Source organism: Sinohyriopsis cumingii, chromosome 5 (genome assembly GCF_028554795.1).
Source record: "Sinohyriopsis cumingii isolate HCF-2022 chromosome 5, ASM2855479v2, whole genome shotgun sequence".
Classification (NCBI taxonomy): Eukaryota; Metazoa; Mollusca; class Bivalvia; order Unionida; family Unionidae; genus Sinohyriopsis; species Sinohyriopsis cumingii.
This window is the reverse complement of record NC_142965.1, coordinates 151,117,437-151,261,615: the sequence shown is the minus strand read 5'-3', so window position 1 is coordinate 151,261,615 and position 144,179 is coordinate 151,117,437. Positions and strand designations below refer to the sequence as shown.

The 144,179-nt window shown below is 38.3% G+C and overlaps 1 protein-coding gene across 2 annotated transcripts; it reads left to right on the top strand.

Annotated features, from left to right (window-relative positions):
* Positions 1-35,039: 35,039 nt before the first annotated feature.
* On the top strand, positions 35,040-136,178 carry LOC149800465 (filamin-A-like). 2 transcript variants are annotated; one of them, XM_089960090.1, is made up of 21 exons: positions 35,040-35,432; positions 48,146-48,341; positions 48,865-48,930; positions 79,929-80,142; positions 84,506-84,617; positions 85,450-85,637; positions 86,504-86,659; positions 92,783-92,914; positions 94,155-94,284; positions 95,885-96,022; positions 104,604-104,783; positions 106,785-106,928; positions 109,791-109,916; positions 110,474-110,620; positions 111,349-111,453; positions 119,050-119,235; positions 119,534-119,638; positions 120,648-120,824; positions 124,353-124,502; positions 125,582-125,749; positions 135,166-136,178. In XM_089960090.1, the coding sequence occupies exons 1-21, from the start codon at positions 35,150-35,152 to the stop codon at positions 135,411-135,413; spliced, it is 3,351 nt and encodes a 1,116-aa protein (XP_089816216.1). In that variant the 5' UTR covers positions 35,040-35,149; the 3' UTR covers positions 135,414-136,178. The 2 variants fall into 2 exon arrangements, with proteins under 2 accessions (XP_089816216.1, XP_089816217.1); XM_089960091.1 differs by lacking the exon at positions 95,885-96,022.
* The last annotated feature ends 8,001 nt before the right edge of the window (positions 136,179-144,179 follow it).

Sequence of the window (144,179 nt, the reverse complement as noted above, 5' to 3'; positions counted from 1 at the left end):
ATCCCTCTTTACCTAGTGGAGAAACTTTGGACATGGAATGTGAGGAGACTATGGAAGAAGAAGAATCCCAAGACAAAGACAAAGAAGTTATCATGATGAAGTCAAGATGGCCAGAACAAGAACCCCATTTAATCTCCTGTTTTGCTACATTTCTGGCAGATATAATGAAAGAATTGATCAAGGAAGAGTGCTATGGATGTCACAACGATCATCCCAGTCAAATTCAACACGACAAATGTCTGATGTTGAGTCAAGAAGAAAAATTGGACGAATATCTTGACAAAGCTTGGGGTCACATCGAGATAGAATTCGTGTTGAACGAGTGGTATAAAGGCTTGGATAAACATTCTTCACCTCCATTAACGTCTCTGGAGCGCCGTTGCATCGAATCTCTCTTGGACCAGAGTAAGAAGTCGGACCTAAACGCCTTTTACTTGTCAGACATTTTCAAGCAAAAAGTCAGGATCGAACTGATCACTTATCATTACTTGTGATGAAGAAGAAAAAAAAACACACAAAACATGGATACCTGCGAACTTTATTACCTTTTGAACCACAGTTCGTATACGGCTTCTTGGAATCCTGTCGTCTGTGCTAAAGATGAACTCCCTCATCGCAAACCTCAAGACCATCAAGCTTATGTCATCAACACGGACGACAGTCATCTCCCAGGAACCCACTGGGTAGCCGTCTACTTTCCTCAAGAAGGATGTGTGGAATATTTCGATTCGTATGGATTGCCCCCTTTGGAAGACGATATCATTGACTTTATGAGAAGAAATGGTCAGACCACCCGATTCAATAATGTGAAATTACAAGGCACAAATTCCTTGGCGTGTGGACAATATAGTGTGTATTTTCTGCATCATCGCAGCCTGGGATATTCCTTAGAACATTTAGTGACTCATTTTGATCCTCGTTCTTCTTCTAGAAACGATGTGAAAGTAGATCAATGGTTTTGTGACCATTATGCTTATCTTTTGTCTCAAGCTAGGAATTGAACGTGAATGGAAGCATGAAGTTACCAGGGATTTTGTCAGAAGGCAAGTGACAAACCTAAAATTAGCTATGGAACTGGTGAAAGAGATGATAGAAGAAGAAGTAAAAAGACTAAGAGGCTTTATAAATCCAGAGTATGTAAAGATTGGTCACTTGAAAGAAGCCATGGATAATGCGCTAGAAGTAAAGTGTTTTTTGGAAGACATAATGGAATGGACAGAGAGGTCATTTGTCAAAAAAGGCCTGGACCAGCTTAAGAAATCGGAAGAACTAATGACAAAAGTAATGGAGGAAGAAGTAAAGAAAATAAAGGACAAATGGGGTAAAGAAAGAAAGAATAAGGAAAATTTAAAGAAAAAGGAAGAGTTTGAGAGGCTCAATCAGAATTGGATCAAAGTCCAGGAAACGTTTAGAGCATTGGGCCATCCAGACTGGATGCCAGAGGAGAAAAAGAAGAAGAAAGGAATGATGGAAAAAATAAGGGGATGGATAAAGAAGTTAAGGAGTTAGATAAAGAAGAAGAAGAAACCCAAAGGCCCCTTTCAGGGCCACCCACATCTCTCGAAAAGAGATAGACTTTCAATTGCCTACCCCTTTTTTTATTTTTTTTATTGTTTACAAAAAAAAAAAAGAGACCAATCAGGTCGGGACCATAATAAAATAGGGTCCCGACCCTGTTCCATTTCCCCTTGACGCTCAACAGTCCCATATTCCCATGTTCAATTTCCCTTGTCGCTCAACAGACCCACGATTCATTCCCATGTTAATTTCCCTTGTCGCTATATGTTCCCAGGGTTTTTAGTCCATGTTAAATTTACATAGTCGCTATATTGTCCCAGGGTTGTTAATGTTAAATTTCCATAGTCGCTATATGTTTCCAGGGGTGTTTTTAATGGTAAGTCCCATTGTCGCTACGGTATCCCCATTCACTACTTAGGACTATATAGTTAAATGGAAGCTGAAATAGGACTATATAGTCACACGGAAACTGTACTAAAACTATAGAGTGAAATGAAAGCTGAAATCGGACTATATAGTCCAATGGAAGCTGTACTAAACATATATAGTCATATAGAAGCTGTAGTAAATATATATAGTCAAATGGAAGCTGTACTAAACATATATGGTCAAATGGAAGTTGTGATAGGACTATATAGTCAAATGGAAGCTGTGATAGGACTATATAGTCAAATGGAAGCTGTGATAGGACTATATAGTGAAATGGAAGCTGTGATAGGACTATATAGTTAAATGGAAGCTGTGATAGGACTATATAGTTGAATGGAAGCTGTGCTAGGACTATATAATCAAATGGAAGCTGTGCTAGGACTATATAATCAAATGGAAGCTGTGATAGGACTATTTGGTCAAATGGAAGCTGTGATAGGACTATATCGTGAAATGGAAGCTGTGATAGGACTATATAGTCAAATGGAAGCTGTTCATACAATGATATCATTATGGAGGTTACATTTATGTCATGTCGCGAGGCAACTGGTTACACTATTCTGGTTGGCTGAATACAAATGACGAAAAAGAACAAGTATTTTGCATGCAGTCATGCATGGTTAGACATGCAAACTTTGATTTGTCTTTTTAGCGCACATTTTATAATTATTTTCCTAATTTGTATTTGGGGGGTGTGCGAGGCCTGGGCCTGATGTCCCGCTTACCAAAGGAAAGTGAAGCGTCTCTCATAGCCTGTCCTTCCCAGGTGTAGTGATCGCCGCAGGACCACTGTATCTCTTTGTGGGGCAGGAGGTTACTTGCTTATGGCCTCTCCTACACTATTGTGTCCACAGCAGCACCGACACGCGGGGCCCCCTGTTTTAACAGAGCCTGCTGTGTGGCGCGACCGAGTGCCCGGCGGTATAACTGGGTGGGTAGACTGGGCTCGTTAGCCTTCGCAGGCAAACAGTCTAAGAGAAGGGAAACTCTGACTCCAAACCCGGGCAGATGAAGCTCGTTAGCCTTGTCAGGCAGTTCATCTAGGAGAAGGAAACTCTGATTCAAGACCTACCAAGTCCCATCCATTGGATTCTGGCTCCACTACCTTGTGGATATCTTCGGGAGAAGGAAAGGCTACGGGAGTAAACCCAGACAGAAAATCCGGAGTGGAGCCCCTAAGGCGGCTGGGGGTCGACTACGACTTCCTTCCTGCAGCTCCTGCATCCAAACTGGTGTCAAATGTCATGCTCAGCATTCCTTTGGACCCCACCAACAAGGACGAGAGGTGGATCCTGTCGTCTTGGCAGCCCAGGATCTCCATACTCCACGTCCAGGCTTGCGAACTGGACAGGACACTCCAGTCTCGCTACTGGGTGAGGAAACAACACGGGAGCTGAGAGTTTACGGGTTATAAGTCCCACCCGATTGGCGTAGGGAAGGGGCGCCACAGGTCAGCTTTGACGGTGGGAGGGATCATCGTGTCCCACTGGCCAACTATCGCCCGCCTCAAGCCGGGCAGCCCCCAGTCAATAAGGTGTTGACCTTTCATCGTCTGCCTGCTCCAGGGGGTGTCTGGAGCTCAGTGTGTTGTTCAGCATGACAAGCAGACGGTAATTCCACACCAGACAAAAGAAACAAGAAACCAATAAAGAAGACTCCAGCTCTTCGATTTGAAAGCTGGAATGTGCGCACCATGTGTACAGGCATCTCCGACGACCTGAGAGAAGTGGACGACACCAGAAAGACGGCCATCATCGATAGAGAACTCACCAGACTAAATATCAGCATAACTGCCATCCAGGAAAACAGGCTCGCCTCTAGTGGCTCCCTCAGAGAGGAAAACTACACCTTCTTCTGGAAGGGTCGAGAACCTGAGGCCCCCCCCCCCCCCAGCACGGAGTGGGCTTCGCCATCAAAAAAAAATCTCCGGGCCTCGGTTGAACCTCCCACAGGGGCCACTGAGCGTCTCTTGTCCATCCGTCTCACCACTGCTTCAGGTCCTGTCAACATCATCAGTGTCTACGCTCCAACCCTCACGTCGTCAGAAGACGCAAAGGATCAGTTATATGGGCAGCTGGACGAACAGATCAAAGGATGCTCAAAAAATGAACCACTATTCCTCCTCGGCGACTTTAATGCCAGAGTAGGTGCGGACCACGAGTCCTGGCCTACCTGCCTCAGATATCATGGCACTGGAAAGACCAACGAAAACGGTCAGAGACTGCTGGAGCTATGCACCTTCCATGGCCTGTGCGTCACAAACACCTTCTTCAAGTGTAAGCCACAATACAAAGTGTCATGGAAACACCCTAGATCTCATCACTGGCACCAACTCGACTTGGTCATCACCAGGCGCTCTGCCCTTAACAGTGTCCTCTCCACCAGAACCTACCACAGTGCAGACTGCGAACCGACCATGCCCTCGTGAGCAGCAGAGTACGACTACAGCCACACATACTACAGCACTCAAAACCAAAATGACGTCCTCGCATAAACACCGCGCAGATGTCAGTCCTCGCCAAAGTGGAGGAGTATGTGTCCGCCCTGGACAAGGCTCTCCAGGACCTGCCTGAGCACGACGCTACAGCCAACTGGAACGCCATGAAGGGTGCCATCTACAGTACAGCTATGTCAACGTTTGGCAAGAAGGAACGACCCAGCCAGGACTGGTTCAACGCACACCTATCACGGATGGAACCACAAATCGAGTAGAAACGAAAAGCCTTCATAGCTTACAAAAAATGCCCTAATGAACGGACGCTTGCTGCTCTCAGAAGTGCCCGAAGTAACACCCAACGCATCGCTAGACAGTGTGCGAACGAGTACTGGCAACAACTGTGCGAAGGGATCCAGTGCAGTGCCGAGTCCGGACACATCCAAGGTATGTACAGTGGCATCAACAAGGCTCTAGGCCCTACAGTGAAAGGGGTTGCTCCCCTGAAATCTCTGATGGTAGAGAAGATCACAGACCGTGGGCAACAGATGGCCAGATGGGTGGAGCACTACTCAGAGTTATACTCCCGAGAAACGTCAGTCACCGATGCAGCTCTCAGCAGCATACAAAATCTGCCCATCATGGAAGAGCTCGACAAAGTGCCAACCTTAGAGGAGCTCAGCAAACCAATCGACTCCCTTCCAAAAGACAAAGCACCAGGTAGTGACAGCATCCCGCCCGAAGCTATCAAACGTGGAAAACCAACATTGATTAAACCACTGCATGAGCTACTTTGCCTCTGCTGGGAGGAAGGAGTAGTCCCCCAAGACATGCGCGAAGCCACAATTGTGACCCTTTACAAAAACAAGGGCGACAGCAGTGACTGTAATAATTACAGAGGGATCTCGCTCTTGAGTATCGTTGGTAAAGTGTACGCCCGCATCATACTCAACTGGCTGCAGTTGCTGGCGGACCGTGTGTACCGGGAATTTCAGTGCGGCTTCAGAGCAGGCAGGTCGACGACAGACATGATCTTCTCGCTACGACAACTCCAAGAGACGAGCAGAGAGCAAGTTCAACCTCTCTACATGATGTTCATCGACTTCACCAAGGCCTTTGACTTGGTCAGCAGGAAGGGCCTTTTTGAACTTCTGAGTAAGATCGGTTGCCCCCCAAAACTCCTCAGCATGATAGTCTCTTTCCATGCAGATATGAAGGGAACAGTCCTGTATGATGGATCCTCCTCAACCTCCTTCCCAATTAACAGCGGCGTGAAGCAGGGCTGCGTGCTGGCACCAACACTTTTTGGGATCTTCTTCTCCCTGCTCATGTCCTACGCCTTCGACACGTCCACAGATGGCATATATCTACACACCAGGTCCGAGGGGAGGCTGTTCAACCTGGCACGACTGCGCTCAAAGACCAAAGTGAGAGCTGTGCTCATCAGGGAGATGCTTTTCGCAGATGACGCAGCTCTTGTGACCCACACCGAGGAAGCCCTCCAGAGACTGGGAGACCGTTTGCTGATGCCTGCATGCAGTTTGGTCTCACCATCAGCTTGGAAAAAACAAATGTCAGCGTGCAAGATACCACCATTGCCCCTTCCATCAAAATCAACGGTGTCACCCTGGAAGCAGTCAACAACTTTACCTACCTAGGGTCAACCATCAGCAACACTCTCTCGATTGATATGGAGCTGGACAGAAGGCTTGGAAAGGCAAACACCATCATGGCTCGATTAACGAAGAGGGTGTGGGAAAACAACGCGCTGACAGAGCACACCAAGGTCCGAGTCTACCAGGCCTGCGTTCTCAGTACCCTTCTATATGGAAGTGTGACCTGGAGTACCTACATGAGGCAAGAACGCCGGCTCAACTCCTTCCATATACGGTGCCTAAAACGCATCCTTTAAATCAGCTGGCAAGACCGTGTTCCACACAGCGAGATCCTGCAGCTTGCAAGTACCCCCAGCATGTACTCCCTGTTGAGCAAACGCCGCCTTCGATGTCTGGGACACGTCTGAGAAGAGTCGGCCGCCCCTCACTCCGTTTCAGGGATGTATGCAAGAGGGGCACGAAGCATGCAACATTTCACCCGATAGCTGGGAAGAGCTGGCTTAGGACCGAGGCACCTGGAGACTGAGGGTAAACAATGGCATATCAGTCGCTGATGCGAGGAGAGGCCAGTTGGCGGCGGAGAAACGTAAGAGAAAGAAGAACGCGGCAGCAACCACAATAACACAGACTTCCCAGTATAACTGCATCAATTGCAATAGGGACTGTCACTCACGTATAGGCCTGCACCGTCACAGCAGACGATGTCAACAGAGACAGACAACACCCCAAGGGCGCTATTCGCATGGTCTTTCGAGACTGAGTCGCCAATGATGATGATGAATTTGTATTTATTAAATAGAAACCTTTGTGTCTTTCTTCACTTAAGATCATCAATGCACATATTGTAACTCTGCTGACAATTGCTCGTGAGGCCACGAGGAAATATCACCCCTATCATAATAAAAGAATGAAATCTTTTTTCCCCGTTTTGTACCGCGCTGGCTTGAGGCATAAACCAATTCTAATTCTCAGTGGGAGGATTCTAAACTAGCCAATACGGAAATGCCGTCACTGTTGTGCGAATGGTGTCACTGACTAATCAATGAGGAAACGTAGCTTTGTCTATATAATGGCTTATGATACTGGCTTGACATTTTAAGTCTAGTACCAGAAAAAATGTTCTTACGCATATAGCGTTCATATGTTTCATATTCTGCAATGTTTCGCAAAACAAATGATGTTAGTAGTGAAGTGGGGCACTTTAGCCTCAATGGGAATTAGCATTAAAAACACCCCTGGGTCACTTTAGCCTCAATGGGAAATTTAACATTACGAAAACACCTGGGTCACTTTAGCCTCAAGGGGAATTTAACATTGGAACATTTTTTGGGTCTGTTGAGCCTCAAGGGGAATTTAACATGGGAAAAAAATTTGGGTCTGTTGAGCCTCAAGGGGAAGTTAACATGGGTAAACATTTTGGGTCTGTTGAGCCTCAAGGAGAATTGAACATGGAAAATAATCTTGGGTCTGTTGAGCCTCAAGGGGAATTGAACATAGGGAATAAATCGTGGGACTGTTTAGGGACAAGGGGAATTGAACAGGGGATTTTAAAAAAAAAAATGGGGTAGACAATTGAAAGTCTATCTCTTTTCGAGAGATATGAGTGGCCCTGAAAAGGGCCTTTGGGTTTCTTCTTCTTCTTCTTCTTCTTCTATCTCCTCCACTTCTTCCACCATCCCCTTATCTTTCCTAAAATTCCTTTCTTCTTCTCCTTCGTCTCTGGCATCCAGTCAGGATGGCCTAGCGCTCTGAATTTCTCCTGTATTCGTATCCAGTTATGGTTGAGTTTGTCTAAGTTTTCTGTTCTCATTCTATTTTCTTCTTCTTTTCTTCCTTAGACCACTTTTCTTTGATGTTCTTGACCTCTTTGGTCAGCACTTTCCTCATTACTTCTTCCGCTTTCTTAAGCTTGTCTAAGCCCCACTTCACAAAAGACCAATGTGTCCATTCTACAATGTCTTCTAATAAACACCTTACACTCGTCACATAAACTATGGCTTCTTTCAACTTGCCCACTTTCACATACGGTGGGTTAATCAAACCTCTGATTCTCTTCTCCTCATCTTCTATCATTTCTTTCACAATATCGATGGCTAAGTGGAGGCTGGTTACTTGTCTTGAGACGAAGTCTTTTGTCAGTGCATGACTCCATTCCTGTTCAAGCCTTTCTGCTACATTCAATCCATCCACAATCCAATACCAACTTCCCATACGGTTGTTATACAAAGCTGAAGCTGCTGGCATCTTCTTGTTTGCTTATTCGGTGGAATGCGCTCCAATGGCAAACACTGTTAGTATATAGTTAAAGCGCGGACGTGAAGGAAAACATCCCCTACTTTTTTCATTTCATATTATCTACTATCCACATACGTGAAGCAGCAATAAACTAACCCCAAATCTACTATCCACACACGCAAAGCACAAAAATTAAATCCTAATCTACTATCACACAAGCCAACTTAAGCTCGTACATAACCCAATAATCTACTATCCACACAAACGTACGTGATCGCTTACAAACAAACACACACATACACACACACACACACACACAAATAAAAAAGAGTCAGTGTTTATATTCACACTACTCTACTCTACATACACACACATTGGCAAATCGATTACTATTTCTTTTCTAAAGGTTTGGGTAGCCCTGATAAGGGCTGTTTGTTTTTGAACTCCATGGCACCTGGTTAATGATGGCACCTTCCAGGCCTGGCACCACACACACATCTTCTTCCCCAGTCTCTTTTCACTCTTTTTTGGGGGAGAGCAGAGGCGGGATAAGCGGCTTCAGAATCCCAATTTTCTGTCTCTGGGATTCTGAAATTTCCTCTGTCCTTTTCCTCCTCTTCTTTTTTTCTTCTTTCCTCCTCCTCTTTCATCCTTCCCTCTTCGACAATGGCCTCCGCGGCCAGTTCATTTAGTATGCGCCTGGCATATTCCAGGTGCATCTGGAGTTCTAGAAGCTTTACAATTCTGGTATTCATTGTCTTGTTAACGAATAAACAGGGTAGCTAGACTGCCCAGCGATTTTCAATTTTATACTAAAAGCGCGGACGGTAAGGAAAACATCCCCTAAAACAAAATTGATATTACCTAGATCATGACCAAACAACGCGCCGACCTAAAAGAAACACTCACCTTTTTATACTCCCCATTACTAATTTAAAAATTTTCATTAATCACTTCAATATACTATCCACATACGCAAAGCAATCAAATCCCAAATCTACTCTCCCCACACGTCAAACAGCAAAAAAAAAAAAAAAACATGACCATAATCTACTTTCCACACAAACTTACGTGAGCACTTACAAACACACAATCATATACACAAACACATACACTCACACTATAAAAAAGAGTCAGTGTTTATACTCACACTACTCTACATACACACATTGGCAAATCAATTGTTATTTCTTTTCTAGAGTATTGGGTAGCCCTAAAAAGGGCTGTTTTTTTTTTTGCTTGCTATGGCAATATTTTAGTTTCTAAGAATGCGATGTCCTCTGACGATAGACTTTCTGACGATAGGTCTGCTTCTTCGGAAAGAGAAGAAGAACTCTTTGGTGTCGATACGACAATCGACAAAGCCTCTGTCAGGTTCAGGTTGCTGCTACTGTTGCTGCTGTTGCTGCTCTCTCTGCTGTTTCTGAAGTCTGTACTTCTCTGTCCATTCTTCTTTCTCCCTGTTCACTTCTTCTCTGAAGAGCTCTTCTATCAGATCTTCAGTGACTTTTAGCATTCTCACATTCTCTATCTCTTCTGGCTTCGGTACCAGACTGTGTCTGACCCTATGCAAATTCACCTAGGCTTCGTTTAGCTTAGCTACTTTGGAGCACATCTTCGTAGGAGGATGAGTCGACAATGGATGGTTAGACTGGAGGCTACCCCGGCTTTAAAGTCAAAGCGCGGACGTGAAGGAAAACATCCCTACACGGTTTTCGAGCCGGAACGTTCAATGAGTGCCATGAGAGGGATAGTAAGAAGTCAAAGAGCATGAATCAAAATTCTTATAGCCAAACAAAAGACAAAGGAATTTTTTTAAAAACACAACATTTTTTATTCAAAATCACTTAATACTAACAAACAACTATAACATTTTTAATAATAATAATTCAACAATATAACATCAAACATTTTTTCTAATTGCAAACATTTTTTTCAATTATCACTCTACTTTAAACAGGGTTGACAACGTTGTGAATAAAATTGTGATTTCCACTGTTGGAAGTCATTAGGCCATTGATGGACACTACGTTTCCTAGCTTGAGACAAAAGATAAGCATAATGGTCACAAAACCATTGATCTACTTTCACATCGTTTCTAGAAGAAGAACGAGGATCAAAATGAGTCACTAAATGTTCTAAGGAATAACCCAGGCTGCGATGATGCAGAAAATACACACAATATTGTCCACACACCAAGGAATATGTGCCTTGTAATTTCACATTATTTAATCGGATGGTCTGACCATTTCTTCTCATAAAGTCGATGATATCGTCTTCCAAATGAGGCAATCCGTACGAATCGAAATATTCCACACATCCTTCTTGAGGAAAGTAGACGGCTACCCAGTGGGTTCCTGGGAGATGACTATCGTCCGTGTTGATGACGTAAGCTAGATGGTCTTGAGGTTTGCGATGAGGGAGTTCATCTTTAGCACAGACGACAGGATTCCAAGAAGCCGTATACGAACTGTGGTTCAAAAGGTAATAAAGTTCCCAGGCATTCATGTTTTGTGTGGTTTTCTTCTTCTTCACAGGTAATAATAAGTCATCAATTCAATTATGACTTTTTGCTTGAAAATGTCTGACAAATAACCGTTTCTTCCCTTCGTCTCCCCACTCTGATTCAGGAGAGCTTCGATACGATGGATCTCTTGAGTGGTTAATGGTGGACAAGAATGTTCACGCAAGTCTTTATACCACTGATGCAACACGACTTCGTCCGAGATGAGACTCCAACCTTCGTCCAGATACTCGTTCAATTTTTCTTCTTGACTCAGCATCAGGCATTTATCGTGTTGAATTTGACTGGGATGATCGTTTTGACAACCATAGCAATCTTTCTTGATCAATTCCGTCATTTATTCGACCAAGTGTTTGGCAAAACAGGAGACTAAATGGGCTTCTTGTTCTGGCCATCTTGACTTCATCGTGATAACTTCTTCGTCTTTGTCTTGAGATTCTTCTTCCCCGGTCTCCTCACATTCCATCTTCAAAGTTTCTCCACTAGACAAAGAGGGATAACAGTCTTCCATGGCTTCTAGAAGTCTAGAATGACTTCTCTCAAACTGTTGATTTCTATCGTATTGTCAAATTTTGCATACAGGAGGACGTTCACTGTGTGATCTGGAGGTGGATTTGCAAACTGAAGTTCCACACGAATCTGACCCGATTTTGTAGGGTGGAAATGTCCCTCGTCGCTGCCTTGGCCTGGAGTGAAATCAAAACCACACAAAGCATAGCCTCCTGCATAATCGTCGTACGAAATACCGTGACTGGTGCTGGTTCCTAACTGTCCCGTGGCTTCATACAGGGACAAGTACGATCTCAAATAATTCTTCGCGACACCAAAGTTGGGCTAAAAGGGTCGGGTACACAAGGTCTTGCCGTCGCGACTGACTTCGATCTTGGAAACATTGTAATGTTGAAACTCAAAAGGATTTTGATCGTGGGTTCCGTTGAAGGCTGAATTCCTGACGATACCAACAATCAAACGTTTGGGTAACTGTCCTTGGAACAGATAATCTTCGATCATGGATCGCTGTCCAGCAGGAATGGTGAACGTGTTCACCTCTACGCGTCGTATCGGATACTTGGCGGTCGTTCTGCTCAACGTCTGACTGATGTCGTTTCCCACTTTAGGTAACACATCCACATGACGCACGTAAAGTCGGGCTTCTTGAATGATAGTTTTGTATTCATTGGCATGGGCCATCAAATGGAAAGCGGCACTGCTACGATTCAGTCTCAAACGGATATCCACCCCGTTGAGCAAATACTTTTCTTGTAACCACATGTCCAAATGCAAACGATCCATCAGTTCTAAACTACGTCCTTGCAGAATTTTCTTACGACGGTCGTTAAACCCCACATTGTGAGGATTGTCATCTTCTGTCAGGACTGTGTCGCTAAACATGGCTACACCTGCCGTGTCAGGTTTCCATACCACGCAAGCATCCAGATGAGTATTCTTGGCTTATTTTCCGTACGTCAAGAGATTTTCCAGGTAGGCACGATATGGGTAAGTATCCATGCTGCTGCTGACCAGTTTGTTATTCAAGCACATGTCCACTTCGCTGAACAAGGAATGCATGAAATTGTTGACAGGAGCTACTCTAGCATCTCCTCCTGAATTGGTGTTGTCCGTTTCGATCACTTTCACTTTCAAGTACAGGTAACTGCTATTCAGATCGATGTAATCTTCGGGATGTCCTTTGATTTAAAACTCGATGGGAGCGGAATCCGTCAAAGAGGAGACGGGATGAAATTCCACCCACTGGGATTGTTGCATGGTCATCATGGTCGGGGGCATGGCAAACAGATCCAGTTCCGACTTGGAACAGGCGCAAGATTCTCGGTGCATCATTTTTTTCTGTTTTTCAATAATCGAAAACGTCTAAGTCTCGAACGGTTCTTCTTTTCTTTGTCTTTCTAGCTTTAGACGTGTGAAGTCTGGTGAAAGGGTGTTTTCTTCGTCGTCTCTTTCTGCCTTGTCCTTGCTGAATGCCTGACTCGGTAGCGTGCAGGGCATTTATAGGTGTTTCTCGTCGGCCCAAAAGTTCTTTGCCCGTTTGCAGCAAGACACTTTTGCCTGCCCTCATGAAGGCTTCTTTTGGGTTTTGTTTGTCGATGATGACATTTTGGAGACATTCTTTGCCTTGTGTCAATGCCGCATCTTTCAAGGCGTGCAATCCGCGAGTCACCATCGGTTTCAACACCGGGGCCACCGAACGAAAGGCCGATTTTAACATATCTCCTAAATCGTGTCCTCGCTGTCGAGCAACCCCTCGGTACACTGGATACATGACTTACGAGTCGTGAGAGAACCGTTTTCGAAAATGGAATTTCACCGTGACTTTTCCTTTGGTGAATGCAATATTTTGTCCCTGATCTCCTTTTATAGCAATGTTGACCGTGTCCAAATAAGACTTACTGACAGGCAAATAGTGAGGATGTACAAATTCGCGGTGAACGTGGTAAGTGTTTCCACCTTCCTCGTCAGCGTTCGTGGCAGAATCCACTTTGAAAGGAATGACACACAGTAACGGCACAGAGGTGTGTCCCACCACGTTGTACTCCAGCACATCGGAGTAAACAAACATCAAATTCAGTCCTTGTTCAGTTCTGCCGGGGCACGAAATAACTTGCTAAAAGACTCGTTGTCGTAAATGATTGGTAATTCGTTTTTCTTGAGCATAGCCATTCTCATGTCCATGTCTCCGCCCAACATGTCAAACAATTCACGACTAAATAAAATGGACACGATTTTACTCCTGTCAAATATCATCAAGAACCGACGAGGTGCTTTGTGGTACTCCATGATGACACTTTTTATGACACTTTCCAAAGCTTTCAGAAACACAACATTAAACCTGGAGGTTATGGTGCTGACCAAATGTTCACCACTAAAATAATAGCCTGGGGGAACGAACAAGTGATAGATGGTGTACTTTTGATTTTTTGTACCAGGGGTTTTCTTGTCATATTTGAAATAGGTATCCAAGTACTGTTGCAATTGTTCGTCATGAACTTCCACATCAAAAAAGGTTTGATTGGGAAGGACATTGAGGACTTGGGTCGGGTGAATGATTTCTACTAAAACCACTTCCCAATGGGCTTCGCGATCTAATGGGATGGTCTGAGGTAATTTGGCCGTGTAACAGCACAACGTGTTCTTGGGAAACACCTCCATGGAACTGTCACTGGGTAAGGTTAAGTAAAATTGGTTTTGGTGACTCTGGTAATTCCAGAGTTCTGTGGCTGTCCGAGGGGTTACTGGACGTCAGAGGCGTGTCTCCGCCCAAAATAGGGTTGTTGTTGTTGTTATTGGAGTGGTGACTGACACTGGCACTGGACACAAGGTTCCCGTGGTTCCCGTTCGAGGAGAATTTCAGGGAAGGATTGGGAAGCAGGTAACCGATGCAGCTGCTCAATAAAATGGTCCACAATTGTTTGTCTCCTTGTTGCAAACTTAAATTGGCGATGACTGCCCCGATGACACAATACACCACGAAGATTTGGCAGAAAAAGACGATTTGCGTTTTAGGCACACGTTCTCCACAGAACACCCACAAAGGTTGGTTTTGTAAATCTTGCAGAGAGGAACTAGGTGAAGGAGTGGTCGACGTAGTTGCGTCTGTGTGAAAGGGCATAATGGTCACTTCTTTTTATAGTCGATGACTTGCGAAGCGTCGATCCAAGAATCAAAACTGGGTGGATATCCTTTCCAACGTACTTTGACTTCTTTGACACGTCGTTTGCCCACTTTACGGGTTCTGCGTTCGAGAATGCTTTCGATGTCGTACACGTCGTCTTCGTTTTTGGTGACACGTTGTAACTCGGGTAAGTAAAAAGTTCCTTTGAGCACTTCTAGGTTCATGTCTTCCAATTTATAGACGGCAGGATGACGACCATGCACTCGTCCAGTGACACGAAACAAATCGGTCGTCCAGTTAGGTAAGTAACCTTTGTCGAAAGTGCGTTCGGTTTTGCCAATGCGTACCCAATCTCCTACGTCCAACACTCCAATTTTCTTGGGGACAGCCCTCGTCGGGGACGCAGCAAACAGGCGCTCAAACACCAGCACTTCGTTTTCGGGAGTCACTTCTTGCGGGGCACGTCCAATGTTTCGATGGTAAGATTGGTTGTACGCTTGCACCAGGTGTGGTAAGATGTCGATGTACTTCAGGGTGCGGTGATGTGTAAAATATGTCTACATGCGTTCTTTCAAAGTGCGTTGAAAACGTTCGACGATGCTGGCTTTGGTTTCAGGCTTCTCGGTGGGAAAAATAAGAATGTCACGTTTCTTTAATTCTTTTTGGAAAGCTTGGTTCAGAAATTCGGTGCCTTTGTCCGTTTGCCATCGAAGAGGGTGACGACCACTTTGTTTCAACACATGTTGCAGGGTTCGCACTAAGTCGCTGCTCGATTTTGAAGTCGAGGGCACGACCCAGGCAAATTTGGAAAGGACGTTGATGACATAAAACAAATACTTGTACCCGCGATTGTAGCTGGCCAAATGAGAGACATCGGCTAAATCGGCTTGCCATTGATGATCGATGCCTTCCACTCGGGTGCGACTTCTCGAAAACTTGCGTCGAATGGGTTTGTGTAAAGTGTAGGTAACTTGTTCTTGTAACCATCGTTGAACTTGAGGTAAACGGAGACTTTTCAGTCGAGTTTTGGCAGCACGATACAATTTTTGAACTCCTGCGTAACCTGCAGGATGGGAGGGATCGTAGTAAATGCTGGCTAACACTTTTTCCATTTGTTGGATTGTGTGTTAATAAGGCACCCACTCTTGGAGGATGCTACTCTTTTTCTCTTGGGGTATTTTCTTGGATTGCAATGATTTGCGTGTGCGACCAGCAATAGGTGTTGAAGAGGAGGATGTCTGAGCGGGGGATATCGGTTCTTGTTTCACTTCTGTCTTCACTTCTGTCTTCACTTTCTTTTTCTCTTGTGATGAAGAAGGGGTGGCCATTATCTTTTTAATCCATCCAATTCTGGAGGTAGGTGGTGTTGTTAACTTGCGAACTTTTTCTGGTGGAGTTTGAAACCCTTCCTCTTCTTCTTCTCCTTTTTCTGTCTTGGTCACTGGTAGTAGTGGTGGTGGTACTGGTGATGGTGCTGGACTTTTCATCAAGGTCTTAAAATCTTTCAGAGTGGGAAGAGCTGTTTCGTCTGAGGCTTTTTGGTGAAAGAGTTGCAGTCGTTGCAAGAGTTGACCGTACTTTTGCGATTTTTCTGTTTCGGACAAATCTTGGCGATCCATCAAGGACTGCAATTCGTGTCGTAATCGGGACATCTCACTCAAATTGGGATTGGGAGGTAAATGCGGGATGCCTTGTTCTTGCCAACGATGGTATTCCATCCATCGTTTGTAAGGCACTAAAGCTAGTTTTTGTCCTTCCATGGGGTTGTCAGGGGTCGATTCTGGGGACTCCAGAGGGCCTTTTTATACTGCTCCCATCAGTCCTCCCAACATGGTTCCCAAGACTCCTTTCAGCAATGGACCTAACAAGAGGGGTAAAATACCTCCACGTTGGACCAACGTCTTCTTCTTTTGACGAATGGGAATTTTCTTTTGAACCATTTGGCGAAGAACGTGACGATGTTTGCCTAAGCATTGTTTCTGGTGTTTGGACAAAGGGATCGTGCCTTTCAAGACGTTCAAACAATATTCGTACACGATATCGATGACCTCTTTGGAGGCTGATTGAATGAGTTTTTTTCGTAGGGGTGGAGAAGCTTTGGACAGGACAGATAACATGTCCCCATGTTTGACTAAACGTGGAGGCAGTCCTTTCCTTTTCTTTCCTTGGGGTTGTTTAGAAGAGGGATGTTTTCTGGAGGGTGACATCTTCAGGAGCACCAAAACACTGATACCCCTATTCAGTCACAGGCTTTTTTTATACTGGAACGCTTCGCCACTGGTTGTCTTTACGGCGTATCAACTTCTGGACAGGCATGACACGTCGTGCAGGGGTACGCAACGGACTAAATCGAGCCAGTTCTTGCTTGGACAAATCCAGTAAACTTTGTAACATGCCCGATCTTTCTTGAACTTTGATTTTCGGAGAAGGCACTTTGTGAGCAGCGGCCACTGCCACTAAATTGGAGGGTCCTGCCGCTGGGGAAGTTCTTGGGGTTATCAACATAGAAGTTCTTGGTGTGATCAACATCTCCAAGTACTCTTCAGTTCTTGGTGACATCAACGGGGAAGTGAATGAACCTGAGGCTACCGGAGACGCGGTCACCGCCTTTGCAGGTCGTGGATTGCGAGTGTAAGGTTGCGTCCTGGCCGAAGTGCCTCTCTTGCGACTAGTTTTCTTCTGTGGGCTTTTCTCTTTCTGGGGACTTTTTCTCTGTTTCTTTTTCTGGGGGCTCCTTTTCTTTTTCCGGGGTGGCGACTGGTAAGAGGAGGGTCCCGCCACTGGACAAGTTCTTGGAGACACGGGTCTCCTTGGGGACTTGGTCTTGACACCGTGGCTCTTTTTCTTCTTCTTGGAGCTTCGTGTGACATTTTTCTTGGGGAGAAGCTTGGGAGCATTAGGATCCCATCTTAAGAGAGAGCGAATGATGACCCCTCCTAGAGCACCGCTCCCTCAAGGTTTCAGAATGATTTCTTTTTTGGTTTGAGTGTCGATGCGAGGATCGGCCAGTTGGGTCAAAGCGACTTTGTTTCGATCAAAAAAGCGTTTGGTTTGATGAGGAATCTGAATGATCCCTTGGAGTAATTGACGTGCTGTCACCGTGAACCATCGTAAGACGTCTTTGAGACTAGCTTCTAAGACACGAGCTCGTGTTTGTGGATTTTTTTCTCGACTGATGCCATACAAGGCACGAATCAATTTGACAGGGAGATGTGATTGAAGGACGTCATGTTGACGCTGTGTGAGACAGACGAAAAGTGTCTGAGGTTTTTATAGATTTTGTTTGTGGAGTGAAGTTAAGTGGAGGACGGAGACGTGTACAGAACAGGCCCTCCGTCTTGGCACCAGTGGTGAAACAAGTGGGTACGAAATCGCAAATCATCGGGGGGTCGTAGGTTTCAAATCGACGAGTAAATAGGTGTGTGGCGTTTGAGTGGCATCGTCGTACGCCTGAGTCAGCTAAGGCGTTCCTAACTGTTTGGCTAAGACTTGCACTTGCGATTTATCTCGAGGGCTTTTAAACAAGACCACGTAATGCGCATTGAGACTGATGGTGCGATGGGCTTTACTTTGTTGAAACAAGTTTTGAGTGATGTAAACGACACTGGCATTACGGTGATGTCCTTTGCGCGTGAACCACAGTTTAATTTCTTCTTCGTCTTCTCCTAACATGTCGTCGAAATCGACCAAATGGGTTTGACGGGAGTCAGAGACGATGCCGTCGTCTTCTTTAGGAATGCCTTCCACAAACACGATGGAATCGCCTTGACTTTCTCGCAAGAGACTGTACGCCGATTGCCACTCTTTGTAACACCACACGATGCGTTGAGGTGGACGATCGATCAAATGATGTTTATGTTCGATCAAACGTTTGACGAATTCGATTTTGCCTGAACCGCTGGGTCCAGCAATGAGCATGTTAAAGGGATGGCGAAGATACAAAGCCTCCCAACTGGCACGATCTAAGTGTTCGCCGATGACTTTGACAGTGGAGGAAGAGGGAGCAGAGACAGCAGAAGTAGCCATAGTGTCAGGAATGTCACTTGTGACACGAAAACAAACAAGACGAGAGTTTATATACTTTTTTCAGAACACGTTTATTGAATGTTTTAAACATGAATACGAAAGACAAAAATACATAAAAGCCAAAGGCTTAAGTACAACGATAAAAGGCACATGAAAATCATTAACGTGGAATAAAAACAAGTGTCTGTACAACATGTTTTGGGTAAAGTTCTGACCAGTTCTATAGGGGGGTAAGGTCACACAATTGTCCTCCCGAAAGGGTCTTTCAGGCATGTCCACGATAGTCCTGTCTTGGGTGACGGCTTCTTCTGGCACCGTCACTAACACAGGTTGAAAAGTGACTTTTTTCCTTGAACAATTCTCGTGCATACTGGGCCATTTCTTGGGTCCAAGCCTCAAAATCCCATTCTTTCCAGGCACGGACATCTGTCCAATGCGGGTGTAAGTCACAAGCTACACACACATCGTGATACACGTCTTCGGTAGCTAAAAGTTGACGAATATTTTTTCCCGTAGAGGTCGAGAAGTATCCAGATGAAAACGCAAAGCTTTGAGCAAAAGGAGTCTTTCGTGACCATTTAAGGCCATTGGGGTGGTAAGTACTGATCGTAAAGAGTCCACAAAGAACCGGCTGGTAAACGAAATCCCAGAAAACAAGTCACTAAGACACACACCACATATCGCCCCAAATTGAATGGATACAGTTCTTGTAATAATCGATGGTAATGATCCACGGTTTGAATATGGTCATTGAGTTCCTTAAACGGAATCTGTTCAATTACATGTGACATAAGTAGTGGCATGATAGCCTGTTTTTATAGTCTCTTTGTTTCGGAAACAATACACGTACTTTCTAGCCAGAGATCTTCGTTCTCCAGTAGGGAATCTAAATCTTGCATAATGTAACCGAAACGTCAGAGTTTGTTTAGAAGTTTCCTCTTCCGCTAAGTAGATTCCACGTAAAATATGTTGGTACTCCTTTAACTTGTCTTCCTCAATGCGTTGCACTAGGTGAATCTCGAAGTAACCAAAATGATGAACACGTGGATCATAGGGGTCCTGGAAGTATTGAACAAGGTCTGACCACTCAAATAATTTCTGACTAATCAGTACTCTTATACCATTCAGGTACCAGTGGTTAAAGATCTGGTGACGTAACGGATGCAACTGCTCTTTACGTTTGACTTGTATTTTGACCAGTTCTCAGTAAATGCGTTCTCTCAACTCCACAGGCAAAACACGAATGTTCTCTTGTAAAGTATAAATGAATAGGTCATACTAAATCCTCTTTTGTCTGACACAATAAATGTACTGTTTGCACAGACATGGTTTTAATTCATTGTCGAATCTAAATCGTTTCATCACTAATTTACACATTACAATTCGTTCAGAAGTTTCCTCTTTCACTAAGTTGACATTGCGTAAAAGATGTTGGTAATTCGTTAACTCTTCCTCTGGAATTGGATCCAGTAAGTTTACAATGTAGTAGATAGAATTATCAATACCAAACCAATTCTTTTTAAAACCAGGAGGTCGTTGATCAGTGTCTGTCCAATGGAACACTTTCAACTCAATCAGTCCTTGTATAGCATTCAGGTACCAGTGGTTAAAGATCTGGTGACGTAACGATGCAACTGCTCTTTACGTTTGACTTGTATTTTGACCAGCTCTCGGTAAATGCGTTCTCTCAACTCCACAGGCAAAGCACGAATATTCTCTTGTAAAGTATCCATAAACAGATTATGGTAAGTTACTTCAATGTCTCGGTCCCACTAAGGGTAAGTAATGACAATTCGGTGACCATCGAGCATGTTCTACGTAGGCCGAATCTTGTGGTTCCCAGTGGTGAAGTGACACACCGCAACTGAAGTACTTGACTTATCTCCTTCGCCCAAGTAGAACAATCTGGCTCTGGCTAATTCTTCGGGGGTCGGTCCTCCCAGATACTTAGGCCATTTTCCTTTGAACGATTGAAGACGATTTTCAAAGTCGCAGTACTCCGACAAAGGCACAGGGAACGAATATTCGTCTTTCACAGGTTCGTTTCGATGAGGGTTGGGTGACATGGATAGGAGTTTGCTCAGGGCTGGATGACATCCGTAGGGGGGTAAACGTGAAGGTGAACATTCACCTTTAAAACGAAACCCAGTAAAGTGTCCAAGAGGACGAGCGGCATTGCTTTCACATCCCTCAGGTTTGGCACGCACAGCATCACTTTCCATGAAAGGGGCAGTTCCCATGATGTTTTACGGCATCGCTAAGGTCACAGCGTACAGCATCGTTCCCATCGCAAGGCTCACAATTGCATTCCACTTCAGAGCACCCAAACTTGAATTGTGCCTGTCTGAACTTGTTGTGTGTTTCTCTGAAAGTATTCATCTTGTTCGCTTGGTCTTGGTAGTCACACTGAACTATCTATCTTGCCTAGAGTTCCTTTTTATATACAGACCAATACCGACGTGTCCATACGGTAAAGTGAAATGATTTGGAAGTCGCACTCGCTTCTGGTACACGATTTGATAGACTTTTTCCAAGGGTCGACTGACGATGTGGTGAGTGGGTAAACGTACAATCTTGCTGGGTTGATAGGTGGTCACTTTAAAGTGTTCATCCTCTCCAGATTGCAAGGCTTCTTTCAATACTCCAAAGTTGACCACACGACTGGTACGATAATTCAGAGTCAATCCTTTCACTTTACACTTCGTAGGCACTTCTCTTTGTGGGTCCCGGTATTCGTAGCCGTAATTTTTTGGACCGCCACTGACGAAACTTAGTATCTTGTCGTCGGGATGCTCGTCTGTCCAGGCTCCTAAACGGTCTCCTTCGATGTCAGGGTGCTGTTGACTCGGGTGATGGATGTAAATGCAACTGTCGTGTCAAAATACAGGACGCTTTCCCCTAACAGTTCTAAAGCTTCGTACAATTTTAAGCGAGCATGAGCTGTCACGTAAGCTGCAATGATGACATTTCCAAAAGGGTCGTCTTGTACAAAGTCCAGATCTTCTTCGTAATTGACCAAGATCAAATCCTCGCGAACGACGTCCGCGTGTTTGATGAATTTGGTTTTGTCGTGAATCATCTGGAAGTAGCGGGAAGGTTCTATCAAATACTCCGTCTTGGGTAAACACGGTCGTTGTGCCATTTTTCCCTACAAGCAATTTAACATCACTTTGGCAGACGTCGCCTGCCTTCGTTTTTCTCGATGTGATCTAAAGTGATGCCTTCTTGTTCATAGTATTTCTCTTTGAATTTTATTTGGTCTTCGGGAGTGTGACACCAGGAAGGACAGCCACTGGCTTCTTGCTTCAGTTTCAAAAAGGCATCCACGTAGTCTGCGAAAATGCCTTTCTGCGTGGGGTCACCCTTGTGGTATTGTTGTGTCTTGGGAAAGTGGCAAATTTCGTACACTTCTAACAGTTGGTATCCCATGTCCAGACCTCTGAACAATTCTACGCTGACCCAGGTTCCCGTCAAAGCCCGTTCTTCCTGGGTGTGCTGACAAGGCTGATCTTGGTTGCACGTTTCGGCACAAGTACGGCACAAAGGAAACATCAGTTTGCCTTGGCAATGGTGAGGTAAGACGGAATGGTACAAGTCCTTGGGAGGCAAAACTTTGCACTTGATAAAGCCTTCGTATTGTCGAATGTTTTTCAGGTCGATGTGTTCTGTTAACAATTATGGGTGCCCTGCAGGAAAGCGACAATATTTGCATACGTAGGGATACAGCGAACACACGTTCAAGTATTTGATTTCTTCTCCTTTCTCTTCATCGGCTTGGTACAGCAAACAGGTGGCATTGGTCCTTCCTCCGTACAAACTATCCCTTGGGTTCAGGGGGTCCATGAACTGGTAACTTTCCACGAGGCGTTTAAATTCGGGATCAGTTTTCAAACGGTGATCGTATTCGTGTTCCCACATTTCCACCACTTGGTATCCTTCCTGTTCTAACTTTAGGCGTCGCTGACAAGTGGCCTGGTAGAAGTCTTCCATGGTTCGTTGTAAAAACTGATTTTTAGTGCCACGGTCAGGGTAACAGATGGAACATCCGTGAAATAAGCAACCGTTAAACTCGTACACGATCTTGGGGTTTTCTAAGTCGCAGCCATCGACCGAATGCGTTCCAATGGTCTTTTCGTCTCCTCCGTTGCGGGCATGCTGAATCCATTTGTCTTCCTTGTCGCACAAGTAATGTAACCAGCGTAGGGCTTTGACCGAGTATCGACGTTTGACATAGTTGGTCGTTTGAGGACTGATGACAGCCACGGTGTTTTCAGGCATGAATCGTTGCCGGTACACTAAGGAATACGCTTTGGCAATGGTGCAAGCTTCCTTCAAAGGATCGACCCCTCCGTGTTCCATGAACAGGTCTCGAAATTTTCCACAGCAACGCCGTAAAATGTCCACGTCGGAACGACAATACTTTAGCATTTCTTCCTGAAAGTCGAAAGGGTCGGAGGCGTGAGCCTGGTACCAAGCGTAGAAAGCTTCTCGCTGTTCGGTACGCATGTTGTCGGGGTCGTAATAGTGAGCCTCAGGTAAATGGGGTAGAACGGCGTGTTGATTGGCTTCCGTATTGAAAAAGTGTGGAAAGTACCCTTTAGCCATTTCTGTCATTCCAAATGTTTTAGGCATTCTGCTCAAAGGCATGGCTAAGTAACTCATCGAATCTTCAAACTGTACTTGTCCCACTTGTATGAAAATGATTTTGGCTCCGTTCAAAGTGACTTTAGGACGGTCGGTGCCTTGTTCCGTATAGTATCTCAAAAGAAACTGTCCATCGTATCCGGAGAAGTTGTGAACCATCACTGTGGCATGACGATGACAATCTCCGTAACGTTCGATGTCCTCTTGGCTCCACGTCTTGTCGATGGGGTCTAAGACTCATTGTGCAAAATCGGCTAGCGTGTTCGGTCCCCGAAATATTTTTTCACGCCCTCCGGGAATCTTACTGCAGTGAGGGCAATGACTGAAGATAGGTTCCTGAATGCACTTCTCGCACGCTCGATGAGCCACGCAGAAATTAGGAATGTGAATACCGGTCTCTTGCATGCATTCGAAATCGAAAATGATGAAATTACCTTTCTTCTTGTGTCCATCCTCTTTCTCTGGTTGGGATTGGTATTTTTGCACGTAGCATTCGTGTTCCAAGTCCACGATGTGGTGACAAATGTGACATTTTTTCTTTCCTGAACATACGTGTGCCTTGGCATTATTGGTACGTATGCCTTGTCCACACATAGGGCACAATCTCAGCAGTTGACAAGCACATTTCTGCTGTGAACCTTGCGTATTCAAATGTTGTTGGTAACAGGCAGGGCTGACAAACGTGCGCAGACAAGCAGAACAATGCACTGGTTCTTGCCCTTCGTTCAGACAGGGTGTAGAGGCCAAACATCCTGAGAATTTCGATCCACAATGTTTGTGTTGTTCTCAATTGTTATAGCCATAGTCAAATTTCTCACAGTAATAAACATATCCCAGGAATCCGGTTATACTGGTAATGGTATCGAAATGGTCATCGTGATAATAGACATGAATGTATTTTCCATCCTTAAAGTCTTTCCCTCGAAACAACAGAGGCCCACGCATTTCTTGAGGATGCACTTTCAAGGTGTAGCGTGGAGCTAGGACATCTTGCAATGTTTGCATTTCAGGAATGCCACAGGGTGTGTCTTTGGACAGGCCGGCTTGTTGCAACAGGAGTTCTGCTTCACTTCGTTGTTTGGCTCGGTCCGATTGTCGAATAGTTTTCCAGGCTCTTTTCCATTCTGCCGTGTCATTCTTGTTAGCATAGGTTCGTCCCACCATGATAGCCCTGGCTAAACACATCTGGTCTTGAGGGTTGTTAATTCGGACGAGACTCTTTTTGGTGCTGCGAAGGTCGTTCACCAATAAGATCTTTCTGAGGCCAGTCCCTTGAGGAGGAGAGACGTTGGTCATGTCCAATGTGGCTTTTCCATCGGAGATGTCAAACTGGTCATTGGATTGTTGCACGTGTTGAATCTTGTCCATGACTTTGGAAGCGGTCAATTCTGCAGGGGTGCTAAACTCGATCCAAACAGGAGATTTCAAACCGTCGTGTTGTATGGAAAGTCTCAAGCGATCGTCTTCTTTGGGTTGACATTGTCGCTTGAGTGTGGTGAGTAAAGAGTCCCACACCCCGGTGATGAACCCTTCTGCTTTCTCTAACGGTACTTCGGCCTTGCAATCTTTAAACTTCACATTGTATTTGTAAGCCGTGGTTCTAAATTTTCTAGAGGAGCGCTTTTCTGTCTCTCGAATGGAATAGTACTTTTCAGGGTTAACTAAGGGTGGTGAACTTTGTTTAGAGGGTTTGAATTCTGGTTCACTCATGTCCTCTTCAAAATCACTGGCATGAATTTGTGCCAAGACTTCAGCTCTGGTACGAGGCGATAGATCACGTTTCTGCCTCTTACTTTCTTCTTTCTTCTCAAATGAATTGGATCGTTTCATCTTGAGTGAAAAACGTCAAATGACTAAAATTTAAACAGCATGGACTAATTTATAGTCATGGCAGACCAGCGTATATAAAAGGGTGTGTGTCTTGTCCTTTCACTATTCATTTCACTCTCTAACCGAGCACAACGATGGAAGAGACTAGCCAAATCGAACGTTTCATCAGAGCTTTGCGAGGGGTCATTAGAAAATTTTCTTCAGGCCAGCCTTCGGACATACTCTCCTTCTTTTCGAGATAAAAGTGAAGATACTTGCTATATATGTCAGAAGAAAGGGCATTGGTCTTCAGAGTGTCCAGACCGTCAAAAAAGAAAAACAGGGGTTAAAAGAGACAAAAGTCAAGATACCTGTTATTATTGTCAACAAAAAGGACATTGGTTTCCAGATTGCCCAAACATTGAAACAAGAGGAGTCAGAAGAAAAGAGGGATTCTTCAGAAGAAGAGAGGGATTCTTCAGAGGAAGAAAGCAGCCAGGTAAAGAAAAAAAACAGGAGAAGAAAAGAAGAAGGGAAGAAAGTGAGGAGCAAGAGGAGGAAAAGACTGTGATGGTGAAGAAATTCAAAAAACAGAGAGACTAAACAATGAGAGAGAAGAAGTGAATGAACTTTTTAAAGTGCTCTGTTTTGAATTGTGAATTTGATTGTAACTATTGATAAAAGAATAAATTAGGTATAAAAAGGTAAATGTCTTTGGGTTTTGATTTTAAAATAAGAACGTACACTCACGCACTCATATACACGTACTATAGGGGTAAAATGGGTTTTTTGGTGGGGTTTTTTTGAGTTATTATCAATTGAAAGTCTATCTCTTTTCGAGAGAAGTGGGTGGCCCTGAAAAGGGCCTTTGGTTTTTGGTGTAGGGTTGAGTTTAAGCAATCAACTTTAACTGCCTTAAGCCTTTGCCATGGCCGAGGCCTACTTCTGATGATGATGATTTGGTTGAAATCACTAAGGGTGGTACGGTAGGCTTAGTCACAGGGTTGGCGTGGTTAGCTCGGGAAGGTCGTATTCTCTTCGGTCGTGATAAAGAAGTATGATACATTTGTTTCAGACTTCTTAACTCCGCTAAAATGTCTAACAGTACCGTGACCGTTTGATTTTCACCCTCTTGTTTCTTTGCTGATTTTTCTTCTTGTTTTTTTTTTCTTACCTCTTCTTGCTGTTGTTGCTGTAAAAGAAAAGCTTGTTCCGCTTCCCTTTGTCGTTGTATAAATTTCTCCAATTCTTCTTTCTGTCTCTGTCTAAAATTCTCCACGTGTGGTAATGAAGGTGACGAAGGTTCCGGAACAAATTCTTGCGAGGTAAGAAAATCCACAAAATCCCAATTCACCTCTTCTGAAAGGAAGTCCGGGTTCCCTTGTGTAGTCTCCACTGCTGGTGCACCCCAATGGATCGTTTTCTGAGTTTCCGTCATGTTGAATAACTGTCTCATGGATTGACAGCGCACAGGCGCTAGCGAATCTATATAGACCACGTGACGTCACAGATTGTTCTCTTCGGATTGAATGCGAGCTGACTGAATTTTGTAACGCGTGTTTGGATTGGTCAATGAACTCAATCCGTTTCAATCCTTCCTCTACCTATAAATAAGCGCAGTTCACTGCATTGATTTACCTGTTCTCATCGCCTCAGTATGTGGACTGACATTGATTTTCAGGACGGACATACCGATTTATGTCCGATCCGAATGGACAGTTGTCCATAGGACCGCAGCAACCTATGGATACGTAGGATTTACGTGGAGAGGCAAGGATGCCTCAAAAGAGTCCTGATTTACGGTCCTACAGTGAGACGAAGCCTAAGGACAAGAAGAAGTCACAGATGCCCTTTATGTTAAGGGCATATATAAACCCAAAGGCCCTTTTCAGGGCCACTCACATCTCTCGAAAAGAGATAGACTTTCAATTGCCTACCCCATTTTTTTTTAAAAATCACCTGTTCAATTCCCCTTGTCCCTAGACAGTCCCACGATTTATTCCCTATGTTCAATTCCCCTTGAGGCTCAACAGACCCAAGATTATTTTCCATGTTCAATTCCCCTTGAGGCTCAACAGACCCAAAAAAATTTCCCATGTTAAATTCTTCTTGAGGCTCAACAGACCCAAAAAAATTTTTCCCATGTTAAATTCCCCTTGAGGCTAAAGTGACCCAGGTGTTTTCGTAATGTTAAATTTCCCATTGAGGCTAAAGTGACCCAGGGGTGTTTTTAATGCTAATTCCCATTGAGGTTAAAGTGCCCCACTTTACTACTGATGTTATTGGTGGACAAAAATAAATTTCTCAAATTCCAACGTGTGGATGATCTTTACTTTCCAGTATAGAATACCGGATAGTTCTCTTTCCTGAGAGCATAGTGCACACAAAGAAGCCAACACTACCCAATATCCACCATCACTACAACATTCTTTCGCAATTATCAAGATAAAATTAATTACAATACATTTATGAATTAGAGCGAGCAGTAGTCGAGGTTACTTATCCCGCAAACAGGCAATTTGCACTGATCGACCTATATCATATGGCGAATAATAATCCTTTCAAGTCCACTGGATAAAACAAGGGATCACGTGTGTCAGGGATTAATTAAAATTAATGCAATAAACTAACAACGAACAGTGAGAAACTAGTATCTAACTAGCCCTAGCGCTTTCGACCCTTTTAATGAGTCTTTTTCAAAAGCAAGTACTAAACATAGACAAGACAAACAAATAAAACAGAAAAACGGTTATGTTTGCGAAACATTACATGGCTGTTTCTACAGGAATTCAACCTTTTAACTCTATTATGTCTCCGCTAGTTTCTTTCAGCTTGTTGCTGATACTGGAAAATATTTGCATTGACCTAGAAATTGATGAGCCATAACGACATCTGTTATTTTATGTAAATTTATGTATGTGCAGATTATATCCCGGATATTTCGTTGTTATAGTAGTCATCGGCTATTAAGCAAATTTAGAGAATTATTTAAAAGAAAATGTGTTCGCTGCAAAAGAAAATTGTATTTGTGCAGGGTTGTCTTTTTTTAGTCTTCTTGGTTTAAACCGCTTGCTTTAAATGTTCTAAGGCGGCGTATCCAGTAAGTTTCACTTTCTTTCCTGGTTTGGGGACTCCAGTTGGGGTTGTGAGCAATGTCAATAAGTGTTATATAACTGAAAGTGTGGCCGGGGAAGGAGAAGTGTTCTGCAACCGGGTTTCTGTACAGCTTCTTTGTCATCCAGTCAGATCTATGAAGGTTGATCCTTTTGTGTAGCTTTTCAGTTTCTCTGACATATTGAAGGCTACAGATCTTACATGTGATGAGATAAATGACATTCTCTGTTTTGCACGTTTTGTTGGACCATGTATGATTATGACTGAGTACCACTACTAACATCGCAGCTAAGTTCGTTTTCTACTCAATGCACCCAACAACTACACTGGTAGCCCATTGGGCTAGGGATAAACAATGAAGTCCGCACTCTTGTGTTCAAAGGTCTGACAGTTTTTATCACGACAGCATCTCATAAACATAGCTGAGCTGCATGTAAGGGAGAGTGGAGGTCTTCAGTCTGATATATTTTACAAAAAGAAAGAAGAAAAACACATTTGCAAATTGTTCATATAGTGCACTGGCACCGTTATGGTGGAATGAACTTTCCAACCAAATAAAAATCGTCTTCATAGTTGGATTCCTTTAAATCCATGTTGATGACGTACTTGTTTGACATGTTCTAGCAAAATAATTAATTATATATAAATAAGATTATCGTCCAAATTTTGCTCTTGGATAATATTGGTAAATCTCGTAGCTATGTGCATGTCTGTGTATATATGCATGGCTATATATGTGCATGTGTTTGTGCTTGTCTGTGTGTATGATCATTTCATCATCAACGTACGGCGCCTATACAGATTTTTATCATAGGTCGGGCAATGACATTTTTATATTGTAAATATGCCTTACGCTATGATTTTATGTTTCATTTATAATGTATATACATGCATATACAGGGGCACGTCTGTGTACTTGTTTGCATATACATGTGTATACAGGTGCACGTCTGCGTGCTTGTTTGCATATACATGTGTATATAGGTGCATGACTGTGTGCTTGTTTGTATATACATGTGTATACAGGTGCATGACTGTGTGCTTGTTTGTATATACATGTGTATACAGGTGCACGTCTCTGTGCTTGTTTGTATATACATGTGGATATAGGTACATGTCTGTGTGCTTGTTTGTATATACATGTGTATATAGGTGCATGACTGTGTGCTTGTTTGTAGATACATGTGTATATAGGTGCATGACTGTGTGCTTGTTTGTATATACATGTGTATACAGGTGCACGTCTGTGTGCTTGTTTGTATATACATGTGTATACAGGTGCACGTCTGTGTGCTTGTTTGCATACACATGTGTATCTAGGTGCATGACTGTGTGCTTGTTTGTATATACATGTGTATGTAGGTACATGTATGTGTGCTTGTTTGTATATACATGTGGATATAGGTACATGTCTGTGTGCTTGTTTGTATATACATGTGTATATAGGTACATGTATGTGTGCTTGTTTGTATATACATGTGTATATAAGTGCATGTCTGTGTGCTTGTTTGTATATACATGTGCATATAGGTACATGTCTGTGTGCTTGTTTGTATATACATGTGTATATAGGTACATGTATGTGTGCTTGTTTGTATATACATGTGTATATAATAGGTACATGTCTGTGTGCTTGCTTGTATATACATGTGTATATAGGTGAACGTCTGTGTGCTTGTTTGTATATACATGTGTATGTAGGTGCATGCCTGTGTCCTTGTTAGTACATATATGTGTATGCAGGTGCGTGTCTGTGTGCTTGTTTGTGTATGTATATATATATATATATATATATATATATATATATATATATATATATATATATATGTGTGTGTGTGTGTGTGTGTGTGTGTGTGTGTGTGTGTGTGTAGGTGCATATCTGTGTGCTTGTTTGTAGAAACATGTGTATATATGTACATGCCTGTGTCCTTGTTTGTATATACATGTGTATATAGGTGCGTGTCTGTGTGCTTGTTTGTACATACATGTGTATATATGTGCATGTCTGTGTGCTTGTTTGTAGATACATGTGTATATATGTGCATGTCTGTGTGCTTGTTTGTAGATACATGTGTATGTATGTGCGTGTCTGTGTGCTTGTTTGTATATATATGTGTATGTAGGTGCGTGTCTGTGTGCTTGTTTGTATAAATATATATGTGTATATAGGTGCGTGTCTGTGTGCTTGTTTGTATATATGTGTGTATATATGTACATGTCTATGTGATTGTTTGCATATACATGTGTACATAGGTACATGTCTGTGTCCTTGTTTTTATATACATGTGTATATAGGTGCGTGTCTGTGTGCTTGTTTGTATAAATATATGTGTTTATATAGGTGCGTGTCTGTGTGCTTGTTTGTATATATATGTGTATATATGTGCATGTCTGTGTGTTTGTTTGTATATACACGTGTATATAGGTGCGTGTCTGTGTGCTTGTTTGTATATATATGTGTATATATGTGCATGTCTGTGTGTTTGTTTGTATATACATGTGTATATAGGTGCGTGTCTGTGTGGTTGTTTGTATATACATGTGTATGTAGGTACATGTATGTGTGCTTGTTTGTATATACATGTGCATATAGGTGCGTGTCTGTGTCCTTGTTTGTATATACATGTGTATATAGGTGCACGTCTGTGTCATTGTTTGTATATACATGTGTATATAGGTACGTGTCTGTGATATACATGTTTATATAGGTGCATGTCTGTGTGCTTGTTTGTATATACATGTGTATATAGGTGCACGTCTGTGTCATTGTTTGTATATATATGTATATATAGGTACGTGTCTGTGATATACATGTTTATATAGGTGCATGTCTGTGTGCTTGTTTGTATATACATGTGTATATAGGTGCGTGTCTGTGTCCTTGTTTGTATATACATGTGTATATAGGTGCGTGTCTGTGTCCTTGTTTGTATATACATGTGTATATAGGTGCATGTCTGTGTCATTGTTTGTGAATATAATCGTGTTATTGTAAATGTACAGCGTCTCTGGAGATTTTATCAGAGATTGCGCTATTTCACAAAAGTAATTTGCAATGTGTGTATTGTACACATACATACATACATACACAGATCCACACACACATACATACATACATACATACATACATACATACATCCATACATACATGCATAAATACATACATGCATACATACATACATAAGTACATACTTTTATACATGCATACATACATAAATACATACATACTTTTATAGACATACATACATACATACATACATACATACATACATACATACATACATACATACATAAGTACATACTTTTATACATGCATACATACATACATACATACATACTCACTTAAGTGGACATATAGATGCAGTAATTCATTAATACACCTGCATATATCAGCATATATCATCCGCAACGTTTAATCGATGCACCATGAACTTTCTATTCAGTCCTATAAATAATCTATTTATTATTTCCAAATACATGTACATCATTTTTCACTATAAAAAGTTGGATTCTAAATTATAGGAATCTTTACGTTTAATAATAATTAATATACAATCTATATCTATTTAGCGCATTATTTTGATGAGTTAACTCTAGTTATGAGAGAGAGAGAGAGAGAGAGAGAGAGAGAGAGAGAGAGAGATGTGGGGTTGAGATGGTTGAGCTGATAATTAGCAACATATGGGCAATCATGGTATGAAACTCTAATGACCCAGTCATGAAACTCTAATGACCCAGTCATGAAACTCTAATAACTCAGTCATGAAACTCCACTTGACTCAGTGTTACGTATTTAGGCTCTCATAAACTGTAACAAGGAAAAAGTGAAGACAACAAGCTTTGTAAAATTTAACAAATAATTTATTTCCCTTGAAAAACAAAGTAAAAATGAAAAAAGAACTTACGGTTCTAAGAATCAAATCCAAAAATAATCCAAGAATAATCCATGAATTAAAAATTAGAAGTCCTATTAATAAAATGTTCGAATGAATTTGAGGTCCAGTCCCGACGAAAATCCAAACTGGAAGACGATGACGTATACCGTAGCCAGTATAGAATTGACGTGTCAGCAGTTCTTTGTTGTACCACAGAAAATAACATTCCAGTGTTTGAATTCCGAATAAAATTTTAATAAATGTTTTGTCCAAGAATACATACATCCAAGGGAAAAGAATTAATAATTCCACAAAATAGAATTTCAACTCAAACTGGTCACAACAGAAAAAACATCACCTTGAAGTCGAAGTATTTAAAAGCCCAACTAAAATTATTTTTCAATACATCACTATTAAATCTGACTACTACTCAATTCCGGTAAAACCAGAATTTCGAAATAGAGGCTATTCACTTGTGTAAAGTCACGCACATCCAGTACAGTCTCGATTCCACCCTTTAAATACACACTAACAATGAATAAAAAAATTCGTTTAAATGTTGTTTACTTCAACTCTTACTAATTCTGTATCAAGGTCAGGAACTAGGTCAGCTTTTAGGTGTTTATGAAAAAACAGTCAGGTCAAACTTATTTCCGGAAAATGTCAAATTCCAGGAAACAAGATTACATTACTGTAACATATAATGGAATAAAAGAAATGTAAAACTAACAAACAAATAATTAGATCAAATCAAATATAAAATAAATATACATAACACTCATTCTGATGTCAAGTGGTCGCCTTGATGACATTGGATTTAGCTGTAAAAACTGAAGGCTCTGAAAGAGTTAGCGTCCGGGGATCGTTCACGTATTAATAGTGAACGTCTCTACCTAACTAACGTCCAATTCATAGGCAGAATTATAAGCTATGAAGACGCTTTTTTGCAAACAGAATACTGCAACCACACAAACGTAAAGAGCATACCACCATCTTTAATGCTGTAGCTATCTACGATAGGTCTTTGGAAGAGGCAAAAAGGCCACACACCATATTAAAGTTTCATACTTAATTTACTGTATTAAAGGAGCCACAATAATGCCATACGCCACACTAATAATTCATACCTACTTTAATGAAGTAAAGGGGACACACGGCCACATGTCATACTAGAGGTCCGTGTTTCATTTAAAGTATTAATGGGGTCACAAGGCCACATGCCATATCAAGGGTTCTTACTTTAAGGGGCTACATAGTCACAGGCCATATTATAGGTTCTTGATTACTGTACTGTATTGAAGGGGACACAGGACCGATGCTATATTACAAGTTCAAGATTACTTTACTGTATTGAAGGGGACACAGTACCGATGCCATATAACAAGTTCAAGATTACTGTATTGTATTGAAGGGGACACATGACCGATGCCATATTACAAGTTCAAGATTACTTTACTGTATTGAAAGGGACACAGGGCCGATGCCATATTATAAGTTCAAGATTACTGTACTGTATTGAAGGGGACACGGGGACACTATTCATATCAGAGGTTGATACTTACTTTAGTGTAATAATGGGGCCACACGGACGCATGCCAGATTACAGGTTCATACTTAATAAATTATGGGACCCAAAAGGTCACGGGCCATATCACATGTTCATATTTACTTTACTATATTAAAGGGGCCACAAGGCCACGTGACATATTACGGGTATATACTTACTTTACTGTAATGAAGCACAAGGTAATTCCCAATTTATATGTATCATCCATTCAAACGTACAGAAAATTATGTCAAATAAACATATTTAATTTTAAGCAGTCGTCGAGTTTGTATTCAACTGACATTAAATACACTTATATCTCTCTCGCACACACACACACACACACACGCAAACACACAAACACACATATTCCAAAATAAAAAATACTTTTAGTTCTTGTATGTAACTTAAAACACACAGACACACTCGCGCGCGCACACACACAAACACTCATATTCCAAAATAAAAAATACTTTTAGTTCTTGTGTGTAACTTAAAACACACACGCACACACACAAACACACATATTCCAAAATAAAAAATACTTTAGTCCTTGTGTGTAACTTAAAACACACACACACACGCGCGCGCGCGCGCACACACACACAAACACACATATTCCAAAATAAAAAATACTTTTAGTTCTTGTGTGTAACTTAAAACTGCTCATGTTAGGGATATATGACACATTCCTACTATACTGAGTATAACGTTATAAACGCATTCCTACTATATTGAGTATAACGTTATAAACACATTCCTACTATATTGAGTATAACGTTATAAACACATTCCTACTATTTTGAGTATAACGTTATAAACACATTCCTACTATATTGAGTATAACGTTATAAACACATTCCTACTATATTGAGTATAACGTTATAAACACATTCCTACTATATTGAGTATAACGTTATAAACACATTCCCACTATTTTGAGTATAACGTTATAAACCTACTTTAATAGCGTGCAATTTATTTTTGCGGAAAACACGATGTGAATATATCGGCAAAATCTGCGATTTTGAAAAATGGTGAAATTGCGACTTGTAACAGATTAGAGTAGTTCAAAAAGCTCCGTTAGTGTATGATGGTAGGAAATAGCGATGTTTAGTAATATCGGATAAAAGCTGGTATTGAATGTAGCGCTTTGCAGTCCCGCACAGTTTATCAATCAGGTGTCTTAGCATAAACATGTTTTGAACTGCCAACGATTTCCCGAGTCTCAAGTGTTTACAATCTGTTTGTATAAAGGTGATTCAACAGGACAACCGATAACAGCGATCAGAACAAGAATGTGTCGCATAACTCTAGACTACAAACCAGTAAATTTGGTTGTTTATAGTTGATCAAGATTATCTCCCTTCCCCAGCTGTGCTCTAAGCAGGCTATCCCCATTCCTAGTAATCAAAGTCCAAATGAAAAGGAAACAATTAACAAGTTTGCATAAGGGTATCCAATTCTTTGGGGAATGGTTGAGTAATTTACAATTGTTGGGAGTTTGGTAACAATGATTTATACTGACAAAGCCAGTTTTAAATTTTTAAATATAGAAAATGTTTCTTGACAGAAGAACACATAAGTGGATTTTTACGGTAGTTTATCTCGAAATTCAAGTTGTGGCCTAATATCAGTTAATACAAATCCCGAGACAGGTGAAGAGAGCTAATATTTTTCCTTCTAATATATTTAAACAAAGCAGCAACAACTAGGAATACTTTAAGAAAACAGTAGGCTTTCTCGGCATGGAACAAGGCGGAGGAAATGAATTTGACCAGTGGATTTGGATCCAGGAGAAGACCTTTACTAACTGGGTGAATGAGCAGTTGAAAGTGTCCGGTCGTTCTATTAAAAGCATTTCCACCGATCTTTGTGATGGAGTCAACCTTGTGGCTCTCGTTGAAGCTCTTCAGTTCCGTAAAATCGGGAAAGTCTATCCAAAGCCATCTGGGAAAATTCAGATGTTACAGAATGTTGCACTGGCTTTCAAAGCGTTGGCAGACGACAATATCAAGCTTGTAAATATAGGTAAATAATATTATGAAACCCTCACCCCTCTCTCTGCCTCTCTCTGTCTCTCTCACACACACACACACACACATACACACACACACATACACTAAGAGTCACAACATATTGTTTTGATGTTGCGAATGTAATACAATACAGTAAGGAGACATTCGCCTCGTTGAATGTAATACAATACAGTAAGGAGACATTCGCCTCGTTGAATGTACAGTTACTTTATTTGCTATATAGTACAGTTAAAAGAAATGGTTCTGTGTATTTATTGGAAAAATATTTTTATAAATTGATGTTGATCTGTGAGATTCCGTTATATTGTTTGCTATAGAAACAGATGACTAATCATAACGTGATCTGGCTCGTTCAATGTTTCATCTCTCTCTCTCTCTCTCTCTCTCTCTCTCTCTGTCTATATATATATATATATATATATAGTCCAATTCGCCTCGTTGAATGTAATACAATACAGTAAGGAGACCTTCGCCTCTCTCTCTCTCTCTCTCTCTCTCTCTCTCTCTCTATATATATATATATATATATATATATATATATATATATATATATATATATATATATATATGGTCTGTCCAATTCTAAATCTGGTCTTAGGGAAAGAACCGAGTTGTCAAGTGTATAATGAAAAACTCGGAGAATGCCAATATTGCACTTGACTCCATGATTACAAGTGCACTGCATTATTATTAATGTTCCTTCTTGTGTGTCACTTGCAAGTATTATTCATTATAGGGTTTATCTGTTGGTGTGTTTTAAAAAAATAAAACAATAAAAAATAAAATAATTAAAAAAAAAAGATAATGAACAATTCGTGATAATCATACAAGTCTTCCTTATCTCTTAGCCCATAACAGGAATTCTAGTATACCCAAAGTTATATGCACAATATTGTCTGGCCTGATATATAAATACTCCATCAAATGTACTATGCAGCATTAGTATATCATGTGATCAAGTCTCGAGTTTCTATTGGTTGCATAATGTGATCTCGTGCACGCCAATATACAATTCGCCTTGTCTATGGGATGCTGTACTTGACTGCACCTGCAACAGTGGGTTTTATTGGCGCAGGCCAACATTATACAACGTTTCACACCGAAATGTAGAGCAGGCTTCGTTGGGACCGGTCAAGATTAAATAACATTACATGTTCTTAATAGAGCATTACCTTCTAGAGACTTGTCCGCATAAAGTGCTGTCTGATATAGTCCCCTTTGGCTTGTTATGTATGTTTAATTAGTATTGTTTGTTGGCATTCTCCATGATTACAAGTTATGTTTATGTGTATTTTGTACTTGAACTTTGTCCACAAACCAAGTTAATGGTGCACCTGACCAGTGTCATTTATTTTGTATACATCAAGATATATAATAGTTCTGTATTAGTATGTATTAAATATTCGGACCAATATACATGGAAGTAGAGATGTTTACTTCTCTCTGAATGCAGGATATTAGTTTTCCTAAACTTGTTGACAAACTTTTAAAGTTTTAATGAGGAAACTGACCTACATCGTGGCTTTATTACTGTGTCTGAGCTTTTTATGTAATATAGTTTTCTTGAAAAAGTATTCACTATTGCATTAACATCCAAAGCAGCATCATTCTTATTGTTGTGTTCAGTTTTTAATTCGGCTGGATTTATTTATTCAAATTATAAGCCACTGAAAATGCAAAGTGCTCAATAATATTCATGAACTAAAATAATAATTTGGAAACATAGTGAATTCATACAAGGATGTTTTGGATTATATTATTGTATACATCAAAATACTGCAAACACATCGCCACATTCCATGCCATTGGCACATTAGCTTTTACCAGACTACAGGCACATCAACACATTCGCTACCAGATTTATTGGAATACCAGTGGAATTCAGTTGGAACTTGATATATTTGGACTTGTGATAGAACATTTAGGACTATTTTGGATTTAATTAACAATTCTGCATGTTCTTTTTAATTTTTCACTTTGTATTCATGGCAAATAAATTACTTGTTGAATTTTACTAAACTTGTTGGTTTTCGCATTTTTCAGGTTACTTAGTTAAAGACCATAGTGTCGTAATACACTGTACCACACCAAACAACACTGTACCACACCAAACAACACTGTACCACACCAAACAACACTATAAGAGAACAGTTCCCTCTGAAAAAATCAATAACATATTAGCATAATGTAGTCAGTCTGGCTATGTAAACCTCGGACGGTAAGCACGAGGAAGTCAGTACAAGTAATAACGTGACTTTGCATACATGGATTTCAATGTACAGTATCAACTTTACCAGTAGGACGATAATACAAAAATAATTGATGCAAGTAGTGTTGGAGGTCTGGCTGAAACGTTTGATCAGCACTGCATGCAGCATGCATTTCGCAAAATTATAAATTATAATCACATAAAATGCAAACGGGCTCTAAATACAAATAATCAATTTAACCAAACTCATATCTGAAGATTTGTTTTAATTGTTATGTAGCTGATTCATGTAAATATGGACAATTTGTTTCAATTTATTAAAGTAAACATGTTTTCTATACAGTTTTCAAATTGACTTTAAGACTGAAGGCACGTACCAGAGGAATATCATTATCGATACTTTGCATGCATATACGGATATTGAAACTCAGTTAATGAAGTCCTCCCTAAAATGACTAACCACCATATTTTTGTTGTTTGGGGGGAGTAAAAAAAAATTATTTCCGGATCACGGATTGCTTTTAACAAATATAAATTACTCTGATTTATGACAAGCAGAAAAACATCAACTATTATATTCATTATATTCGTTAACTATAAGTATCTTAAGGTAAAATAAATTATTGCGGCTCAAAAGACCACCCAATGCCATCCCCCACCCCAGTAAATTAAATGTTGGTCCCTAATAGACAACAGTAAAGCCTCCAATCCACCTGTTTGCAGTCTAAAGGCTAAATAACAGACAGTTAGACTTTGCCAGACAGTGAATTGTGTCTCAAACAATATTATGATTTGTTACTCAGCTCTTGTCCCATTTGTTAGATAGTAATGAGATAGTTTTATAAATGGAGAAAAACTGACGTACCAATATAGGGTACATTCTTTTCTCAACCACTGTCAAATTTCATGCAGGTTACAGTTTTGTTTAATGCTGCACCTGTTTAAATGAAGTCACAAATCATGGACTGGAATGTGGCACGTGGCATTTACTTAAATTGTACTTGAAATTTATCTGTCGTACGTTGGCCAGATATCATGTTCAGTGTTTGACAAACAGATTTTCGGCAAGAAGAACGACCCTCTTAATTCTATTTTTGGAAGTAATAATGGAAGTTGGTTGTTTTATAGTTTATATAGAGAACAGTTGTATAACTTAAGCCCGCGCGCGTGTGTGTGTGTGTGTATGTGTGTGTATTTTTAACGTAGCTTTAAAAATTTGTCAGCCATAACGCTACGTTGTCTGCAGTGTGGTAGTTTATAGTAATGTCTAGCACTGGGGCATCATGCTGCTGACATATAGCATCATGTCCCACCCAGTCACATTAGTCTGGCACCGGGCCTACCAGTCCTAACAGTAACCTCTTAATGCTGAACGCCTAGCAAGGTAGCTGTTAGTACCACGTTTTATAAGTTTTTGGTATGACTCAGCCGGGGATCGAACATACGACCTCCCACATCCGAGGCGGACGTTCTAATCAATAGGCCACCGGAGCGGTGTAACTACTGCAAATATTTTTTATGTAAAACAATATTTAATAAGTTTACTTCGCTACAGAAAGATCAAATTTTAGATACGTAACTGCATTGCTCCCGCTACTCTCCCATCTCCCAAAATTACATGTATATGTTATTTTGTCTTACTATAGTGCATTTGTGTGTATGTGTGTGTGTGTGTGTGTGTGTATCTTCTGACTGCTTGTGAGTGTGTCACAGACTGTACATTTCCAAGTTGGATATTAATGTGAATACACTTTTGCGAGCATGATATTAATGTAAAGACACTATTCCAAGATGGATATTAATGTAATTGCACTATCCCAAGCTGGATATTGTTGTAATTACACTAGTCCAAGCGTGAGTTGTAATTACACTATTCTTAGCTGGATATTAATATAAATACACTCTTCAAAACATGATACTAACGTAAATACACTATTCCAAGTTGGATATTAATGTAACTACACTATACCAAGCCTGATATTATTGTAATTACTCTTTTACAAGCATGATAATAATGCAATTACACTATTCCAAACTGGATATTAATATAAATACACTAATAATGCAATTACACTATTCCAAACTGGATATTAATGTAAATACACTATTCCAAGCATGATATTAATGTAAATGCACTATTCCAAGCATGATATTAATGTAAATACACTATTCCAAGCATGATATTAACGTAAATGCACTATTTCAAGCATGATATTAATGCAATTACTCTATTCAAAACTGGATATTAATGTAAATACACTATTTCAAGCCTGATATTAATGTAAATATACTATTTCAAGCCTGATATTAATGTAAATATACTATTTCAAGCCTGACATTAATGTGAATGCACTATTCCTAGCCTGATATTAATGTAAATGTACTATTGCGAGCATGATATTGATGTAAATTCACTATTCCAAACATGATATTAATGTGAATACACTATTCCAAGCCTGATATTAATGTAAATACACTATTGCGAGCATGATATTAATGTAAATTCACTATTCCAAGCCTGATACTAATGTAAATACACTATTTCAAGCCTGATATTAATGTGAATACACTATTCCAAGCCTGATATTAATGTGAATACACTATTCCAAGCCTGACATTAATGTGAATGCACTATTCCAAGCCTGATATTAATGTGAATACACTATTCCAAGCCTGATATTAATGTGAATACACTATTCCAAGCCTGATATTAATGTAAATGCACTATTCCAAGCCTGATATTAATGTAAATACACTATTTCAAGCCTGATATTAATGTGAATACACTATTCCAAGCCTGATATTAATGTGAATACACTATTCCAAGCCTGATATTAATGTGAATACACTATTCCAAGCCTGACATTAATGTGAATGCACTATTCCAAGCCTGACATTAATGTGAATGCACTATTCCAAGCATGATATTAATGTGAATACACAATTGCGAGCATGATATTAATGTAAATTCACTATTCCAAGCCTGATATTAATGTAAATACACTATTGCGAGCATGATATTAATGTGAAGACACTGTTCCAAGCCTGATATTAATGTGAATACACTATTCCAAGCCTGATATTAATGTAAATACACTATTCCAAGCCTGATATTATTGTGAAAACACTATTACAAGCCTGATATTAATGTAAATTCACTATTCCAAGCCTGATATTAATGTAAATACACTATTGCGAGCATGATATTAATGTAAATTCACTATTCCAAGCATGATATCAATGTGAATACACTATTCCAAGCCTGATATTAATGTAAATACACTATTGCGAGCATGATATTAATGTAAATTCACTATTCCAAGCCTGACATTAATGTAAATATACTATTTCAAGCCTGACATTAATGTGAATGCACTATTCCAAGCCTGATATTAATGTAAATGCACTATTCCAAGCCTGACATTAATGTGAATGCACTATTCCAAGCCTGACATTAATGTGAATGCACTATTCCAAGCATGATATTAATGTGAATACACTATTGCGAGCATGATATTAATGTAAATTCACTATTCCAAGCCTGATATTAATGTAAATACACTATTGCGAGCATGATATTAATGTGAATACACTGTTCCAAGCCTGATATTAATGTGAATACACTATTCCAAGCCTGATATTAATGTAAATACACTATTGCGAGCATGATATTAATATAAATTTACTATTCCAAGCATGATATTAATGTAAATACACTATTGCGAGCATGATATTAATGTAAATTCACTATTCCAAGCCTGATATTAATGTGAATACACTATTCCAAGCCTGATATTAATGTAAATACACTATTGCGAGCATGATATTAATGTAAATTTACTATTCCAATCATGATATTAATGTAAATACACTATTGCGAGCATGATATTAATGTAAATTCACTATTCCAAGCATGATATTAGTTTAAATTCACTATATCATGCACGGTATTAATGTAAATTCACTATTCCAAGCATGATATTAATGTGAATACACTATTTCAAGCCTGTTATCAATGTAAATACAATATTCCAAGCATGATATTAATGTGAATACAATATTCCAAGCCTGATACTAATGTAAATACACTATTCCAAGCATGATATTAGTTTAAATACATTATTCCATGCACGAGTTTAATAATAACTTCTACATTTTTAGCCTTCACGGCAATATATTTCATAAATTTCATTTAACGATGCACACGTATAAGATCTTCTATTTCCTAATGTATTTTTACTGTTGGGACTAGGATGAGGAACTATTGGGATGATATTGACTGTTTTAGATGTCCAGTTGATTGAACGTTCTCGTGAGATCGTTCTACATCCTAGTACGGAGATCTAGGCAATCAGAAGGCAATGTTAGCTTCCATACGATTAACGTAGCAGTGGCATATTGTTATATCTGAAGTGAAATTCCATTTGTTATCAGCTCTTCACGTACAACCCGTTATCGATCTTCCATAAAGCAATTCATGAGCGTGGACCCAGTTTATGTCTCGTAGCTAGAACTACACATGACACATATAAAAGTTAAATGCAAGTCGAAATAGTGTGAACAATTCAGGCATAATGCCGTCAAAATATCATTGTGTAAAGTATTGATTCACATGGTATTCACATGGTATTGGGACTGTATAGTATTTGAACAATAGCGCCTGAAGCAGCTGTAAATGGGTATCCCAGTTATCTGCCTGCGCTTCGATATTAAGGCATTTTTCCTCGTTGATTGTTCGCACCTTTTTGACTTTAGGCAGTATTTTTTACAGTAGAGTATGAAGTAGTGACTATTGGACAACATTGGCATGTACCTGCATGTATTATGTGAGACAGATCTTATTGTAATAAATATCAGTTTAATCAGATGATTATCGCCCTAAATCAGCCTAATTCAGCCATAACTGATAGCCCTAAATCAGCCTAATTCAGCCATAACTGATAGCCCTAAATCAGCTCAATTTAGCCATAACTGATAGCCCTAAATCAGCTCAATTTAGCCATAACTGATAGCCCTAAATCAGCTCAATTTAGCCATAACTGATAGCCCTAAATCAGCTCAATTTAGCCATAACTGATAGCCCTAAAATTAGCCCAATTTAGCCATAATTGATTGCTTTAACTCAGCCTAATTCGACCATAATTAATTATTTATACATTGTCCATCGTTTGCTATTATAATGTCTAAATATTATGAGACCTACGCCACATCAGGTATTGGAAGGGAAGATTTGGTGATAGCTTTCTTCGTGGCAACAACCTTTCCAATTAAGAACAATTTCTTTAAAGCTGAATTCCCTCCCAGAGAGATCTTAAATTAAAAATAATTGTGTCATGTGCATTTCAGAACAATTTAAAGATATTTTTCTTACAACCAAACCCCATATATATATATATATATATATATATATATATATATATATATATATACTTTTCAAATATTTTGGTGTGCAAAAATAGGAGGATTTGTATACTGGGACTGGGCTGTTGGATATGTTATATTTTAGACTGGACTGTGGTCCAGTGTGTGTTGCATTTACAGTGGAAACTACGCTCTTGGATATGTTATATTTTAGACTGGACTGTGGTCCTGCATGTGCTGTAGTTACAGTGGAAACTAGGCTCTTGAATATGTTATATTTTAGACTGGACTGTGGTCCTGCATGTGCTGTATTTGCAGTGGAAACTAGGCTCTTGGATATGCTATATTTTAGACTGAACTGTGGTCCTGTATGTGCTGTAGTTACAGTGGAAACTAGGCTCTTGGATATGCTATATTTTAGACTGGACTGTGGTCCAGTATGTGTTGTATTTACAGTGGAAACTAGGCCCTTGGATATGCTTTGTTTACATTATTTAAATGTCTCTAATTATAGAGGACTTCATAAGTTACAAACCGATTATTCCGGCTCCAAGGATAGAACCGCCACCCTAAAGCCTACCCCGCTACCATGTTAAATTTTGAGCTATGTAGATTATTATTACTGATTACCCAGTGCAAATAATTGCATGGCCTATTATCAAGGTGGGGGATAACTCCTGTTTATCAAATCTTTTGTCAACATTATCAACAGTACACGCAGATTATAATAATGGCATCATCTATGTCAAAGGTAAAGCCATAATTAGTACGTGTCACATGAGTTAAATACAAGTCACAACTTCGCGAAATTCTACCCCCGCCACCCCATTATTATTTCTGAAGCTACATCGATATATCAGGTCAAAAGCATCATAGGTGCTTCATCGTTTTTGTGAATAAAATCACCATGGACCTTTAAAGGTTCCGCACAAACTATTGGAGGGAATTCATGCTCACGTGCTATATGTATATATACTGCAGTGCTCTTTACTTTGATTCTGATATGACAACACCGTGTTTTGTTACAAGGTTTTAATCAAGACAATACTAGTAATATTATACACGCACACACACAAAAAACACACAAGCATACACATACAAATACACACAAAAGTACACACATACACACACACACACACCAAAAATCTCATTAAAAAACCAAACTATGGTGCTTGAATATTTTAGTCACTAAACTACAGAACCGTACTTACTACAGAATCATATTCATTATAGATTCACATTTATTACAATCTTAGTTGCTATATAATCCCGTTTATTAGAGAGTCATAGTTGCTATAGAATCCTAATTATTAGAGAGTCATCGTTGCTATAGAATCCTAATTATTAGAGAGTCATCGTTGCTGTAGAATCCTAATTATTAGAGTCATCGTTGCTATAGAATCCCATTTATTAGAGAGTCATCGTTGCTTTTGAATCCTAATTATTAGAGAGTCATCGTTGCTACAGAATCCTAATTATTAGAGAGTCATCTTTGCTATAGAATCCTAATTATTAGAGAGTCATCGTTGCTATAGAATCCCATTTATTAGAGAGTCATCGTTGCTTTTGAATCCTAATTATTAGAGAGTCATCGTTGCTACAGAATCCTAATTATTAGAGAGTCATCTTTGCTATAGAATCCTAATTATTAGAGAGTCATCGTTGCTATAGAATCCTAATTATTAGAGAGTCATCGTTGCTACAGAATCCTAATTATTAGAGAGTCATCGTTGCTATAGAATCCCATTTATTAGAGAGTCGTCGTTGCTATTGAATTCTAATTATTAGAGAGTCATAGTTGATAAAGAATCACATTTAGTTGCTACAGAATCATAGTTGATGTAAAATCACATTTAGTACAGAGTTATAGTTGCTACAGAGTTGTAGTTGCTACAGAATCATATATATGCAGCATAATATTTGCTATAGACTCATAGTTACTTCTGAATCATAGTTGCTATAAAATTACATTTACTATAGCGCCATAGTTACTTCAGGGTCATAGTTTGTATAGAATCATATTTGCTAGAAAGTCATATATACTAAAAAATGAAATTTACTAGAGAGTCATAGTTGCTATAGAATCACAAATACTACAGAGTCATAGTTACTTTGAAGTCGCATTTATTAGAGAGTAATATTTACTACAGAGTTACATTTGCTAGAGAGTCTTAGTTGCTGTAGAATTAAATTTACTAGAGAATTACAGTTGCTATAGAATGGCAGTTACCACAGATTCATAGTTGCTGTAGAATTACATTTACTAGTCCATTATAGTTGCTATAGATTCGCAGTTACCATAGAGTCATAGTTGCCGTAGAATTACATTTACTAGTCCATTATAGTTGCTGTAGATTCGCAGTTACTATAGAGTCATATTTGCCGTAGAATTACATTTACTAGTCCATTATAGTTGCTATAGAATCGCAGTTACTACAGAGTCATAGCTGCTGTAGAATTACATTTACTTGAGAATAGTAGTTGCTATAGAAATACATTTACTAAAGAGTAATGGTTGCTGCAGAATTATATTTACTAGAGAGTCATAGCTGCTGTAAACTTACATTTGCTAGTCCATTATAGTTGCTATAGAACCACAGTTACCACAGACTCATAGTTGCTATAGAATTACATCTACTAGAGAGTCAAAGTAGATACATAATTACATTTACTAGAGAGCCATGGTTGCTATAGAATTGTAATTACTACATAGTCATAGTTGCTGTAGAATACATTTACTAGATAGTTATAGTTGCTATTGAATTACATTTACTAGAGAGTCATAGTTCCTATAGAATTACATTTACTACAGAGTCATAGTTGCTGTAGAATTACGATTACTAGACAGTCATAGTTGCTATTGAATTACATTTACTAGAGAGTCGTAGTTCCTATAAAATTACATTTACAAGAGAGTCATAGTTGCTATTGAATTACATTTACTAGAAAGTCATGGTTGCTATATAATTACGTTTACTTGAGAGTCATAATTCCTATAGAATTACATTTACTAGAGAGTTTTAATTACGTTTGCTAGAGAGTCATGGTTGCTATAGAATTACATTTACTAGAGAACCATGGTTGCTATAGAATTACACTTACTACAGAGTTATACTTGCTATAGAATTGCATTTCCTAGAGAGTCATAGTTGCTATAGAATGACATTAACAAGAAAGTCATAGTTGTTATATAAATACATTTACTAGAGAGTCATAGTTGCTGTAGAATGACATTAATCATAGAGTCATAGTTGCTGTAGAATTACATTTACTAGAGTCATAGTTGCTGTAGAAAGACATTAACTATAGAGTCATATTTGCTGTAGAATTACATTTAATACAGAGTCATAGTTTATATAGAATGACATTAACCAGAGAGTCACAGTTGCTATACAACTGCATTTACTAGAGAGTCATAGCTGCTGTAGAATGACATTAACGAACTACATTTACTACAGAGTCATAGCTGATATAGAATGACATTAACCAGAGAGTCACAGTTGCTATATAATTACATTTACTAGAGAGTCATAGTTGCTGTAGAATGACATTAACCATAGAATAATAGTTGCTGTTGAATTACATTTACTAGAGAGTCATTGTTGTTGTCGAATTATATTTACTAAAGAGTCATTGTTGTTGTAGAATGACATTAATCAGAGAGTCATAGTTACTATGGAATTACATTTACTAGAGAGTCATAGTTGCTGTAGAAAGACATTAACCATAGAGTCATATTTGCTGTAGAATTACATTTAATACAGAGTCATAGTTTATATAGAATGACATTAACCAGAGAGTCACAGTTGCTATACAACTGCATTTACTAGAGAGTCATAGCTTCTGTAGAATGACATTAACCATAGAGTCATAGTTGCAGTAAAACTACATGTACTACAGAGTCATAGCTGATATAGAATGACATTAACCAGAGAGTCACAGTTGCTACAGAATTACCTTTACTAGAGAGTCATATACGCTATAGAGTCGCTATTACTACAGAGTCATTGTTGTTGTCGAATTATATTTACTAAAGAGTCATTGTTGTTGTAGAATGACATTAATCAGAGAGTCATAGTTACTATGGAATTACATTTACTAGAGAGTCATAGTTGATGTATAATTACATTTTCTAGAAAGCCATAGATGATATAGTCACCATTACTACAGAGTAATAGTTGCTATAGAATTACATTTACTAGAGAGTTATAGTTACTATATAGTCATAGTTAATACAGAATCACAGTTACTAGAGTGTTATATGTTGTATAGAATCGCATTTACTAGAGAGTCATAATTGCTATAGAATCACAGTTACTAAAGAGTAATAGTTGCTACAAATTCACATTTATTAAAGTCATAGGTGCTACAGAATCATATTTATTACAGGATCATTGTTACTACAGAGTCATATTTGTTCTAGAACCATCGTTGCTATAGAACCATATTTGCTATAGAGTCATAGATGCTGTAGAATCATAGTTACTATAGAGTTATAGTTGTGCAAAGTCACAATTACGATCGAATCATATTTATTATGGAGTCATAATTGCTATAGAATCAAAGTTACTATGCAGTCTTAGTTCGATAAGGTGTTTGAAAATACACGTTTATGCGTGATGTATTGAGCTTGCTTTCGAGAAAATATTCTCAGACTTCCAAAATGCGATTTTATCAATTGATTCTGGTTTCGTGTAAAGCTTCTTTAAAACCTCTGAAAAGAAAATAGATTTCCTGTAATATTTTCCATGAAATTTGAAAGCTCTCATGTTTCACATTACGTGTACCTTTAATAGAGCGAAAAGCTTTGATAACTCAACATAACACCAGACTCAAGCTTTGATAACTCAACATAACACCAGACTCAAGCTTTGATAACTCAACATAACACCAGATTCAAGCTTTAATAACTCAGCATAGCAGCAGACTCAAGCTTTGATAACTCAACATAACACCAGACTCAAGAATAGTACAGATTCTTATCCAAGTAGGTCGACATGCTTGATGTGTTTCTTGGTATCACTATTCATTGAGTAATATGTATTTCTAGCAAATCATCAGACACATACATGCACACATAACGTTTATATATCCAGTCACATCCTCGTGAAATCACTCCTTTCTTACTCCTAAAGGTAATGAGGACGTAGTGAACGGTAACGGCAAGTTGACGCTGGGTTTGATATGGTCACTCGTCCAACGTTACCAGATTTCGTCAAGGAAAGACAACAAGCTACCGAAAAAATTGATGATTTCATGGTTCCGTACGGTATTACCTGATCTTGACATTACCAACTTCACTACGGACTGGAACGATGGAATTGCGCTGCAGTAAGTTTATGCCAATCACTTCCGATAGAATAAGTGAGTACAGCTGAAACCAGTACTAAATTTTCCTATTCGAATATTCGTTTCAGTTCTATAAATATTCTAAATTCGAATGTTTCAATATTAGTTTCAGCTGTATAAGTTCGTTTCGCATTTTGTTTTCCATAATTTGGTTTTCGCCATATATTCCTGATTTAATGGCACCATCAGTTACATGAATGAGTTACATCCCCTTTTCATTTACATGTATGAGTTACATCCCTTTTTATTTACACGTATGTGTATGCAGTTATTTTCTGAATTTCATCATGGCTTGTAACATTTATATTCAAATTCCATTATACATACTTAAGGAGTCTATCAGTGCAAAGGAACACGCAGATCTGTTTGATTATAACACGTTATACTCTTTATATTTAATATTAAAAACATCAAGGTTTTAAAACCGACTATTTTTGGCATAATTTTCGTTTTGCATTTGCAGACGGATATACTTATCACATAATATTTATCTATTTATTTACAGTGCACTACTGGAACATTTGAAACCTGGAATGTCTCCTAACTGGAAAAGGTTACACAGCAAAGACAGGTGCAACAATGTTTTATTTATTACCATGCATTATCCGTCTGTCCGTCTGTATGTCTGTATGTATGTATGTATGCACGTATGAATGTATGCATGTATATATGTATGTATGTATGTATGTATCCACGTATGTATGTATGTATGTATGTATGTATGTATGTATGTATGTATAGCACGCCAGCACAGTGCCAAATCAAATTTAAGTTCAAAACGTGTAACGTTGAAACTATTCCCAATGAACATAAAAATTTACTCGTACAAGATTAATGACACAAAGAATTTTTTGGAATAAAAGTATAAAATAAAGAATAAAGGGAAAATTGAAAATTGAAGAGTCAGTTAATTATATGATAACAAACCACATTTTTGATAACGTCCATTATTTAATCTGACGGCACATCATTAAAAAGAATCTGTATTTGATTTAATACCCTAAAGCATCGTCCTATAGCCTGATTTGGTTTTGTTTTCGTCAAACTGGGAACAGTTAGACATACAATTGGTTACGTTTGATTTGTGAAAGAATACATTCATTACTGTGAACAATCAAAGCATAACAAATCCATGCAAGTTTATGCAACGATTTATTTAATATTCTACTGATAAAAATATTAACTTCATATTTCTCTGTATAATTTCTAAACAGAATTACGGCCATTAGTGTTACTATTTGTTGCTGGCTTCATTTAAAATGTCTGCATTCATTATCCCAACGAAGAAATGGATCATGCACCCCACCACCCCCGTCTGGGCCAATGTTTATAATGTCACGCTACTCTTATCACACGGGTCAAAATAGGAATTTCAAACTTTTGGATATATTTCGGGGTAGCATGTAGACGTGGACAACGGTTTTAAAATGTTGATTCAGTCCATGCTTACGGCTAATAGGCCGAATGGTTTCGCATATATGTTAAGTCCTCCCAAATTAGAAGTCCACATGTATTTAGATCCACACCCTAGAAGTATATAAACATCCTAAGCGTGAACAAGCAATGATATGCAACTACATTTATCCCCTGGGTATATTCTAACCCATCTTGGACTTCGCCCTAGGAGCACAGGTTATTGGGGATTGTGAGATGATGGGGGATAACACATTGATTTGTGTTTTTACAATCACCCTAAGTTTTGTCTGTGCTTATTTTAAACATCAGGTGCAAAACTGCTCTGCCATTCAGGCCTTTCACATTTGATTTGCTTTTAGAGTATTGGCATCTTGCTGAAATTCACAAATCTGCATGTCGTACGTATTTATGATATGTGAATTATACGCATCTATGTCTAGTGCACAGATTTAGGTAGTCTAATCTTGTTGAAATTCACAAATCTGCATGTCGTACGTATTTATGATATGTGAATTATACGCATCTATGTCTAGTGCACAGATTTAGGTAGTCTAATCTTGTTGAAATTCACAAATCTGCATGTCGTACGTATTTATGATATGTGAATTATACGCATCTATGTCTAGTGCACAGATTTAGGTAGTCTAATCTTGTTGAAATTCACAAATCTGCATGTCGTACGTATTTATGATATGTGAATTATAAGCATCTATGTCTAGTGCACAGATTTAGGTAGTCTAATCTTGTTGAAATTCACAAATCTGCATGTCGTACGTATTTATGATATGTGAATTATACGCATCTATGTCTAGTGCACAGATTTAGGTAGTCTAATCTTGTTGAAATTCACAAATCTGCATGTCGTACGTATTTATGATATGTGAATTATACGCATCTATGTCTAGTGCACAGATTTAGGTAGTCTAATCTTGTTGAAATTCACAAATCTGCATGTCGTACGTATTTATGATATGTGAATTATACGCATCTATGTCTAGTGCACAGATTTAGGTAGTCTAATCTTGTTGAAATTCACAAATCTGCATGTCGTACGTATTTATGATATGTGAATTATACGCATCTATGTCTAGTGCACAGATTTAGGTAGTCTAATCTTGTTGAAATTCACAAATCTGCATGTCGTACGTATTTATGATATGTGAATTATACGCATCTATGTCTAGTGCACAGATTTAGGTAGTCTAATCTTGTTGAAATTCACAAATCTGCATGTCGTACGTATTTATGATATGTGAATTATACGCATCTATGTCTAGTGCACAGATTTAGGTAGTCTAGCACCACTGTTGCAAAAAACAAGGGAAACTTAGGCCATAACCCGCTTCTGTCTTTTTTTTAAAACACCAATACTCTAATCGGCATACGATAAGATAATTAAGAAAAAACGAAGGTTACAGTCTCTCATATAAACCAACCGTCACAATTAGAAAACTTTCTGGACTACCATTCATCCAAATTTAATTTAAAATAAACAAACCCACATTAAACAAACCCACAATAAACAAACCCACAATAAACAAACCCACATTAAACAAACCCACATTAAACAAACCCACAATAAACAAACCCACATTAAAATCTAAACAAATTCATAGACTTTCACCCATACCCACATTAAACAAACCCACATTAAAATCTAAACAAATTCATAGACTTTCACCCATACCCACATTAAACAAACCCACATTAAAATCTAAACAAATTCATAGACTTTCACCCATACCCACGTTAAACAAACCCACATTAAAATCTAAACAAATTCATAGACTTTCACCCATACTCTAAAAACACTAAGCCCTCAACCCTGGAAGTTTTTAAAAAAAAAAAAAAACAGCAAGCTACCAACCCTATCTATTTTGTTCCTATAAACCACACACATTATCTATTATTCAAACATTTTTAACTTTTGAAAGAATAGTAATACAAGAGACCAGATAAACTGAGCAATTGCAAACATAAGCATGATAATATAATCTCACTGAAGTGGGCTTTGCCACCAGAGTGATAACTTGTCTTCTTTTATATTTCATATAGATATAGTATAGCAAACAATAATACTGGTCACTGCATGTTGTCGTAACATATTATTTAGATAAATAAATCCTCAGTGACTGAGGTAATAATCACACAAAGCTATATACATAAGCAGAAATACAGTAACACAGGTTTACAGTCAAATAGCTATAACCGTAGTGAATGAACGTGATCGTCGTGAATGCCGTGAAATTGTTTTCAATTATTATATGATAAAATTCATTGATTTACAGATTTAGTCATTAGCTATGGACATAATATCAATTGTATATTTCATAGCTTGCCGAGGAGGTTAATAGCTTTCAATAAATATATACTGTCATAACTAATCAATGTTCACTTCAGGGATTTACAAAAATCCACTTGCCCGACTCCAGGAACAAATTCAAATTTGTTTCGGGAAGCTCAATTGATATATATATATATATATATATATATATATATATATATATATATATATATATATATATATATATATATATATATAAACCATATAAAATATATAGATAGATATACCCCATTAAAATAAGGTTCACAAATCCTAAAGTTGTGAGTAATAAGGAATCATTACAGTCTCTCTCTCTGTCTCTCTCTCTGTCTGTCTCTGTCTGTCTCTCTCTCTCTCTCTCTCTCTCACACACACACACACACACACACACACATATATAAATACTTATAGATAACATTAACAACCGGCATATGGTTGTTAAGGACCATCAAAGATACAAAGGAAATAAAAGTTTCTATAAATAAAATGTAATCTCCTTAACATCTACTACACTGCCTCGTACTATTGTAATCATGTTGGGATATTATGGGATAGTTTGGGATATTATGGGATATTATGTGTGGTGCAGGGAACGGACAAAAGCCTCCTAGGACGGAAGTCCCCTAAAAGGGGAAGGAAAAAGACCCTATGACAAAATTCACTCAGGGGGAGGACCAAAGCCCCCCTCCCATTTAAATTTCTTGAATTAATTGTATTATGGTTGCCATTGTTTTAATTATTTGCTGCCAATACACCTATTTCAACACGCAATCATCGTGATTGATTAAAATAAGAAAATATATATATTTTTATAATATATTTGTTAAAATAGAATCTTTTATTAGCCGCTTGATATTTTAAATAATATAATCCTACGCTAGAGCATGTTTACTTAGTTAACTTATTATAGTTGCAATTGTCCATTGTTACGAGTATATGCTCTTAAAATAAGTAACGAAAAAGAGTGAAAGACACTAAGCTTTGTAAAATTTAACAAATAATTTATTTCCCCAGAATATAAAGTGAAAATAAATAGGAAACAACTGAAGGTATTAGGAATTAAATCCCAAAATAATCATAGAATTACAGACACAAGTCCGAGTAACTTAAAGTCCTGAATAAAAGTCACTAAAAGTCCAGAAAATATCCCATACTGAAGTCAATGATGTGTCTGTGATAGCTATTGAAGTGTAATGTATCAAAAGTCTCTTGTTGAATCACATAAATATTATTCCAGGTTTGAATTCAGTATAACTTCCAATGTATGTCTTTATCCAAGAATTTTATCAGAATACTTTTGTATTTCCAAAAACAGGTTACATGAATTCAATAATTTAAAGAAAATACAATACAGCCCAAACTGGTCACAACATAATACAACGTCATAGTGCTAGATGTTAAAGCATGACTGACTAAATCCTCACAATCACAAGATTGTTTACTTCTCTACATTATATCAGGTCACAATTAGCATTTTCTAAAAACAACCATTACTTAGTGGAAAATAATGTTCTAGAATGATCTAATGAACCTTGTTTACTTACAACACAATAACCTGTAAAATTCACTTAGGAAACTCCAAAAACCCTGACCCAAATCAACATATTTATTATTTCGTGTTTACCTGAATAATAATCCTGGCATTACGCTATTACACATAGAGAAACATTTATCTGTGTATTAGTTGTTGAAATAAATGAAATAAAAGAAATATAAAAGTCAATCAGGTCAAGCAGACATGAATTAAGTTTTGAACAAGGATACGTCCAACATACAATGTTACAATACTATAGCATGTAATGAAAATTATTTTTAAACTAACAAATAAACAATTAAATTAAATATACATAATACCATTCTGAAATTGGTAATTCACTCACTCGCTTATGTAGTGATAATAATTTGATAGCGTCATGATTACATCATATGCCGTGAAATTAAAAGTGTTAATTTGTAGGATTATGTGGGATTCATTGGGTACTAAAATGATTAGACGAATGTGCTTAGATACCTTATGCGTGTGGGATTGTTTTGTGTCGTAATGATTTAGACACATTAGGCACACTGACAATTCATTAGATAAGCTAACAATTCATGAGACACACTGACAATTCACTAGACAAACTGATAATTCACTAGACACACTGACAATTCACTAGGCACATTAACAATTCACTAGATACACTAGATACTCTGACCATTCATTAGACACACTAACAAGTTATGTCACGCTCACAATTCATTAGACACACTGACAATTCACTAGACAAACTGATAATTCACTAGACACACTGACGATTCACTAGAGACACACTGACAATTTATTAAAACACACTAACAATTCACTGGGCATACTAACACTTCACTAGACAGACAAATAATTCACTAGACACACTGATAACTCATAAGACACACTAAAACAGTTCATTAGACACATTAACAATTCAATAGGTAAACTGACAATTCACTAGACACACTAACAATTCATTAGACACACTGACAATTCATTAGACAAACTAACAATTCATTAGAGACAGTGACAATTCATTAGACACACTGACAATTCATTAGACAAACTTACAATTCATTAGAGACAGTGACAATTCATTAGACACGCCAATCATTCGTTAGACACACTGACAGTTCATTAGACACACTAACAAGTCAATAGAAACACTAATAATTCATTAGACACAATATTTATAATCATGTGAGAAAAAAAAAAACAACCACAATTTTTTAAAATGTAACTACCACTTAGAAAATGTCAATAACAGCCAACCAACCCTATCCCCCTATAATTCATCGACGACATACCAATGATGAATGTGGTTTATACAACTGCATGTTTTAACGATGAGTGAGGTTCCTAGAACCTAATGCTTCCACAATGTGTATGGTTCATACAACCATTTGATTTAAAGACATGTATGGTTCATAGAACCTTATGTTTTAAGGATAAGTATGATTCTTACAACCACGTAATGTTATAATCACAAAATACTGATCACCGTCTTTTTGCAGAGACCGAAATTCATATCATTTAGTTTCTGTTATAAAGTGCGCTGTCCGTGCCAGTTAATTTGCCACTGTCTTGCTGCTACACATGCAACTCCGCCACCATATTGCTACACATACAACTCCGTCACCATATTGCTACACATACAACTCCGTCACCATATTGCTACACATGCAACTCCGCCACCATATTGCTACACATACAACTCCGCCACCATATTGCTACACATACAACTCCGCCACCATATTGCTACACATACAACTCCGCCACCATATTGCTACACATACAACTCCGCCACCATATTGCTACACATACAACTCCGCCACCATATTGCTACACATACAACTCCGCCACCATATTGCTACACATACAACTCCGCCACCATATTGCTACACATACAACTCCGCCACTATATTGCTGGTTAATTTTTTACACTAATAGCTACAGTGCTTCAATGCAGATCATGCTGTTACATGAGCTATATGCTGCTAAGCTGCCAGACCTTTCAGCCTTTTCATACCGTTCCTAGCCTTTTCCTAGTCACTGCAGTCCTTCCAGCCTTGTCTAGCCTTTCCTAGTCCATTCAGCCTTTCCAGCCTTTTCTAGTCCTTTCCCAGTCCTTTCTCCTCTTTCAGCCTTCCTAACCTTGCAGCCCTTTCAGCCTTACCTAGCCCTTGCAGCCCTTGCAGCCCTTTCAGCCTTTCCTAGCCCTTGCAGCCCTTTAAGCCTTTTCTAGCCCTTTCCGCCCTTCCATTTTTTTCTAGCCCCTTTATCCCTTTCAGCCCAATGGCTGTGGTAATTCGTGTACTTGAGACACTCCCTGACAAGATCCAGGCAGTCAGTGGGCCTGTATGTAACAGTATGCCTCCTATAAATACTGAAGAGAAAAGTGCGAGAACCAGGCATAAAGTTCTCGTGCACATCTTTATATATGCGCATCTCGCTGCGTGTGACCTACGACGAGAAGCATGTCTTACTCAGCCACCATCAGTAGAAGAAAAGAAAAAACTTCCCAGTGTAACGCTGTATGCATCTACGAAACCAATTGAACAAAATTGTTCTAAGGCATTATCAAGTTATTTTCTTGCCTTATTCCGTGACAGATTTTCATGAAAACATCCCTGTATTGTATGGAAAAAATGTAAAATACTTTAATTACATTGTTTTGTAGTCATTATATAAGATGCACATTACAATACACACTATACAGATTTACTCAAGGATTCAATGGAGACCAGTGTGTGTCTGTTTGTGTGTGTCTGTGTGTCTGTGTGTGTGTGTCTGATTTGGAATTTTAACGTAGCTTTAACAATTGATCAGTCATATTTCTACAGTGTTTGCGGTATGTCAATTTATAGTGATGTCTAGCACTGGAACATCATACCGCAGACATGCAGCATCGTGTCCCACCCAGTCACATCCTTATCCAGGCTGACCAGTCATAACACTAATGTTCTATGCTGAGCGTCAAGCGAGGCAGCTGCTAGTACCATTTTTGTAAGTCTTTGGTATGACTCGGCTAGGGTTCGAATCCGCGACCTCCCGCATCCGAGGCGGACGCTCTAAGCACTTAGGCCACCGTAGCGGTGAGGCCAGTGTTTAATAGGAAATATAGTTACAATAAATAAATAAACACTCAATCAAATACAAAACAGTTCTGTGAAAATGAAAATACTGTAAATGTCACAGATGAAGGGGCTTTTGTCATACCCCAAGGTGGCCTTTTTCCTAGTGGGCTTTTGTCTTACCTTTGTCAGGGGGCTTCTGTCATAGGAAGGTTTCTTCTGGAGGTTGCGTTTAAGCGTGAAGTTTTATGGGGAAAGCTCAGATGTTCCAAGGGCAGGCACAGTTTTCTTGACTTATAAAGCTTGTAAATCCCTGCACTTAGTTTTCACCTAGTACATACGGTATATCAGAAATTTGCCTTAGTCTTTTTAATAAAAATACGAACTTTTGGCCAATGATCATGTGCTAATACAACCACTATCTTAGGGTAAAATATCCCTAATGCTATATACAACCACTGTCTTAGGCTAATATATCCCAGATGCCATATACAACCACTATCTTAGGCTAATACATCCCAAATGCCATATACAACCACTATCTTAGGCTAATATATCCCAAATGGCATATACAACCACTATCTTAGGCTAATATATCCCAAATTCCATATGCAACCACTATCTTAGGCTAATTTATCCCAAATGCCATATACAAGCACTATCTTAGGCTAATATATCCCAGATGCCATATACAAGCACTATCTTAGGTTAATATATCCCAAATTCCATATACAACCACTATCTTAGGCTAATTTATCCCAAATGCCATGTACAACCATACCTAGACTAATGTAATGCTATCTGGATAAACACTCCTAACAAGAATATTTATAAACTATTTAGATTGCAATATTGCAGACTTGTCTGAGCTAATGATGAAAACATCCCAAATGTAATGGTGATAATAAAATTTGGACAGTAAGTGAACAAGTATTTTTGAGAAAGACTATATACTCATGCACAAAGTTCAAACAATGTGGCCCCATTATGTCTGAATGTACTATTTCATGATAGAAAACAAGGCAAGATCAATGTAAGCTAACCACCTTTCCATTCCAAAACCAAGTAAAGATCTCTTTAAGAAAAGTTTTCAATATTCAGGATCACTAATTTGGAATGGAATACCAATGGAAATTAGAGAAAATACAAATATAAATGCATTTAAATATAATCTGATTCAATGGATTAAAAGTGGAACCTTCTCATATCGACAAATTACAACTTAAAATATAAATTTACTAACCTTCCACTTTTTTTCTCACAGTTTTGGTACCATATTTGCACAATGTACCCTTAATGGAGCACGTTGATTCAAAGTTTATATTTATGTTATCAATATATAAATTGTAGCTTATTATTGATGCTGTGTTTGTGTATGTATGTGTGTGTGTTTAAATGTACTCTGAATGCAAATATGCATGTCATAGAGGGCCACAAGAAAGATTAGTTCCATGTAACTAATTGTATCACCCTCACTAAATGTAGCCGTTATTATTGTTATTATTATTATTATTATTATTATTAGAAGTAGTAGTAGTAGTAGTAGTAGTATTTAATACCCATATATACTGCTAATATTGTCCGTTGATATCTATTATGGTTTTATTCTCTTTAAATTTAGAAGTAAAGTAAACAAAATATTTGAAATATAAGCTGACTATTTTATTTTCAAATCTCAGTTAACTAAGGTAGATCTCTGATATGGCCTGATAAATAACCTAAAAACAGTACGTTCAAAGTCAAGGAATGCAATACGCTTTAGACTACGGAATACCGTTTTTACTAAGTGTTTACTAAGTGAATACTAAGTGGGTACTAAGTGTATAAGAAATGAGTATTATTTGTGACATATTTTTGAAAGCTAGTGACTATAGAGGTAATCTAATAAATATGCAGCTCATTTATTGGCGGAAGCTACAAAGTAAATCTATCAATCATTAAATGCTGTCACAAATTAATACAATCTTACTTTTCCGTATATAAGACAAGAAGAGTGGAGATCATTCATTTGGACAAGTAGGGTATTAGTAGTGAAGGGGGACACTTTACGTACAATGGGAATTATCATTAAAAACACCCTTGGGACACTTTACGTACAATGGAAATTTAACATGGAGAAAAATCGTGGGACACTTTACGTACAAGGGGAATTAACATGGGAATAAATCGTGGGATACTATACGTACAAGGGAATTTAACATGGGAATAAATTGTGGGATACTATACGTACAAGGGGAATTTAACATGGGATTTTTTTTTTAAAAAAAAGTTTTTTTAAAATTTAAATTTAAATTTAAATTTAAAAAAGGGGTAGGCAATTCAAAAGACTATCTCTTTTCGAGAAATATGGCTGGCCCTGAAAAGGGCCTTTGGGTTTTCTTCTTCTTCTTCTGCTTCTAATTTCTTCTTTTCCTCCACCAACTTCTTATTTTATCTCCAACACTCTTTCTCTTCTTTTTTTTCTCCTTCTCTTCTTTCTTCTCTTCCTCCTCTTCTTCTTTCTTCCTCTTCTCATTTTCCTCTTCTTTTTCAATTTTTTCGTTCCATGTTCTTATTCTTATCTTTTCCTCTTCATCCTCCTTCTCCTCCTTGATCTCTTTCATTACACCACTAATCTTGTCCTTTGCTTTCCTTAAATTGTTAATTTCCATCTTTACACGATGGGGACTATAGGAATAATGGTCTTCAACCAGTCTTAATAGCATCTGTTCCATTATTCCTAAGTTGTCTAAAACGTCTTGCAAGGTTTGTAATTTGTCCATTTGGTTTGACGCCATCTTCTTTGTATTCTTTGCAGAATGGTTTGAACGACGAATACTGTGGGTTCTTATACGAAAAGCGCGAACGTGAAGGAAAACATCCCCTAAAACATAAAATGGATCTTACCTAGATGATGACCGAACATCGCGCGGACGTGAAGGAAAACATCCCACTTTTCTCATTTCATATAATATAACCCTAACTATACTCTCCACATTTGCTAAGAAACCCATAATCTACTATTCACACCAACATACCTGAGCTCTTACAAACACACAAACACATACACTTCCACTATTAATAAAGAGTTAGTGTTTATTTTCACACTACTCTACCTACATACATTGGCAAATTAATAGTTATTTCTTTTCTAGAGTATTGGGTAGCCCTGAAAAGGGCTGTTTTGTTTGGAACTTCATGGGCACCTGGTTAATGGTGGCACCTTCCAGGCCTGGCGCCACATACACATCTTATCCCCCAGTTACTTTTTACCTTTTGAGGGGAGAGAGCAGAGGCAGGATATGTTGCTTCAGAATCCCAATTTTCACTCTCTGGGATTTTGAAATTTCTTCTCTCCTTTTCCTCCTCCTCTTCTTTGTTTCTTCTTTCCTCTTTATATCTTCTTTCTTCTTCTTCTTCTTTGTTTCTTCTTTCCTCCTCTCTTATCCTTCCCTCCTCGACAATGGCTTCCGCGGCCAGTTCATTTAATATGCGCCTGGCATATTCCAGATGCACATGAAGCTCCAACAGTTTCTCAAGTCTCGTGTTCATTTTTGGCGTTGATCAATCAACAAGGGTAGCTCGACTGCCGAACGAGTTTCAATTTATAGTGAAAGCGCGTACGTGATGGAAAACATCCCCTAAAAACATAAAATTCATCTTACCTAGATCATGACCAAAAACAACAACAACGCGCGGACCTAAAAGAAACACTCTCTCACTTTTTTATGCTACCCATCACTTCAATAGACTATCCACATACGCAAAGCAATCCAATCTAACCCCTAATATACACCTCAAGCAGCCCAAAAAACAAACATCATTTTAATCTACTATCCACACCAACCTACTTTATGACTTACAAACACAATCACACAAACTCATACGCTCACATTTTTAAAAGCTAGAGTTAGTGTTTATTTTCACACTACTCTACCTACATACATTGGCAAATCGATCGTTATTTCTTTTCTAGAGTATTGGGTAGCCCTGAAAAGGGCTGTTTTTTGTTTTGCTATGGCATTCTTTTTTAGTTTCTAAGAATGCGATGTCCTCTGAGGATAGACTTTCTGGCGATAGGTCTGCTTCTTCGGAAAGAGAAGAAGAATTCTTTGGTGTCGATACGACAATCCACAAAGCCTCTGTCAGCTTCAGGTTGCTGCTGCTGTTGCTGCTGTTGTTGCTGCTGTTGCTGCTGTCTCTGAAGTCTGTACTTCTCTGTCCATTCTTCTTTTTCCCTGTTCATTTCTTCTCTGAAGAGCTCTTCTATCAGGTCTTCAGTGATTTTTAACATTCTCACATTCTCTATTTCTTCTGGCTTCGGTATCAGACTGTGTCTGACCCTATGCAGATTCACGTAGGCTTCGTTGAGCTTAGCTAGTTTGGAGCACATCTTCTTAGGAGGATGAGTCGACAATGGATGGCTAGACTGGGAACAACCCGGTTCTTAAAGTGAAAGCGCGGACGTGAAGGAAAACATCCCCCACACGGTTTTCGAGCCGCAACGTTCATGAGAGGGATAGTAAGAAATTAAAGAGCATCAATCCAACATTCTTATAGCTAAACAAACCACAAAGGCATTTTTTCAAAACACAACATTTTTTATTCAAAAATCACTTAACACTAACTAACAACAACTCTAACAATAATCCAACATGATAACATCAAACAATTTTTTTTCAAATTACAAACATTTTTTTCTTCAAATACAATCTACTTTAAACAAGGCTGACAACGTTGTGAATGAAATTGTGATTTCCACTGTTGGAAATCATTAGGCCATTGATGGACACTACGTTTCCTAGCTTGAGACAAAAGATAAGCATAATGGTCACAAAACCATCGATCTACTTTCACATCGTTTCTAGCAGAAGAACAAGGATCGAAATGAGTCACTAAATGTTCTAAGGAATAGCCCAGGCTGCGATGATGCAGAAAATACACACAGTACTGTCCACACACCAAGGAATCTGTGCCTTGTAATTTCACGTTATTGAATCGGGTGGTTTGAGCATTTCTTCTCATAAAGTCGATGATATCGTCTTCCAAAGGGGGCAATCCGTACGAATCGAAATATTCCACACAGCCTTCTTGAGGAAAGTAGACGGCTACCCAGTGGGTTCCTGGGAGATGACTATCGTCCGTGTTGATCACGTAAGCTTGATGGTCTTTAGGTTTGCGATGAGGGAGTTCATCTTTAGCACAGACGACGGGATTCCAAGAAGACGTATACGAACTGTGGTTCAAAAGGTAATAAAGTTCCCAGGTATCCATTGTTTTGTGTTTGTTTTCTTCTTCTTCACAGGTAATAATACGTCGTCAATTCGATCCTGACTTTTTGCTTGAAAATGTCTGACGAATAAACGGTTATTCGTTCTGTTTCCTCACTCTGATTCAGGAGAGCTTCGATACGATGGATCTCTTGAGTGGTTAATGCTGGACAAGAATGTTCACGCAAGTCTTTATACCACTGGTGCAACACGTCTTTGTTCGAGATGAGGCTCCAAGCTTCGTCCAGATACTCGTCCAATTTTTCTTCTTGACTCAACATCAGGCATTTATCGTGTTGAATTTGACTGGGATGATCGTTTTGACATCCATAGCAATTTTTCTTGATCAATTCCGTCATTTTGTCGACCAAGTGTTTGGCAAAACAGCAGACTAAATGGGCTTCTTGTTCTGGCCATCTCGACTTCATCATGATATCTTCTTCGTCTTTGTCTTGAGATTCTTCTCCTTCCACGGTCTCCTTACATTCCATCTCCAAAGTTTCTCCACTAGGTAAAGAGGGACAACAGTCTTCCATGGCTTTCTAATAATCTAGAATGACTTCTCTCAAACTGTTGATTTCTATGGTATTATCGAATTCTGCATACAGGATGACGTTCACTGTCTTGTCCAGTGGCTTTGCAAACTGAAGTTCCACACGAATCTGGCCGGATTTTATAGGGTGGAAATGTCCCTCATCGCTGCCTTGGTCTGGAGTAAAATCGAAAGCCCACAAAGCATAGCCTCCTGCATAATCGTCATACGTAATGCCGTGAGTGGTGTTGGTTCCTAACTGGCCGGTGGCTTCGTACAGGGACAAGTACGATCTCAAGTAATTGTTCTTGGCAAAGTCAGGTTCGAAAGGTCAGGTACACAAGGTCTTGCCATCACGACTGACTTCGATTTTCTTCACTAAAAAGTGTTGAAAATAGAAAGGATTTTTTTCGGCATCTCCGTTGAAGGCTGTATTCTCGACGATACCAACGATCAAACGTTTGGGTAACTGTCCTTGAAACAGATGATCTTCGGTTATGGATTGCAGTCCAGCAGAAATGGTGAACGTTTTCACTTCCACGCGTCGGATGGGATACTTGGCGGTCGTTCTGCTCAACGTCTGACTGATGTCGTTACCTACTTTAGGTAGCACTTCCACACGTCGCACGTAGAGTCTGGCTTCTTGGATTTTGGTTTTGTAATCGTCAGCACTAGCCAATAAATGGAAAGCGGTACTGCTCCGATTCAGTCTCAGGCGAACATTCACCCCGTTCAGCAAATATTTCTCTTGCAACCACATGTCCAAATGCAAACGATCCATCAGTTCTAAACTCTTTCCATCTTTGATTCTGTCTCTTCGTTCTACAAATCCCCCATTGTGTTCTTTGGTTGTATCAATTTCAAATAATTCAAACTGATCTTCATCGTCAGCTTCCCATACCACACAGGCATTGAGATGAGTGTTCTTGGCATCTATTCCGTACGTCAAGAGATTTTCCAGGTAGGCCCGATAAGGGTAAGTATCCATGCTGCTGCTGACCAGTTTGTTGTTCAAGTACAAGTCCACTCCACTGAACAAGGAATGCATGAAATTGTTGACGGGAGCTACTGCTTCAGTGTCTATATCACCTCCTGTCTTATCTACAACTTTGACTTTCAGGTACAAGTAACTGCTATTCAGATCGATGTAATCTTCGGGCTGTCCTTTGATTTCAAACTCGATGGGAGTGGAATCGGTCAATGAGGAGACGGGATGAAATTCCACCCACTGGGATTCTTGCATCGTCATCATGGTGGGGGGCATGGCAAACAGATCCAGTTCCGTCTTGGAACAAGCGCAAGACTCTCGGTGCATCATTTTTTGTTGTTGCTGTGTTTCAATAATCGAAAACGTCTAAGTCTCGAACGGTTCTTCTTTTTTTGGCCTTTCTCGCTTGAAGTCTGGTGAAAGGGTGTTTTCTTCGTCGTCTCTTTCTGCCTTGTCCTTGCTGAATGCCTGATTCGGTAGCGTGCAGGTCATTTATAGGTGTCTCTCGTCGACCCAAAATGTCTTTGCCTGTTTGCAGCAAGACATTTTTGCCTGCCCTCATCAAGGCTTCTTTAGGGTTTTGTTTGTCGATGATGACATTTTGGAGAAATTCTTTGCCTTGTGTCAGTGCCGCATCTTTCAAGGCGTGCAATCCTCGTGTCACCATCGGTTTCAAGACTGGAGCCACCGAACGAAAGGCCGATTTTAACATGTCTCCTAAACCGTGTCCTCGCTGTCGAGCCACCCCTTGGTACACTGGATACATGACTTACTTACTTACGAGTCGTGAGAGAACCGTTTTCGAAAATGGAGTTTCACCGTGACTTTTCCTTTGGTGAATGGAATATTTTGTCCCAAATCTCCTTTTATAGTAATGTTGACCGTGTCCAAATACGACTTGCTGACAGGCAAATAGTGAGGATGGACAAATTCGCGGTGGACGTGGTAAGTGTTTCCACCTTCCTCGTCAGCGTTCGTGGCAGAATCCACTTTGAAAGGAATGACACGCAGTAACGGCACGGAGGTGTGTCCCACCACGTTGTATTCCACCACATCGGAATACACAAAGATCAAATTCAGTCCTTGGTTCAGTTCTACCGGGCTATTAAAATACTGGCCAAAAGTCACGTTGTCGTAAATGATGGGTAATTCGGGTGGTGTTTTTTGTTCTAATTTCTTCCTCAGCTCCATGTTACCGCCCAACATGTCAAACAATTCAGGACAAAATTCAATGGACACGATTTTACTTCGCTCAAATTTCATCAAGAAGCGACGAGCTACTTTGTGGTACTCCAGGGTGACACTTTTGTTCTTGACAATGTCAAAAGCTTTCCCAAACACGCCATTAAACCTGGAGGCTATGGCGCTGACCAAATTATGACCACTGAAATAATAGCCTGGGAGAATCACAAAGTGGTAGGTCCACGTTTTAGTTTTCTCATTATAGGTTTTATTGTCATATTTGACATTCTTATCCAAGTACTCTTGCAATGGCTCGTCATGAACTTCCACATCGAATTTATTTTGATTGGGAATGACATTGTGAACTTGGGTCGGGTGAATCATTTCTACTAAAGCCACTTCCCAATGGGCTTCGTGATCTAAGGGGATGGCTTGAGGTAATTTGGCCGTGTAACAGCACAACGTGTTGTTGGGAAACACCTCCATGGAACTGTCACTGGGTAAGGTTAAGTAAAATTGGTTTTGGTGACTCATAATTCCAGAGTTCTGTGACTGTCCGAGGGGTTAGTGGATGTCAGAGGCGTGTCTCCGCCCAAAATGGGGTTCTGGTTGTGGTTGTTATTGGAGTGGTGACTGACACTGGCACTGGACACAACGTTCCCGTTCGAGGAGAATTTCAGGGAGGGATTGGGAAGCAGGTAACCGATGCAACTGCTCAATAAAATGGTCCACAATTGTTTGTCTCCTTGTTGCAAACTCAAATTGGCGATGGCTGCCCCGATGACACAATACACCACGAAGATTTGGCAGAAAAAGACGATTTGCGTTTTAGGCACACGTTCTCCACACCACACCCACAAGGGTTGTTTTTGTAAATCTTGCACAGAAGAACTAGGGGAAGAAGGACTGGTCGACGTAGCTGCGTCTGCTGTGTGAAAGGGCATGATGGTCACTTCTTCTTTTTATAGTCGATGACTTGCGAAGCGTCGATCCAAGAATCGAAACTGGGTGGATATCCTTTCCAACGTACTTTGACTTCTTTGACACGTCGTTTGCCCACTTTACGGGTTCTGCGTTCGAGAATGCTTTCGATGTCGTACACGTCGTCTTCTTTTTTGGTGACACGTTGTAACTCGGGCAAATAAAACGTTCCTTTGAGTACTTCTCCGTTCATGTCTTCCAATTTATAGACGGCAGGATGACGGCCATGCACTCGTCCAGTGACGCGAAACAATTCGGTCGTCCAGTTAGGTAAGTAACCTTTGTCGAAAGTGCGTTTGGTTTTGCCAATGCGCACCCAATCTCCTACGGCCAACTCTCCACTTTTCTTAGGGACAGCCCTCGTCGGGGACGTACCAAACAGGCGCTCAAACACCAGCACTTCGTTGTCGGGAGTCACGTCTTGCGGGGCACGTCCGATGCTTCGATGGTAAGATTGGTTGTACGCTTGCACCAGGTGCGGTAAGATGTCGATGTACTTCAGAGTGTGGTGATGCGTAAAATATTTCCACATGCGTTCTTTCAAAGTGCGTTGAAAACGCTCCACGATGCTGGCTTTGGTTTCGGGATTCTCGGTGGTAAAAAAATGAATGTCACGTTTCTTTAATTCTTTTTGGAAAGCTTGGTTCAGAAATTCGGTGCCTTTGTCCGTTTGCCATCGAAGAGGGTGACGACCGCTTTGTTTCAACACCCGTTGCAGGGCTCGCACTAACTCGCTGCTCGATTTGGAAGTCAAAGGCACGACCCAGGCAAATTTGGAAAAGACGTCGATGACACAAAACAAATATTTGTAACCACGATTGTAGCTGGCCAAATGAGAGACATCGGCTAAATCGGCTTGCCATTGATGATCGATACCTTCCACTCGGGTGCGACTTCTGGCAAACTTGCGTCGAATGGGTTTGTGTAAAGTGTAGGTAGCTTGTTCTTGTAACCATCGTTGCACTTGAGGTAAACGGAGACTTTTCAGTCGGGTTTTGGCAGCACGATACAATTTTTGAACTCCTGCGTAACCTGCAGGATGGGAGGGATCGTAGTAAATGCTAGCTAAGACTTTTTCCATTTTTTTTTGTGTGGATTGGTGTCTTAATAAGGCACCCACTCTTGGAAGAGGCTACTCTTTTTCTCTTGGGGTATTTCCTTGGATTGCAAGGCTTTGCGTGTGCGGCCAGCAATAGGTGTCGAAGAGGAGGAGGATGTCTGAGCGGGGGATATCGGTTCTTGTTTCACTTCTGTTTTCACTTCTGTCTTCACTTTCTTTTTCTCTTGTGAGGAAGAAGGGGTGGCCATCATCTTTTTAATCCATCCAATTCTGGAGGTAGGTGGTGTTGTTAACTTGCGTACTTTTTCGGGTGGAGTTTGAAATCCTTCTTCTTCTTCTTCTTTTCCTTTTTCTGTCTTGACCACTGGTACTGGTACTGGTACTGGTACTGGTGATGGTGCTGGACTTTTCATCAAGGTCTTAAAATCTTTCAAAGTGGGTAGAGCTGTTTCGTCTAAAGCTTTCTGGTGAAAGAGTTGCAGTCGTTGCAAGAGTTGACCGTACTTTTGCGATTTTTCTGTTTCGGACAAATCTTGGCGATCCATCAAGGACTGCAATTCGTGTTGTAACTGGGACATCTCGCTCAAATTGGGATTGGGAGGTAAATGCGGGGTGCGTTGTTCTTGCCACCGATGGTATTCCATCCATCGTTTGTAAGGCACTAAAGCTAGTTTTCGTCCTTCCATGGGGTTGTCAGGGGTGAATTCTGAGATCTTGGGACTTCCGAAGGCCTTTTTATCTTGCTCCCATCAGTCCTCCCAACATGGTTCCCAAGACTCCTTTCAGTATGGGGCCTAACAAGAGAGGTAAAATGCCTCCACGTTGGACCAACATCTTCTTTTTTTGACGAATGGGAATTTTCTTTTGAACCATTTTCCGAAGAACGTGACGATGTTTGCCTAAGCATTGTTTCTGGTGTTTGGACAAAGGGATAGTGCCTTTCAAAACGTTCAAACAACATTCGCACACGGTATCGATGACCTCTTTGGAGGCCGTTTGAATGAGTTTTTTTCGTAGGGGTGGAGAAGCTTTGGACAGGACAGATAACAGGTCCCCATGTTTGGCTAAACGTGGTGGTAGTCCTTTCCTTTTCTTTCCTTGGGGTTTTCTGGAGGGTGACATCTTTGAGTCTTTAGGAGCACCTAAAAACACTGATACCCTACTCGGTCACAGGCCTTTTTTATACTGGAACGCGTCGCCACTGATTGTCTTTACGTTTTATCAGTTTGAGGACAGGCATGACACGTCGTGCAGGGGTACGTAACGGACTAAATCGAGCCAGTTCTTGCTTGGACAAATCCAGTAAACTTTGTAACATGCCCGATCTTTCTTGAACTTTGATTTTGGGAGAAGGTACTTTGTGAGCAGCAGCCACTGCTGCTAAATTGGAAGGTCCTGCCACTGGGGAAGCTCTTTTGGGGGTCATCAACGGAGAAGTTCTTGGTGTGATCAACGTCTCCATGTACTCTTCAGTTCCTGGTGACATCAACGGAGAGGTGGACAAACGTGAGGCTGCCGGAGACGTTGTGGCAGGTCGTGGCTTGCGAGTGTAAGGTTGCGTCCTGGCTGAAGTGCCTCTCTTGCGACTAGTTTTCTTCTGTGGACTTTTCTTTTTTTGAGGACTTTTTCTCTGTTTCTTTTTCTTGGGGCTTCTTTTCTTTTTCCGGGGTGATGGTGGTGGTGTCTGGTAAGAGGAGGGTCCTGCCACTGGAGAAGTTATTCTTCTTGGGGACTTGGTCTTTTTCTTTTTCTTCTTGGGGCTTCGTTGAACTTTTGTCTTGGGGATAACTTTGGGGGCATTAGGATCCCATCTTAAGAGTGAGCGAATGATGACCCCTCCTAGAGTACCGCTCCCTCCAGGTTTCAAAATGATTTGTTTTTTGGTTTGAGTGTCGATGCGGGGATCGGCCAGTTGGACCAAAGCGACTTTGTTTCGATCGAAAAAGCGTTGGGTTTGATGAGGAATCTGAATGATTCCTTGGAGTAATTGACGTGCCGTCACCGTGAACCATCGTAAGACTTCTTTGAGACTAGCTTCTAAGACACGGGCTCGTGTTTGTGGATCTTTTTCTCGGCTGATGCCATACAAGGCACGAATCAATTTGACGGGAAGATGAGACTGAAGGGACGTCATGTTCACACTGTGTGAGACAGACGAAAAAGGGTCTGAGGTTTTTATAGATTTTTTCATGGGGAGTGAAATGAAGTCGAGGACGGAGACGTGTACAGGACAGGCCCTCCGTCTTGGCACCAGTGGTGAAACAAGTGGGTACGAAATCGCAAATCCTCGGGGGTCGTAGGTTTCAAATCGACGAGTAAATAGGCGTGTGGAGTTTGAGTGGCATCGTCGTACGCCTGAGTCAGCCAAGGCGTTCCTAACTGTTTGGCTAAGACTTGCACTTGCGATTTATCTCGAGGGCTTTTAAACAAGACCACGTAATGCGCATTGAGACTGATGGTGCGATGGGCTTTACTTTGTTGAAACAAATTTTGGGTGATGTAAACGACACTGGCATTACGGTGATGCCCTTTGCGCGTGAACCACAATTTAATTTCTTCTTCGTCTTCTCCTAACATGTCGTCGAAAATGACCAAATGGGTTAGACGGGAGTCAGAGACGATGCCATCGTCTTCTTTAGGAATGCCTTCCACAAACACGATGGAATCGCCTTGACTTTCACGCAAGAGGCTGTACGCCGATTGCCACTCTTTGTAACACCACACGATCCGTTGAGGTGGCCGATCGATCAAATGATGTTTATGTTCGATCAAACGTTTGACGAATTCGGTTTTGCCTGAACCGCTAGGTCCAGCAATGAGCATGTTAAAGGGATGGCGAAGATACAAAGCCTCCCAACTGGCACGATCTAAGTGTTCGTCGATGACTTTGACAGTAGAGGAAGAGGGAGCAGAGACAGCAGAGGTAGCCATGGTATGAGAAATGTCACTTGTGACACGAAAAAACAAACAAGACAAGAGTTTATATACTTTTTTCAGAACACGTTTATTGAATGTTTCAAATATGAACACGAAAGACAAAAATACATACAACCCAAATAGTGATGTACAGGAATATAAAACACAGCAAAGCGATCAAAGTGAAATATAAACAAGTGTCTGTACAACATGTTTTGGTTAACCAAGATGTCCTAGGGACAGTGTGTAATGTTCTTACAGTTTCTACATGAGGTATTGTCACACAAGTGTCCTCCCGGAATGACCTTTCAGGCATGTCCATGACAGTCCTGTCCTGAAGCGAGTGGTTGTTCTCGGTGACGGGTTCTTCTGGCACCGTCACTAACACGGGTTGAAAAGTTACTTTTTTCCTTGAACAACTCTTGTGCATACTGGGCCACTTCTTGGGTCCAAACCTCAAAACCCCCCTTTTTCCAATCACGAACATCTGTCCAATGAGGGTGTAAGTCACAAGCTACACACACATCGTCATACACGTCTTGGGTCGCTAAAAGTTGACGAATCTTTTTTTCCTGTTGAGGTCGAGAAGTATCCAGATGAAAACGCAAGGCTTTGAACAAAAGGAGTTTTTCGTGACCATTTAAGGCCATGGAGGTGGTAAGTACTGATCGTAAAGAGTCCACAAGGAATCGGCTGGTAAACGAAATCCCAGAAAACAAGTCACTAAGACACACACCACTTGTCGTCCAAAATTGAATGGATACAGTTCTTGTAATAATCGATGGTAATGATCCACGGTTTGAATATGGTCATTGAGTTCCTTCCACGGAATCTGTTGGATGACATGTGACATAAACCGTGGCATGGCAGCCTGTTTTTATATTCTCTTTTTTTCGGATGCAATAGACGTACTTTCTAGCCAGAGATCTTCGTTCTCCAGTAGGGAATCTAAATCTTGCATACTGTAACCGAAACGTCAGAGTTCGCTTAGGTGTTTCCTCTTCCTCTAAGTAGATTCCACGTAAAATATGTTGGTAATCCTTTAACTTGTCTTCCTCAATGCATTGCACTAGGTGAATCTCGAAGTAACCATAATCATGAACATGTCGATCATTAGCGACCTCAAAGTGTTGAACAATGTCTGACCATTGAAAGAATTTCTGACGAATCAGTTCTCTTATACCATTCAGGTACCAGTGGTTAAAGATCTGGTGACGTATCGGATGCAATTGTTCTTTACGTTTCACTTGTATTTTGACCAGCTCTCGGTAAATGCGTTCTCTCAACTCCACAGGCAAAGCACGAATGTTCTCTTGTAAAGTATCCATGAATAGGTCATACTAAATCCTCTTTGGTCTGACACAAGAAATGTACTCTTTGCACAAACATGGTTTCACTTCAGTGTCGAATTTAAATCGTTGAGTCACTAATCTACACATTACAATTCGTTCAGAAGTTTCCTCTTTCACCAAGTTGACATTGTGTTCAAAAAGTTTGTAATTCGTTAACTCTTCCTCTGGAATTCGATGCAGTACGTTTACAATGTAGTAACTACAATCGTCCATACCAAACCATTCCTTTTTATAACCAGAAGGTCGTTGATCAATGTCTGTCCAATGGAACACTTTCAATTGAATCAGTCCTTGTATAGCCTTCAGGTACCAGTGGTTCAAACACCGGTGACGTATCGGATGCAATTGTTCTTTACGTTTCACTTGTATTTTGACCAGCTCTCGGTAAATGCGTTCTCTCAACTCCACAGGCAAAGCACGAATGTTCTCTTGTAAAGTATCCATGAACAGATGATTATGGTAAAAAGTTACTTCAATGTCTCGGTCCCACTAAGGGTAAGTAATGACAATTCGGTGACCATCGAGCATGTTCAACGAAGGCCGAATCTTGCGGTTCCCAGTGGTGAAGTGACACACCGCAACTGAAGCACTTGACTTTATCTCCTTCGCCCAAGTAGAAAAATCCGGCTCTGGCTAATTCTTCGGGGGTCGGTCCTCCCAGATACTTTGGCCATTTTCCTTTGAACGATTGAAGACGATTTTCAAAGTCGCAGTATTCCGACAAACGCACAGGAAACGAATATTCGTTTTTCACAGGTTCGTTTCGATGAGGGTTGAGTGAAATGGGTAGGAGTTTGCTCAGGGCTGGATGACATCCGTAGGGAGGTAAACGTGAAGGTCGACATTCCCCTTTAAAACGAAACCCAGTAAAATGTCCAAGAGGACGAGCAGCATCGCTTTCGCATCCCACAGGTTTGACACGCACAGCATCACTTTCCATGACAGGGGTAGGGGTACTAAAGTTCCCATGATGCTTTACGGCATCGCTCAGGTCACAAGGTACAGCATCGGTCCCATCGCAAGGCTCACAATCGCACTCGTCTGCAAACTCCGTTACGCAATTACAATGGTAACCACATGGACAATCGCAGTTTCCTTCCGGACATTTTCCGTCGCAATGCATGGGTCTTATCCATCCAATATTAGTCACACTAGAGGAAGATACAACTTTTTTACAATCCCCAAACTGGAACGATGTCTTTTTCAAAGTATTCATCTTGTTCGCTCGGTCTTGGTAGTCACAATGAACTATCGATCTTGCCTAGGGTTCCTTTTTTATATACAGACCAATACCGACGTGACCGTACGGCAACGTAAAGTGATTGGGAAGTCGCACTCGCTTCTGGTACACGATTTGATAGACTTTTTCCAAGGGTCGACTGACGATGTGGTGAGTGGGTAAACGTACAATCTTGTTAGGTTGGTAGGTGGTCACTTTAAAGTTTCCATCCTCTCCCGATTGCAAGGCTTCTTTCAATACCCCAAAGTTGACCACTCGACTGGTACGATAATTCAGAGTCAGTCCTTTCACTTTGCACGTCGTGTGCACTTCTCCTTGTTTGTCCCGGTATTCGTAGCCGTAATTTTTGGGACCGCCACTGACGAAACTTAGAATCTTGTCGTCGGGATGTTCGTCTGTCCAGGCTCCTAAACGGTCTCCTTCGATGTTAGGGTGATGTTGAATCGGGTGATGGATGTAAATGCAACTGTCCGTGTCAAAGTACAGGACGCGTTCTTCTAACAGTTCTAAAGCTTCGTACAATTTTAAGCGAGCATGGGCTGTCACGTAAGCCGCAATGATGACATTTCCAAAAGGGTCGTCTTGCACAAAGTCCAGATCTTCTTCGTAATTGACCAAGATCAAATTCTCTCGAACGACGTCCACGTGTTTCATGTATTTGGTTTTGTCGTGAATCATCTGGAAGTAGCGGGAAGGTTCTGTCAAATATTCCGTCTTGGGTAAACACGGTCGTTGTGCCATTTTGCCCCACAAGCAATTTAACATCACTTTGGCAAACGATCGCCTGCCTTCGTTTTTCTCGATGTGGTCTAAAGTGATGCCTTCTTGTTCGTAGTATTTCTCTTTGAATTGTATTTGGTCTTCGGGAGTGTGACACCAGGAAGGATAGCCGCTGGCTTCTTGCTTCAGTTTCAAAAAGGCATCCACGTAGTCGGCGAAAATGCCTTTCTGCGTGGGGTCACCCTTGCGGTATTGTTGTGTCTTGGGAAAGTGGCAAATTTCGTACACTTCTAACAGTTGGTATCCCATGTCCATAGCTTTGAACAATTCTACGCTGACCCAGGTTCCCGTCAAGGCACGTTCTTCCTGGCTGTGCTGACAAGCTTGGTCTTGGTTGCACGTTTCGGCACAAGTACGGCACAAGGGAAACATCAATTTGCCTTGACAATGGTGAGGTAAGACGGGATGGTAGAGGTTCGTGGGAGGCAAAACTTTGCACTTGATCAAGCCTTCGTATTGTCGAATGTTTTTCAGGTCGATGTGTTCCGTCAGCAATTGTGGGTGCCCTACGGGAAAACGACAATATTTGCACACGTAGGGATACAGCGAACACACGTCCAAGTATTTGATTTCTTCTCCTTTCTCTTCGTCGGCTTGGTACAGCAAACAGGTGGCATTGGTCCTTCCTCCGTACAAACTATCCCTCGGGTTCAGCGGGTCCACGAACTGGTAACTTTCCACGAGGCGTTTAAACTCGGGATCGGTTTTCATACGGTGATCGTACTCGTGTTCCCACATTTCCACCACTTGGTATCCTTCCTGTTCCAACTTTAGGCGCCGCTGACAAGTGTCCTGGTACAAGTCTTCCATGGTTCGTTGCAAAAACTGATTTTTAGTGCCACGGTCAGGGTAACAGACGGGACATCCGTGAAATAAGGAACCGTTAAACTCGTACACGATCTTGGGGTTTTCTAAGTCCCAGCCATCGACCGAATACGTTCCGATGGTCTTTTCGCCCCCTCCGTTGCGGGCATGCTGAATCCACTTGTCTTCCTTGTCGCACAAGTAATGTAACCAACGTAGGGCTTTGACCGAGTATTGACGTTTGACAAAGTGGGTCGTTTGAGGACTGATGACAGCCACGGTCTTTTCAGGCATGAATCGTTGTCGATACACTAAGGAACACGCTTTGGCAATGGTGCAAGCTTCTTTCAAAGGATCGACCCCTCCGTGTTCCATGAACAGTTCTCGAAATTTTCCACAGCAACGCCGTAAAATGTCCACGTCGGAACGACAATACTTTAGCATTTCTTCCTGAAAGTCGAAAGGGTCCGAGGCGTGAGCCTGGTACCAAGCGTAGAAAGCTTCTCGTTGTTCGGTACGCATGTTGTCGGGGTCGTAATAGTGAGCCTCAGGCAAATGGGGTAGAACGGCATGTTGATTGGCTTCCGTATTGAAAAAGTGTGGAAAGTACCCTTTAGCCATTTCTGTCATTCCAAACGTTTTAGGCATTCGACTCAAAGGCATGGCCAAGTAACTCATCGAATCTTTAAACTGCACTTGTCCCACTTGCATGAAAATGATTTTGGTTCCGTTCAATGTCACTTTAGGACGTTCGGTGCCTTGTTCCGTATAATATCTGAGAAGAAACTGTCCATCGTATCCGGAGAAATTGTGAGCCATCACCGTGGCATGACGATGACAATCTCCGTAACGTTCGATGTCCTCTTGGCTCCACGTCTTGTCGACGGGGTCTAAGGCCCATTGGGCAAAATCGGCTAACGTGTTAGGTCCCCGAAAGATTTTTTCACGCCCTCCGGGTATCTTGCTGCAGTGAGGGCAATGACTGAAGATAGGTTCTTGAATGCACTTCTCGCACGCTCGATGAGCCACGCAGAAATTAGGAATGTGAATGCCAGTTTCTTGCATGCATTCGAAATCGAAAAAGATGAAATTGCCTTTCTTCTTGTGACCGTCCTCTTTCTCTGGTGGGGGTTGGTATTTTTGCACGTAACATTGGTGTTCCAAGTCCACGATGTGGTGACAAATGTGACATTTTTTCTTTCCTCGACATACGTGTGCCTTGGTATTATTGGTACGTATGACTTGTTCACACGTAGAGCACAATCTCAGCAGTTGACAAGCGCATTTCTTCTGTGAACCTTGCGTTTTCAGATGTTGTTGGTAACAGGTAGGGCTGACAAACGTGCGCAGACAAGTGGAACAAGGCACTGGTTCTTCGCTCAGACAGGGTGAAGAGGCCAAACATCCTGTGCATTTCGATCCACAATGCTTGTGTTGCTCTCGATTGTTATAACCATGGTCACATTTCTCACAGTAATAACCGTATTTCAGGAATCCGGTGATACTGGTAATGGTATCGAAATGTTCATCGTGATAATAGACATGAATGTATTTTCCGTCCTTAAAGTCTTGGCCTCGAAACAACAGAGGTCCGCGCACTTCTTGAGGGTGCACTTTCAAGGTGTAGCGTGGAGCTAGGGCATCTTGCAATTTTTGCATCTCAGGAATGCCACAGGGTGTGTCTTTGGACAGGCCAGCTTGTTGCAACAGGAGTTCTGCTTCGTTTAGTTGCTTGGCTCGATGGGAACGTTGAATAGTGTTCCAGGTTCTTTTCCATTCTACCGTGTCGTTCTTGTCGGCATAGGTTCGTCCCACCACGATGGCACGGGCTAAACACATCTGGTCATGAGAGTTGTTAATTCGGACGAGACTCTTTTTGGTGTTGCGAAGGTCGTCCACCAATAACATCTTTTTGCGTCCTGTCCCTTGAGGAGGAGAGACGTGGGTCATGTCCAGTGTGGCTTTACCATCGGTGATGTCAAACTGATCATTAGATTGTTGTACGTGTTGAATCTTGTCCATGACTTTGGAAGTAGTCAATTCTGCAGGGGTGCTAAACTCGATCCAAACAGGGGATTTCAAACCGTCGTGTTGTATGGAAAGTCTCAAACGATCGTCTTCTTTGGGTTGACATTGTCGCTTGAGTGCAGTGAGCAAAGAATCCCACACCTCAGTGATGAACACTTCTGCTTTCTCTAACGGCACTTCAGCCTTGAAATCTTTAAACTTCACCGTGTATTTGTAAGCCGTGGTTCTAAATTTTCTAGAGGAGCGCTTTTCCGTCTCTCGAATGGAATAGTACTTTTCAGGGTTGACTAAGGGTGGTGAACTTGTTTTAGAGGGTTCGGATTCTGGTTCACTCATGTCCTCTTCAAAATCACTGGCATGAATTTGTGCCAAGATTTCAGCCCTGGTACGAGGCGATAGATCACGTTTCTGCCTCTTACTTTCTTCTTCTTTCTTCTCGAATGAATGGGATCGTTTCATCTTGAAAGCAAAAAGTCAAATGACTCAAGTTCAAACACCATAAACTACTTTATAGTCATAGCAGACCAGCGTATATAAAAGGGTGTGTGTCCTGTCCTTTCACTATTCATTTCACTCTCAAGCCGAACACAACGATGGAAGAGACTGACCAGATGGAACGTTTCGTCAGAGCTTTGCGAGGGGTCATTAGAAAATTCTCTTCAGACCAGCCTACGGACTACTCTCCTTCCTTTAGAGATAAAAGTCAAGATACTTGCTATATCTGTCAGAAGAAAGGGCATTGGTCTTCAGAGTGTCCAGACCGTCAAAAAAGAAAAAAAACAGGGGATAAAAAAGACAAAAGTCAAGATACCTGTTATTATTGTAAAGAAAAAGGACATTGGTCTCCAGATTGCCCAAAAAAGAAACAAGAGGAGTCAGAAGAAGAGAGGAATTCTTCAGAAGAAGAGAGGGATTCTTCAGAGGAAGAGAGGGATTCTTCTGAGGAAGAAAGAAGACAGGTGAAGAAAAAGAAACAGGAGAAAAAAAGAAGAAGGGAAGAAAGCGAGGAGGAAGAAGAGGAAAAGAGTGTGACGGTGAAGAAATTCAAAAAACAGAGAGACTAAACAAGGAGAAAAGAAGAAATCAATGAACTTATTATTAAAGTGTTGTGTTGTGAATTGTGAATTGGATTGTAAAAATGGAGAAAAGAATAAATGAATGATATAAGGTAAGAGTCTTTGAGTTTTGATTTTAAAATAAGAAGCTACACTCACGCACTCATACACAGACACGTACTATAAGGGTAACATGGGTGAGTTTTTTTGAGTTATTGGCAAATTGAAATTGTATTTCTTTTCGAGAAATGTGGGTGGCCCTGAAAAGGGCCTTTTTTCTTCATGGTGCAGGGGTGAGTTTAAGCAATCAATTTTAACTGCCTTAAGCCTTTGCCACGGCCAAGGCCTACTTCTGGACTGCGTAATGATGATAATGATTGGGTTGAAATCACTAAGGGTGGTACGGTAGGCTTAGTCACAGGGTTGACATGTTTGGCTCGGGAAGGTCGTATTCTCTTCGGTCGTGATAAAGAAGTCTGATACATTTGTTTCAGACTTCTTAACTCCGCTAAAATGTCCAACAGTACCGTGACCGTTTGATTTTCACCCTCTTGTTTCTTTGCTGCTACTTCTTCTTGCTGTTGTTTTTTTCTTACCTCTTCTTCTTGCTGCTGTTGCTGTAGGAGAAAAGCCTGTTCCGCTTCCTTTTGTCGTTGTATAAATTTCTCCAATTCTTCTTTCTGTCTCTGTCTAAAATTCTCCACTTGCGGTAATGAAGAAGGTAACGAAGGTTCCGGAACAAATTCTTGCGAGGAGAGAAAATCCACAAAATCCCAATTCACCTCTTCTGAAAGTAAGTCCGGGTTCCCTTGGGCGGTCTCCCCTGCTGGTGCACCCCACTGGATCGTTTTCTGAGTTTCCGTCATGTTGAATCACTATCGCATAGATTGACTGCACACAAGCGCTAGCGAATCTATATTGACTACGTGACGTCACAGACTGCTCTCTTCGGATTGGATGCGGGCTGACTGAATTCTGTAACGCGTGTTTGGATTGGTGAATGAACTCAATCCGTTTCAATCCTTTCTGTCCCTATAAATAAGCGCCGTTCACTGCATTGATTCACCTATTCTCGGAGCCTCAACATGTGGACCGACGTTGAATCTTCAACCCTTGTGTCAACAATGATGTTCAGGACGGACATGCTCATGTATGTCCGATCCAAGTGGACCGTTGTCTACAGGACCAACAGCAGCCTGTGGATAAGAAGAGTCTATATAGAGAGACAAGGTTGCCTCAAGAGGACTCTGATGTATGGCCCTGCTGTAAGACGAAGTTTGAGGAAAAGAAGATGTCGCAAATGCCCTCTATGTTAAGGGCATATTAACATAAACCCAAAGGCCCTTTTCAGGGCCAGCCATATTTCTCGAAAAGAGATAGTCTTTTGAATTGCCTACCCCTTTTTTAAATTTAAATTTAAATTTAAATTTTAAAAAAACTTTTTTTTTTAAAAAAAAAATCCCATGTTAAATTCCCCTTGTACGTATAGTATCCCACAATTTATTCCCATGTTAAATTCCCTTGTACGTATAGTATCCCACGATTTATTCCCATGTTAATTCCCCTTGTACGTAAAGTGTCCCACGATTTTTCTCCATGTTAAATTTCCATTGTACGTAAAGTGTCCCAAGGGTGTTTTTAATGATAATTCCCATTGTACGTAAAGTGTCCCCCTTCACTACTGGTATTCGTTGAAGGTATCCAACTACAAGAAAGTATACTGCATTTAACCCTGTTGTTATATCTTTTCGTTATTATCTTCTCTGTCTTTGAGGATTGCGATATATACTTTTTATAAAAACTGTATAAAGTATGAAGCAAAACGTCAACGTTTTGACGTTAAAATGTCATATTTACAAGTTGTTATCATTAAGTGAATTTCATTTAAAATACTGATTCTTTGTGGCTAAAATTAGAGGAGGGTATAGATACATCTATAGGGACTGAGAAAACATGTATTCAGATCTACCCAGAACTCCTACCTTGTTATATAAAAAAAATATTCAGATCTACCCAGAACCCATACCTTGTTACAGAAAATATTATTCAGATCTACCCATAAGTCGTACCTTGCTACACAAAAAAATATTCTGATCTACCCATAACTCGTACCTTGCTACAAAAAAAAATATTCTGATCTACCTAGAACTCGTACCTTGCTACAAAAGAATATTCTGATCTACCTAGAACTCATACCTTGCTACAGAACAAAATATTCATATGTATCCAGAACTCATACCTTGTTAAGTAACAAAATATTAAAATAAATCCAGAACTCATACTTTGTAATAGAACAATTATTCCGATATACCAAAAACTCATAACTTGTTACAGAAAAAGTTATGCTTATAGAAGTAGATTGTGGTTTTGTTTCTTTCGATTTCGATGGGCATTTTGGAGGAGATGATCTTGAGTTTCCATTTTTAGGTTTGGTTTATCTGTAGTACTGTTGGTGCCTTAGTGCCTCTCTTGTTTTGTTTGTTTTAAATTCTTTGGGCTGATGGACGAGGGAGTGTTTTTGTTTAATTGTAAGGGTTCGTGACCTATGACTTTGTTACTAAATTTTGTTGATTGATGGTTCAGTGTTGTGTTCTTGTTTTGTCTCCTTTTTTGGGGTTTTCTTGTGGGTTCTTTTAAACTTGAGGATTGATGGTCTATTTTTTAGATATAAGAGTGGCTGGCCTATGTTGTGGTTTTTGCTCTGTTTCTTTTTTTGTTTTAATTAATTTTATCGTGTGAAGGGTAGAGTATTGATATTTATAAAACGTTAAAGAAAGGATATATGGATGTTTATCTAGGATCTTTCTTAAAATTTATGGAGGATACGAGGGTTCTAAGAAAATTAAACAATGGCAAAAATTGATGGGTGGGTTGTTCAGGTCCCATGACAGCTAGACTACTGACATATTATATGAAAATAGCGAACACGGCTTCAGTAAATGTTATTTATTTTCACACTCACTAATATATTAAAGACATATTTCTTTAATTAATAATTAACATAAATGTTTAGTATTACATCTACTCGTATATTTATTCAGTTTGATTTCATTGATATAAAATTTGTTCTTATTTACAGAGCAGAAAACTGCCGCACGGCAATGAACCTTTTCAAAGAACATTTTAATATTCCAATAGTCGTTCACCCAAAGGATTTTGCCAACGACAAACTCGATGAACTCTCCGCCATGACATACCTTTCTTATCTGGTAAAGGCGGGATCCCCTGGATACTATGATACCCTCAACTGGGTGTGTAAGCAGTTAAGAAATACCAACATCACCAATCTCACGGTAAGATAATGTTTCAGTGAACACATATTTAATAATAATAACAGTTGGAAACGGAATGAGGATATTTTCGTCTTACAAGACAGTCTCGTATCTGCAAAATTATCTAACCCGTTAAATGAACTTTTAAATGACAACAATGACTAATAACCCACTGCTAAATAAGAGGAAAGTATCGACTGAATCTGAACACATTGTGACTTTCCACAAAATTGCATAGGACATATTTGGATAGTGCGATATTTGCATGTTCCCGGCCTAAAATTGGCAAGCTAGTAAGGAAGGCCGGTGACAAGTAAAAGCTGTTTCCCCCGTCTGTTTAGTTAGTGACGTCATTCGCACAACAGTGGTCATTGCCATAACTAACTTAGAAACTTCTCCATGAATTGCAATGATCTGGTGGTCGCTTCACATCAAAGCTGTGAATTATGGGGGGAAAAAAGACGAGATTACGTCATAACACTCGCATTGGGTTATCGCCCTTGGGTTGGATACTACCATTGAAAAAACGCTGTATATTGAGTGGTAAAAGACCACCTGCAGAAAATCATACACTTTGATAACAGATACTCAGGCTGGATGGCATTTGGTGCGATCCTTTTTGTACAACAGTACATTGGTTGAATGTTTCAAATACATTGGAGGCAAAATTCTTGTGTTCATTACTTGCGGTCATGAATCACAGGGTTGATGACGTTACAACTAAAGACGTAACAATATATGATGACATCACAATGAAGGACATATTAGCTGCTTTAGACAGTCTGGTTCCGTTTTTGTTGTTTTTATTAGATTTCAATCTTTGATATGACCGCTAATACTGGATCTAGTCGGAGTGTTCGTTTATTAATGCGCTGAAACGATGCACTAGAATTTAGACGTTACAGGGGTCAATATTGCTTTGAGGCAATACATTCTGAAAAGGTATGAGCTGCGAGGAGCGTGATTTTCCGTACATTCTTTAAGATGGAGGATGGTAGTTTTCTCTGGTTTCACGAGCACCGGAAGTTTGACACAGTTCGTCATCGAATAGACTGACAGAGCGTACTAAGTGGCTATTCTGCTAAAATGGTAGAGGACTCAGTCAGACGCTAAAGTACCTCGGTCAACACCAGTATGATCCATGTATCGGTCAACACCAGTTTTAATCCTTTATCGGTCAACACCAGTGTGATCCCTTTAAGGGTCAACACCCTTTATCGGTCAACATCAGTATGAACCCTTTATCGGTCAACACCAGTTTGAGCAGTAAGAGGGTTCACTCGTGAATTTATACGTTCAAAAGGAACATGGTTTCGTACAAGAATAAATCATGTTTGCAAGTTGCCAGTAACACGCCATTTGAACTAAAGTGTACCTGTACACTGCTGTCGGGCATCTATGCGCACCTAAGGTTTCCGTTTCCAATACTGAAGTAAAACGCAGACCGAATTCGAGCGATTGACAAAAATAAAATACAGCATTGCTTACCACCTGAAAAGATGCAATCGTCACCAGAATATTCTTTTCAAAATGATATTAATTTTGGACACAGGCGATACCACCTCCCTGTTTTCCTGACTCGCGATATGTCGGCCTATTCTGTGCATAGCTTTGAAAAGATGTAATGCTTATCCATCTTGCTATAGAAATGATACATATATATTACTTTGGACTGTTTCTGTCAACAGTTCAGTAGAGTAATTAGGTCAGGTTTATAGCTAGTTTAACAAAATTCAACGTAAAAATGCCATTAAATGGCAAGAGATATTAAGCAAACTAAACCGATCTTGTAGGAAAGTTAGTAAAGTTCAACATTTTATGAAAATAAGCTATTACGTGGAAGAGAAACAACAATGAATAGGATGTACTGTGTTTACAACGTCTTGGTGATGGGGAAAAATTACTACAGAATTTAGAAACAGACTATAAGCCGGCGAATTTGTTGAGAATTTATGTTCTAGTAGACACGTTGGATAGCAGACGATTTTGTACGCGTGGGACAACTTCTTGCAAAATTGGAAACTTTGATTGAAATACAGTTTTGTTTTAAGGTACACATTTCCATCTTTATATAATGTATTTATTTGTGTAACTCTAAAAGATGCATAGTAAATCGAATTTTCTGGGTTACAGGTTCAAGAAGGTCATAGAGTGGGTCTTCACGTTGCCATTTAGAAATCACATTTATGTGCATTTCGAGTCTAAATTGGGATATTTTTGTACACTTTATGATTTATCACTTTTCTTAATTAATGTACGATTCTTCTTTCTGGGTACAAAATGGATTTTTGACCCAAAATAGCACGTGATCAAATGTTTACAGAAGTGACGTATTGTTGCGCAAAGATACCCGACGCGCAGAATAGGCCGACTTGGCGGTATATACAATGACAGCTACAGGCGTTATGCTGAGGCATTTCTATGATCAGTGGCTGAATGGTCATGACGCGTTCCGATCAGTGGCTGAATGGTCATGACGCGTTCCGATCAGTGGCTGAATGGTCATGACGCGTTCCGATCAGTGGATGAATGGTCATGACGCGTCCGATCAGTGGCTGAATGGTCATGACGCGTCCGATCAGTGGCTGAATGGTCATGACGCGTTCCGATCGTTTTCGATTTTCAATATCAGATTAATTTTCAGTCACCTTTGGAAATTGTTTGATCCTGTTAAAGTTTGTTTGTATTGTTTGTTTATTTTGGTTATTTTTTTCTTTCGAATATTGAAATTTATTATGTGCTCATTTTTTCCCCCGTTAACTTTACATTGTCAGAATCGTTCAGTATTCACCGATACTGAACGCGCGCGGCAATACACATATTGCATTCACGTGAATAAAGGAATTACTTTCTTTTGTAAACAAACAATGGACTCAGACGTCAGCACTTTTGATTTGTAGACAAATCACGTACACTCGCGTTAGAGACTCTTTACGTCGGGGTTGTTTCAATTTGTTTCTGAATGAACTAAAACATGTTTCGTGGACTGCAAAAACCTCCAGCTGTTTTGGCAAATTCCGCGTTGATACAATGTTTCGGATTTAGGCTAGCTACATTATATAAATGATGGAAGATTAGGTCCTTACAAATAACATACAAGTTACAAGGCATATACTGTTTTCTTTAGCTGGTGATAAGAATGTTAAAATAAAATATACTTACAGTTTTACATCCTGAATCTCCTCAGAATGTATTTTCTTAGTTCTGCAAATCCGAATTACATGTGCCATGTCATCGGTTTTCAATCTGGATTACACATTTCTAAAATTGTGCTGTAATTTCGATGATAAGTGCAATTGCATCCTCCTTACTGCACTCAAAATGAAATAAGCATTAAATTCCATAGCGTCTTTTGATAATTGCAATTGAAAGACTTCATATTTTCCCCACATTATGATTTCAAACATTCACTGACAGAAACAGAAACACATTTGCAGACGTAAACATGCTTCTCCCGCGCCACTTCAATCCGATGTATTTCATGTATAATTTGCACAGATGAATCCAGTCCAAAATCACAAACTTTCGTCGAATCGAAACAAAATACCAAAATATATTCATTTTAGATCAAATGGAACAGTTGTTGCAATGCGCATTCATTCACAATATGACTGCAAATTTCAATTTTAACTAGACACGCCATTTTCTTTCTAAAGTTATGTCGAGCACGCGACCAAGTTCAAATTTATTTGGGTGGAGTTATGTGCGCATTAATAAGGATGTCATTGTGTAATGACAAATCTGTGATTGTGCATTTAGTTTGGAATACGGCATTCATTCATTTACTTTGTTTCTTGTAGTGTATTTTGTTTATATAATTAAACATTAGGTAGAATTAAAAAAATGAGCATATAATAAAAAGGTTACTGCATTTGTATGGGAAAATATGAACTCGTTTTGTCGGAAGGATATACTGCACTCACAATTTCGTGCAGTATTCCATCCCAAAACTCATTCATATTTTCCCAATGCAGTAACCTATAATACTGTGCTTGTTCATCTGACAATACGAAAGTAATATTAATTTGACAATATGAAAGCAATATTAAAATAAATAAGAAGCAGGCTTGCCTCCAAAAATCTATTGCAGCTTGATTTATGCGATACATTGTATTGAAAGTCAGTTTATATGATACGTTATATTGCAAGTAAGTTTATATGATATATTATATGGAAAGTCAGTTTATATGATACATTATATTGCAAGTCAATTTATATGAAACATTATATTGCAAGTCAGTTTATATGACACATTATATTGAAAGTCAGTTTATATGATACATTATATTGAAAGTCAGTTTATATGATACATTATATTGTCATTTGTAACAGAAACAAATAATCAGACTTACACATTTATCGTTTGTTTTTATTTGGATAACAGACTGACTGGAATGATGGATACTACCTGTGTGCCATCGTGCATTCTCTAGGTGGGGAGGGAACAGGGTATCCTAACATTGACAGAAGTCGAAAGGTTGAAAACTGTCAAAGAGGTACGTATGAAAACTACTTCCTGCATCGACAAAAAAAAAAAAAAAAAAAAAAAATTCATAACATTTTTTAAATTAGTTTTTTTTTCTGCAACAAAACTTCGTTGCATTACTAGTGATATAACTTTTCAGTAAATGTTGTACTAAAATAATTCATCAGCATCACACATAAGAGAATGGTTCAACAAATCGGTTTGACAGATATTTCTTTGTCTGCAGAAAAGAAAAGAACTGTATTGATATGACATATATGCAAAAAGCACATAGTCAATACAATTCACTGTGGCGTAAATTAAGGAATAAACGAATGACTAATGACAATCGAATCATGTGTACACATTAATATTGAGAGAGAGAGAGAGAGAGAGAGAGAGAGAGAGAGAGAGAGAGATTAAATTGGAATGCTTTATACACATATTTACCAAGGTATTTTACTGTTGTTAAATCTTTATTCATGACTGATTGCAGTATTCAGTACAAACGTTGTCTTCACTCCAACTATACATTTTTTTACACAGGTCACATTTCCTTTCATGTCGTTTATTTTCACTAGCCTCGATATTTGACGAGCGTGTGGAAATCCTTAATTTGCTTAAAGTTATTATGTGGCTTTGATTAACGATTGCTCTAAGATAGGAGGCGATTTAGAAGATATATTTTAATAGCAGAAGTTTTTGTTTACAAATAAATATATTTGCATTAGTAGAGTTATGTTTTCAATAAAGCTTGTACTCCAGTAAATTCCATACCAAAACGTTTTCATGTTCTTCCATAATCTTCCTCAACATCAAGTATGGCCAAACAAATCGGTTGAATAAATTGTTTTCTTTTGTAGGAATGGACTCCGGTAAAAAGCTTGGAGTAGAACCTCTTCTTTCCGCTAGTGAAATGGCGGACCCAAATGTCGACCACTTGACTATGATGGCTTATATTAGCAAGTTCAGAGCGGTCCTACCCAGAAAAAACAAAAATGAGAAAATCGAGGTTATCAGTGACTTCGACAAGGTCAAAGTTGGGAAAGAGGTTACTTTCAAGCGTTGTTTTTCTTTAATATTGTTTGTTGCATGTATTCTTCTACTTCCAAGATAATTTTGTAAAGAAAACAATCATTTTGAAGATATTGTCTCTCATTCTGTGTACCTAGCAACCACTTGTAGGCAACATAACAAATTCATAGATATTCCTCTGTCTTTTCCAGTAACAAGAGGCACACAAATGAGGTGTTGAAAATATATGTTTTATACTATATGTACATTTTATGCTTGACAAAAGTAAGGTATACAGGTTTGGAACAACCAGACATTGAAACTGATGGTCATCATGGACACCGATACTCAAAATAAAGAATGTTGATGCAATGTTCCATGCTCTTTTCGAGTTATTCTGCTTATTTTGTATTATTTATGGTATGTACGTTATCATCATTTCTTAACTGAAACATTTGTAATTATTAGAATACGTTATATTCCTGTTCTCGGAATGTTTATGTTTCGGGCGTTTAACGCCATTTCTCAGCGCAAGAGAGGCTATACATGGCGGCCAGTATAATCTGTGGAGGAAAAACCCTGAGAAACACCGGATAAACCACCGACCCATTGGAAGCAACTGACAAACTTTCTCACATGCCCACACTGGCCAAGCTCGATACTCAAACCCACGCTGATAGAGATGAGAAGGCAATAATTGGTAAAAGTCGAACACTTTAGACCACTCGCCCATCAGGAGCCCCATTGTCAGAACAAATTATCATAACAGGCAATGTAATAATGTTATATGATTCTGTCTTGTTATTTTCGCCATTGTATATCTCTGTGTGTCAGGTAAGGAAGGTATGTTGTTAGAGTTTTACTGCAAACTAATTGAACCATAGTTTGTCTCTTTATCTTCAGTTTGAAATCCGGATTGAAAGGGAAGACAACTACGTCGATATTAAGCAGATAGGCATGGAAGTACAGGACAAAATGGGCAAGCACAAATGTGCACTCACATGGGCAGACAGGATCGGACAAGCCATATTCGTGCCAAAAATGACAGGCGAACACAAGGTAATTGTCACATTAAGAATTGCCCTATTTCTGGACGATTCAGAAATTCCGAATCCTTTCTATTAACGCAGATTCATTCTAAATTTATTACTTGGAAAACAACTCGTGAAAGCTTTAGAAATTCATGGCAAAATTTATTTACCTATCATTAATTATGTCTAATTGCTTATCTACATTTAGTTGATTTTATAATCAATTTGATTCAAATCTAGATCTATTACTAATGAAAACATCTGATAGACATTGATTGAAGGTTACGATCCATTGACCTTTTGATGCAACAGTGAAATAGCGGAAGTAAAATTAAAATTTGATTCGGAATATATCGTTACATAGCGACAAACAACGAACTAGCCCTGCAACTCTTTATCTGATAGATTACTCGAGATAAACGGACCGGGAATTCCAAAGGTCACCAGAACGCACATATCAGCTACGTCGGAAATTTTCCAAGAGCGGTGAAACTACCTGAATACGTTGACACACTCAAACACTGCTCATAACAATGACACTGCATTGTTTCAATTTCACAAGGATACTGAAATTCCCAAAGTTATAATTCATAAGATAAACTATGTTTTATCACGGCAGGAACAATTTAAGCCAATCTTTGCAACTAAATACGTATATTTACTAAACAATCGTTGTCATTGACTTCTTTGCTTGTCCTATGAACATCTGTTTTGGTTTCGTCCATGCAAGAGGGAAAGGAAACTCTAATGAAAATAGAATCTAACATATAATGAAAATGTGGAAGTAAAATGTATTCCCATATATTTATAGACCGAGACTATATCTGGTGAATCTACAATTTTTCAGTTTCGTCGAACACCCCCTGTTTCATAAAACTATATGTTTTTCATTCCAGTAATTCCATATAAATTGTCAATAATATGTATTTGTTGCCATATAAAACATGGTGTGTTGGTACAATTATTTAAGAAAACCAAGTGTATTAGTTCAATTACGTAAAATGCCATGTGTTTTGGTACAATTATTTAAGAAAACCAAGTGTATTAGTTCAATTACGTAAAACGCCGTGTGTTTTGGTACAATTATTTAAGAAAAGCAAGCGTATTAGTTCAATTACGTAAAACGCCATGTGTTTTGGTACAATTATTTAAGAAAACCAAGTGTATTAGTTCAATTACATAAAAACGCCGTGTGTTTTGGTACAATTATTTAAGAAAACCAAGTGTGTTAGTTCAATTACGTAAAACGCCGTGTGTTTTGGTACAATTATTTAAGAAAACCAAGTGTATTAGTTCAATTACGTAAAACGCCATGTGTTTTGGTACAATTATTTAAATTTTCAGCATTTAAGAAAGCCAGTACTTCAGATACATCAGCTGTAATAAATAATATTTTGTCTGTTTCTACTATTATTTTTAGTATCGTGTGCAGTGCATGCCCAGCCATTTATCAACGTCATCATCAGCAAGGTGCAGAGCATGCAGTCCAGTGGAAACTTAGTCCGTGGACAGTTGTTCACAGTGTGTGACACGGTCTGGAGGGCTTCACAGCAACAGGAAGAGTCAGTAGTCTGGCCACATCGGACAAGATTGATTGCACAACGACCTTGTATTGTCCGAAAGTGGGTCAGCGTGGTCCACATATGACGTGGAAGGTTCAAACCAGGAGGGCATACATATGGCTCAGCTACGAGGGAGTGGTTTACAACATCTGTTGAAGACCACTCGACACCCCATGCCGAAAAAAAATGTCATATCCTCCTGCAACGTACCTAACCAGATTGGACGTCTCAAAGTCAAGCGGACTGCTGAATGTCAGGTGATGTCCATGTACAGTGGAAGTTTCCCACTGGCATAGATCTTAGCCAACACTTTTGTGGTTGCTTCCTGGCGAAGCAGATGTAGAGGAGGAATGTTGCTGCATAGCGGCAACCAAGGCAAATGAGAGAACGTAGTGTTCCAGAGATTATGCGCATTGTTGTGTTGAGCTGGACATCAGTTAACTTGGTGTGGGATGATCTGATCAACCCCAGACAGGAGAACAATACTGGGCTGTTGAATAACAGCGGGCCTGTGCTGATGTCATGAGTGTTTGAACACCAACGCCCCATGTTGAGCCAGCCAGGTTCGGAGCAGGTTGTTTCGCATTTGCTCTGTTAACGTCGAAGACGCTGGAGACAATCTTTGTTGCGCTTGGCTGTAGACGCCATTTCTTGAAGAAGTTCATCATATCATCCAGGCCCTTGTTCATTACCCGCTCAAGCTCAGTACATGAGTGACTTTGGGTCCCAAGAGCAATGCCATCTGCATACTTGAACTTGCGCGACTGTGGTACAGGTAAATCATTGATATAGACATTGAACAAACTTGGCGAAAGAACATATCCTTGCTGAAGTCTATTAGTTTGACGGCTCCACGCGATACAGCTCTCTCTGACGTGCACTCTGAAGCCCCTGTTGCAAAGGAACAGTTCAATAATCTCAACTATCCCACACGGCAATGCTCTGAAAATGTTCAACAGCAGCATTGCAAGTCAGACATTGTCATATGCCGCTCCAGTTATAAGGTTCCTCTGAAACCCGTATTCAACAACTTAGTCAGGACAAGGACTTGATTGGATGTGCTACTATCATGTCTAAAGTCTGCTTTCTCAACATATATTATATTCGCCAAGTCTAGACCAATTATGTTGGAGAATTAGACGCTCCAGTACTTTAAAACAGACTGAAAGCAAGGGCATAGGCCAGTAACTCGCCGCATTGTGGGGATCTTTTTCCCAGGCTTTGGGATCGCAAAGTTGCCATACACTTTTCCCTAACAACTTGGTTGTAAAAAGCGGCAAGCCATTGCTTTGGCTTCTGGACAGGATACTTCAAGAACTCAGGCAGGATGTTGTCATATCCTGCTGCTTTGCTTGATTTTATCTTGCACAGCACCGTTTCAAGTTATATTGTTGTAAATGCCTCTGGTTAGTTTTATCTAGTTCATCTGACTTCCTACGTCAGTATTGTCGCCACTTATCTTGTACTTGATGTGTGTGCTGTTTCTCCAGGGGTGTTTTTGCCACTTCTAATAAGTGGCTAGCTACAGCATTTGGATTGACAACATGATGAGTTTGAACTGATGGTTGCTGATTGATGCCAAGTCTTCGAATCAAACTTCAGCATTTCCGGCTGGAGCTCGTAATGTTGAGTGATCCTGTAGTTTCCTTCCAGCGTGTAAGCCTGGCAGTGACCAGGGATTCAGTCAGTTGATCTGCTATGTCTAGGTCTCCAGATGCTTAATACGCTTTGAGAAGAGACTGACACTCTTCATCGAAACAGGGTGTATAGACTGGACGACGACCACGAGGGATGGGCTGAGTGGCTGCATCGAATATGGCTCTTTGGAAGTGGTGAATTGTTTTAAAACTCGATTTCAACGAGAATTGTTATAGTGATTTTGCTAAGTTCCAGTATGTCAGTGTACTTTGTCCAATCTGCTTTGTGGAAGTTCCAACGCCGCTATAAAGAGCTGTGTATAGTCGGCAGCAGAAGTCCAATATGGATAGGAATCGGTCTGTTCTGACTGTGGGAAGTCGTCTAGAACAGTTTGGCTTACTGCTCATCAATGGAGCTGACCCAGCAGAGGCCCGTTGAGTAGTCCTTTTGCCATCTTGCAGAATGAAGGGTCCCACGTTGCTTGGAGTAGTGGGTTAGAAGGAGGTCATTGTTCGCTGCCCACTCTATCAAGTGTTCCCCGTCTTCACTGGAGTGTGAGTAGTCCCATTCAGGGTGCTGCCTGTTGAAGTCGCTAATATAGACCTGCTGGGTGTTCCAGAGTTGGAAGCATATTAGTTTCCATATGGGCGCTGGGCGGTTTGTAGACATTAGCAATATTGTGTCCTCTAACATCGACCACATCGCAGAATCTGGTAGAGGAAACTGGAGAAGCATCAATAATGTCTCAGCATGCATACTTAGCATGACTGAATTTGGAGTCTGGTGTTGACGAAATAAGGTCAAACCCTCCAATGGTGTATCGTCTTGCGACCTGGTATGCTACGTGATTCTCCTGAACACATATCATGTCAACATCATGGCGGTGGGTTATAGTGATGATGATGGTTCGTTTGGCTGCTGAGAGACCATCAGTGTTACACTGTACAACTCGTAAGGCCAGACCAATGACTTGAAAGTCAGTGGACATTGGCACATTGAGGTCTGCTCTTGGTATTGGCACGTAACCGGGATTCATTGCTGAATTCGGTTCGCAGGTTGGATTCTTTGCTTCCCCTGCTTCGACTGGAGCCTTGGCTGAGTATAGACGGGGAGCGAAAATTTGACGTAGATCCATGCTCCATATTTCAACTGAACATCTCCAATGAATAATTTTTGACAGAGAAAACAAGATTGGACTAGAAACATACCCCTGTCTAGTCCCTAGAGTGACATTAAATTGTTCAAGTAAATATGTAAAGTTTAACACAACTATTTTATTCCGTGTATATGATTGGCAAAATATTTTTCATTTATTAGACAAAAATTCAGTTCAGTAAAATTTAGTCAATTTTGACAGTTGTTGGTAAATATATATTAATGCTTGCAAAGTGGAAATATTATCGCAGGTGATACTGTATAGAAATTGCTTTTTATTGAGTATGCCTGTATACTGACGTAAATTTGGCGCTAACGTTTTCATAATCGCTGACTTCTGACCAATGTCTTGCGTAAGAAGGCCATGTTTCATTGGTCTGACAAATGTCAGGACACGTTAGATAAATTACTTAAAACAGCACCAATCCATTCAGCTCCAGATTTTAACTAATCATTTAAAATGTCTGTTAATGTAAGTTACATAGAGGTTGATCGTTCATTATATCAGTTAGATACAAAATGGCATGGATCATCCAGTGTGTTATTTCCAGTAAAAGTGATATAAACACCGGAAAAATTATTCTCCTACTAAGTACGAGTGGTTGACTTTAATGTTAGCATTATAATACTTGCAAGCGTATATTTATTCAGCTCCTTCTCAGATTAATGTTTTCAGTGATCACAACCTTCTCGCTTTCACCAACAAAATGAAAACAAAAATCAGAGATTGTTGAGGTACGGATTGATATAAGAAGAGTGCGACATTCGGCACATTAAGGGAAGAGAACAGTTTATCGCAGATTCACTTTCTCGTGTTTTGGAGTTCCATATTGTTTTATTTTGTATATATTTTTGTACTTTGGTTATACTTTCTACTATGTAGTTTCATTGTTATTATCATTTGTGTGTTCAATTAATAATAATAATAATAATGAGGACTTCGTATAGCGCCTAATCTTTAGAAGCTCTAAGCGCTTTACAACATTAGACAACACCTATAAGATAAAAAACATATAATGATATGATTACAAAAACAAACACCATGAAATTAGAAAACATTAAAAAAAACATGCTGGGAATATTTAAGGTGGGAAACATTATTAGGTCTTTAAGTTTGTTCTTGCTGTCGAAATAAGTGAGTTTTGAGAGCCCTCTTGATTAATAAAGCTTTATTACATAAATGTTCTTTTTTCTTACGAGGGGAGGTGTTTCGAATATCAGTAAGTTTTGTAATTTATAATCGTGACTGTAAATTATAGTGATTATCTTTAGTTGTAATATCATTCCTGCACATGATCTATTCTAAGAGTTTAAGAACGTAATATTGCAATGGAGTTTATAAAGATGCTTATGTACGTGATTATAGATTCTAATAATAGACTTGTTAGTAAATATGTTGACAAGTTTTGGGCTGTTTCCCATTGGACAGGTTGGTCAGGTTGGTTCTTAGAGGAATTGGTTAATGATTAGATAGGTTAAAGCATGTGACAATTTAGAAACTAAATGATAATTACAAATACATTTACCAATTATTTATAATAGAAGGAATACAAAACACAAAAAAAAACTGTCCGACTGTACTTCATATTCAAGATGATTCCTTAGAAGTACGTAATAGTATTACGGTAACTCGTTTTTGTTTCATGTTTATAATAATAATGTTAATAATAATAATAATAATAATAATAATAATATCAATAATAACTGTCCCATTTCATGGGTAGATTTGGAAGCACTGCACGAGATGAAATCTTAATAATATGGTAAATGTTTAAGAAGATTGCTATGTTTTACAGCTGTTTGTAACGTACGATGGTGTAACTATCAAAGATTGTCCCATTGAATTCATAGTCAAGGCAGACTCAAGTAGAGCCACATTCGAAATGGAGTCGGATATTCTTCGGATCGGCAAGTCGAACGAGATTTCAGTAAGGTTTCATTTATTATATTCATATTATATATTATTTGCTTTCTATCTTTCTATTTATCCAATTTAAATAAAAATGTTAATTTGTGTGGAATTTATTATAATAAGGTAGCATATATTGTACCTTACTTGTTTATAGATAGACAAAAGGTGACCTTGTGGTCTGACTTTCACCAGTATAGTTTAGTCAGGTGACGTCCACACACACACATAGCATATATACAATTGATGAGTTTTGGGTCATAGGAATGCCAAATAAATATACTTCATACATTTTATTCTAGCGTCAGGTAAACTCTTCCTAAATTACGGTCCTGTGCCTGCGTTTTGGTGGTATTGTATTGTAATTTGTCATATTATACAAAATGTCTGCAACAGTTCGTTGGTGGTCGACCTTGAAATGCTTTCTCGGCTAATTTTTTACTTTCAAGTGATAAATTAAACAAAATCCTCTGACAAATAAAGCAAAAAAAAAAAAAAAACGGATGCAACAGAATTTTCCTCCTGGGTACTATTTATTCGGACTGAAACATCAATTGTTCATGCCACACGTGAAATAAACTACCTTTGCATTATTGTGTATCTGAGAACTTCTGTGTACCAAACGTCTTTCTGCTGTTTGGAGCCTTTGGATTTCAATTTTATGAATAGTTTCCAGACAGACCTTGCAAGTCTTGACTTATTCGCTTTATCTATTAATAAACCAGTTTTGGTCAGGTTTAAATGTCAAGTCTTATATTCACAAAGATGGATGCGGAAACAGTATTCTGGCAACAAAATATGGACAAGTGACGCATACCTGGGTTTTTGAAATAACTGAAGACCCGGAATATTGCTACTGAAATATCATTGCATTGGGAAATACTGCCTTCTTATAACGTTATATTTACTTACACGAGCAGGAAGAGTACACAAGCCATCCATGCAATGAGACTGGTTATTTATTGCTGGATAAACTAGATATCATCGCAGTCATTTGCAAACGAGCGTAAGTTTTAATTTTTGGAAGAACACAAGTTTCACATCAGAATGGCAGGTTAAAATGCTACAGTGAACCCTACGTTTAATGAGCCGTCAAAAACGACGGTACTACTGTAAGTTAAATTCCTATACTGTACAGGTGTTCTGATATTTATTGAGATAAATCTGTTTTGATAGATAGATAGATAGATAGATAGATAGATATATAGATAGACAGATAGATAGATAGATATCACCTAATTTGACTTTGAAAACCTCAGGTTGACCTGTCTGAAGCAGGGAAGGGCGAGCTACTAATAGAAACTATATCACCAAGCGGAAGTCTTCAGTATCCATCTGGAGAGCAACAAGGCGTTACATATGTTGCGGAAATTCAGCCAAATGAAGTTGGTATGTGCTAGAATCAAAATTGCTTTAATGTGAATGTCTTTGAATGTTCTATGCTAACTGGTGCTCTGTCCAATAAATGTAAACGTCACTCCGTTTTTTCATGAATAACTATAACTATGCATATTAGTATTATTATATTCACAAAACAACGCGTATTTAAATCTCGCGTTAATTCACGGTAATATGATTTCTCTCCCTCCTCGACAGGCATAGGCCATAATTTTAGCTGTTTCTCCGTAAACGTGTCTTACAATACATCATCGACATGGATATGAATCCGTCATCAATCAATTTGACATTTATTTATTTATTTATTTATTTATTTATTTATTTATTTATTTCTTAACGTGACTTTCTCAAAGTCTAATGAATAATTATTCATTTTTACAGGATCGATTATTCTTCACAAGTATCATTAGCTACAAACGAATTTGAATCATGCTGGTTGTTGTCATAGTCCATTCGCGATATTTCCAATATTCACGAGGCAAGATGGCCTAGAGGAATCTAGAAAGACTTGGAACTAATTAACAGGTCTCAATATTTTTCTGTGAGAATTCCAGTTTTTGTAGACTCTTATTTTCACTGCACTTCCATCGTCCATTGGCCCGGTTTAGACTAGTAATGGGTCATGGAAAATGAAAGTACTTATTATGGACCAAATGTTGCATTTACATTTTTGGACACCGCACAGGGGAGGTAGATTGTCAAAGTTTCTTCTATGCTGTATCTCATTTGTTTCTTATCCATACTTTGAGAGGCTGTTTGCTTATGCGATAGGTTTGCATATACTCAGAATTGTCTGCCTATATCATGTTCTTTTAATCTTTTTAAGTGACAGGAAAGCAAGATATAATGCAATATAAATGCTTACTTAATTGAACTTTCTTTTGATATGTTATATTAAATAGATAGGTCATGTTTAAAGTTATCGAGAAGTTCCATTCATTAATGATGCTCTTTCGATTTCCTTGTTTATTTTATAGGCGGCGGGTTGATGAGTGGTGTTACTAATCAAATTTTGCTTCACAGTTGTAATAAAATAGACTGAATATGAATCCTTCTTTTCATCAAGCTATCTTTTTAAAGATAGTTTGAAGAAAAGTTCTTAGATGACAGTTTGTCATGGCCATTACATTTTCATCAGAAACCTTTTCCATACTGGTAAAAATACACCTCGTCAACTTTAATTTTGAAGAGAAAAAAAAATGATGGAATTCAAAGCGATTAATTAACCTCCACTGGCAAATTAGCATAGTTTTTCACTCACATTTACAGCAGAATAATGCATGCCGTATTGTTGGCAAGAACCAATAATTTCTGAAAGTTACGGTATATTTTGGTAACATTTATTTCAACAAGAAAACTCACATTATTGTCTGAAAACACTAATTCCTTAAACTAACATTACTGTTTGGCCGCATTAACTGAAGTATGTATTTTGACTTGGCCAAGAGAGCTTGCATTATTTAAAAAACACAATCAATTTTGAAATTGCGAGTACTTGTTAACCTTGAGGTGGCTAGAAATATAGACCGCTTTACGAGCAGTGTGTTGAATGCTTATGGTAAATGCTCTGCATAGATCAGTGTGTTTACAGGAAAGTGGCAGGTACATATATTCCTGGACAATGGTGAAATAGAAGGAAGCCCGACACATTTCCATGTGTATGACCCTCACAAGGTCAGGTTCACAGGGCCCAAGCTGGGAATTGCTGGAGAGATGTCGATCTTTAAAGGTACCTATATATACCTAAATAATATGTAAAACCTATTAAATAATGCTGCAATAGATTGTACAATTTCAGTCATTTTGAAATATTTGAAATCAAATGTGGCATAAATAAATGTTTTTGCTGCTATTTTTATTTAATATAGGAAGCAATATCTTTTTAAAAAAAAAACTGGAATAAATATAAGTTCCATGAATTTTAATATCATATGTATTTAGTTTTATTTTTGTATGCTTTTTGCAGACATCGATCAGTAAGTAGGTCGAGGTACCAGTTCATTCTCTGAATACATATTCTTTCGCGGCTTATAATATTTCTAACGGAACTTTTTGCTTGTAGATAATAAATTAGAAACGTTAGATGGTGTTTGTCTACTAATCCATTCCTCATATTCACATATAATGTATGTCTGATTTTCGTGTGGCTGTGCTTTATCTTAGTAATGGGGTATGCAGAGCTATCTTTCGCTCTCTTTCGTATGTTCGTGCCTCCTTCGATGCCAAAGTAATTGATGACTTCTGTTTTTCTTAGATAACACAACCATGTAAGCACCCGCTATCGTTCGTACTCATCAAATATTTATAATCTATATTATTCGCATACCCTCCGGTTTGTATGCATCCCCCACGCCGATTTTAACCACTAGAGGCGTCAGTGTTATCAAAAAGCTTAAAACTTGGTCATTTCATTCATCAATTTATAATTTGTAACACGATTACCATCGGGGGGTCTCTAACGCTGTCATCTTATTGGCGTTTCAAACCAAACGGAAGATCTAGATGTAAATAGTAGACTGTTCACTAGCCTTTCCTTATTTCAAGAACGGTTCATTTCATTATAAACTATGTCATCTGCGTCCAATGTTTGCAATGTCTGGTTTTAAAATTCCTAAACATATTTTGAACAAAGAAAAAGGAAGAACTCTTAAATACATGTGTTAAAGAGATGTAACTCTAAATTTGACGGAATTATTGAGATTATCAAAGACGGTGAATTACATCAAATCTTTTGCCTGAAAATATAAACTCCACCATGCAAAATCTTGCCTTGGATTCGCAACAAACATCTCTTTGCTTCGAAACGCCAACAAGATGAGTGTTTTGAAATTCTTGGCGACAGCCAGGTTAGACATTATAAATTGATGAACGAAATGAGTAAGTTTTGTACATTTTGAAAACCTTTGTGCCTTTTGTTTTTAAAATTGGTACGATGATACAAACAAAACGGAACGGTGTGCAAATCATTTAGCAAACAATTAGTTTAACTCATCATTGTTATCATTTTGATGTATAAGTTTATAAGTTTAACTGTTAGACATCACATACAGTTGTTCATAGTGCGATGAAAAATGAAAGAATATTACATGACATTGAAGTGTTGGATATTTACGGGTAGACTTTCATTATGTGCTTGAAGACATTTTATGACATTTTGTGTATGAGATATTATATGGAACAAACAAACACATACACACACACAATTAGGCACATTTTGATTTCATGCGTAACAGTTTAACAGTAAGGTCGCTTTTCATGTCGGAAAGCCCATTGGCCACTACATAGACTGACTAGACTGTATTGTTCGAAATATCAGTCTGATTTATGAGCATGTATAAAAGTCGATGACCCGCTTACGCTGCTATATCTGGCTAAAATTCAGTCTTAATTTCACAAAGGATCGATTGGAATGATGGAAAGGTATATGTCGCGCCGACCACTGCGATAGCTTGCTACAATGTAGCATTTTGTAGCACAGAAGATTGATTGACATGACAGAAAGGTACATAACACGCTGACCACTACTTTAGCTGGCTATATTGAAGTGTAAAGAAATAACAGTTAGGTCAATTAGCATGTTGAATAGGTATTAGACACGCTGACAATTGCTACGCTGGCTAGAATTTAGTGTTATGCAATGGTACGGTTGATTAGCATGCCATTAAGGTCTATGACTCACCGACATACCAAAAAGTCTTAGGACCCACTGACAACTGCTACGCTGGCTAGAATTTAGTGTTATGCAATGGTACGGTTGATTAGCATGCCATAAAGGTATTTGACTCACCGACATGCCAAAAAGTCTTATGACCCACTGACAACTGCTACGCTGGCTAGAATTTAGTGTTATGCAATGGTACGGTTGATTAGCATGCCATAAAGTTCTATGATTCACCGACATGCCAAAAGGTCTTATGTCCCTCTGACAACTGCTACGCTGGCTAGGTAATAGTGTTATTCAATAAGATTTAGGTGCAACCTAATAATAAGACAACATTAAGGTTGATCTGCATGCCAGAAAGGTCTATGTTCCGTGAGGATTGCTATATATTGCTGCCTAGATCGAAGATACGTATTTACCATCAAGTATCTGTCCCGTGACCATTGCTATCTATTACTGGCTAGATCGTAGATACGTATTTACCATCAGGTCTATGTCCCATGATAATTGCTATATATTGCTGGCTAGCTCGTAGATACGTATTTACCATCATGTCTCTGTCCCGTGACCATTGCTATATATTGCTGGCTAGATCGTATATACGTATTTACCATCAGGTCTATGTCCCATGACCATTACTATCGATTGCTGGCTAGCTCGTAGATACGTATTTACCATCAGGTAGAAAACAAGTCTCATGCTTGTCGGAGCAACTCATGACAAGAATGACTCTGATTAGTATATACAAATATAGCTTGTTATGAATCAAACAGTTTTCATCCAAAAACTGTCATTTTCCAAATATGATACGATATACTGTGATATCCGATAATTGTGTAATTTTCCCAAATTATGTGACATACTGTGAGATCAGATAATTGTGTCATTTTCCCTAAATAATATGACATTAATCACTGGACTCACAAGTATTTAGACAATTATGAAACTTTCGAACGATCATGATTTACACATGCGTTATTATGCTTGAAATGATAGGATATCAAACATAGAGGTCGTCATAATATGTATTCATCATGATGTATGTTACATAAGGGACACAGTGATTAAGAGGAAAGGCATTAGGTTCCTCATTATATAAATAAGAGCCTTTAGGGTCATTGGGATTAAGATATGAGCCATTAGGGTCATTAGGATTAAGATATGAGCCATTAGGGTCATTGGGATTAAGATATGAGCCATTAGGATTATTGGGATTAATATATGAGCCATTAGGGTCATTGGGATTAAGATATGAGTCATTAGGGTCATTGGGATTAAATAATGAGCCATTAGGGTCATTGCGATTAAGATATGAGCCATTAGGGTCACTGGGATTAAGATATGAGCCATTAGGGTCATTGCCATTAAGATATGAGCCTTTAGAGTAATTGGGATTGAGATACGAGCCTTTAAGGTCATTGGGATTAAGATATGAGCCATTAGGGTCATTGGGATTAAGATATGAGCCATTAGGGTCATTGGGATTAAGATATGAGTCATTAGGGTCATTGGGATTAAGATACGAGCCATTATGGTCAATGTGATTAAGATATGAGCCATTAGGGTCATTGGGATTAGGATAATAGTAAATTAGCTCAACAGGAGTATTAGGGTCAGCGTGATTTAAATATGCGACCTTAAGTTAATCATAATTAAAACCGAGTCATTAGGCTTATTATTTAAATATGAATTATTAATTTAAAAACGATTTATATAAGTCCTTAGGCTAATTTTTATATAAGTTTTATGGCTAAATGTTATATGAATCGCATGGCTAAATATTATATGAGTCGTATGACTAAATTTTATATGAGTCGTAAGGCTAAATTTTATATGAGTTGTATGGCTAAATTTTATATGCGTCGTAAGGCTAAATTTTATATGAGTCGTAAGACTAAATTTTAGATGCGTCGTAAGGCTAAATTTGATACGGGTCACTATGTTCACTTTGATATAAGTCATTAGGCTCTTTTGATACGAGTCATGAGACTCATGTTTGTGTGAGTCATATGCACATTCTGATATGAGTCTTCTGCCTATTTTTTCTCGTCACAGGGTTAAGTTGATTTAGCGATCATGCTAATTTTGATTTGAGTGTCTTTAGGCTAATTTGATTCGAGTCTTTAAGCTAATTTGATACAAGTTTTTGGTCTTATTTGATACGAGACTTTAGGATAATTTGATTTTGAGTCTTTAGGCTTATCATACTTTTGACACCCAAACCCACACCCACATAAACACACACCCACACCCACACAAACACACACCCACACAAACACACACTCACACCCACACAAACACACACCCACACCCACACCCACACAAACACACACCGACACAAACACACACACACAAACACACACCGACACAAACACACACACACACATATATATATATATATAGAGAGAGAGAGAGAGAGAGAGAGAGATAATCGCCTCCTACTATTTCTAACATTTTAAATTACTCCGAGCCTCCAGTCAGCATTACCGATGGTTTAGGTGTATGCAAAATATCTCGAGATGAAAGGTATAACGATTTAATAAAATATATCGAACGTACAAAACAATTTCATCGACAAATTTCTCTACCGCAATTTCTTTCGAACAAATACAAGCAATGGCATATTCACAGTTGCCAATTGCTATCATCTTATGAAGTTTAATGTCTTAAGTGAGAGTGTTTCCATTCGGTGTTGATTCTGTTACTTATCTGTCCGCCTCTTGTTTCTCTTTTGTTACTTCCGGTATCCTTGACTACGTGCTCTTCTGGCACTTCCGATCCATCCTCGTTCCGAATCTTCTTGTACTCTCTTTCACGCTTCCTTATGGTACTGCTCTTCCGCCCAAACTGCTTATGTCACATTAGACCTCCCACGTGTTCTCAACGTGTCTTCTGTCTCTCCGATTCTCGGATGTCGATTCTACACCCACCCGGAAAGCTTCGTGTGGAATTAGAAGTGACGTATAATCTCGTCCTCATGATTTAATATCAGGAGATTTAATTACTCTCTCACAGACTTTTCATCACAATAATGGCGAATAAATTATCATGTCAGCTCACAAACTTACATCTAATTATTCCATACACGCTTTGTTCTGTAATAACTGTGCTATAACAATAACAGTATTATCAGTGACTTCCGATACATGCAAACACATCCCTAATTGATACATGCAAACACATCCCTAATTGATAACTTATCGATGTAGTAAACTATCATCATCAACAACAATCATACGCATTTCCTACCCCACAAATTATGAAGACACGTACAAATATACAAATACCTGATTATATACCTGATTATAGATACACCAGTCCAACAACGACGAAGTCTGCATAATTCACAATCTATATAGTCATATGCTAATAAAGCAAGTACAAGTTCTAATACAATTCTCAAATAAAATCAGTCATGAATGGTAAATTACAAACTCCAACAATCTACTTACGTTGATCTTGCATGTTAATAACTCGCTATATGACTTTACGATATGATGATACTTCAGCTAAACATAGAAGATTCCATGTCTAATAAAATAAAATGTAGATAAATAACGTATCAGTTTTACAACACATAGTAATTAAAGTGAGACAAATTCGGGCAAAGGTAAGATACCTTAAGAATCCTTGTTTCACGATCCAAACTAGAATTCCTTCCCGCTTTTTAAAAAGTGACACCTTCGGCCCTCGAAGTACAGTCTAATGTCTCCTAACTTCTACATCATCCGCCACCAGCGGCGTCCAAAGATGTATTAACGGAAAAATGGACTTGGTCCGAACTAATTGCTTACTGACACTCGCCCTAGATTTGAATCTCTCGGTTTCTATTGGTCGAGGTATGGTCTCTTTGAAAACTGCTATGGGTTAATTTATGACTTACCTGTGAATCTTGGGTACCTGTGAATCTTGGGTTTCCGTTTACTAAAGCCCGAACCCGCTCCAAGCCGGTCGTGACATCACTGACTGAGTGCAAATCAAACAAATGAATCTATGCCTGGTGGTAGAATTCCTTTTCAATTTAACCTCAAACAGGTCGCTGCGTAATGTTGAAACAACGGACAGGCAGTTTCTTTATCAAGAATCGGTCTAAAGTCCTAATCTTACATAATACCTATTGACATTATTCCAGGTGTTCTTACTACGAATTAGCTATAAGAAAATATGTGTATACATGAAGCATGAAACAGCAGCAAATTTTCCCCACAACGATACGTATGTATATATATATATATATATATATATATATATATATATATATATATAATGAGTCATTAGGCGTATCATCGTTTTCAATGTCTATATAGGCATTTTACATCATTGCTGTCTACATATGCTGAATATGCGTGTCCTTGACTATTTATATAGTCGTAATGATAGCTTATACAGGAATTCACCAGACGAGTCTGAAAGAGATAAAGAAGAAAGAGCAACTTTTATTTATCTTTCTTAATGTGCACTGTACATTAATATATGTCAATAAATAAATATTAGACAGAGACAAGGAGGATCAGTTCCGAGAAACTAAATACGTTATTCCAACTTGTCCAAATAAAGTAGTTATTTTATTGTTTATAACATTTATAATAATATTATTTTGTTGTTGTTGCTGCTGCTGTTATTTTAATGTTATTGTTATTATTATTATTATTATTATTCGCTCTGCAATGAATTGGCGAGGGAAATAGTGTTTCTCCGTCCTTTGATCCCTTGTTGGATTCTCAATATTTAAGAACCACTCAATATCTCTGAGGTTTAAAGCGCTCTCCGTTACGGATCACTGCCATCTCACCTCTGTCTGCCTGGGTTCGAGTCTAGGATTCGATCAATGTGGGTATGTGAGAAAGATTGCCAGTAGCTTCTCGTGGGTCGGTGGTTCTTCCCGGGGTTTTCCCGGGTTCTTCCTCCACCATTAATACTGGCCGCCATACATAGCCTATCGTGTGCTGAAAAATGGCGATAAACCCAACAACAACAACAACAACAACAATATCTGTGAAAGTATTTGGCTGAGGATGCATCTTAACCAGAGTAACTCAAATTAGGTCACTGTGATAATATATTGAGTGACTTTTATATTTTCAATTCGTTGTTTCATCATTAGTATACTGATTTTGAGTTCATATATGATTAATAAAATGTAAACAAACAAAGTAATTAAACCATACATAACTCAGGCCAGTCTAACCGATTATTCACATTTGAGTGACATTTGCATTTCATTTCCCCTCTTGTTACGTGTTCAATATATTGGATCTTATTTCACCTAAACGCATAAAACACTATGTAACTGCATATAAGCTAAAGTAAATTAATTAAAACATAATATGAATTTTAGCAATTCGTCCGTTAGTACATCTTAAACCTCTTTGTATCTACACCTATGAGAAGACCACTCTGGTGGCCTCAGCGATTAGAGCGCCCGCCTCGGACTGGTCGGCCTGGTGTCACCTTAATGTGACTGGGTGGAACATAATGCTACTTGTCTGCAGCATGATGCCCCAGTGCTAAACATCACTATAAACTGTTATATTGCAAACATCGTAGCGATATAAATAAAATTGTGAAAGCTATGCTAAGAAACTAAATTACATACATACACACACAAAAAAAAACTTGTGAGAATTTGTATGTAGATGCATTTGTATCAGAGCAACGCAAACACACCCAACACACCAAACACAATGTCACTATAATTACGTATTTTGTATTCTGAGCTTTACTTTAGTTATACTATGAATATATCAGACCCATTTATGCCAATACTAATGGGCATGTGATTGCATCTCAACGTATTTAATTTAACCATATCCAAAATTAGGAACTATGATATAATGCTCACGACTGAGTGAATTTTGTATTATTAGCGATTCATTTATTACACCTCAATAGATATGTCATGATTGACATACATTGATGAAACTTCGAATGTGGATGCATCTCAATAGATATGATCACTATTGACATACACTGATGAAAATTCGAATGTCGATGTATCTTAACTAAGGTAACTCAAGCATGTCAAAACTAGGTCACTATGATTCAGTGACATTTACCTACACGTATAAAAATTGGGATGTGCATGTATCTCAAGAACAGTAAGTCAGACAATCCAAGAATAGGTCAATGTGAACTAATTTTCATGCTTGAGTGTTCCTGGTATTTTCCGCATTACTAATATGTATATTGTTGTCTAATCCAAATGCTCAGCTGTTGGATTTCCTGTTTACGTTCTTCTTGTTCTTCTTTTTTGTTTCTTCTTCTTCTTCTTCTTATTATTATTATTATTATTATTACTATTATTATTAGTATTAGTATTAGTATTATTATTATTATTTATATTGGAGGTAGTAGTAGTGGTTTTTGTTGTTGTTCTTGCTGCTGCTGTTATTATTGTTGTTGATGTTGTTACCGATAGTGTTAATTATCAGATACGAACTAACTTTTAAAATTTGTAATATAAAGTGAGAGAAATATCCATCAGTGTTACATGTAAATATCCGAGTGAAAATTGGAAATTCATATATCTCCAATTAAATGTGTGATGTAAAGTATTACCAATTCAATATTCTCAACTTCGTCTATATTTTTCCTTGACATAGGAATAATATTTATTGTATAATTTGTATTATGTCATTCGCCGTTCTAGCCAGCACGTCAATGGCGGGTGAAGGCGAACTCACGGCTGTTGTAACCCATAATGACAGTAGCATTCCAGTTGGTATTGAACAAAGCAAAGAAGATGCGAACACGTTTGAAATATCCTTTGTGCCAGAGGAGGCTGGAATTTCCACTGTTCAGGCCTTTTTCAACGGAGACGCAGTTCCAGGTATAACAGTCTCATTAGTGCATAAATTAACGTTGAAAATTCAAAATATTTAAGAACTGAACTCACCTCTAGCGGACCTCGTGAAGCTACGAAGCTCGATAATCGATTAAACCATGCATACATTTTACGTATAGTTACAAATATATTAAGGAATTTCAAGAAACAGAGAACAACCTTATTTTAACCGTTTCGTAGAACACAATGACACACATAAAACAGTAGTTTTTTCCTAGTACTTTAAACTAATCAATAAAAAAGGTTTGTGTCACATAATGCGGTTTTAATGAATCTATATGATTTGCACAAAGGCTATCTGCAAATGTGTAATTATTTCTAAATTACATTTTGCCAGTCAAGGTATCGATTTAAAGACCGATCGGAAACAGTTCAAGTCATTATTTATCTTTAATCTTAAAATATGTACGGCATGCATGTTCACGTAATAATCATTTCTTTCCAGATTATCGATGAACGTCAGTTTTTTCCGGGAAAATTAAAATGACTAGGAATGACACATACAGTGCTCCCTTATTATTATATGCTCATTTTTTTCTCCGTTAACTTTGCATTGTCAGAATCGTTCAGTATTTTACGATATTGAACTTGCGTGCAATTCACTTTATATTGTAAACAAACAGTGGACGCAGATGCCAGCACTTTTGATTTATTTTATTTGTCTATGGATGAAGTAAACCAGCTGAATGAACTAAATCAGACGTTTTGCGGACTGCCACATACCAGCTGCTTTGGCACATTCCGCGTTAACTTTTTTGATGCAATATTTAGGATTTAGGCAAGCTATAGACGCCAGACAGGGTCCTTACAAATAACATGCGAGTCACAAAGCATAAATTGTCTTCTTTAGCTGGTAATAAGAATGGCAAAAATATACTTACAGTTTAACATCCTGAATTTTCTCAAAATGTACTGTCTTAGTTCTGGAAATCCAAATTACATGAGCCGTGTCATGGGACCTCAAGCTTGATTACTCATTTCGAAATTGTACTGTAATTTCCACTATTCCACGTGCAATTCCATCCTCCTTACTGCACTCCAAATAAAAAAGCCATAAATTCCATAGCGTCTTTTTGATCATTGCAATTGAAAGTCTTCATAGTTTTCCCACATTACGATTTCAAGCATTCAATGGCAGAACAGAAAAACACTTGCAGATGTCAACAGTACGCTGCTCCGCCTCCGCTGAAGTCCGATGTACTTCATGTATAATTGGCACATAAATCCAGCCCATACTCACGAAATTTCGTAGAAATAACAAAACGTGCCAAACTCTATTCATTCCAGATCAAATGGGAAAGTTTTTGCAATGCGCATTCGTTCACAATATTAATCCAAATTTCAATTTTAAGTAGACCAAAATGCCGTTTTCTTTTGAAAGTTATGTTTAGCTCGCAACCAAGTACAAATTTATCTGGGCGGAGTTATGTGTTCATTAACATTGTTGTTGTTGTGTAATGAGGAATCTGCGCTTGTGTATTTAGTTCGGAATACGGCATACATTCAGTTATTTGTTTCGTGTAGTGTATTTGTATTGACATAATTAAGCCTTAGGTAGAATAAAAAATGAGCATATAATAATAAGGTTACTACATTTGTATGGGAAAATATGAACTCGTTTTGTCGGATAGATATATTGCACTCCCAAGGTCGTGCAGTATTTCATCCGAAAAACTCGTTCATATTTTCCCATACAGATGCAGTAACCTATAATTATAAAGCTGTTCATGGAGACATATAATATGTCATCTTATAATGAAACTATCTTATGATAAAGTACACGATCTATATTACTCTGCTGCTTTGTAGTGAAATGGGATTCGTCACAACATAATCGCGTTATAATGAATGGTTTTATAGTGGTCATTTTTGGTATGTTCGGATATTGCTACTTTTTCTATAAAAAAACAATGTTATTGTTATTCAGATTGCCGTTGACGGCAATGATAAATTTCAATAATCGATATATTTTCCGTTCTTTCCAAGGATCTCCAAAGTCCATGCCTGTTGCCGATCCGGGACTCATTAAGGTCAGTGGCGAGGGCATTGCGGGCGGAACCAAAGGAGATGAGTTAAAATTTACAGTATATGCTGAGGATGTAGGAGGAGCCATAGATGTAGATGTAATAGGTCAGTTAACAACAGTTTCCCCAACTGAATTTATATTTTCAACAGAGTTTTATTTAATACATTACTGATTAATCAGTACTCAGTGAACAAGTTAACACATATATTAAAAAAACAAAACAAATAATGATTCGCGGCATACAACAGTGCAAAATCCAATCAAAAGAACAGCTTACCCTTAGAAACAACTGCTGGTATAGCTAAAACAATTTGCTATAAGGACCCAAATGCTACAAGGATCCAACCAAATTACTACAAGGACCCAAATAAATTGCTACAAGGAACCAAACAACTTGCTACAAGGACCCAAATAAAATGCTACAAGGACCCATATAAAATGCCACATGGACCCAAATAGTGAAGGACCTGAAAGAAATACAGTTATTTCATTATATAAACTGGACTGTTTATTCATTTTCAAGTATGACACGTGTTTTGTTTTAGTTTATTTCTTATGAAACATCTCATAAAATAATCTTTTGAATAACGCTTTTTGTAAAGTCAGCTAAAGAAAAATGATAATCATATAAACTTGTATAATTTGCCAACGTATGACGTACAATACTGGCTATAAGTAATATATATGTTTATAACGTATGACATGCAAACATGACTATATGTAATACGATATTTGTGACGTATGGCATGCAATAATGGCTATATATAATACAATATTTGTGACGTATGGCGTGCAATAATGGCTATATGTAATATGATGTTTACGACGAATGGCATGCAATAATGACTATATGTAATACGATATTTGTTTTGTATGACATGCAATAATGGCTATTTATTATATGCCCATTTTTTCCCCGTTAACTTTACATTGTCAGAATCGTGACAATACACATATAGCATTCACGTGAATAAAGGAATTATTTTCGATTGTAATCAATGACGCAGAGGCCAGCACTTTTGATTTGTAAACAAATCATATACACTAGCGTAAGAGGCTCTTTACGTTGTGGTTGTTTAAATTTGTTTCTGAATGAACTAAAACATATTGTGTGGACTGCAAAAAAAAACAGCTGTTTTTGGCATTTTCCGCGTTGATAAAATGTTACGGATTTAGGCTAGCTACATTATATAAAAGACGGAAGATTAGGTCCTTACAAATAACATACAAGTGACAAGGCATATGCTCTCTTCTTTTTCTGGTGATAAGAATGGCAAAATAAAATATACTTACAGTTTTACATCCTGAATTTCCTCAAAATGTTTTTTCTTAATTCTGCAAATCCGAATTACATGAGCCATGTCATAGGTTTTCAATCTGGATTACACATTTTGAAATTTTGCTGTAATTTCGATAAGTGCAATTGCATCCTCCTTACTGTACTCAAAATGAAATAAACATTAAATTCCATAGCGTCTTTTTGATAATTGCAATTGAAAGATTTCATATTTTTCCACCGTTATGATTTCAAACATTCACTGACAGAAATAGAAACGCATTTGCAGACGTAAACACGCTTCTCCAGCGCCACTTCAATCCGATGTATTTCATGTATAATTTGCACAGCTGAATCCAGTCCAAAATCACAAACTTTCGTCGAATCGAAACAAAATACAAAATATATTCATTCTAGATCAAATGGAAAAGTTGTTGCAATGCGCATTCATTCACAATATGACTGCAAATTTTAATTTTAACCAGACACGCCATTTTCTTTCGAAAGTTATGTCGAGCGCGCGACTAAGTTCAGATGTATCTGGGCGGAGTTACGTACGCATTAATAATGATGTCATTGTGTAATGACAAATATGCGCTTGTGTATTTAGTTTGGAATACGGCATTCGTTCATTTACGTTGTTTCTTGTAGTGTATTTTGTTTATATAATTAAACCTTAGGTAGAATAAAAAATCAACATATAATAAAAAGGTTACTGCATTTGTATGGGACAATATGAACTCGTTTTGTCGGAAGGATATACTGCACTCACAAGTTCGTGCAGTATTCCATCCCAAAACTCGTTCATATTGTCCCATACAAATGCAGTAACCTATAAATGTAATGCGATCTTGTGACGTATCACGTGCAGTAATTACTATATGTAATGCGATATTTGTGACGTATGACGTGCAAAAATGGCTATATGGAATGTGATATTTATAACGTATGTCATGCAATAATGACAATATGTAATACAATGTTTATAACGTATGCCATGCGATAATGACTATTTTTGATACGATATTTGTGACGTATAACATTAATGGCTATATGTAATATGATATTTGTTACGTCTGACATGCAGTAATGGCTATATGTAATACGATATTTGTGATATATGGCGTGCAAAAAAATGGCTTTATGTAATACAATGTTTACAACGTATGTCATGCAAACATGATTATATGTAATGCAATATTTGTGACGTATTACATGCAGTAATGGCTATATGTAATGCGATATTTGTGACGTATGACATTCGATAATGGCTATATGTAATACAATGTTTATAACGTATGTCAGGCAATAATTGCAGCATGTAATACGATGTTTGTGACGTATGCAGTAATGGCGGCCATATGTAATACGATGTTTGTGACCTATGACACGCAATAATATATAGAACAGGATGATTGTGACGTATGACATGCAATAATGGCTATATTTAAAAATATGTTTGTCACTTATGACATGCAATAAGATACGTACTATGATGTTTGTTCCTATCTATAATTCGATTTAGATTTGTTTTATCTCGCATTTATTTAATGCCGTTTACCAAACCTGCTTATATGTGGCTTTTAAAAGTAGAAAAGCATTAGAAAATCAAATATATCAATATTGGATATAAAACAAGCAACTCTTTCAATTCCATTCGCTTTTTATTCCTCTCGTCGTTTTATTTTAGTTGAAGGGAAGCCAATCAATGTGATGAAATATATAATAGCTTCAGATCGTTACGAATACCGATACAGAGCTATTTCTGCAGGCACATACCTGGTACATGTGAAATGGAACGGACAAGACATCCCTGGTAAGTCTAAATACCTGGTACATGTCAAATGGAAAGGGAAAGACATACCTGGTAAGTCTAAATACATCGTACATAAAGGGAAAGACATCCCTGTTAAGTCTAAATACTTGGTACATGTCAAATGGAAAGGGAAAGACATTCCTGGTAAGTCTGCACCCTTATTATCGGTTTTGGGAGTTGTTTTCGTAACTAGTGCAAGTGTATTGGTAAATATGTTTGTGAATGAAAGGTCGGTTTTACTTCGTTTGACACGTGACAGATATTTGACTTTAAATGTACTCAACCATTTGAATCGCAGTTTCAGAATAGGTTTTTCGTATTCAACAAGCCTCATTTGTAGGTATTGTTTCTATAATTTAAATAACTAGCAATTGATATGTCAAAATAAATATCAGTCGTATATAGAAAGCTGTGTATTCAACAAAAGATGGAAAAAAGGGAAGTATATTAGCATCTTTCAATTGGAGTTGTGGGTAGTCAGCAAGATAGGAACCTGGTTACATTTACGGATTTCTGGAACTATGTATAAATTGTTTAAAATATTTTCTAATACCCAGAAAGCCCATTCAGACCAAAAATCACCGATCGGTCCAAGATCATACCACTGGATGACCTTACCGACCGGAAAGATGAAAACGGTTACTTGGTCTTGGACTGTGACAAGGAAACAGTATTACGTTACGACATCAGTCAAGCGGGGCCCGGTGAGTTTGACGTACAGCGGTTAAAATGTTGAATTTTTTTATATCTAATTTATATATTCAGTCCTCCTTTCTCTCTCTCTCTCTCTCTCTCTCTCTCTCTCTCTCTCTCTCTCTCTGCATATGCTAACAATAGTCCTTAAGAAGATGTCAATTATTTGTTGATTGAGCTAAGATTAATTAATACAAGTCTATTGATTTTTGTTTGATATTATCTACCATGTCACTATTTAATTTACGTGTTCCATCATCTCACTGCTTAATGTATATAATTTATACTAATTCATATAATCGTGTCAAGTTTGCTTGAAAAGCGTTCTGGTCAAACTTTTAATGTTAGCTTTCTTGTTTTCTTTTTTTTTTAAATTCTTATTCCGTTTTAAGCTAGTATCATCTTCATCATCATGATCATCACTTCTATCACCATCGTTATCGTTATCATTAACAGCAGTAGCAACAATAACAAAGTCATCATCTTCAGGGCCGGCGCTACCTTATAGGCAAACTAGGCAGCCACCTAGGGCGCTGATTTCAGGGGGCGCATATTTAAAAAAAAAAATATTGTTTATAAATTTTGAAATTGATATTTTCCGGGGGGGGGGGGGGGTGCAGAATCTAACTTTGCCTAGGGCGCCAGATAGTCTGGCCGGGTCTGGCGCCGGCCCTGATCATCTTTTCTTCATCATCATCATCATCTGGCCAAAAATTATTTTAAAGCATTTCTTTGGCAGGTAATTTTACAGCCGAGGTTTTATCCCCGAAAGGTCGCCTCCCAGTTGCTATCAAGAGACATAAGGAAGACATAGTTCACGTTGGTTTTATGGCCCGGCAAGAAGGTATTTAAATCGAGTAGAGGCCCAACATGGGGAATTGACTGCTTTTTTTTTCTTTCTTACTTTTGTAATTGATTTATAAATGAATACCCGATTTACACATTTCAGAAAGGTAATACAAAGACACTTGCGAAGAGATGCCCCCTCCCCTCCTTCTTCGCTTTGTTTAGACAAGACATGTCATTGCTCTGAGATCTATCGGCGACTTTGCCATCTTTTAAAACTCTTGTCAAAAGAGGTAGATACTGTTACGAGTCTATGCTCTTAAAATAAGTAATAGAAAAGAGTGAAAGACATCAAGCTTTGTAAAAGTTAACAAATAATCTTATTTTCTTAGAATACAAAGTGAAAATGAAAAGAAAAAAACTTACAGTATTACGATTTAAATCCCAAGCTAATCAAAGAATTGGGTCAGAAGCGAAACAAGTCCTAGCAATTTAAAGCCCTGAATAAAACTCAGTACTAGTCCCAAAGAGATCCAAAACTGAAGACGATGACGTGTCTGTTATGGAGTGCTGATGTGTCAACAGCCTTTTGTTAAATCACAATAATGTAAATCCAGGTTTGAATATATAATAAAATCCAGTGAATGTCTTTATCCAAGAAGTTTCTCAGAAAACGTTCGTATTTCTAGAGAAAATAATAACTTGAATTCAATAATTTGAAGAAAATAAAATTCAGCTCAAACTGGTCACACCATAATACAATTTGAATGTAATAGATTTTAAGGCACGAATGGTAAAATCCTCACAGTTACAATATATAGTTCTTTACTTGACATGAAGTCACAAGTAGCATTTTCTATATATAAAAAAAAAAAAAAATTAAACAACATTATCTAATAGAAGATAACCTTCTAGAATGATCTAATGAGCCTCGTTTACTTACAACACCATAATCTGTAAAATTCAATCAGGAAACTCCTAAACCCAAATCATATTTACATATTTACTTCTTCTAATTTACCTAAATAAAAATCCTGATATTAAGTTCATGCACATAGACAATAATTTAGCAATGTATTAGTTGTTTACATAAAATAAAATGTAAAAATTATAAAAAGAAGCCAATCAGGTCAAGCAGAAATTAACTCAATTTTGTACAATGTCACGTCCAGCATACAATGTTACATTAAAATATCATGTAATGATAATTAAAAAAAACTAACAAGCAAACAATTAAATTATTTGTACATAACAATACATATATAGGCAGATTTTTGCATTTGACCACGACACCAACGATTACATTACATTCGATAGGCACCATAGGCACTTTCGATCGAATTGCGCATACCACACGGTCGCAGTTTAAAACACGTATCGCATAATACCACTCGGCAGCGTGCTTCAACACTTCAGTTCTGGAAACTACTCGATTACACGCTTCGACATAGATCACACGGTGCAACACAGGAGCCATGCACACCACTCAGTCGCATGATACAACACTAGAGTGCCGCATACCACTTGATCAAATGTGGTGCCACTCGGTAGAGTGCAGCGTAGTGTGTACCGGCCCATTCGAACGCAACACAGCAATAACCATATATGTCCACTGAGAAAAGTGTTCAATGGTATTTATCCCATAGTTAATATACGCAAATAAAAGCAAATTACTGATTGCTCCCAGCACTTGAATTATTTGTACCTGATTCTGAATCACGTCACTTGTTATAGTTCTATCACAGCACTTTGAAATTTTGGAGAGGCCGGACGTCAAATGACGTGGTTATTTTGGGAGAGATAGTGCGTCAAATGACGTGGTTAATTTTGGAGAGACTGGACGTGAAATGACATAGTTGCGACTACTTTCTCTATGTAAATAATGAGCAAGAAAACTACTTATTCAATATTAATGACCCAACAACAGTTGTTACAAGTCTATGGTGTAAAACTAAGTAACAGAAAAGAGCGAAAACTAACAAGTTTTGTAAAATTTAAGAAATATTATTTGCCTGAACACAAAGTGAAAATTAAAAACAACTTAGAGTATTCTGAATTAATTCCTAAATAGACTTAAAGTTCTATCACAAGTCCAAATGTATGAAGTTCCTATTGAATTCCAGTAGTGTTCAAAATAAATTTCAATATTGAATGTGCTGATGTACCTGGATTCTCCAACGTGCCAATGTGCCAATGATCTGGATTGTGGTGATGTGCTAAGTGTCTTATGATGTATCTCAGTAATCCCAAGTGTCTTCATCTGAATTCACATTAACACCAAATTAATGCTTAGCACAAAGTCGGTATGGTTTTCCTACAGTATATGCAGTTTCATATTTTTTATGTCACAACGTATTATAAATCACTTTATGCGATTCCAATTGGTCCAAATAAACGCATGAACTTACTGTGCAGTGTTCACTTTACTGCGATCATGGGAAAACCTTTTTAACCCCGACTATTGTATTTTTTGTTTTCAATGAACATTTTCGGCGGCCCAATTTTCGACACGACTCACAAAGGGAAATTGAGTGAAATGGTATAGTATGTCTGAATATGGCCAATTTATCTCGACAGGGGTTATATCATATATACCAATATCATCATACAAATTGTGTGTGTGTGTGTGTGTGTGTGCGCGTGTGTGTGTGTGTGTGTGTGTGTGTGTGTGTGTGTGAGAGAGAGAGAGAGAGAGAGAGAGAGAGAGATTTGGAATTTTAACGTAGCTTTAACAATTGTGAGGCACTTTATAGTGATGTTCAGCACTGGGGCATACTGCCGCAGACATGTAGCATGATGTCCCGCCCAGTCACATTTTCCTGACACCAGGCCGATCAATCCTAACACTAACCTCTTAAAGCTGAGCGCCAAGCGAGGCAGCTGTTAGTACCATTTTTGTAAGTCGTTGGTATGACTCAGAAGGGGATCGAACCCACGATCTCCCGCATCCGAGGCGGACGCTCTAACCACTAGGCCAATGGAGCGGTCTCATACGAAATTGCGTACAACTCAAATACAAGAACGACAACAAGAAGTAAAACTACGGGTATGGCTCAGATGATAGCGGTTGTTTGGGGTGGACGGGGGGGGGGGAGGGGCGCGCTATATATCTGTAACATAGAACCTACCCTATAAAAAAGCGTAGTCTAAATTTTAATTACAGAAGTAAATACAACTCGCCACTGCTCACAGAAGAACGTTGACATAAACCTGTCTCGCAAATGACCGAACTTTATCCAACCATAGCATATTTACTAATACACAATAAAAGAACCAGGATGTAGGCCAGTTTACTTTATAACATTTCAAGTTGTCAAAGAGTTTTTTAAGAATTGCAAGTGGAAACTGATGTTCTAGAAATTAAAATACACATGTTTACCTCAAATGATAACAATATGATAATGTCATCTATTATCTTTAAGAATTATTAGCTATGTATTATGTTGTTTACAAAATGTATTTGCTGATCAGGTACACAATGAATTGGATTTTGGACAGGATAAAGTACAAAACACAGATGTATATAAGTCCTGTTAAAGTAGATTTTAATGTCAACTGCAAATATATGAGCGTTTTGAAAATCTTTAATGACTGAAATACCAATATAATCTCAAAATATGTCATGCTCAGATCATCAACATCCACTGACAAAGTCGTCTAATCAACATCCACTGACAAAGTCGTCTAATCATCATCCACTGACAAAGTCCTCTAATCGACATCCACTGACAAACGTCACCTAATCAACATCCACTGAACAACGTCCTCTAATCAACATTTAATTACATCCCCTGACCAATATCCTCTGATCAACATCTAGTTACATCCACTAACCAATATACTCTGATCAACATCCAATTACATCCCCTGACCAATATACTCTGATCATCATCCAATTACATCCCCTGACCAATATCCTCTGATCAGCATCCAATTACATACACTGACCAATATCTTCTGATCAACATCCATTTACATCCACTGACCAATATCCTCTGATCAACATCTAGTTACATCCACTGACCAATATACTCTGATCATCATCCAATTACATCCACTGACTAAGGTCCTTTGATCAACATCCAATTACATCCCCTGACCAATATTCTCTGATCAACATCTAGTTATATCCACTGACCAGTATACTCTGATCATCATCCAATTACATCCACTGACTAAGGTCCTTTGATCAACATCCAATTACATCCACTGACCAATATGCTCTGATTAATATCAAATTACATCCCCTGACCAAGTTCATCCAATCAACCTCCAGTTACATCCACTGACCAATATTTTCTGATCAACATCCATGTCGCAGAATAGAAACCGAGTGGGGTTTTTGGACTAAATGAATAAGACAAACACAATGTGTGGAAGATGGAAATTTATTAAATGAATTAATAAAGAAAAATATATGATGTAAAACTACAATGATTCTTTCACGCTCTCAACATACGATTGACTTAAATCACTCTACACAACATTCTCACATTGAAAATAAACCAAAAATATGAAATCAATATGAAGTACAGATCCAAGAAACCTCATGGACTGCAGATACGCTTCAAACAGTATTCTACACTACAAGAGATTCACATAATCTTAAATATGAATTCCGATTAAGATTCAAAATAATCTTATGAACACAATTAAGAGTCAAAATAATCGTATGAATACAACTAAGATTCAAAATAATCTTATTAACACAACTAAGATTCAAAATAATCTTATAAGATTATTATCGTATGAATACAACTAAGATTCAAAATAATCTTATCAACACAACTAAGATTCAAAATAATCTTATGAACACAACTAAGATTCAAAATATTCTTATGAACATAAAAATGCAATTGGAACAATAATTTAACCAAACGTATGCTTCTAGACCCCTTGTACAGTCGCATGATTCCTTGGGTTGGCCCACACTCTTATCGGCCGCTCGCACCCTTTATGGATCTACAACATGTACAGTCATACGTATACACACGTACAGACAGCATACAGCCCCCTTTCGAATTTGCTACGTCTACGTCCTTGGCACAGACATACGTACATACATACATACGTATCGACAGCACGCATCCTTAAATACTCTGGAAACTCCAGACAGCTCTAAACAGCTTCAGATAGCTCTAGACATCTTTAGTAAACTATAGTCAGCCCTAGTCTTAGTAACAATCACAACCACAGTGACAGTCACAATCACAGAGACAGTCACATTCAGCTACAATAAAACCAAACTGGTCATAATAATAGTTTCTGTAAAATATCTAGATATAAGGTAATACATTAACTCTAATAGTGACTTGTAATTCAAAGTTCAAATCTGAGTTGTAATAAATGCATTATTACGCGACAAGACATTACAAACCGAATAAGCTTCGCATATCAAATGAAAAGTAAACACTTACCCCTATGGCTGGAGAACAATGGAGAGCGTACAATCCTTGAGGTGATCCAAAACGACCAGTGTCGATTTAGAAATCGATCTTACTTAAATCCATAGGAGAGTGACCAAAAGTCAGGGTAAAATACCCGTGCATATCATGTTATTAATGTCCCTTCGTCGCAAGTAATTTCCGGCGAGGTACATGTTAATACAGTCGCTTACCTGGAAAAACACTTATTCACCCATGATAACGTTGTACGCATGTACAACGATAAATAGTCAAATAGCTCTAAGGCAAAACCAAGTTATTTTTTGGCCTAATTCTGTGACAATCCATTTACATCCACTGACCAATATCATCGAATTAATATTCAATTACATCCCTTGACCAAGGTAATTTGATCAACATTCAATTACATCCACTGACCAATATCCTCTTATCAACATCGAATTACATCTCTGACCAGGTTCCTCCAATCAACATCCAATTACATCCCTGACCAGGGTCCTCCAATCAACATCCAATTACATCCACTGACCAATATCCTCTAATTAATATCCATTTGCATCCCTTGCCCAACGTCATCCAATCAACATCCAGTTACATACCTGACCAAGGTCCACCAATCAACATCCAATTATATCCCCCTGACCAAGGTCATCCAATCAACAACCAATTACATCCCTGACCGCGGTCCTCCAATCAACATCCAATTACATCCTCTGACCAAGGTCCTCCAATCAACATCCAATTATATCCAGTGACCAATATCCTCGAATTAATATCCATTTACATCCCCTGACCAATGTCCTCCAATCAACATCCAATTACATCCCTGACCCGGGTCCTCCAATCAACATCCAATTACATCCACTGACCAAGGTCCTCCAATCAACATCCAATTATATCCACTGATCAATATCCTCGAATTAATATCCAGTTATAACCCCTGACCAATGTCCTCCAATCAACATCCAATTACATCCACTGACCAAGGTCCTCCAATCAACATCCAATTACATCCCAGGACCGGGGTCCTCCAATCAACATCCAATTATATCCACTGATCAATATCCTCGAATTAATATCCAATTACATCCCCTGACCAAGGTCCTCCAATCAACATCCAATTACATCCACTGACCAAGGTCCTCCAATCAACATCCAATTATATCCACTGATCAATATCCTCGAATTAATATCCAGTTATAACCCCTGACCAATGTCTTCCAATCAACATCCAATTACATCCACTGACCAAGGTCCTCCAATCAACATCCAATTACATCCCAGGACCAGGGTCCTCCAATCAACATCCAATTATATCCACTGACCAATATCCTCGAATTAATATCCAATTACATCCCCTGACCAAGGTCCTCCAATCAACATCCAATTACATCCACTGACCAATATCCTCTGATTAATATCCAATTGCATCCATTGACCAGGGTCCTCCAATCAACATCCAATTACATCCCCAGACCAAGGTCCTCCAATCAACATCCAGTTATATCCCCTGACCAAGGTCCTCTGTTTAACATCAAATTACATCCCCTGACAAAGAAATTCTGACAAACGTCTACTGATCAGTAATGTCTGACAATGATGACACTTTTTGTGTTTATTTTGTAAGAGGAGACCGTGGTTTTTAACAAATACAAATCTGATGATATTTCAAATATCAATTCATATATAATTTGCATGGCCAACTATGGTACTTTTCCAATATTTTTTTCCTGAGGTCCCTAAATTAGGGATCGATAATCAAAAAAAAAAAACGGTAGCAAAAGAAAATGCACATCAGTTCATTATTTGTGTGATTTTTTGTTTATTTGTATCCTTTGTTCTGTATAAGAATCAATTTTAGATAAAGTTCATGCTCGAGCATTTTACAGTCTGTTATCATTAAGGGTCCTTGAATCCAGAATAAAATTACTTTATCAAATAGAACGGTTTAATTACCAGTTATGACACACTTATCTAATGAGAAAATACACTTATCTAACGGGGAAATACACTTACCTAATTGGAAGTACACTTATAAAATGGGGAAATACACTTGTCTAATGGGATAAATATACTTATCCAATGGGGAAATACTCTTATCTAATGGGAATAATACACTTATATTATGGGGAAATACACTTATTTAATAGGAAAAATACACGTATCTAATTGGAAAATACACCTATCTAATGGGAATAAATGCAATGGGCACAACATTATATGTCAGATACCTTTAAATTTCCACACAGGTAATCATTACATTCATCTGTTTTGGTCCGATGTACCCCTGGATATGTCACCGATCCTGGCATGCTGCTCTGGTCCTGTGCTACCAGTGGACCACAGAAAGGTGGTAGTTACGGGACAAGGCTGTGAAACGGCGCGAGCGATGGTTCCGGCAGAATTCCTGATTGACGGCAAAAAAGCAGGACCAGGTACACATTTCAAATAGAGGCCAAATTTAACGGAAGTGATTTCAGTGATGCATTCAATATAAAAACAAAAATCTTATAAATATATCAAATGCATTGGCAAATTCTAAAATAAGTAAATACGAAATGGTTGAGTTCAGGGTGCGCTTGTAATAACGAAATCGTATATATCTAAAGAAATTTGAGTTAACGATACCCTCGTAATAGCGTAACAACACAGGAAAATGGACTTTAATTTATGATTTATTAACCGACATGGTGAAAAATGTAATGGTTATTTTTGTTCTATATCGTCATCTAGGTATTCCACGAGCACAAATTTATGGAGTGAAAGCTAACGTGGACATAGAAATGAGAGCTTTGAAGCATGACCGCTACATGTGTAAATATACAGCACCAACCCCCGGTATGTCTGTCACACACACACACACACACACACACACACACACACACACACACATTACTTTTCTAAGTACACATTTGGTACATATTTGAGCAACTGGAAAAGTACCATATATAACACAATTACACAGCTATGTATGTGTGTGTATGTTTCTGTGTGTCAATATATATATATATATATATATATATGTGTGTGTGTGTGTGTGTGTGTGTGTGTGTGTATATAACACGACATATCAATTTTAAGAAACATACATACATACATACATACATGCATGCATGCATACATACATATATACATAAATACATATTACATGCATACATACATACATACATACATACATACATACATACATATATACATACAAACATACACACACACATACATACATACATACATACATACATACATACTTACATACATACATGCATACATATATACATGCATGCATACATACATGCACACACACATACATACATACATACATCCACACACATACACACATCCACACACATACATGCATACACACATACATGCATACATACATACATACATACATACATATATACATGCATGCATACATGGGGACCCGCGTGGCCGAGTGGTCTAAAGCGGTCACCGTTACGGATCACTGCCATCTCACCGCTGTCTGCGTGAGTTCGAGTCTCAGGCCCAGCTAACGTTGGTACGTGAGAAAGCCTGCCAGTAGCTTCTCGTGGGTCGGTGGTTCTTCCCGGGGTTTTCCAGGGTTCTTCCTCCACCATTTATACTGGCCGCCATGTATAGCCTATCTTGTGCTGAAAAATTGTCGTTAAGCCCTACAACAACATACATACATACATACATACATACATACATAGAGGCAGTAGCAAAGGCATACGTAAATAAGAAAATCTTCTGTATAAGTACTTAAATATACAAAAAGGACTAATTTCCTTTCGTGATAGGAAACAGTATGATATGTGTAGAATGTTTGCTATCATTTTATTCTTTAATATTAATACATTTACAGGAGGCTATCTGTTGTATGTATTTTGGTCGGATGAGACGGTGCCAGGAACTCCGTTTAAGGTGTCCGTATTACCTAAAGGTCGTAGTAACAAGGTGATCGTCACCGGAAGTGGATTAAAAGGCGGATATTTGGGACAGGAGTTGTGTGTCAACGTTGATAGCAGGGAAGCAGGAAATGGTATCAATAAGCATAAATAAAATTTATTTAATGTGTGTAGTAAGTCATATATAATTGTATTAAAAATCCAACAGTAAATCATATAAAATTGTATTAATGCCACAACATATATACTTGTAATAATGACCCAGCATATATACTTGTATTAATGACACAACATATATACTTGTAATAATGACCCAGCTCATATACTTGTATTAATGACACAACATATATACTTGTAATAATGACACAGCATATATACTTGTATTAATGACACAGCATATATACTTGTAATAATGACACAGCATATATACTTGTATTAATGACACAGCATATATACTTGTAATAATGACCCAGCATATATACTTGCAATAATGACACAGCATATATATTTATATCAATGCCCCAGCAATATGTTTAGTATTTATTCATACAATATTTCTGGACCGATCCGGTGGCCTAGTGGTTACAGTGTGGCCCCGGATGCGGGAAGTCGTGGGTTCGAACCACGGCCGAGTCATGCCAAAGACTTCTAAAATTGGTACTAACAACTGCCTCGTTAGGCGCTCAGGATATCCTGGTGTCAGGATAATGTGACTGGGTGGGATATCATGCTACGTGTCTGCAGCATGATGTCCCAGTGTTAGACATCAATTTAAACTGTCACACTGCAGACATCGTAGCGATATGACTGGAAAATTGTTAATGCTACATTAAAAATATAAATCATACACACACATACAGTAATTATGCTTAGACGAGGAACTGGAGAAATGAAGTGTTAAGGAGCAAAGACGCAATATTCTAATGACATGATTTTAGTTAATATAGACTCGATATCCAAATGACATTATGTAAATTAATAGACTCGATATTGAAAGGAGATGTTGTTAGTTAATATAGTCGTTCTATGGCTATCATAACTTTGTACACGGATTGGCACAAATTTCTAACCGAATTAAAAAGCCTTGTTATTCCTTGTAATCATCATGATGTAGGCAGTTTAATGAATTTAAATTGAAAATGAAATAAGTTAATAAATGACTTAATCACACAGAAAAGTAATCCCCAAAAGGTATATATATATATATATATATATATATATATATATATATATATATATATATATATATATATATTTATATATATATTTATATATATATATATATATATATATATATATATATATATATATATATATATATATCACTGTCCGGTCTTACACAATGTAAGATTACCATAACCTTATGTAAACTTCATTATACAATTTATTTTCCATGAATAAAAAATTGAAAATTTTAAATACTTTTCTCGGCATTTTGAATTAAATTCCAAATTATCCTAAACGCTTTATCAAAGGTAAGAAAAGAGTATAGGATATTCTGTACGAATTCTGAATGAATTATGTTAGTCATGAATGACTTGATTTCGCCACAGTGATACAATCCAGAATATTTTTGAACGAATTCTCAATGATCCCAAAGTAATGTTTTAGTCCAAAAAGTCAATAAACACTTTGTAAATGAATAATTTGAATACGTAAATCGTGTCAAATTTAATCTGGACACAGCTATAAATGACACGTGCAGAGACACGTGGAATACACTAGATGTCCTACATTGGCTCCGCGGCAAACATGGGATAACAACGCCCCAGTAGATTCACGTGACCATTTCCTGCTTTTAGTGAAATATATGACTCCACTTAACCTTTTGTTTGTCTGGGGTCGGTGGGGTGGAGTAGGTTTATTTGATGGTTTTCTGTTGTTTTTCATTTTTTGTTTTGTGGTCTACTGGTCAATGCAAGGCACGCCATCAACACTTATTCTTTTTTGTTTTGCTAGGGCAATGTATTATTTATTTAGTGACCATTTGTATTTTCAATGCAATTCCCATAATAAACATCTGCCAAAATCTTTGTTAATACAATCGTTCCCAATTAACTTTCAGATTGTTGTGCATTGTATGGATTGTTTTTAAAGATTTGAACTTTCTTCAGTATGATGCAATTGCTTGTAAAGTAATATTTTAAAGAAAACATTTGATTTAAAAATGTTAAGCGGCCTTGGCAAAATAGCAAACACGTGTATTATAAAGCATGGTGTAAACTGCGTTCACCTCTTACAGCAACGGTGTGGTTCATAAGGCATTTTAAATATATCTATTACAACACCTTTGGATGTGCCATATGTTATCTCAAAATCTTGAATACAGTCACACAAAGGTGTATGTGTTTCAATACAAATTACCCTGGCATAAATCTCTTAATGAACACGAGTTTACATTATTCCAGCGTTATTATGTACACCAGTATCCATTTTACATTATCCCAATGTTATTATGTACACCAGTGTCCATTTTACATTATTCCAATGTTATTATTTACACCAGTATCCAATTTACATTATTCCAATGTTATTATATATACCAGTATCCAATTTACATTATTCCAACGATATTATGTACACCAGTATCCAATGTACAGTATTCCAACATTATTATTTACACCAGTATCCAATTTACATTCCAATTTACATTATTCCGAAGATATTATATACACCAGTATCCAATTTACAATATTCCAACGATATTATGTACACCAGTATCGAATGTACATTATTCCAACTTTATTATTTACACCAGTATCCATTTTACATTATTCCAACTTTAATATGTACACCAGTATCCAATTTGCATTGTTCCAATGTTATTAAGTACACCAGTATCCAATTTACATTATTCCATCGCTATTATGTACACCAGTATCCAATTTACATTGTTTCAACGTTATTATGCACACCAATATCGAGTTTACATTATTCCAACGTTATTATACACTTTAGAACTTTACCCAAATAGTATGGAGGGTCTGGACATATTAAAACGATAGAACTTTATATAAAAACAGTATTGAGGGTATGGACGTACTAATACAATAAAACTGTACCCACATAGTATGGAGGGTCTGGGGCTTCGAGGAGAAAATATCCAGTTCCAAGCTTCATTTTCATTCCAGTTTAGCTTTCATATAGATAGCTCAAACGTTTACAATTTTGAATAATAATAGGACTTTTCAATTTCCTTAGACAAGATACGTAATTATGCTCACCTTCCAGCTTTCACCCGTGGAAAATGATTTGTTTTCTAAATTTAAAATAAATATAATCATATCTGATGGTTCCAGATTTTAATGTCATTTTCATATCTATATATATATATATATATATATATATATATATATATATATATATATATATATATATATATATATATAAGAATTGAAATTAAATCGTAATTAGGGGCTCTTGAATGACACCGTTCAAAGAACTAGAGAGCGTATAATTTCCAGACACTTCGTGGCTAGTTGTGTGCTGCACGTTGACTGGTTAGTGTCATTGTATATTACTAGCTAGTGGAAAGTTAAAATGGCGGTACTAGTATGGTCTATTTACATTCTTGTGTCACATTATACAGCTTGCGAACTTGTTGCACTATAAAAATGGAGCTAACAAAACACATATTATACGTATCATCATTTTCGTTTCAGGGGAAGTAGCAGCCGATTTCAAAGGCAAGCGTGAAACACCACGATGTGATAAAATTGACCACAAAAATGGAATCGTAAGCTTGAGGCTTTACCCTACCGAAGCGTGTACGCATACACTTTTCATCAAGTATGACGGAGAAGATGTACCAGGTAATCTAATCATAACATATATCGCGTACATTTTTCTCAAACTCAGCAAGAAAAGTAAATTCACAAAATTATTTCATGGTAAACTTGGTGATGCGGTGATATTTGCGTATTTCATATCACATGACTTATTACTTGAAATAAGTAACAGAAAAGATAACAAGCTTTGTAAAATTAAACAAATAATTTATTTCCCTAAAATACTACGTAAAAAAAAGAAGAAATAATTATGGTTTTACGACTTAAAGCCAAATATAGTCCAAGAATTAAAAATTACAAATCCTATCAATGAAACGTTCTAAGTGAATCAGAGTTCAAGTCTCAATAGTTTCCAAGATGGAAGGAAATTACGTCTGTAATAGTCAGCGTTGTACAGATGTGTCAGCAGTCTCTTGTTGAATCACAGAAAATATTATTCCAGTTTTTGAATTCTGTATAATTTCCAGGGAATGTCTTTGTCCAAGAATTATCAGGGCGCTTATGTATTTCTAGGGAAAAGAATCACTTTAAATTCAATAATTTGAAGAAAATAAAAACTCATCCCAGACTGGGCACAACATAAAACAACCTGACGTATCATGTGTTAAAGCACAACTGTTAGAATTACTATCATAACAATATCAAAATCCAGTAAACTAAATTACATTACAGTAGCCTGTAATGGAATAAATAAATAAAAATCTAACAGACAAACAATTAAATTAAATATACATAACAGTAATTTGCGTATTTTCTCAATTCCTCCAAATTTTCAAGATGCTGAATAGAATCTTCCAGACATATTTCGGAACATTTGGCCAAAATTAGACTTGTAATTTTTACATGCAAGGCTTCTTGCAAATCTTTAGGAAACGTAATTTAACGTTTGTAAGTCAACTATTCTTAAGGCTATTGGATAAATGTAATGAGTGCATTTCGGTCCATCCTATTGATGTCTTTAGGGAAATATTGCAAGACAACACTGCGTTCCAGACTACAACATTTCCACCAGTTCAATTCCTTCAAATTGTTTCAGAGACATAAACGAAATCACTATTTTAGTTCTGAGAAAATATACTTCATTTTTTTCAATCTGAATGCAGGAAGCCCCTTTAACATCTCAGTTGGAGAGCCGCCCGACCCGCGAAAGGTACGCTGTTACGGCCCGGGCATAGAAGACGGAGTCATACAAAATTACGAAAGCAGATTCATCGTGGAAACTTTCGGAGCAGGAGCGGGGCAACTAGCTGTTAGGATCCGAGGACCTAAAGGTTCTCTCTCTTTCTCTCTCTCTCTCTCTCTGGCCGACTGGTCTAAAATGCTCGCCTTTACGGATCACTGCCATCTCACATCTGTCCGCATTGGCTCGAGTCTCGGGCTCGGCCTATGTGGGAATGAAAGAAAACTTGCCAGTAACTTCTCGTGGGTCGGTAGTTCTTACACTCGTTTCTCCTGGGTCTCCCTCCACCAATTATACTCAAATCCATGCATAGTCCACCGCGAGCTGAACAATGGCATTGAGCCCACAACACCAACTAACTTCAATCCATTTCGCATTCCCTCTCTCTCTCTCTCTCTCTCTCTCTCTCTCTCTCTCTCTCATTCTCTCTCTCGTGTGTTAGCCCATTCAAACGTTTGTATTGGCGGTTACTGAATGAATATAAATGGTTGTTGATTTTAATGTGAGTAGAGTTTTAAGTATACCTAATTTTATTGTATTACTTTTGACCGGAATTTAGGGTGGAGAATTGGCCTACCTGACCTTTTCTTTTGTTTAAAGATGTATAATTCAATTTGAGTTCAAGGCCTAACCTTGTTTACGAGCTTAGAATGTTCTAGAAGAGAATGTTTGTCAGTCTGATTGGCATTTTTTGGTTAGGACAAGTGAAATTAGTATATATAGGATGAGATAAAACAAAAGTATGCATTTCTGTTTTAAATTTAGTCTGTGGAATCATGTACTAATGTATTAAGATATAATTTGCGAGGAATCATTTATTTAAATTACATGGACTTCTTGAAACTATCGTGAAGTTATTCAAAGACATTCTCGATCATAACATTGCATCAAGACTTTTGAAAGATTAGCACATTCAAGACGATAGGTACATCAGCACATTCAAGACGATTGGTACATCAGCACATTCAAGACGATTCGTACGTCAGCACATCCAGTATTGGAAATAATTCAAAACATTAACATTATATGCTTGTACGGCTTGTGATAAAACATTTATGATTATTTGACATTTGATTACCAATACTATACTCTTCTCTTAAAATTTCACGTTGCATTTTTGAGAAATAAAATATGTTCTTTTTTAACTAAATGTGTTGGTTTCGCTTCTTTCTGTTGCTTAATGTAAGACTAAAGAGTTATAACAAAAGTAACAAGGCAAAGAGCACATTTTAGGGGTTAATTTGGAGCATTTCTTCAGGGATATTTTTTATATATGTTAGTACGTTTTTAAATAATGAAAGTTTTTTATGATTTCCCATTTGCTTGTATTGTCGTTTATGTTCAAATACATTAAATACTATTCAACATATACTTTTTATTGCTATTGAGCACAAGGGTAGGAGTGTTTATATACACTATGCTAACAAAGATATACTATCATATGCGCAAGAATGTTTATAAACACGTACTATTACATACTAGAGCTGTAAAGGGTTTTAGCATTTAGTCTGATTGTGACAATATATATACATACATACATACATACATACATATATATATATATATATATATATATATATATATATATATATATATATATATATATATATATATATAAACAAAAGGTAGTGCATATCTTTTCTAGAGATCTTTCTAACCCACTGCAAAGATATGTTTTTGAGCTATTCAAAGTCCTTCTCCAGTTTAGGCCGCTCGTTTTCTATTCTTTTCAACACAGAATGCTTAAAGTTTGGGGACATCTTTCGGTACTTCTCTAGCAAAGATTTGTGAAATTTTGAAAGAAATATTTCCCGTTTTAAATGTCTGGTATATATATGACCCCATCTTCTATAACCGACTTAGGTGGTGCTCCACTCTTTAATCTAAAGATCTTACTTACATGAATTAGCCGACCTAGCAATGTTGGGTTGTTGTTATTTTTCTTCCTTCTTAGCTCTGTGCTCTGTCGACAATAAATGGCACTTCTTGCAAACGCAGATCTTTATATGGAAGAAGCACAGACAAAACTTCGATAGAGATAACATGATAGAGTATGCTTACAAATGAAATTGTAAAAGAAACTAGACAACATGTCCTCTTCTATATCAACATTTGTTTCGTTTAATACACCCTGCTCAGTGAAGAGGAAGAATTGGGTCACGTCTAATTCTTTTCATTTAGAAAATGCCCAAAACAAAACGTTTACCATCTTGATATGATTATTATTTTTTGTCATCTTTACTTGTCGACTGTGACTGCCGATGTAGTTCTAAATTTTAGATAGAAAGAACCTCTTTGCCTATCTCCATATTTTCTGCTTCCGTCTTTGCGGACTGTTGATTTCCTAAGTAGTGTCAAAGTGAGCATACAAGATAAATTTCACTGTGTTCACCAGAGCTACTGAGAACTGAAATTCCACATGAAGATGGCCTTCTTTTAAAAGGTTGAAATGTCCCCATCACTTTTTTTTTGTCTGGAGTGAAATCAAATTCCCACAAAGCATGTTTTAGTCTTCCTCTTTGTACGAAATACCGTTGCTGCTATTGGTATGTGACTGTTATGTGCTTCCAAACAGTGTCAAGCAAGATTTCAAGTCATTTCTAGGCACAGTTAGCTTTAAAGAGTCTGATATACAGCGTTACACCCTCTCGGGTGACTTTAGTCTCGGATATGTTGAAATGTTGAAACTCGAAAGGACTTTGATCGATGGCTCATTTGACCACATTGCTGACGAAGCCAGTGAGCAAACGTTTTGATGTCTGCCCTTGCAAAATATGATTTTCGATCTTGGATCGGTGTCCGTGTCCAAATATAATGGTGAAGGCTTTCTCTTCCACTCTTCGTACAGGATACTTGGCTGTCGTTCTGCTTAGGTTTAACGAATGTCGTTTCACACACATCGCACGTAAAGTCTGTCTTCATTTATGTCCTTTTGTACTCGTTAGCATTAGCCATGTAATCAAACACGGTACTACCTGATTCAGCCTCAGACGTATATCTACACCACTGAACAAATATTGCTCTTGCAATGACATGTCCAGTTTCAAAAGGTCCATCGTTTCAATAATGCATCCTTGTTCTATTATTTCGTCGGTCGTTAAATTCTTCATTATTAGGATCATCGTACGCAGTCAATTCTCTGTAGCTGAACGTGTTCATTGTATTAGGTTTTCATACCCCTTAGACATCTAGATGAGTGCTTTTGACTTCTTTCCCGAACGTGCAGAGATTTTCCAAGTATTCTCGGTATCGGTAAATCTCCATACTGCTAATCATTTCCTTACTGAAGTACAAATCCACTATGCTGAACAGCGAAATCATGAAATTGTTGACGGAAGCCACCCTGGCATCGGCGACTGCGTTACTGTTTTCCGTTTTGAGACCTTTCATTTTCTGGTACAAGTAACTGTTATTCAGATCGATAGTATCTTCGATTTGGCCTTTCATTTTGCATTCGGTATGCGCTGAAGTGGTCAAATACGAGAAGGGATAAAATTCTTCATATTGGGATCTGGGCATCATCATTAGACTTGGAACGTTCACAAGAACCTCGATGCATCATTTTTTTCTTTTAGTAATCAGAAACGTTCAATTCTTTGACTGCAAGTTTTCTTTCCTTATTCTTTTTCGGATCATGTCTATAAGATCTAAATGATATCTGTTTCGGCCCAGTCTGTAGGTTGAGGAGATATAAATGCCTTTGCCAGGAATGTGCAGCAATTTTAGTGGTGTCTCGGAGACCCAGTGTTACGTGTTTAGGCTCTTACGAAACGTAAGAAGAAAAAAGTGAAAACAACACGCTTTGTAAAATTAACAATAAACTTATTTCCCTATAAAAAAATTGTAACAATGACCAAAAAGAAAATACGATTTTACGAATCAAATCTAAATATAATCCAAGAATAATCCAGGAATGATAAAAATAGAAGTCATAGTAATAAAAAGTCCTAATGAAACTGAATTCGAATCCCGATGAAATCCAAAATGGAAGACGATGACACATGATGTGGTCAGCGTCGCACTGGTGTGTCAACATTTCTTTGTTGAATCACAGAAACTATTATTCGATTATTTTTTAATTCTGTGTAAATTTCGATAAATGTCTTTATCTAAGAATCAATTTAGAGCACTAGTATTTCCAATGAAAACACACTTGAAATCCAAATAAATTGAAGAAAACAAAATAATTAGCCCACAATTGGTCTAATTATAAGACACATTGACTTCTCAAGTGTAAGACACTAATAACTATTCCTTCTTAAAACATCAACAATGAATCTAGATACAACGCAAAACAGATGCCCGGATGTGTGTCATCCTCGGGAGAAAAAAAAAACAGAGTTTGAAACAGTGGCTACTTGTTATTTGTCACGTACTAAGTATGACATCGAAGCCGCTTTATGAATCTTACTCTGAGAAAGAATATAAAAGAAAATTTAACAAAGTTGTTTACTAAAATTCCTACTGGTTTCTGAATCAAGGTCAGGAACTAGGTCAGCGTTTGATACACAGTTTTTATAAATTCGTTTACGCCAATAACAAAAACAATCAGTCAGAACTGAACTCTATTCCAGTAAATGGTTACATTGCAATAGCATGTACTCGAATAAAAACAAATTAAAACTTACAAACAAAACATTAAATTAAATTAAATATACTTAACACCCAGAAAGTCGTTGTTATGTTTTAATCCAGACTCTATTTCTACTTTCACCAGGGCTTCTGTAGGACTTTGTTTAGTCAGTGCGTACACTTTGGAGGATTTTTTTTTACATGTGTCAAAGGTGTATATTTTAACAGAATCCACTTCAACAGGAATGGCTGTAAAGCAATGGAACAGCTGTGTTTGCAACGATGGTGCGCTGAACAACATCGTAGTACACAACTATTAAATGCAAATCTTTGTTTGGTTCCGTGTGGTTGCGAAAATACGTATACGTTTGATCATTTTTGAATGTCTTTTGACTGTGGTGTCATGATCTTGTTTCCACAAATTAGCAAACAATTTCGGAGAAACTGCGACAGCACGATGCCGTGGGGAAAAAAAGGCTATTTGAACATTATGAGAAATGGCAAGGCACTCAATCAGTACACTTCATCCAGTTTTCCCCACTGCTTTGCCAAACTGATCTTTGCTTTAACTGCAGAAAACATGGCACTTGACTCCGTAATATCCACGTCATCAAAAAGAGACCTCTAAGACAGGAGAAATTCATAACAAAAGAAAAGAAACATTGTCTCATTCCATTGAAAACATCCAAGAAGGCGACACCAGTAGAAGAAATAGTAGAAGAGGAAGAACTCACACTAGTATAAAATATTAAAAAGAAAAAGACGGTCAAAAGATCTTTTCTAATAGGTTACGACATTCAAAAGAGAAAGACTGTCGAATGGTGGACTTTTCTAATAGGTTATGACATTCCATTGTGATTTATGATTGCACAAGAATATACGAAAGAAAACGTTTATAAATCTTTGTCTGGACTTTGACTGGATAAGATACACACACTTTTACAGACACAACAATGGCCTGTTTACATAGCAAGGATAAGTTTTCGATTGTAGATGTAGGGTATTAGTAGATGACGGGGTGTTGGTCATTCTACCTCTTCCGTTATATAGTAAGTGTTAGATGCGGCTCGCTCAAAACAACGTGAAAGTTTACTTCTTCTATGCACCTCTTTCACTGGTAAATTTCTGAATTTTACTACTAATTTTAAGCTACACCATGGTCAGGAAAATCTGGATATTTTTCAATCTCCACTAAAGTTTGTTGCAGTGTTGGACATTTAGTATTACTTTAAGTTTTACCACCATTTTCGGATAGTTTTAAGTCTCCACTAACGCTGTGAAAATTCAGGAATTTCAGTACCACGTTTAGTTACGTACAGGTGTGTAATATTATGTGTTGTTTTCACTGTATATCGCTTTTTTGTATCCGGAGTACAATATATGCAAATGTACAGGTCACGACCTGAGGTAAAGGAATTGCATTTTTAAAGCATTATCGGTGTCAAGGAATTGTGTATGATTTATATCAATAGGTATATGTTGTCAAAAATGTACTCGGGTTTCGTTGCCGCGTACAGCGTCACCCGAGGGTGGTATATTTCTTCGGCTCTAGTTATTTCGAAATCCTGAGCGAAACTCGGACCCCTGCACGTGCAAATTGCCTGCAGCGGGAAACCTAAGTTCCTAGCTGCGCATATCTGTCACAGCTAGTGTACATATAGAGCATATTCTCTATAACAAAATTACATTACACAGATTTCTTGTCACAAAGCTTACCCCTTTCCGGAAGCAAATCTCCAGCTGTAGAGCTGCCTTATACCTGCCTTATACATGCCGCCATGCCTTATACATGCCGCCATGCCTTATACATGCTGCCGTGCCTTATACATGCTGCCGTGCCTTATACATGCTGCCATGCCTTATAATGGTTAGATGTGAAGTCACAGAACTCTGTGTGGTTTCGTGTGACGTATACGCTGTGTTATGGTGACGTTGGATCGGAAGAGTATACTGGTTTTCTCGGTGCGGGGGACCAGGGCTTCGCGACCATCGGGTCTGTGATTGGTGTGAAGGCTCTCGACGGATTCTTTCAACATACTGAGAGGAGTTTACCGTGCGTTTGTGCTTCTCTGGCCATTGACTAGAGCGCGTGGAACCGGAACATTTTGGACGTCAAAAAATGGGCGCCACGACAGTTATATATAGTGTTCCATGTTATTTCCACTATTGCATTTCATAATTTCATTCATTCCTATTGCTATATCGTTATGTGAACGATCGATAGGTTCGTAATTTCATTCATTCCGATTGCTATATCGTTATGTGAACGATCGATAGGTTCGTAATTTATACTGCTTTTCAATATAGTTTTATGAATGATACATCCAAATTTACATTCTTTTCTAAATTGTTATTTGAACGACACATTCAAGACTTTCTTTATATTGGGGGTGTAGATCACTTTTAGTTTGTTGATCGGTGATAGGAATTCACGTTTGTATTCCATTTGTTAAATTCATGTTTTGAGTTTTTCTCGTTGAGTTAATTGTTGTTGATAGTTCCATGTTAGGAACTTTATAATTTTCCTTATCTGTTGGTTTATGATGGTGTCAGATTTCAAAATATTTAAATTGCGTTTATAAATAAACATCTTGTAAACGCAGTTGCTTTTGGCGTATTCCCTAATCCAGTCCCAACCCGGCTTCATCCTGTGACAATTGGCTGCATGTTCTTTTGTATATTTAATAGTGAGATTTTGAAATATATCAACGAGAGAAGAAAACTATATATACACACTTACACAGAGTGTGTGTGTGTGTGTGTGATTTGGATTTTTAACGTAGCTTTAAAACAAATGTCATTCATATCGCTACGATGTCTGCAGCGTGACAGTTTATAGTGATGTCTTCCACTGGGGCATCATGATGTCCCACCCAGTCGCAATATCCTGACGCCAAGCCGCCTACTCCTAACACTAAACTCTTAATGCTGAGCGCCAAGCAAGGTAGCTGTTAGTACCATTTTTGTAAGTCTTTGGTATGACTCGGCCGAGGATAGAACCTATGACCTCTCGCATCAGAGTCAGAGAGAGAGAGAGAGAGAGAGAGAGAGAGAGAGAGATTTTGAACTCTAACCACTATCGCGAACAAGCAAATATTCAAACGTAAGCAAAGAGGAAATGGAAGTGGTCGTACTTATAGACCAGAAATACTAGAAGACTATATGAAGGAAGAAAAACAGACTGCTTACTGATGTCAGATTATGAAAGGAATTAAACCATGACCGACCGATTGAATACGCTAAGACAGTTGAGCATATCATTAATGAAATGCTCCAAGAGAGACACATAAACCAGGAAATCATGGGAGATCTTTTCCCCGATAACCCAAGAGCAGGGAGATTCTATCTGCTACCCAAAATACACAAACCAGGACAAACTGAACAAATCTCGGAATACTTAGACTAGTTGATCAGGCCCCACGTCCATACACTAATATCATACCTTCAGGTCACAAAGGACCATCTCGTAAAAAGTAAAGCCAGTGAACCGTTGCCACCTGGCACAATTTATGTTGCACTTGACCTATCATCTCTCTGTACCAAATTTCAGCGTGATGAGGGAACACGTTCATGTAAAGAAGTTTAGAAAACAAGACTGGTGAAGACGCCACCGACCAACTCAGCGAAATATTACACCCAGGATGTATAATTGTGCAAACAGTTAATTGCTGAACTACTAACGCCTTGGATTGGAACCAGTTGTTTTAGTCTCTTTCGTTGCTAGATCTAAGAACGGTTAGAGTTATTGTGAACCTACGAATGTACTAATCATCCCGGTCAATACTCTCAAAGTGGCCCACATTACTTCTTACAGCTTTGATATGAACAATAAAGTGGCCCACATTACTTCTTACAGCTTTGATATGAACAATAAAGTGGCCCACATTACTTCTTACAGCTTTGATATGAACAATTAAGTGGCCCACATTACTTCTTACAGCTTTGATATGAACAATAAATGGCCCACATTACTTCTTACAGCTTTGATATGAACAATAAAGTGGCCCACATTATGTCTTACAGCTTTGGTATGAACAATAAAGTGGCCCACATTACTTCTTACAGCTTTGATATGAACAATAAAGTGGCCCACATTACTTCTTACATCTTTGATATGAACAATAAAGTGGCCTACATTACTTCTTGCAGCTTTCATATGAACAATTAAGTGGCCCACATTACTTCTTACAGCTTTGATATGAACAATAAAGTGGCCCACATTACTTCTTACAGCTTTGATATGAACAATAAATGGCCCACATTACTTCTTACAGCTTTGATATGAACAATAAAGTGGCCCACATTACTTCTTACAGCTTTGATATGAACAATAAAGTGGTCCACATCACTTCTTACAGCTTTGATATGAACGATAAAGTGGTCCACATCACTTCTTACAGCTTTGATATGAACGATAAAGTGGCCCACATTACTTCTTACAGCTTTGATTTGAACAATAAAATGGTCCACATCACTTCTTACAGCTTTGATATGAACGATAAAGTGGCCCACATTACTTCTTACAGCTTTGATTTGAACAATAAAGTGGTCCACATTACTTCTTACAGCTTTGATATGAACAATAAAGTGGTCCACATTACTTCTTACAGCTTTGATATGAACAATAAAGTGGCCCACATTACTTCTTACAGCTTTGATATGAACAATGTACTTTAAACTTGAATGATTCAGTACTTGTTTGATAGAACCTTTGAGTTTCTTCCAAGTGTTATTTCAGATATTTGGAAATGGAGCAAATACTTTTTTGTTTCTCGATGTGTTCTAGACTGGTACGGTCGAATCCAAAGGTATACATCAATATTTTTTTTTTAAACCTCCAACAACCCCCTCCCAATTTCATTTCTACTATTCGCATTTATCTCATTTGCCAATGAGATCATTAAAACTAGAACTAATTATTGTTTTCGATTGCAGGGGCGTTTGAGGTAGATATGCAGAGAGATAGCCAGACCGACCGAGTCATTGTTTGCCGATATGACCCTCTAGAGGCGGGCAAGTACGTTATAGGTGTAAAATGGTCAGGCGTGCACGTGCCCGGGAGTCCCTTCCAGGTTAATATTTTTGAAACTAGAGAAGAACTTTATCGTCATTGGAAGATGGAAAAAGGCATCAATATTTTTGCCAGGGAACAGTCGGAGTTTCTGTGGAAGGACGAAATCTGAAAATTGTTACATTACAAACTGTATTTGCAGAGAAGAGTTATTGATAAGTGGTAATCTCAAGGCACTAATTATGCCTTAACAAGAGTTATGGATGATTAATTATGCCTTTACAAGAGTTATTGATGATTAAGTATGCCTTAACAAGAGTTACGGATAATTAATATGCCTTTACAAGAGTTATGGATGATTAATTATGCCTTAACAAGAGTTATGGATGAATAATTATGCCTTTACAAGAGTTATGGATGAATAATTATGCCTTAACAAGAGTTATGGATAATTAATATGCCTTTACAAGAGTTATGGATAATTAATTATGCCTTAACAAGAGTTATGGATGATAAATTATGCCTTTACAAGAGTTATGGATGATTAATTATGCCTTTAGAATAGTAATGGATGTATAATTATCGTGAAATATTTTATCATTCGAATTTAGTTTACAATACTTAATTAAATCAAAGATGTTATCAAACCATGGAATCAATGAGTATTGACAAAGACATCGTAAATAAATTGCGTTTTAGTTTCTAAAGAAAAAACGATAAATTATTTGTAAAGCATTTGTAAAAAGCATTCAGGATGGTTAAAATCATTTCATGTGAAGTATGCAAAAACCAATCAAAAACTGTTCATGTACTCATTCGCCCTTCTTGTGTGCTTGTCCAGTATTTGTAAACAATAGTCAGAATATCATTTTGTTATTCATTACTTAAGGCTAATTCTTATTTGTACTACTATTTGTAATTAAAGGTACTAAAATACTGCAAGTTTTACAAAGAGTCATGAAGCGTTATTCCTTTAAATTCTTAGAGAGACGTGTCAACTCTGTCACAGAGAATGAGATGGGAATTATTATTAACAGTGAGATGTTGCAAGTATTTATAGGACTTATGCTTGAGCGTCATGTTTTCGCCATTTTCTAATAATGAAAAAATGCATTTTACATAAATTATTACCCTAAAATCTCTAACGAGTCGCAGCGTTTATGATGTTTCCCTGCCCAAAAGTAAGCCTCTAATGTAAGTACAAGGTAGCCATAGAAACAAAGCTACTGAAGTCTTTAAAATGCGCAATTTAAAATTACTTTTTTTATCAGTTGGAATACTTGTAAATATTCAAACCGGTCTTAAAGAAAACCACACGGTATCATGACTGAATCTGAGTAATGATAGGCAGTGAAGTCTCCTTCCGGCAAATAATTATGTGAAACTCCCACATATCACTGCATCTAGCATATGCAAAGTTAGTTTCAGATTTTTAGGAATGGTCGAGTTGTTATGGCTGGATTTAGGTAAAAGATACGACACCCGACATACAATGAAGGACACACAATGGTGCGGGGACCTATAAATGAAAATTATCTTGTATACATGTTTGAAAATAAAATCAAAAGTTAGTTTTCACTTCATGAATACAATTATTTATATACGCTTCTTTAAAAAAAATGAGCCAGCAGTACGCATTTACGATTAGATTATCCCAATAGATGTATCACTCCCAACGTACAGATTTCATGGAACAGTTTACGTGTGTTATTCCTAACGTACATATTTCATGGAACAGAAAACATGATAGGATTTGGAAGTGTCACATTCAGAAATGTTTTGAACTAGGAAAACATACATATGCTGTCACTATCAATTTAAAAAGGCCAATCTTGTTACTGCCATACTTTATATCGCCTTATTAAGGCCGATCGTGTTACAGCCATACTTTATATCGTCTTATTAAGGCTGATCGTGTTACTGCCATACTTTATATTGCCTTATTAAGGCCGATCGTGTTACTGCCATACTTTATATCGCCTTATTAAGGCCGATCGTGTTACTGCCATACTTTATATCGTCTTATTAAGGCCGATCGTGTTACTGCCATACTTTATATCGCCTTATTAAGGCCGATCGTGTTGCTGCCATACTTTATATCGTCTTATTAAGGCCGATCGTGTTACTGCCATACTTTATATCGTCTTATTAAGGTTTATCGGGTTACTGCTATACTGTATATTGCCTTATTAAGGCCTACCGTATTACTGCCATACCCTATATCGTCTTATTATGGCCTATCGGGTTACTGCCATACTGTATATCGTCTTACTAAGGACAAACAGGATACTGCCATACTTTATATTGTCTTATTAAGGCCTATCGGGTTACTGCCATACTGTATATTGTCTTATTAAGGCCTACCGTGTTACTGCCATACTCTATATCGTCTTATTATGGCCTATCAGGTTACTGCCATACTGTATATCGTCTCATTAAGGACAAAAAGGTTGCTGCCATACTTTACATCGTCTTATTAAGGCCTATCGGGTTACTGCCATACTTTATGTCGTCTTATTAATGACAAACAGGTACTGCCATACTTTATATCGTCTTATTAAGGCCGAACGGGTTACTGCCATAGTGCATATCTCCTTATTAAGACCTATTGTGGTACTCCAATACTTTATATCGTCTTATTAAGGCTTTCATGATACTGCCATACTTTATATGGTCTTATTAAGGCATACCGTGGTACCGCCACACCATATGCAGTCTTATTATGGCATATGGTGGTACTAATATACGGTATGCAGTCTTATAATGGCATATGGTGATATTGATATACGGTATGCAGTCTTATTAAGGAATACCGTGGTACCGACATACCATTTGCAGTCTTATCATGATATATGGTGGTACTAATATACGGTATGCAGTATTAATATGGCATATGGTGGTACTGATATACGGTATACAGTCTTATTATGGCAAACCGTGGTACCACCATACCGTATGCAGTCTTATTTTGGCATATGGTGGTACTGATATGCCGTATGCAGTCTTATTATGGCATATGGTGGTACTGATATATGGTATGCAGTCTTATTATGGCATACCGTGGTACCACCATACCGTAGGCAGTCTTATTATGGCATATGGTGGTACTGAAATGCGGTATGCAGTCTTATTATGGCATTTGGTGGTACTGATGATATACGGTATGCAGTCTTATTATGACATATGGTGGCACTGACATACCGTAGGCAGTCTCATTATGGCATATGGTGGTACTGATATACGGTATGCAGTATTATTATGGCATACCGTGGTACCGCCATACCGTATGCAGTCTTATTAAGGCATATGGTGGTACTGATATACGGTATGCAGTCTTGTTATGGCATCTGAAGGTACTAATATACGGTATGCAGTATTAGTATGGCATATGGTGGTACTAATATACGGTATACAGTCTTATTATGGCATATGGTGGTACTGATATACGGTATGCAGTCTTATTAAGGCATACCGTGGTACCTCCATACCGTATGCAGTCTTATTATGGCATATGGTGGTACTGATATATGGTATGCAGTCTTATTATGGCATTTGGTGGTACTGATGTACAGTATGCAGTCTTATTATGGCATACCGTGGTACCGCCATACCATATGCAGTCTCATGGCATATGGTGGTACTGATATACGGTATGCAGTCTTATTATGGCATACCGTGGTACCGCCATACCGTATGCAGTCTTATTAAGGCATATGGTGGTACTGATATACGGTATGCTGTCTTATTATGGCATATGGTGGTACTAATATACGGTATGCAGTAATTTTATGGCATATGGTGGTACCAATATACGGTATGTAGTGTTATTAAGGCATATGGTGGTACTGATATACGGTATGCAGTCTTATTATGGCATATGGTGGTACTGATATACAGTATGCAGTCGTATTATGGCATACCGTGGTACCGCCATGTCGTATGCAGTCTTATTAAGGCATATGGTGGTACTGATATACGGTATGCAGTCTTATTATGGCATTTGTTGGTACTAATATACGGTATGCAGTATTATTATGGCATATGGTGGTACTGATATACGGTATGCAGTATTATTATGGCATATGGTGGTACTGATATACGGTATGCAGTCTCATTAAGGTATACTGTGGTACCGCCATACCGTATGCAGTCTTATGGCATATGGTGGTACTGATATACGGTATGCAGTCTTATTATGGCATTTGGTGGTACTAATATACGGTTTGCAGTCTTATTAAGGCATACCGTGGTACCGCCATACCGTATGGAGTCTTATGGTATATGGTGGTACTGATATACGGTATGCAGTCTTATTGTGGCATACTGTGGTACCGCCATATCGTATGCAGTCTTATTAAGGCATATGGTGCTACTGATATACGGTATGCATTTTTATTATGGCATATGGTGGTACTAATATGCGGTATGCAGTCTTATTACGGTATACCGTGGTACCGCCATACCGTATGCAGTCTTATTATGGCATATGGTGGTACTAATATACGGTATGCAGTCTTATTATGGCATATGGTGGTACTGGTATACGGTATGCAGTATTATTATGGCATATGGTGGTACTGATATACGGTATGCAGTATTATTGTGGCATATGGTGGTACTGATATACGGTATTCAGTCATATTATGGCATATGGTGGTACTGATATACAGTATGATGTTTTATTATGGCATATGGAGTTACTAATATACGGTATGCAGTCTTATTATGGCATATGGTGGTACTAATATACGGCATGCAGTCTTATTATGACACATGGTCGTCCTGATATACGGTATGCAGTATTATTATGGCATATGGTGGTATTGATATACGGTATGCAGTATTATTGTGGCATATGGTGGTACTGATATACGGTATGATGTTTTATTATAGCATATGATGGTACTAATATACGATATGCAGTCTTATTATGGCATACGGTGGTACTAATATACGGCATGCAGACTTTTTTTGACATATGTTGGTACTAATATACGGTATGCAGTCTTATTATGGCACATGGTGGTACTGATATCCGATATGCAGTATTATTATGGGATATAGTGGTACTGATATACGGTATGCAGTATTATTATGGTGTATGGTGGTACTTATATACGGTATGCATTCTTATAATGGCATATGGTGGTACTGATATACGGTATGCAGTATTATTATGGCATATGGTGGTATTGATATACGGTATGCAGTCTTATTAAGGCATACCGTGGTACTGCCATACCGTATGCAGTCTTATTATGGCAAATGGTGGTGCTAATATACGGTATGCAGTCTTATTATGGCATATGGTGGTACTGATATACGGTATACAGTCTTATTATGGCATATGGTAGTACTGATATACGGTATGCAGTCTTTTTATGGCATACCGTGGTACCGCCATACCGTATGCAGTCTTATTTTGGCATATGGTAGTACTGATATACCGTATGCAGTCTTAATATGGCATATGGTGGTACTGCCAAACATGTATCATCTTATGAAGACATATCATGATACTGCCTTACCGTATCCCGTCTTATTAAAGAAACACTTCTTGTTATTTTCAAAGTTTCACGGTAGCTGACCGAGATATCGTCTTAAAATGCAACAGGTAACAGTTACCTCACATGCAATGTAGAGTTTTCTGCATATCAGTGTTTATAAGGGTCCACTGATCAATCATACTGCGGTGCACTTTCAGTAATCTCATTTGACCGAAAAGTGTGTGTGTGTGTGTGTGTGTGTATGATATGGATTTTAACGTAGCTTTAACAATTCTGCAGTCATATCGCTACGATGTCTGCAGTGTGGCAGTTTATGGTGATGTCTAGCACTGAGACATCATGCCGTAGACCTGTAGCATAATGTCCCACCCAGTCACATTATCCTGACATCAGGCCGACCAATCCTAACACTAATCTCTTAACGCTGAGCGCCACGCGAGGCAGCTGTTAGTACCATTTTTATAAGTCTTTGGTATGACTCGGCCGGGGATCGAACCCACGACCCCCACGTCCGAGGCGGACGCTCTAATCACTAGGCCATTGATGACTAATACATATTACAGTGCTTCTCGTTAATCCCATTGGACCGATAACTAATTTATATTACAGTGTTTCTCTGTAAACCCAGGGGCCCCGAGTGGCCTAGTGGTCTAAAGCGCTCTCCGTTACGGGTAACTGCCATCTCACCTCTGTCTGCGTGGGTTCGAGTCTCGGATTCAGCTAATGTGGGTAATTGAGAAAGCTTGCCGGTAGCTTCCCTTGGGTCGGTGGTTTTTTCTGGGGTTTTCTCGGGTTCTTCCTCCACCATTAATACTGGTCGCCATGTATTATCGTGTGCTGAAAAATGGCGTTAAACCCTACAACAACAACAACTTCTTTGTTAACTCATTGGACCTACGATTAATCATTTAGCAGCGCATGTCAGTGATCCTTTTTATTCTTTACAACGGACCCTTCAGTCATATCACTGGATCACTGAGTCATCATGTTGAGAGTCGTGGTATCTCAGTAGGTGGAGAGTCGCACTTGTAATCTGACGGTTCAATGCGCGACATGACTAGTCCGGTTCGGCTGCCTCGGTTGTTATCCTAGGGAAAGCCATTTAGTTTCCATTTCCTCGTCATGATATAGTCAATAATGTTTTCAATGTATCCTTTTGAAGTCAATTGTCGCCATCATTTTCGACCGATGTACATTGTACCGCTGATGTACGCTATTGGTTAGTTGGCATTTCATACTTAAGGGGGGGGGGGGGCAACTCATCAAATCTAATAGATGTCGTAATGACAAAGCACTGAAATATCTGATCGATGCGCTAAGGTGTAGATAAGTTAACATATGGGAACCCTGGCTAGCGAAAATGGGGAAGTCGTTGTTGGGGGAAATATTTCTCAGCCCGAGTAATTAACATATTTCTATGAACAGACGTTCGTAATGTACAGTATTCACGAGACTTTATGACATCATGGATTAGTCTCGTAATATGTATACGTGCTCAGTGGCTTCCGATGTTGTCAGAGAGCAGGATAAAATGTTCCCGATTTAGCACTGAGCCAAGTAGACCCTGTCTTAATTTAGGGATAACAGGCCAAATTTAAAATTTCATCTCAAATTCACAAATATGGTATTTTGTGAAGGTCAAAGCATCAGAAATCACAAATTAGCAAATAAAATATAATCATTTCGTGGTTTTTGCTCATAACAAGTGCAAAAAGCTTTTTTATTGCCTGCAAAAACATTTTGTTTTCTCCAAGTATTGAGCTTGTATAGTTTAGTGTACATAATGAATACAAATCAGGTAATGGAATGATGGCTTGGGGGCTGGGGTGAGTTTTCCTCAGCAGTCACTAGTGAATAAAACCAGACTGTTCTTGAGGCATAATTTATATACATATAAAAGGACATATTTGGGGTAAATGTGCCTCGGCCAAACCATAATTTGCAATTATGAGTGTATGTCCAATCCAAAAGCCAAACAATATGAAAAGCTTGTCTTTATTCATGTTTGGTCATGTGTAAGTGGAACACAAAAGGGATTGGTTGCACCGACCTCCTTACCTTTAAGGTAACCCTAACTCTCCTTACCTTTAGGGTAACCCTAACCCTCCCTACATTTAGGGAAACCTCCTTAACTTCAGGGTAATCCTAGCCCTCCTTACCTTTCAAAATAAATCTAAAAAGACAATGTAACAAGACAATCAAGGAGTCTTGTTCCTTATAAATGCCTGCCTGTATGATATTTTTTTAAGACTTATTCAACTAAACATTTTATTATTATGATTGCAGGTTTACATAAAATATTTTTTCTCTGATATTGCCTATGAAAAGTTCTGAAAGTACTTTTTATTTTTATTTTTATTGTTTTGTTGCATAGTTTTACTGTGCTACGTTTTGTGCCATTACAATGATAACTTATTTCTTAAACAGGGTAAAATAATGATAAAATCACAGACAAATAAAGATGTGTGTGCAGAGAGATGGGTGCTACAACAGTTTGAGCTGTGAGTAAGCTTTAGAAACCTTAAAAGGCAACAACAACAAAAATTACATGGGGGGGGGCTGGTCTTAGTCGTCTAACAGAAAACAATTTCATCTCATTTGTAGTAGATACAAATATAAATTGTATTAATCGTTTTATTACTACGTTAATTTCATACCAAAATATATCAAGTAAGTTTGATACTTTATTGCAGCAATAAAAACAAGCTGAGCTTGTTTCGGATGCAATAATCTTTATATTCAGTAAACATACAATTGCTGCCGGGGGCCCCGAGTGGCTTAGTGATCTAAAGCGCTCACCGTTACGGATCACTGCCATTTCATCTCTGTCTGCGTGGGTTCGATTCTCTGGTTCAGCCTATGTGGGTATGTGAGAAAGCTTGCCAGTAGCTTCTCGTGGGTCGGTGGAACTTGTCGGAGTTTTACCGGATTCTTCCTCCACCATTAATACTGGCTGCCATGTATAGCCTATCTTGTGCTGAAAAATGGCCTAAAAATGACGTTAAACCCCACAACAACAACAACAACAACAATTGCTGCCACAGGCGCATGAGTGTGACATTGTATCAATAAAATACCTCACAATAAATCACTGTATCTGTACAATAAATAATAAATATATTTAGTACAGATATGGTGATATAGTATTGTCACATATTTCGTAGTACTTTATTGATAAAACACTAGACTCCTGTGACTGCTACACAAGGGAGACATCTGGTATACATTTCCGGTTAAAGATAAACGGAAGGGGTATGTTATAATACAGCTCTATTCTCACGAAACGAAGATAAACACTACAATGTTCTAGACACATTCCATATTTAGATACATAAATAAAACGTCTCCCTCGTGAAACCCTCTACGATCCACATAGTTTGTGGATTTTTAAGGAAACGTTTTTCTGAACCCTATCAAATTCTTACCAATAA

Bases quoted from the DNA above. Each gene is read 5' to 3' on its own strand.
- LOC149800465 (XM_089960090.1), top strand. From the start codon at position 35,150: ATGGAACAAGGCGGAGGAAATGAATTTGACCAGTGGATTTGGATCCAG. The intron at 92,915-94,154 runs GTAAGGTTTCAT...TGAAAACCTCAG, and splicing joins GCAAGTCGAACGAGATTTCA to GTTGACCTGTCTGAAGCAGG. The intron at 109,917-110,473 runs GTAAGTCTAAAT...TCTAATACCCAG, and splicing joins GAACGGACAAGACATCCCTG to AAAGCCCATTCAGACCAAAA.